The following is a 144,179-nucleotide window of genomic DNA, read 5'->3' as shown; positions in this document are numbered from 1 at the left end:
GGTGTTGGTTGAACACTGGTAGGAACAGATGTAACAAGGCAATGAAGGTGATCATTAACGCTATTACATACATTTGCTGGAGCAAAAATGAAATTTTCAATTTCCACGCCATTAGGAGCCTGCAGAAGGATAAAAATGCAGTTTGCAATCCTCGCTCAGATAAATGATTGCTGCTCTCAAACCCTTGAGCAGTTTTAACAAATGGTCACTGGCTGGATTCCACTGTTGGATGGTGCCTTCAGAAAAACAGCACTATTTAAACACATTATCACAGATTCTTAATGAATCCATTCTCTGTATCCGTCTCCTATCCTGGTAGGAAACATGGAGTTGAATATGACTGGAAAACTGAACTGATACCAAGGTTCTCTAATCTCCCTCTTCAGCTGAATTTATAGATGTGCTCGTGTTGATTTATTATTGAAATTTCTTTTGGTAAAAAGCAATGATATCAGAGAGCTAGAATGACACATGAAATGTAGTCCAAGGTAAATTAAAGTACTTAAGCACAGCAGTTATCTCCTGATTATAACTAAGCACATGAGACAGCTCAAGATCCTTGCAAACACTCAATATATTAAGATGATCAGTCATCAGCATGACTCTCTTCATCTTGCTGCTGTTATGAATCACTTTTATAAGAAAATGAGCTCTTGATTCCTATCTAGGTAGGGAGACTCAAAGGAAAAAAGAAAAAAAACACGGTTATCAGAGCAGTAATGCAAGACACCCGGGGCTGGATTTCCCCTCTGAATTGGTGGGGGCTGCACTAATGGGGAACAATGAGGTGTTAAAGTGACCTTGGTGAACCGTTGGGTGTGACAGGACATTGGAAGAAATTGCAGGGCAAGAGGGAGTGTCCATCCTGAAAATTGCATAACAGCCAGCTGCACACACACATACAAATAGCTTTTTGTACCTGTCAAGAAGAATGAAAATCTTGTTCTCAATCAAATGACGAGACAGCAGCGTGTCTCCTATCCTAAAAGAGTAAAATAACATGCTCATGTCCCTGGGCATCAGAACTCCATTCTGAGCAAGCATCTGCTACAAGAGACAGCAGAGGAGCTTCCCAGGGACACACCAGGTCCGTCCCTTCCAACGCTGCCCATCAGTGCTGCTATTCTGCTCTGCTTTCTGAATATATAAACCCCAGAAAAGGCAAAATGACAGGACTCTTACAGCAACAACACACACCTCCAGAAACTTCAGCAGCCCTGGTTTGAAGGGATCTGATGCCACTTGAAAAGCTTTTGTATTCAATGAATTGTTCAAAAGGCAGGAGAACAAACTGGCAACTTGTAGTTTGTTGCTGAGGTTTCAAGGTTCACACCATTTTTGCAATAAAGTTGTAGTTGCTGGAATATAAAGAAAGATTGAGCCATCAGAGTTGCATTCTTTACTCCATGGCTTCGTTTTTAGCAGCTGAAGGACAGACTTTCTTCCTGGCCTGCATTTAGTGAGGAACAGCACAGCCATCGTCGGTGTTTAAAATAATGATATGAATTGGAAAATACAGAATGGGGGAGGAGAGACCTGGAGGGCATAAAATCACACTTGGAGTCTGAAATGAATACTTAACATTATGTAAATATAGTATAAAAGAATTATGTGGTTACATATATATAAAAACATAATATATTGTATTGTGACTACCTTGGCAGCAAAAGAGAAACAAAGAAATTGCCATTCAGCATATAAACAACCCTCCTAGATTTATATTCTGGAATGACAATTCCAAGAAACAAACTTAGCTGCACCTCTCAGAAGACATCAGAGGTTCAACAGACACAGGACAGACAGGGACTGCCAAGGAACTGCTTCTACCACACTTGAGTTTGCCCCAGCCAGAGCCATTCCATTTGTGTCACTCACATGACCACGGGAGGGTTTGGAAGTGATGTGTTGGGCAGGCTATGAGGGGCTGTGTCAGTGACAGTCCTCAGTGACACACCCTCAGTGACAGTGACACCTCTCAGTGACAGTGACACACCCTCAGTGACACACTGTCAGTGACAGTGACACACCCCTCAGTGACCGTGACACACCCTTAGTGACACACTGTCAATGACAGTGACACACCCTCAGTGACAGTGACACACCCCTCAGTGACAGTGACACACCCTCAGTGACAGTGACAGTCAGTGACATCCCTCAGAGGCACACCCTTCAGTGGCACACCCTTCAGTGACACACCCCTCAGTGACACACCCCTCAGTGACAGTGACAGTCAGTGACAGTGACACACCCCTCAGTGACAGTGACAGTCATTGACATCCCTCAGAGGCACACCCTTCAGTGACAGTGACAGTCAGTGACAGTGACACACCCCTCAGTGACAGTGACAGTCAGTGACATCCCTCAGTGGCACACCCTTCAGTGACACACCCCTCAGTGACACACTCCTCAGTGACAGTGACACACCATCAGTAACAGTGACAGTCAGTGTCAGTCCCTCAGTGACAGTGACACCTGTCAGTGATGGTGACACATCCCTCAGTGACAGTGACAGTCAGTGACACCCCTCAGTGACACACCTCAGTGACAGTGACAGTCAGTGACTGTGACACCCCTCAGTGACAGTGACAGTCAGTGACAATGACACTCGCAGTGACAGTGACACCCCTCAATGACAGTGACACACTGTCAGTGACAGTGACAGCCAGTGACAGTGACACCCATTAGTGATGGTGACAGACCCCTCAGTGACAGTGGCAGTAACACCCCTCAGTGACACACCCCTCACTGACACAACATCAGTGACAGTGACACACCCCTCGGTGACAGTGACAGTGACAGTGACAGTCAGTGACAGTGACACCCCTCAGAGACAGTAACCCGTTCCTCAGTGACAGTGACACTCCTCAGTGACAGTGACACACCATCGGTGACAGTGACACCCATCAGTGACAGTGACACACTGTCAGTGTGTCCCTCAGTAACAGTGACACCCCTCAGTGACAGTGACACACCCTTCAGTGGCAGTGACACTCATCAGTGACAGTGACACCCCCCAGTGGCAGTGACACCCATCAGTGACAGTGACACCCCTCAGTGACAGTGATACACTGTCAGTGACAGTGACATCCCTCAGTGATAGTGACAGTGACACTCACAGTGACAGTGACACCCCTCAATGAAAGAGACACACCTTTCAATGACACATTCCTCAGTGACCATAACACACCCCTCAGTGACAGTGACACCCATCAGTGACAGTGACATCCCTCAGTGACAGTGACAGTGACAGTGGCTCTCGCAGTGACAGTGACACCCCTCAATGATAGTGACACACCCTTAGTGACACACTCCTCAGTGACAATAACACACCCCTCAGTGAGAGTGGCACACCCTTAGTGACAGTGACACTCCTCAGTGGCAGTGACAGTGACAGTGACACTCCTCAGTGACACAGTGGCAGTGGCAGTGACCTGTCCCTCTGTGCCTGCTTTGGCTCGGGGCTGGGCTCTGGCTGTGGCTCATGAGGGCACAGCTGGGGGCTGGCTGGGATCAGTGTTTGCCCTGGCCAGGTCCTTGTCCCCTGTTGTTGTTCCCAGGGCTGAGGGCCAGGCAGGGCACGGCAAGGAGAGGCTTTCTGCTCCTGCAGAGGGTTCCTGTGCTTGTGGAGGGTTTCTGCTCCTGCAGAGGGTTTTTGCTCCTGCAGAGGGTTCCTGCTCCTGCAGAGGGTTCCTGCTCCTGCAGAGGGTTTTTGCTCCTGCAGAGGGTTCCTGCTCCTGCAGAGGGTTTTTGCTCCTGCAGAGGATTCCCGTTCCTGCAGAGGGTTCCTGCTCCTGCAGAGGATTCCCGTTCCTGCAGAGGGTTTTTGCTCCTGCAGAGGGTTCCCGTTCCTGCAGAGGGTTCCTGCTCCTGCAGAGGGTTTTTGCTCCTGCAGAGGGTTTTTGCTCCTGCAGAGGGTTCCCGTTCCTGCAGAGGGTTCCCGTTCCTGCAGAGGGTTCCTGCTCCTGCAGAGGGTTTTTGCTCCTGCAGAGGGTTCCTGCTCCTGCAGAGGGTTCCTGCTCCTGCAGAGGATTCCCGTTCCTGCAGAGGGTTCCTGCTCCTGCAGAGGGTTTTTGCTCCTGCAGAGGGTTTTTGCTCCTGCAGAGGGTTTTTGCTCCTGCAGAGGATTCCCGTTCCTGCAGAGGGTTTTTGCTCCTGCAGAGGGTTTTTGCTCCTGCAGAGGGTTCCTGCTCCTGCAGAGGGTTCCTGCTCCTGCAGAGGGTTTTTGCTCCTGCAGAGGGTTTTTGCTCCTGCAGAGGGTTCCTGCTCCTGCAGAGGGTTCCTGCTCCTGCAGAGGGTTTTTGCTCCTGCAGAGGGTTCCTGCTCCTGCAGAGGGTTCCTGCTCCTGCAGAGGATTCCCGTTCCTGCAGAGGGTTCCTGCTCCTGCCCAGCAGTGTGCAGTCTCAGCAGGGCTGGCTGGGCTGCAGCAGCCCCGTTCCCACGGCCCATGGGGTCCCTGGCAGGCCAGGCTGCCCCAGCACCTGGAGCTCAGTCCAGCATTAACCACACCACAGCTCCTTCCCTCTCCACAAACACAGGAACATCGCCAAGCACAACCAAAACTGAAATGACCTCTAAGCTTTGGTCTTGGCTCTGCCTTGCCAGAGATCGTGGAACCATGGAATGGTTTGGGTTGGAAGAGAGCACAAAGCCCATCCCACCCACCCCTGCCATGGCAGGGACACCTCCCACTGTCCCAGGCTGCTCCAGCCCCAGTGTCCAGCCTGGCCTTGGGCACTGCCAGGGATCCAGGGGCAGCCACAGCTGTATGGGCACCCTGTGCCAGCCCTGCCCACCCTGCCAGGGAACAATTCCTGCTCAATATCTAATCCAAACCTACATCTGCCCTCCTTCAGGTGGGATGGAATTACCTTGTCTTAGGAATGAAGTGGGTGTTCTGCCAAACCTTGGCATGCTGGAAAATAATATTCTCTCCCTCTCTTTCTGTCTCAAAGTATTTGAATAATGTTTCTGACCTGGGTAGGATATGTGTGGTACATAGCTTTCTGAAAGCTACAACATATTTTGGAAGTAGTTGTTTTCATTTTGCTTTATTTCTGACTAATTTATTCTTTGGGTTTGCTGTTGGTTTCGCTTATTGAAATGAGATTTGATAAAAATTGTGTTCCTTTTATTGAGTTAATTCTTGTTTTAGAATACAGGCGGGAGTTTTGGCTGTGAAGGAGAAATACTGTGAACTCTCAGGTACAGAATTCCACTTCTTTAAAAACTTTTCCTTCCCTACTGCTAATTCATCACAGATAAACCTAGCTGATAATGCACTTTGATATTGCAAAAATAGACACTGCCTTCCTTCAGCTTCTGAGGAGAAAAGCCTCAATAACAGACCCATCAGAAAACCTCAAAAAGTAAGCCAGGTTTGCAAGACACAGGAGAATGTTTACAAGTCTGTTATCAATAATTTAAGCCTCACTTGTCAGAATAGAAGATGGATATATATAAGCTGCTGTGCATTTTCCTTATGTATTTACTAATCCACTGCCAGCCTGCCAAACAGATTTAAAAGATATTTCCATTTCTGAAGGAAAGTTGCCTCCAACTTTCAAGGTCCAAACATTTTGTGTGTGTGCTAGTGTTAACTTCTGCTGAATAGCACACTGACAGGGAGCCTGGAGTGCTCATTGTTTCTCCATGGCTGCAATAGGCTCTGCTGATGTTTTTCTGCTGCCTGGAAGCACCTGGGAGTAGACAAAAGTGAATCTGTGGCAGCAAGGGCTCTCCCTGGTATTTTTAATCTGTCTGATGCTGGTGAATGCTCCCAGAAAAAGTTCTCTGCTAGCTGCTTTTCCACTCTGCATCTTTTTGAGCAGCTCCTGAGGAAGTCACTTTGTTAAGGAAATTTCAAGGGATGTGTTGTAGTTGTTCTGTACACACCAATTAGGATTCAGGGGTGATGTGTCTGATAGAGCCAGGGGAACAGTACAGGCTGCTGCTCAGTCAGCTCTGTAGGCTGCATGGCCATGTAGGAATGAGGGGGACGTTTCAGAAGGTGTGATTTTAGGCATTATTTTCAAGAAATCTGCAAATTAAATTCCTGCTCCCTGATGTGTACTGATGTCTGATCTACGGGGACTGCACAGCTGGAAACAACCACAGCTCATTTCTGCAGTGCCCAGTGCTATTCCCAGCAGATCTATTTCTGCTTTAAAGTCAATAAAAATGGATTTCAACTCTTATTTTTCCCCTCTATTGTTACAGGAGAGAGAAATCCTTCCCATGACAAGCTCAGTAGATGCTACCATCATCACTAATGAAGACATGGCACATTTCTGGTGCATCCTGTCCTTATTCACATCAGATGCAGCACTCCCTCCCTGGGAGGGTGTGTATTCCCTTCCTGGGAGGGTGGGCAGGGCTGGCACAGGTGCCCAGAGCAGCTGTGGCTGCCCCTGGATCCCTGGCAGTGCCCAAGGCCAGGCTGGACACTGGGGCTGGAGCAGTGGAAGGTGTCCTTGCCCATGGCAGAATGTGGCACTGGATGGACTTTGAGGTCCCTTCCAACCCAAGCCATTCTGGGACTCTGTGATTTATGATTTTCTGTTAATTATGTAAAGAAGAAAAAAGTAGGTGGATCATAAAGCCCCCCTCTGTCTCATGCGCTTGAGCCAGTAATGTTTTAGCAGAGGGAGCTCGGAGAGAGCCCTGAGCATTAACTACAAAGGCAATCTCAGCTTATCTCCATCTCTGTCCCTTCAAGTGTATTTCCAGGCTATGGAAACCATTCTGATTTATCATCAAACAGGCAAACAGCACAGATCACAAGCTCTCCTTTTCTTTTTTCTTTATTTTTTCTTTTCTTTATTTTTTTTCTTTTCCTTTTTTTTTTTTTTTTTTTTTTTTTTTTTTTTATTTTTTTCTTTTTTCTTTTCTTTTTTTTCTTTTTTTCCACCCCCTACTGAGTGTTCTGCTTGTCCCAGACAAGGCTCACAGGTAATCCAGGACTGGGATGAGCACTGGCTCCTTACTGAGAAGTACCCAGCCCTTGTTCCAGCATCCCAAGGGCCCAAGGGTAAGAGAAACAAGGTGTGAAAGAAGCAGTGTTGTGCTGAGGGCAGGGCAAGGTGCACACTCCTTTTTCCAGGGAGCAGCCCATATCCCAGTCAGGCAGATCTGCCATCTGCAGATCCCTCTGCTCTAGCTTTGACCCTGTCTTTCAGCAGTTGCTGATGACCATTAATTGCCCAAATGACTCCAAGCTCAGAATATCAGCTGAGTTTAAGCAGCCAGCCATCTGACAGAGAGATTTCCATCAATATTTCCAGTCCTCAGAGTGCAACAGAGCAGATCTGCAATGTGATCCTGAGCTCACTGTGGCAGAGATGGGCACACATCTCAGGAGAGGACTCTGCACTCCAGCCAGGAGTTCTGTCCCAGCACAGGGATGCACATGAAGAGGGTGCAGACAGTTTTCATATTTCCTTCTCCATGAAAAGGGGAAACACCATAATACTCTTTGTTTGCCTTTTAGAATGGAGATAAAATTTCAAACCAAAGGGTTTTCCAGTCCAGGTTGACAGCTGTCATTTTAAAGGAAAATATTTTGCATGTCTAAATTTGGTCAGTACATGAAAAGGTAAAAGAGAAACATAAATCTAAGATGAATTGACTATTGCTCAATCACAGAATCACAGTATGAGGCTTACACATTAAATTCCACCCATCCCACCCCTGCCATGGCAGGGACACCTCCCACTGTCCCAGGCTCCTCCAGCCCCAGTGTCCAGCCTGGCCTTGGGCACTGCCAGGGATCCAGGGGCAGCCACAGCTGCTCTGGGCACCCTGTGCCAGCCCTGCCCACCCTGCCAGGGAACAATTCCTAATTCCCAATATCCCATCTAAACTGACTCTCTGGCAGTGGGAAACCATTCCCCTTTATCCTGTCACAACAGACTCTTGTAAAAAGACTCATCTCCATCGTGTGTCTTTTTAACCTTTAGTGTATTGGAGATTCCTTCTTTCAAGCAGATAATGATGAACAAGTGGTCTAAAAATATATCAAATGATGGCTGACCATTGAAAATCAAGTGGCATGAAGAAAAAAAGAATGCATAGTTGGTCTTCTTGTACCTGCCACAGAGCAATTACCTCAACAAAACTCTGATGCCCACCAAGAGTGCAGAAAAAGCACGCAGGGAAGAATTGTTTTCTCTCTTTTGCCTCACACTTTTTCAACACTTATGTTTGTATTGCTTTTGAATTGCTCTTTGTTAGTTTGGATCCAGCTAAGCGGACACCATTTCCTTTAAGAATGAGACAAAATTCCCACACTGTTTAATGTTCCTGAGGTGGATTTCTCCAAGATGTAACACACTTATTGGTGTTCTCAACTGAGCCTTCAGCACATCTGAATCATTTAAGGGTTCACCCTCATCTAGTTAAAAATCAGTATTTGAATATCTATCAGTATGCAAAGCACTCATTTGCTACCAGAGTTAGAGCTCCTTATTATACCAGGAAGAATTTAAGTTTTAATTAGCATTTCCTCTGGTGTACTAAACCCACTGAGACTACTAGACTTACTAAAATTTAATTAACTTGACAAAAGATCCTAATTGTTTTCATGCCACTAGTCCTTAGTGGGACTAAAAATAATCCCCTTCAAATTAAGTGTCTGCAACCCACCTTCTTTTTGGATGTCCTACATACATCAAATTGGTTGGCCTACATATAATTATAGTTTCTAGGAAGCCTTGCCCACTCTGGAATCAAGATTGTTTGCTCAAAAATGGGGATTTTGATGGCAATGCACAGTGATGAAAACTTATTATTCTAAAGGCCTCAGCTAACATGAATTCTTTCCACCACCTTATTAAGTTTTGGAGGTTATTGATTTATCTTGGTGCACAGACTAATCAATGAGATGTAGCATTCATTTAAATCAATATAAAAGCCTAATATTGGCAAGAGAAAAGAAAGATTAATGTATTGGTAATGCAGCTATGATAAACAGTATATATCTATAGGAAGTGTAGTGTGAAATTTGGAATTAAAATGGAAGTACTTCCTGCTCTGAATGCTTCTCATTTCTTTATCTCTTTCCCAGTTGAGCTGCTCTCATCATTCCAAGGCTTTGTTCACTTAGAGACACTCATCTTGAAAGAAATGTGAGTGTGGAAAGCATTAGGACACAGCCTCGGGAGCACTGGGGACAGCTCTGTTACAGGAGTTTGCATGCAGAACAGAGGAACTGCAATCCAAGGAATGCTTTGGCTATGGATGTCTGAAGCAGAAGTTTAAGGAGAAGATATCAAGGAAAAGCACCTGAGCTCTTTTGCTAAGATAAGGATTCCTTTGCAATCTTCCCAACATTAGAGGAAGCAAATCTTTTTGTCTAATTATTGCCTCTGAAATTTAAAGAACAAATCAGCTTGGAAACCAAATCAAATCCATCACTTGTTATTCCTCTGCTGAGCTTTATTGGGACTGAATATCCTCGAAGTGCTTTGAAAATCCCTGCTCATACAGGTGTGGGTTTGGCAATGTAATCCATTATGTGGATGAAGAAACTGGGAAGTGTTTTTGGGAAGGCTCAAACTCCACCCCCTCCTGCAGTAACACAGCTCAGACTGAGGCTGCACCTCTGTGAATGCAAAAGAATATCAAATAGCTGCATTGTTACATCCTCCCAGCACTGGGAGGAAAAAACTGGAAATCTCTGTGTATCCACAGCCTTCAGCTCCTTTTTTCTGCCTAAACATCTGGCTGTTTCTCACATCTGAATACTAAGGAGATTATTTTGGCTGATGACCCATCCAGATTGGCTGTTAAACACCCCTCTTCTGCTTTCCTTGCCAAGTTCCTCCTTTGTTTCCTTCCCTCTCAATTTGAACCACAAGGTGCTCTCCAGGCCCCAATTTCCATCCAGATTTCCTGACGTGAGCTCAAGGTACCCATCTATTGTACTGCAATTATTAGAATCTCCTGAATATATGTACACAAAATATTTTTAATGAACAGCTCTGTAGAGTTCACATTCATAACTTCTGCCCTAATAAATAAAGCCTTTTTGTGAGCCATTCACTAAAAAACCACCATATGTCTGTATGTGTTTATTAAAGACATAATTTGAAATTAAACTCTCATTAACTTTTCTCTGAATATATAAAATAATGAACCCTGAAGACGAGTCAAAGGCATAAGTTTAGCACCTCAAATTCAAAGAAAACCAAGATATACAGTTGATGACATGAGAATGCAGGCCACCAAATATTTACTGCAGAAGTCTTGATGCATTTGGAAGAAATTAAGTTCATGTTTGTAGGAAAATGTTCATCTTTGTCCATGTGGGTAACGTCTTATGAACAATTAAAACCTAAAGTAAACTTTGTTCCTCTTCCCATCTCTGCCTTGTATTTGATTTTTTCCTGTGGCTAATGAATTGTTGGCAACATTAGATAAAACGCAGGCATTTTATCTCCTGGGTTTAACAATTATGAGGAGCAGTTTGGAATCCTCTCACATACTTATCATCACTTGTTAGAATGCACTGACTTTTAAAAAAGCTGCTTTCAGCAGTTTTTCTTGGTCTGACCTCCTGTTCACCTCACAGCATTCAGACACATAATATCTCTAATGAAAGAGAAGGTATTTTATAAAACAATTCATTAGGATCCAGTTCTCTGATCCAGCATTTTTGCACACCTTTGGAGCCTTACATTCAACCAGAACAATTTATGCATTTAGAAAATTGAGGCATAATTGAAAATTATAATGTGCAAAAGCAGTTGTGATTAACATAACGTGGAGATGGGTAATAGGAATGGCAAAGAAAATAAAATACTTCAAGCCTCTGAAGTTTAGGTGTCTTTTTCCAAATATAAGCTGTCAATAGTGATTTATGAGAATGCTGAGAACACTTACAAAATCGTCTCTTCATTATCTTTCACTGAGAACACTGATAATTTCTTGTGGATGTAGTTTTGCTCTGTTCTAGCTTCTTTCTTTTCTTATGCTGATACATAGTTTTTAAATGTTGCATTTTTGATATTTTATCTCAAAATTGCTTCTCCACTGTAAAGGAAAAACAACAAGTAGTAGATTCAGAAGGGACCTTTTGAGAGAAATCCTTTAAAATGGGAACACATGTTTGGTTTTAAATGAGTCTGAGTGTCTTAAGTACACTGCAGTTTCTCCTTTTCTATACCAAATTTAAGGTTTAACTCTGTCTGGCTCAAGCAAAGGAATAATTCATTATGGAGCAATTTATCATGATTTTATTTCTGTCAATAGCTGAAGGAAGGATAGGTATAGTATAGTTCCCCTAAATGGAAAACTGTGATAAGAAAACAAATCTGAGGTTTGGGCTGGGATTGGTTCTAGGAGAGGTTAAAAAAAAAATGTTGGGATGAATCTCTGATATTCACCCATGAAAAAAGCTCTGTATAAGATTCTCTTAACCAATTTAAATACCAGCATAATGAATATTCATTTCCTGCTGCTTACAAAATAACCATTTAAAAAATACCTGAGGAAGATAAAACCTTAGTAAGTGTTAACATCTCTCTCTTGACATCAGTTATGCTTATTTATACTTAAGGCCTAAATCACAGAAATCATACATTTTCGTAAAGAAAAATAGTTTATAATTTAATTATCAAATCCCCTTGCAACTCCATAGTGACAGATTTTTCTGGGAATTAAACAGCATCAGGCTGGAAGAACATTGGTGCCATGAGGAAGGAATAGCTACTTCAAAAAGGTTTTCCAGCCCTAAGCCTGAGATACAAAACTGAAAAGAGTAGTTAATATTTTGGTAGGAAAAATCCCAAACTGATGGAAAAACATCTGCTCCATTTAGAAACTAATGGAAAATATCAGTGCAATAGAAAGAAACAGTGCAATTAAAAAACAGGGAATCTAGTTGGTGGAAAAATGTTTATCAACTTTGAACATCTATGAGGATTGTGTAGGCACTCCTCTTCAATCACCAAAAATACAAGTAATGCTCCAGTACATGCAAACAGTGATTTTTAAATCAGATCTCACCAAATTTAACATTAAGTCATAGAAACCATCACAGCCTTGGTGTTATAGGACTTTTCTTCCTGTAGTTTTCAGTAAATAGAAGAAGCAGATACTATATTTACAGGGGAAAAGTGCACATTGTTCTTATTCAAGAAAATACCCTGATGTTCTCTGAACCTAAAAAACCCTTAATAATACATTGTCTTCATATCCACAACAACCACAAAGCCATGATATTTTTGAGTATATTGGCCAAAATCACAGGGTTCTCCTCCCAGCTTTGCAGAATTCAGGAAGTTTCATGTGCATGCACAGTCTGGTTTCGTTACAGTGGGATATGTGATGGAAGATAACTCATCCCACTCTTGACTGCATTGCCCTGAATTCAGCCATAACTCCCCAGGCCTCATGGAAGAGAGGCTGCAGAGCTGGAATACAAACATGAGCTGAGGAAAACCCATTCAGAAATGGATCTGAGCACTACTCCCACATTATCTGTGATTACACTGGAAGGCAGAGCTTGTGGCAGAGAGTTAAGACTGCATTTTCTTGTTTCAGACTGGAAGTGCCCAGGAATGGTCATCCACTGCTCTGAGCCCAGCATTGCCCTGAGCTCCACCATGGAACCTCTCAGGACAGAAGAACCCAGTTCCTGATTTAGGATGCAGAGTGAATATCAAAACTCTCAGCTGAAAGCTTATACAGCTTGATGTTTTCAGTAAACATGTGGCCCTACACCCAGATCATCTTAATTCTCATAGTTTTAACACTTGACTTGATTTAAGTCACACAGCAGTGACAAAACTGATGTTTGTGACTTAAAACCTGACCCTGGCTGCTTCAAAGCAGGGCTTAAAAATCAGCTGCAGAGGTTATTGACCTCCCCTTAAACTCATCTCTGATTAGGTTCTATAGGAAATAGTAATCACACAGAACCCCAAAATTTTCTGATAGACATAAGTCAAGGCATATATCTGAATTTCTGAATCCTGTAGTATATAGCTAAATATTTTGAGAATGATAATGTTATGTGAAAATACTTGAACTTGATGGGAAATTTCAGCTGAATTTTTTTGTAAAGTAATGTGGCACCAGATACCTTATTGAACCTTTGAATTGTACTAGATAAACATATTCATTACCATTTTCTATTCAAGAATTTGCTCAGTTAGCCATCTATTTTTGTATTTGTAAGACTTAATTAGATTTCAGTATTGATGTGTGATCAACCACAAACCAGAAAGTCTCTGATTTGTGTTCATACTCTTTTTTTGGTTCTGGTTTTGAAAAATTGATTGTAGTAGGAAATAGAAAAAAAAAAAAAGTGGGCACATGCTGACCACCTTGAAATATTGATTTGAAATGCTGAGATCTGTATGCCTCAACATGACTTGATGGGCAGGAGAATTGTCAATATATGCAACCTGAATTAATATTTTAATAGAAATTATTTGCAGAGCTAGAAGAGGAGGATGTAGGAGCCCTGTCCTTGTCACCTGTTGTTATGTGATCCTATGCATGTCCCTTTACAACTCAGAATTCCCAACACCAGCCAAAGTCCTGTGTTCCCTCTTGTCTCCATTTCCCTCTGATCCTGCCAGCTCTGGAAATCAGCTCCACTGCTGATCTCAACCAGACACAGAGAGGGAGGATATGACTCCTGATATTGGGCTCCCAGCAAGATGGGTCACAATTCTCTAGTCCCAGGCCCAGGCCCATAAAATGTGATGAACAAATTCCAGTTTTAAATGCCCTGCTGACTGACTAACCATGGAACCTGACTGTGCTCACATAAAGATAAATCTGGGGCTGCTCTCCTTCTTGTTATGTTTATCACATTGTCTATTTGCCTATATGTCCAAGTTTAGGACAAAACTGGGGAAAAGCCTCCAAAGGAGCCCCCCAGACTAAACCCCCCTCACAATTCCTCCCCCCCACTGGGCTCAGAGAGAATTTTACTCGGGGGGAAAAGTGGAAAAAACTTGTTTATTAACAAACACAAGAAAAAAAAACACTTCCCAGCAACAGGAAAGTACAATCCCAGATGACAAGAGAGCTGTTTTCACCGAAGTGAGAGACGGTCGCTGCTGGGAAGGGCGAGAAGCTTCTTGGGCAGGCTCCGGAGGCAGTCTCTGATGCTCAGGTCCCGTCCGGAGCCGGTACAGATCTTGGAGCTGAAGGAGAGAAGGGGGAAGGGGAAGGCAGCAGCAGCCAGGGCAGAGCCGGGGCAGCAGCAGCAGCAGCGGGGCAGAAGCAATAGGGCAAAAGCAGCAGGGCTGGGGTAGCAGCAAGCAGCAGCAAGCAGCAGCAGCAGCAGCAGCAGCAGCAGCAGCAGCAGCAGCAGGGCAAGCCAAGCAAGCCCAGTCCCCGGGGCACCACCCCCACCAGGGGGGAGAAAGGGCACCGGCGGCAGCTCCATGCAGACAGCGAGGTGTGGGAGCGGGAGAGGAGCAGACAAAACACCAACCCAGGACATTCCACCCCTTATCCCACATCGTGAACGTTTACACACGATTGGGATATACACCCACTCACTACAACGTAAAAGCTTTCATCCGACTTCCGCAAACCTTCATCACTTACACATTTCCTCTCATTTCACTTACTCAGACCTTCAACACTTACATATGTCTTTCTGTCTCATCCTACAATCAGTTCTCCCTGTGGTACACACCGTGTTGTTCCATCTTCCTGCATTATCCACCACGTGCATCCTGGTCCTTGAGCAAAGACAATCCCACGAATGGATTTGCCTGTACCCGAGGCAGGATTAACCCATACTGCCTTTCCTAACAGACCTCTGACATGGGCCACTGGGACTTTATCTCCATCCACTGTATTAAGGGAGTCAGACTGGGCAGGACCTGCTCGGTTGATGGAACCTCTGGTGTTAACTAACCAAGTAGCCTTTGCTAGATGTTGTTCCCAGTTCTTAAAAGACCCCCCACCTAATGCCTTCAAGGTGGTTTTCAGTAATCCATTGTACCTTTCCACTTTACCTGCAGCTGGTGCATGGTAAGGGATGTGGTACACCCACTCAATGCCATGTTCTCTAGCCCAGGTGTTAATGAGATTGTTCTTAAAATGAGTCCCATTGTCTGACTCAATCCTCTCAGGGGTGCCATGCCTCCACAGGACCTGCTTTTCCAGGCCCAGGATGGTGTTGCGGGCTGTAGCATGAGACACTGGGTACGTCTCTAACCATCCAGTTGTGGCTTCCACCATGGTCTGGACATAGCGCTTGCCTTGGCGGGTCTGAGGCAGTGTGATGTAGTCAATCTGCCAGACCTCTCCGTACTTATACTTGGACCACCGCCCCCCATACCAGAGGGGCTTCACCCGCTTCGCCTGCTTGATGGCAGCGCACGTGTCACAGTCGTGGATAACCTGGGAGATGCTGTCCATGGTTAGATCCACCCCTCGGTCTCGTGCCCACTTGTAGGTGGCATCTCTGCCCTGATGACCCGAGGCATCATGGGCCCATCGAGCTAGGAACAATTCTCCCTTGTGTTCCCAATCTAAGTCTATCTTCGACACCCCTATTCTTGCAGCTTGATCTACTTGCTGATTATGTTGCTGCTCCTCATTGGCTCTCTTTCTGGGGACATGGGCATCTACATGGCGAACTTTTACAGGTAGTTTCTCTAATCGAGTAGCGATGTCTTTCCACTCTTCAGCAGCCCAAATTGGTTTTCCTCTGCGCTGCCAGTTCGCCTTTTTCCATTTCTTCAACCATCCCCACAGAGCATTGGCTACCACCCAGGAATCAGTGTATAAATAGAGTTTCGGCCATTTCTCTCTCTCTGCGATGTTAAGGGCCAGTTGGACAGCTTTGAGTTCGGCGAATTGACTGGATCCACCCTCTCCTTCAGTGGCCTCTGCAACCCGTCGTGTGGGGCTCCATACAGCCGCTTTCCATCTCCGGTTCATCCCCACGACGCGACAGGAGCCATCAGTGAATAGAGCATAACGGGTTTCCTCTGCCGGTAGCTCGTTGTATGGTGGAGCTTCTTCAGCCCGTGTCACTGGTTCTTCTTCTTCATCCGCGACACCGAAACTTTCACCTTCGGGCCAGTTTGTAATTATTTCCAGAATCCCAGGACGATTTAGTTTCCCGATTCTGGCACGCTGAGTGATGAGGGCTATCCACTTGCTCCACGTGGCACTGGTGGCATGGTGGGTTGAGGGAACCTTTCCGCTGAACATCCACCCCAGCACCGGTAGTCGGGGTGCCAGGAGAAGCTGTGCTTCCGTACCAATGACTTCTGAGGCGGCTTGGACTCCCTCATAGGCGGCCAAAATTTCCTTCTCCGTTGGGGTGTAATTGCCTTCAGACCCTCTGTAACTTCTGCTCCAAAATCCTAGGGGTCGGTCTCGGGTCTCACCAGGCACCTTCTGCCACAGGCTCCAGGACAGACCATGGTTCCCGGCTGCAGAGTAGAGCACATTCTTTACCTCTGGTCCCGTCCTGACTGGGCCAAGGGCCACTGCATGAGCGATCTCCTGCTTGATCTGGGCAAAAGCTTGCTGTTGTTCAGGACCCCAGTGGAAATCGTTCTTCTTGCGAGTGACCTGGTAAAGAGGGCTTACAATTTGGCTGTACTCAGGGATGTGCATTCTCCAAAAGCCTATGGCACCTAGGAAAGCTTGGGTCTCTTTCTTGTTGGTAGGTGGGGACATAGCTGTAATTTTGTTAATGACATCAGTAGGAATCTGACGCCGTCCATCTTGCCACTTCACTCCCAGGAACTGGATCTCACGTGCAGGTCCCTTAACCTTACTCTTCTTGATGGCGAAGCCGGCTTCCAGGAGGATTTGGATAATTTTCTCTCCTTTCTCAAACACTTCTGCTGCTGTGTTCCCCCATACGATGATGTCATCAATATATTGTAGATGTTCTGGAGCCTCACCCTTTTCCAGTGCAGCCTGGATCAGTCCATGACAGATGGTGGGACTGTGCTTCCACCCCTGGGGCAGTCGATTCCAGGTGTACTGCACGCCCCTCCAGGTGAAAGCAAACTGCGGCCTGCATTCCGCTGCCAAAGGAATGGAGAAAAACGCATTGGCGATGTCAATGGTGGCATACCACCTTGCTGCCTTGGACTCCAGCTCGTACTGCAGCTCCAGCATGTCCGGCACGGCAGCGCTCAGCGGTGGAGTCACTTCATTCAAGGCACGATAGTCCACAGTTAGTCTCCATTCTCCATTAGATTTTCGCACAGGCCAGATGGGACTGTTGAAGGGTGAGTGGGCTTTGCTAACCACCCCTTGGCTCTCCAGCTCACGGATCATCTTGTGAATGGGAATCACAGCATCTCGAGTTGTTCTATATTGCCGGCGATGTACTATTGAAGTGGCAATCGGTACTCGTTGGTCTTCTCCTTTCAGAAGTCCTACTGTAATGGGATTCTCAGCTAGTCCAGGCAGGGTGTTCAATTGGCGGATGTGTTCTGCCATTACAGCCGCTATCCCGAATGCCCACTTCAGGCCTTTTGGATCCTTAAAATACCCGCTCCGAAGGTAATCTATGCCCAAAATGCATGGGGCCTCTGGACCAGTCACAACAAGATGTTTCTTCCATTCCCTTCCAGTTAAACTCACTTCAGCTTCCACCAGGGTGAAGTCCTGCGAGCCGCCTGTTACACCAGCGATGGAAACGGATTCTTCCCCCACATATCTTGATGGAATTATCGTACATTGGGCACCTGTATCAACTAAAGCTCGGTACTTCTGTGGTTTCGATGTGCCAGGCCACCGAATCCACACAGTCCAAAAGACACGATTTTCCCTCGCCTCACCCTGGCTAGAGGCAGGGCCCCTCTAAGCCTGTTTATCTTTCTTCCCTGGGGCATGCATCTTAGAAGTTCCTTCGAGAGGGTCAGACATGTCATTATCACTGTCATATTTGGCACTTTGGGTACGGGCAACAGGAGCGGCTCTCCTTCGGATGGAACTTCCGCTTTCAATCTTGCCTTCCTTCAACTCCCTCACCTGTCGTGCCAGAGCAGCCGTAGGCTTTCCATCCCATCTCCTCATGTTCTCTCCAGAATCCTGCAGGAAAAACCATAGCTCGGCCCGGGGAGTGTACCTCCTCTCCCCATCGGGAGAACGTCTACGTTGGTTGCCAGGACGTCCAATTTGCACGGCTGAAATTTGGAGGAGGTCCTCCTTAATTTCCTCCCTGAGCCTCTTATGATTTTCCTCTATCTTGTCCTCTAAGTTCTGCAAGCGTGTTTCCACGGCGGCGATTCTGGCATGGGTTGGGCCATGCACAGCATCCGCGTATGCCCGGAGCTTCTTCGCCATGTCCAGCACCGTTTCATAGACCTCTTCTCGCTTCATTATTGCCAGAGCAGACGCATATTCAGATGGCCCGAGTCGCACCAGCTTCCTCCACATTACAGGGGTGCATGGTACCAGGTCTGGGTTCCTAGTTGTTACATCATCTGAAAAAATAATCTCCGCCACTGCCATCTCCCTCAGACGTTGGATCCCTTGCTCTATGGTTTTCCACTTGGTCTGTTGCATATACAGATCATCGGCACACAGATATCTTTGTGCTACGCTGTCTAAAACACGTGCCCAGAGGCTTTGAGGGTTGGCCTCCCTCATCATACCCTGATCGATGACCGGATCATGAGACAGGGATCCCAGGTGTCTCACCTCAGTGCCATCTAAGATGGTAGCCTCGCCTGCGGCATCCCAAAGCCGAACCAGCCAACTAATTATGGATTCATCGGGCTGTCTTGTATAATCCTTTCTTAAACCCCGAAGATCTTTTAAGGACAGAGACTCATTATTAGTTTCTGATCTCACACCAGTGGTTTTAACTCTTGATTTTACATCAGGAGGTGTTGAAGGTCCTTCTCCTGCATCCTCATCATCATCCTCCACTGGCCGATCGGTCTCCTTGGTGCACTTCCCACTCCTTGTACTGGTAGCCACAGCCATTGGTTGAAGCTTGCTTCCTAATTTCATCCCTGTCCTCGGGCCTGGGGTGCTAACTACAGCCTGAGTAGCTGGCATAGTAGCTGTGTTATCTCCCTGTTCCCTTTCCTTTGTTTGTTGTTCTCCACTATCTAACAGGGTACGATAAGCATACGCCAGAGCCCAGCTCACTGCAGTAATCTTTTTTTCCCTGGAGCTATTGTGGCATTTCTCTTTCACATATTTTACCACCTCAGCCGGGTTCTGAATTTGCTCATGTGAAAAATCCCAAACCATAGGATCAGAAAATTCCTTTAACATCTGGCCCAGGTCCTGCCATTTTCCACACCACTCAGGACTCCTCACACTTTGTCCTGCTGCTAAATCAGGAGTCGCACCAGCACCTCTAGAAATCTCAGCCCTGATTTTATATAAACTGTAAACTGTGTAGAGGAAGCTTACAACATTAAACGTCAGGAAGATGATCTCTTTAATACTAAAGGAGAACTGCACATATCCTAATAACGAGGTAAAAAATTCAGAGGAGACAAAGGGAAGCAAAGGCTGAAAAGCCTCCTCCCCTGCTTCTCCTCTAATAAACTGGATACATATCCATAACCAGGATCCAGAAGATATCCCTGGAACCGATTCCAGCATTTTCATAAACCTCTTACAAGCCATTGCAACCAAGCCCAGTCCAATCAATATTTTGGTCATTATCCCTCTAGTATAAAAACTACACATAAGAGACAGTACTGGAGCTATTTCCGGGCAGGAAAATAACCCCAGAGACCAAAGAGGCATTAAAACCTCAAAAAAACCCAGTATCCAGAACCACATACTGAAATCCATTCCAAACACCATTATATATAGTTACACAGTTTTTTCCACTTTCTTCGGTTCCCCGTACGGGCCACCAAATTATTTGTCCAAGTTTAGGACAAAACTGGGGAAAAGCCTCCAAAGGAGCCCCCCAGACTAAACCCCCCTCACAATTCCTCCCCCCCACTGGGCTCAGAGAGAATTTTACTCGGGGGGAAAAGTGGGAAAAACTTGTTTATTAACAAACACAAGAAAAAAAAACACTTCCCAGCAACAGGAAAGTACAATCCCAGATGACAAAAGAACTGTTTTCACCGAAGTGAGAGACGGTCGCTGCTGGGAAGGGCGAGAAGCTTCTTGGGCAGGCTCCGGAGGCAGTCTCTGATGCTCAGGTCCCGTCCGGAGCCGGTACAGATCTTGGAGCTGAAGGAGAGAAGGGGGAAGGGGAAGGCAGCAGCAGCCAGGGCAGAGCCGGGGCAGCAGCAGCAGCAGCGGGGCAGAAGCAATAGGGCAAAAGCAGCAGGGCTGGGGTAGCAGCAAGCAGCAGCAAGCAGCAGCAGCAGCAGCAGCAGCAGCAGCAGCAGCAGCAGGGCAAGCCAAGCAAGCCCAGTCCCCGGGGCACCACCCCCACCAGGGGGGAGAAAGGGCACCGGCGGCAGCTCCATGCAGACAGCGAGGTGTGGGAGCGGGAGAGGAGCAGACAAAACACCAACCCAGGACACTATATTAAAACCAGACTTCCCTGGTGGAATGTAAATGTTAAAAATGAGCTCAGCAAAACCAAGACTTGCTCAGATCGTGCTCTCTTGTCTTACTATTTACCCTTCCCGAAAAGATGTGGGTCTCCCAAGGAGCTGCTGCTGGTACCAGATGGGCAGATCCTTCTGTAGGTAAGCAGGTTCTGGGAGCCTTCTTCCAAAGCAATGTCTGCAGTTTTGGAAAAGGAGAGCTCCAGAGCAGGAATCAGACACAGCAGGCCCTGCAGGGACCTTGGGGATGGGGAACTCAGAACTGCCAAATGATTTCTCAGTTATGCAGAAAGCCTGTTCAGGTTTCTTTTAGGGGAAGATCAAAGGCTGTGGAGGGAAATGCATTTGGAACCCCAACAGAAGGGAGTGTGCTGCATTCAAAGCAGCCATACTCTGGACTGGGCGGGGGGGAGGCCTTAATTTATAATTAGTAATTTATGGCTCAGTTGTACATTATGTTTTCAGAAGTCCCCAGTACCACCAGATCTCAGTTCAGACACTGCTGTTTTGTTTCCTGAGTTCACTTTTTGAAGTTTGATCTCAGATCAAGAAAGGGGTGGGCAAGAAAATTAATGGTACCTATGGAAGCAATCAATTCATATGCTCAGTATTTTGGGTCTAAATTCTTAATTGTAGGTGAAATCAGCCTTTCTGAAGAGCTGCCAAGAGCACTTATGTAGGGCACAGACTTTATGCTGGCCTGCACAGAAGAAAATTCTTATTTTCAATAGTGTTTTCTTGTTTGATTTATGTAGATCATGCAGCCAAATACTTTGTATTTTTAGCTGACATGAAAAGATTTTCTCAATACAATGTGGTTTAGAAAAATCCATTCAGTCAGGAAAAAAGGTTGTGATGACCCATTAAGGAAACATTCCTTAAACCCCAGTAGTTTAATTTAAAAATGTCTTGTTTCTTCAGTCTCTTAATCCTAAACAAGCCCTGGACATTTTTGAACTATGCAACTAATCCTGAGAATGCTCGCCCATGCAAATTGTTGCTTAGAATGGGAATAAAAGATTATACTGTCAGGTTTCATATCTGGGATACGAAGGACTTCACATTTTAGATTATAGAAATGTCACTAATCTTCTGAGGGAATGAAACACACTTTAACCTTGCCCAAGTACTTCTTTGCTGTCATTAAGGTAAACAGAATGAATATTAATAGGAGAGTTAGGCCTTTTTAGGATGGAAGGCAGTATTTGTATAAAAATGCAGTTCACAGCACTGAAATTGGCCTACTTGACTAAAAATCCTAAAATGTATTAACATCCCAAATGCCATAAGGAGCTTATGGGAGTTTTTAAAGGTATGAGGCTAAAACTTCCTCCAGCATGTTTGACACTTGCAGAGTGGAAGATGCCTGCTGATGGAAGGGAGCAGGATTGATTTGCCAACAGATGCCTGTCCATTTACAGCTATGGATCTTCCAGCCACAATGTACAAGACATGGTGGGAACTTCCATTTGTCGTGGGAAGAGGAGGAGAGCATGAGATCCTAGCCCTGGACAATATAGCCATAGTAAACTATCCATTATTGTGATGTATATGTAGTCCCTGCCTTAGGTTACCTTCAGCAACATGAAACCTGACAGGTTGTTTCTTTATTTCTAAAGATGAAATAACAAAAAGGTTGAGACAGCTCCATTTTCTATTTCTCCTTTGTGGGATTTTTTATCTACCATTGTTTTCAACATTCTGAGTGTGCTCTTTATTTTATTTAAAATAATGAAAGAATGGGGAAGGAATGAAGAAGGAAGGAAACAGCAGAGAATGGAGACAGAACTCTTTCTCCAAGCACTGCGTGAAGCTTCTGACATGCCTTGACATTGCTCCTCTCATATAGATTTAAAATCGTATCTCAAAACTTCCCCATGCCCCTAAGCCATAAATATTTAATTCTCAGTATTACATCAATCAGGTTAGAGGATCTATGAAAGACATTGGTGGTAAAAGCTTCTAGTGCTGTTTGCTGCAGACCTCCAAAAGCACTCCAGTTACTCAGAGAGCTTCTGAGGAGCTGCTGGCAGAAGAAGGGGCGTTGATTAATGGCTCCCTGGGACCCTCTGACACCTATGCCTGGATCAGAGAGATAAGAGAGACCCCAGAGCAGTGCTTTGTGCAAGGCAGGCAAAGGTTAGCAGCGTGCAGGAGCTCCTGCAAGGAGCAGGAGATAGGCAGCAGCTCCCTCTGGGACAGGATAATGGGCTGCAAAGGGGAGCCAGAGAGTGAAGGAGCATTTTGTAGTACTCAGGCAAAAACAAGAGACAAGACAGACAATGTGAGAGGACTAGATAAAAAGCAAGAATAAGAATCCACAGAGAAATGAAGTTTAAGGTGTGTCAAGGTTTGGAGATTTTTTTAAAGTATAGTTTAATTTATCATCCATAACAAGTTTAATTTATCATCCATAACAGAGGGCTTATATCAGGATGATTTTGTTTATTTATTCTTTTTTTGCTGTCAAAATACACCATACTTTGGACAGCAGAACAGGGAGGGGATTCTCCCCCTTTACTCTGCTATCCTGAGACCCCACCTGGGCTGGGATGTGGTTCCCACCTGTGAACAGTTCTGGTGCCCCAACATAAGAAGGACATGGAAGCGCTGGAGAGAGCCCAGAGGAGGCCACGGAGGTACTGAGGGCACTGGAGCACCTCCCCTGTGGAGCCAGGCTGGCAGAGCTGGGGCTGCTCAGCCTGGAGAGGAGAAGGTTGTGTGGAGAGCTCACAGCTCCTCCCAGGGTCTGAGGGGCTGCAGGGAACCAGAGAGGGACAATTCCTCAGGAACTGCAGTGCCAGGAGCCAGGGAATGGCTGCCAGTGCCAGAGGGCAGGGCTGGGTGGGATATTGGGAATGAGGAATTGTTCCCTGGCAGGGTGGGCAGGGCTGGCACAGGGTGCCCAGAGCAGCTGTGGCTGCCCCTGGATCCCTGGCAGTGCCCAAGGCCAGGCTGGACACTGGGGCTGGAGCAGCCTGGGACAGTGGGAGGTGTCCCTGCCATGGCTGGGGTGGGATGGGATGAGCTTTAAGTCTCTTGTGACCCAACCCATTCTATTATTTGCCATCCTGAACAAAGCTCACTTCTTTATCCCAGCAGTGTGACCAATATACATCCAGAACATCTAACAGCCCAGTATTTAGTTAAAATAATCCTCTCTCTATAGGGGTACAGGAAAATTCAGATAGGTTGGTTAGAGTAGCTTTTTCTGCAAACGTGAGCTATTTGTGGTAACTGGCACAAAACACCCACTATAACCAGGCTGTTTCCCTGACCCAGGGACATTTCGTCCATGTGAAGCAGAACAGAGTGCAGAAATTTGCATTGCTCACTCATCCATTTATCCCAGTGCCATGCTGTGTGAAGAGTCCAGAAACACATGCTCCACAATACTGAAAAATTGCCTTTTAGGTTAACTTTATCTTTTTCTCACACTGTGCTTAGAATTCCTGGTAGAGAGCAAGTAGGGTTTTTTTTTCAGTCGGTTCCACTTGAAGCCATTGCAATACTTCTTACATTGGGGTCATAGGCTGGAGACAGGCACAGGACAGAGCACACCAAATGGGTTTAGTGTTGGGTTTATTGTTGAGCCTCCCCTTCTGCAGGGGTTCAGAACTTTCGCCCTTGCACTCGTGATTGGTTAGGGCCTCAGCACTGCCCAGCTCCCTGGCCAAAGGCATGACTGGACCCATTCTGGATCCATTCAGGATCCCACGGGATTGGCAGGGGTCCCCTGTTTGTGCTTGATTCCAACCTGTCATTGCCTCACCCACGGACCAGGTCATCTCTTCTACAAGAAACTGAGTGAGCCAAATTGGAATTCTGCTATGTCCAAATTCATCTGTGCAGCTACAGACCAGCTGTGTTGTGACAAATACTTTTCTGGAGTAAAATGCCATCCCACAGGTTGCCTTCCTGACCAGGCAGGGAGCTTTGTTATTTACAGATCTATCTGTGAATGCCATGCATGGAAATAAAGGTGGTTTTAAACTTTGCAAATGGTGTTTGCAAGGCAAGGCATGAGGCAGCTTTGGGAGAATTCTGTAAACGGGGTGGATTCACAGAACCTGGGAATCATTGGAGGGGAAAAATAAATTTGCTTTAATGAGCTTTGACTTAGTATTCAAAGTAGGAAATTTTGACACATTTGGGAGTACTTTGTATTAGTGTCAACGAGCCAGGAGAACAAATCCTTGGAATGGGAATTATTTCATAATGATCACAGGCTGACATCACTGACTGGATTTAACTGTATCCTTTTCAGTGGGAAAGATAAGGGGAAGAGGTCCTTCAGGGCATGGCTGTATAAACGTGTGCTTTGGAGAGGGGAAATATCTACAACATCTCCCAGATGTGGGTGGGCAACACCTAAAACCTCAGGGGTGCTCTCTTTCACAGGAACCCCTATTAACTGGTGGCCATGGAGGGAGAACTGCAGGAAAATGGCAAAAAAATGTCAGGGGTAGTTGCTTGGCATGGAGGTATGGTCACAAGTGAAAATTACCTACAGCAATGGAAGGAAAAATTATTTCTTTGGATCAGGAAGAACGATTTAGAAAGGTCCTCAAAGAGCTTTTATTGGAAGAGTCATTTGGAGTGACATTTTGAGGCTACAAGGACACACAATCCACTTCCTACAAATATATTATTCCTGAGAGATCCCACACCACCCATTTGTGCAGCACTCATTTCCTAAATGACAGTAGCAAAGCATAAACTTGGGAAGCAACACAGTTTCATATGAAGTTGGTCTTTCTGGTGAGGATTAGTTATTGTCTAATTGAAGACAAGAGGCAAACAGAGAAGTCTTTGATGCTTGAAGCAGCAAAAATAAAAATTTGCATTTTTTCCCTGTAAGAAAATAATTTTTCACATTTTGGTGTCAAATTAAGTCCAGAGGGTACAATGATCTTATTTGCTGCTGGACATAACTGAGCCCTATAATTTGTGCCATGCTCACTTTCTTGTTACAATTTTTCTGAGAGGCAGCATTCTAATCCAAAAGAACAAGATTTTGAAAAAGGCATTAAAGAAATATTTTTTATTAGGCAAATGGGCATTTTGGTGCCTATAGGTATTTTTAAAAATCTCACTAAATGCCCTAGAACATTGAAATAGTTTACGAATGAAGATTTGTAATTCCTCAAGGAAGAGAAGGCACCTCCTTCTCCCCCAGGTCAGTGAGATCTAGCCATGCCTTTCTCATGGACTTGGGCCTTTAATGTCAAGGTTGTTACACCTGAAAAGCAACTCTGTGAGAGTACTTTTGCTAGTTCAAAAATCTCAAAAGTCCTCTCTCACTAGGGAAGAGGCTTGGAAATAAAGGGATAAGCTAATTATTTATAATTAGGTCAGAGTGGGTAGGCTGATTGCCATAATTAACACAGCCTAATAACTGGCCGGGGGGATTTTACTTGGCTGTACCAGGTAAAATCTGGTCCAATGGATCTCAGCTGTGCTGTGCTGGTGTGAGAGCATCCCCAGCCCAGGCAGGCTGGAGTGGGGAGTGGGTAATGTCAGGGTAATCAGTGTGGGTGTCTGCGCTGGAGGGCTGAGCTGGGATCGTGGGGTGCTCCCAGGAGGGTGGTGTGGCTGGGCAAACATCCGACTGAGCAGCGAGGAGCTGGGGGAAGGTTTAGAGAGCTGTGCATCAAACCACACTATTGCAGCGCACGTTTATTTCATTCTATTCAGATTATTGTTAAAATGGTTTGTTCCTATATACTCCCATGTTTTTCCCCAGTTGGTTTATCCCCAAGTTGTATCCACCCCTGAAACTACCTAATTTGGCATTCCCTGCCCCCTTGTACATCATTGCTACCCTGCCCCTTGTTCCAGCACCTTCGTTGTCCGTCACTGTAACCCTGCCCCTTTTTCCAGCACCTTCCATGTCAGTCTTACCCTGGGCCAATCCCTAGTTGGTCCACCCCTTTGGAAATCCCCCATTACTCGATGCCCCACTGGCCCATGTGACCCTTTCTCCTCCCCCTGCTCCCCTCATTGGTTGTAACCCTGTAAGACCCTGCTTTCCACTCCTCCCCCAAAGACCCTTCATTGGTCAATTGTTTGTCCCCACCCCCTGAACTGACCCCATATTTAATCTCGGACGCAGCAATGCTCAGGGTTTTTTGTTCCTGACTGCTACTGCTTTGGTAAGGTGTTTTGAGCTCCAGGACTGGAGAGCCTTCCTCACCTCTTTGGCTCAATCCTCGATGTGGGACACACTGAAGAGCTACTAGTTCTTATGGTTCTGCTTCCAGGAAATCTCCTCCTGGGGCAGTTCCCCACACCTGGCGCGGCTCTGGTGTTACAAAGAACTAGCCGGGGCTCCAGAAGCCCGTGTCACCATACTGCAGCACTCGATTGAAAAGAGATTTCCAGAAATCAGAGGAGCGTTCCTCCGGCCCTGGGAACCGAGGGTACGTCCCAGACTGAGCTAACCCAGGGTAAATATTGCACACAGAGGATGAGCCAGGAATGTTTCTCATCCCACAGCCATTTGTAGGGGAGGATCTGAGACCTCCATGGGATGCAGAACGAGCCATTTGTTGTGGCATTGTCCAGCACAGCTTTCCGTGCTGCAAGAGTGCTCCTTTCTGTCAGTCTGGCTGCTTCAATCCTCTCCACAACACACAAAATGAGCCTGAACAACGGCCAAGTGCATTCCAGAGATAATCCTTAATAAAGCAAAGAGAATAGCAAGCAACCAGAGTCTGAGCAGCTTCAAGACTGTCTCAGGAGAGCATCATGCGCATCTTGGAAGATGGCGTGAGCATAAGTCCTGCCATGGCTCTGTGCAGCTTTCCAAACCCAAAACTGACTCAGAACTCCAGGCTGCATTCAGGCTTTCATAATCAGTGTCATGTTACTGTTGGAATCTATGCACAATCTAAAAGTTTTTTATGTAACTCCAGTTAGTTTTCACAGAATCATAGAATAACCAGGTTGGAAGAGACTTTTGAGATCGAGTCCAACCTAGCTCTAACACCTCAACTAAACCCTGGCACCAAGTGCCACATCCAGTCTTTCTTTAAACACATCCAGGAATGGTGACTCTATTACCTGTCCAGGCAAAACATTCCGATACTTTATTATTTTTTTCTCTAAAAACTTTCTTGTAATATCCAACTTATATCTTCCTTGATGTAACTTCACACTGTTCTCTGGTTGTGTCAGTGCCCCTGGAGAAGAGACCAGCCCCACACAGCACAGCCACCTTTCAGGGAGCTGTAGAGAGTGATAAGGTCACTCTGAGTCTCCTTTTCTCCAGGCTGAACAACCCCAGCTCCTTCAGTTGTTCCTCACAGGGTTTGTGTTCCAAGCCCCTCACCAGCCTTGTTTCCTCCTCTGGATGTGCTCAAGTGTCTCAATGTCCTTCCCAAACTGAGGGGACAGAACTGGACACAGCACTCGAGGTGTGGCCTCACCAGTGCTGAGTACAAGGGAGGAATGACCTCCCTGCTCCTGCTGGCCACACCATTCCTGATCCAGGCCAGGGGCCATTGGCCTTCTTGGCCACCAGGGCACACTGCTGGCTCATGTCCAGCTGCTGTCCATCAGTGCCCCAGCTCCCTTTTTGCCTGGGCACTGTCCACCCACACCATCACTACCTATAACATTACAGGGGGTTATTGTGGCCAAAATGCAGGACCTGGCACTTGGCCTTGTTAAACTCCATCCCACTGGACTCTGCCCATCCATCCAACCATTCCAGGTCTCTCTGCAGAGCCCTCCTCCATTCCAACAGATGGACACACGCTCCCATGTTAGTGTTATCTGCAGGTTTACTGATGAAAGACTCAACAGCCTTATCCATGTCATCAATGAAGATATTGAACAGAACAGGCCCCAGCACAGACCCCTGGGGCACACCAGTGGTGACTGATCCCAGCTGGATGCAGCACCATTCACCACTCTCTGGGCCTGGCCATCCAGCCAGTTCTTAACCCAGAAAGAGTGCTCCTGTCAAATCACAGGCTGCCAGCTTTTCCAGGGAATGGTGTGGGAGACAGTATCAAAGGCCTTGCTGAAGTCCAAGTAGACAAGATCCACAGCCTTTCCTGCATCCACCAGGTAGGTCACTTGGTCATAAAAGGAGACCAGGTTGGTCCAACATGACCTACCCCTCCTAAACCCACGCTGGCTGGGTGTGATACCCTGGCCTTCCTCTAAGTGTGATGACACTCAGTATAAACTGTTCCGTAACCTTACCAGATACGGAGGTCAGGCTAACTGGCCTATAGGTACCAGGATCCTCGTCCTTATCCTTTTTATGAATGGGTGTCACATTGGCCAGCTTCCAATCACTTGGAACTTCACCAGTGTCCCAGGACTGTTGGTAAATGATGGAGAGCGTCTTTGCAAGCTCATCTGCCATCCCTCATCACCCTGGGATGGATCTCATCTGGTCCCATAGATTTATGCATCTCAGCGGTTCTCTGGCTGCCTCCTCCTGGATAACAGAGGGACTATTCTGCTTCCTGACACTATCTACCAGTTGTCCTGAGGCCAAGCTGTCATCCCACTAAAGACTGAGGCAAAGAAGGCGTTAAGCTCTTCTGCCTTCTCCTCATCTGCAGTTACTAAGTTCCCTCCCTCATCCATTAGAGAACAAAGGCTGGTCTTACCCTTTCTTTTACCATTAATATATTTGTAGAAACTTTTTATTAATTTTTTTTTTTATCTTTTAGAGAAGTCGCCATTTTAAGTTCATACTGAGCTTTGGTCTCCCTATTTTTTTTCCAACATGTCTTAGCAGCCTCCTTAAATACTTCTTGAGACACCTGATCCTCCTTCCAAAGATGATACATCCTCTTTTTATTCCTAAGTTCCTTCAAAAGCTCTTTAAAAACTCTAAAACCTCTCTAAATCCTCTAAAAACTTACTGGATTGCATTTTTTTTTTTTGCTGTACTAAGTTCCCAGCAGATGACTGGCAGGTTGAAGTCATTTACAAGAACAAGGGTTGATGATTCTGAAACACTGTCTAGCTGCTTAAAGAATAAGTTGTCCACCTCTTCTTTCTGGTTGGGTGGATGATAATAAACTTCCAGTAGGATGTCAGCCTTGTTGGCCTTGCCCTTAATCCTTACCAACAGGCATTCAGCTCCATCATCATTAGTTTCAATACTTACGGCATCAAAAGCCTCCACCTCTTCTCCCTTTCCACAGCAAGAAGAAACCTGCAACCCTGTTGCTGTTGGGGCAGACACGACATACAAAGAGACACACTACATTTCAGAAGTCTAATATCCTGTTTAGTACAACATTTGGCTGTTTTTTACACACTCCACAAAGTTTACACTTTATTAATTGGTTACAATAGATCAACATAATGTTCATTGGTGTAAAACCATCTCCACCTGTGTTTTTCACAAAACTTTTCTAAAAATATTTTTCTCAGCTGCAAGTTTCTTCTTGTCTTGGTCTCAAGGCCAACAGTCTTGATAAAATACGTACCAGAAATAATCCTTATTCATTAACCCTCTCTGGATCACAGACCAGCTGTGAGCCTCCTTCCATACAACCCTACCTGCTTATCCTGCCTGCACGAAATGCCCTGCAAAAGGTGCCATGCCACGCCCTCAGAGACGTGCCACACCCTCTGAGACGTGCCACGCCCTCAGACATGCCACGCCCCTGTTTGCCCTCTCCTGGTCGCTGCTCTCCCTAGGCACCTCTTTTAACCAGCCCATTATTCACCAGCAGAGAAAGCCCAGACCTGTGCCCACGTAACTCACAAGATCCAGAAAGTTTTGCTCGCCTTTGTGCCATGGGGAGGGAATTGATGTTTTTCAGGGAATTGTTCCACCAGGCAAGGTCTGATGAGCTGAACATCTCAAGTAGCACAGAAGTTACACAAAAGATAACGACTATCAGTAACCATCAACTCGAAACATCACCCCTGGCACAGCTGAAAAAGAAAGAGAAGAATGATCTGGGAGAGAGAGAGAAGAAAGAGAATCTAATTAGCATCGGAGGATTCATATCCAGTAGGAAACCAAACACTAAGAACTATATAACTTCAGACCAATGAATACTAAACCATGAATTTTTATGGGTTTTGACTGTAAAAAATATGTGAAAAATCTGGTAAAAATTATGTATCATGGAATGAATTTCTCTACAGAACCTGGGCTATGTGTGGATGAAATTATTTCTGTTGCACATTCTGGCCAGAACAACATCCAGGCCAGAATAAATTAATGCCTAACACTAAAAATGTTTTGATTTTCTAAACCTAAAAATGTTGTTGGAGAGTTCGTATTTTTCCCACAGTTTCGGTGACACAATCAGGCCTCATTGTAGCACAGGAAAACAGTTGCTCAGGTGCTTTGCTCACCAAATAGAAGTTGCCTGAGGAGAGAAGACATAAAAATGACTGGTACAAATAATTTCATACATAATAGGTGACAAGAGATCTGCTTCACGAAACCTTGTGTAGCTCAACAAAAAGATTTTTTTCCATCTCTACTGACCTCAGGCCCAAATGTTTTAAGATCTCCAGGTCTTTCATAGGTGTTTGGTGGGATGATGAGAGAAAATAAATAGTTCTAACTCCATTGCTCTGATCTGAGAAACGTTGGTGCCTCTCTGATGCCCCTTTGGAAATGTGACTGGGTATGGGGGTCTGTACTCAGAGTTAAAGTGGCTGTCTGAGGAAACAAAATGCTAAGAGGATCTGCAAGACCCAGAGCTGTCAAATGCACAATCAAAACACAGATTACTGGAGCTGTGTGACAAACAGACTCTTGACATTGATGGGCACTTTCCAATCACATATTGCTTTCATTGCAATATTCATGGCCCCCAAAAAAGCCAAACACAATGCTTTACAAAAATCAAAGCTTTTAGTTTTGACAGATTTTAAACATATATCCGTGCTCCTATTTGCATAAGATTTCATTTGGAAGTTTATTTCAAATTCAGGTAAACTTTCCCTTTGAACTGTACAAAAGTGTTGTTGAAATACTGAAATTCAAAATGAAGTGTTCAGTGCAGATCAAAGTACAGGCTCCAAATACATACTTGTCCACCTCCCAAAATATAAAAATATATAGTACAAGCCTTTTCTTTTTTTTTTTTTTAATTAAACAAAAGCAAGGCAAAAACTTAATCTGGAGGTGACATGGGCAACCTGCTGATCAAACTCAGCCAGAAGCTCCCGGTGCTCAGCACTGTATGAGCATCTCTCATTAGAATGGCTGTTAAAAGTGACCTTGGAAATGCAAATTTTGGTAACTCAGCGCAGTTAGGCTCTCAGAGGGCAGTTTTCCCTCTTGCTTCTCTGATGGTCGCTCTCCCCAGGCTACCACCAGCGCCTCATTTGTCAGCAGCAACCCCAATTATCCAGTGTGTTAATTATCCAGTGTGTTAAACGTTCCTGCAGGACTGTGGGGTGCAGAGCTTTAACGGCATGACCCAGGAACAAGAATGCTGCACTGTCTTACAGCCCCAGAGTGCTTTAAAGAGGGGCATTGTACCCTGCAGCCCCCAAGAGATGTCAACCTGGAATTCCCCCTTGGAGCAACCTCCAGAGAAGCTGGGATCACAGTGAATAAGTGCCATTGGAACTGGTGCTGAAAGAAAAGCACTTGTAACCAAGACTGTTCATTAAATATATGTATGTAAAAAAAACATGTCCACATTTTAAACTAATGATGACTTTTAGGCACAGTGTAATTACAGCACCAGTGGGAACCCGTATGTCAGCAGGCTTTCAAAGGAAAGGTTGTGCCTACAAAATGAAGCCATATATTCCCATTAATTGAAGCAGTTGATTTCTAGTTACACAATATTAGTTTTAATGGTGGGACATGGAAAGTCCATGAGTTTTGTTTTTTTTTTTTTTTTTTTTTGCTATTGCTCTGTTTTGTTAAGGTGGCACAACATAAACTGAGCTGGGTGACATTGGTGCCAGCAGGGCTGCAAATGTAAGTGACTTTTAGGGTTCTTGTCTGTGAAGTGGCATCAGAATAACCTTGGAGGAATGGTCTGTCAGCACTGCCTGCACAGCCAGAGCAGAAAGGATTAACGAGAAATTTTGATTAGGGTATTTACTACTAATGACTGCCTTCAAACTTGCCTTTTATCTACAGCTTTTCAAAGCATTTTCCATTCATTAAGCCTTATAAAACCTTTGTAAAATTGGTAGAAGATACAGAAATGCAGATATCTTTGTGCCAAAGCACACAGTAATACTTTGACAGAAAAGGGCAGCAGTACACACTGAACATTATTTAAAATAGGAATTGCACAATGTTACAGTGATGCTATCGCTCTGTTAATTAGAGTTTGCCCAGAACAGGGGAACAGTCCTGCTCTTATGAAAAATGGTGTGGAATAATCCGTAAATAGTCCTCCAGGCTTCTGTTTTGTGTAGTAGCAGTGAGACAGATGTATGTTATGCAGTGATATTAAAAAAAAGAAGTTAAGAATATGAATGGCACCTGTTCTTTTATTGTAATGAAATCTGCTTTCCAAACTGCCATCCCCAAGAGATAAGAGCAGTGAGTCAGACTTACTAAACTGCTGAACTGAAAACCCTGAGATTTAAGAAATGATAAATGTAGGATCTTTTTTTAGAGCCTTTAGTTTTCCTTTTCTCTGTGACCTCAAGGGAAGAAAGAAGAGAAAGAAAGAAAGAAAAGAAAGGAAAGAGAAAGAAAGAGAGAGAAGAAAGCTGAAGACACATCCACAAAGATATTCAGTCTGGTGGTGTTCAGGAGAGGCCAGAACCAGTCATGCAGGTGCTTGAGAATGTGTGAGGGCTGGGAAGAGGAATTGGTATTTGGAGAGTATTATGGCAGTCATGAAAAACAAAGATTCAGATATGGGGTTTTTGGTATGTTCTTTGCTTCCTCCCTTCCTCCCTTCCTTCCTTCCTCCCTCCCTTCCTTCCTCCCTCCCTCCCTTCCTTCCTCTCTTTCTCTCCACATGAATTCAGACTTTTTCAATAACTGTTTAATTCTTACTGTTGATGTTTAAATTCCTCCTTCCTTGGAGTACCCCAAAAATTCAGCAGTTACTATAGGAGCAATACTTAAGGGCTTTCAATACCACTAGTCTATCCTGTAAAAACACAAGCAATTTAATAGCTGAAGGCTGCCAAAAGATTCATTAATCTGTTGGAAACCTGAAGTTCTGTGCACATGTGTCAGAGTGAGTCAATGTACACTAAATAAAAAAAATACAGAAAAAACAAAATTTTTACTTGGAAATGACTTGTGGAAGGAGCCTCACAGAATCTCTGAATATTTTTAAAGGGAAAGATGTAAGAGATCATGCACAGGATGACGGATGACTTGCAGATTCAGCCATGCCTCCCTGAGGGCTGCAGGAATTCTGTGCATCACTGAGTGGCAGTTTGTCCCTGCAGGGCTTGGAAGACATGGTAAAAATGAAGGGTCATCCTCACAGTGAGTAAAACATTGCATCCAGTTTGGGTGGCTTTCAGGAAATTCTCTTATTTAGCTCGTTTGCTTATTGCTTTACCATTTCTGCTTATTAAACCAGCCAGAGTGAAGCTCAATTTGCAAAATAATTAATTAATTAAATGATAAATATCCAGTGATGCAGAAAAAGGCTGGTTAAGACTGAGACCTGAGGAGGTGGCTGCAAGAAGGCTCCTTGCAGACCTCCCCCATAACTTTTCTAATGGTTGGTAGAGGGAACCTATAGAAATTTGCTCTTTGATTTTTGGACAGTGTGAAAATCCCCACTAAACTTGTGTAAAGGCCTGGCCATGTCAATAATGGCTGTAATAAGATGGTTATAAAGAAACAGTGAAGGTTTTTCTAGGTAATTCAGTCTGTAAGCTTAGGAAGAAGTCAGAATTTTGTTTTCTCAGGGCTCCAAAGCTGCAGAATTGTTGATTAAGGAATCACTTTGTGGATGAGAAATACCCTCATTCCTGAGTGCAGTTCAGTTTCATCATCCTGATTAAAATATTCCCATCCTGCAGTGTTAAACTACTCTTCAATAGCCTGGCCTTTGGAATTCACAGTAGGATTTTTTTCAGCCAGTTTTATTTCGCAGTGTTTTGGATTATTTAGGAAAAAAAAAACAAACAAAAAAAAAAACAACAAAACAAACAAAAAAACCAACAAACCAAAACAAGCAAGCAAACAAAAAAAAAAAATTGCTCCATTCCACAAGAAGATGAAAATTTTCAGAAAGGTTCATGGAGTATAGATCCTTGTACAGGGAGGATCTCAGGAAGTGCTCTGGGAGGAAAAGGACACCAGATTCAAGGTCTTTTGAAGCCTCCACAGGCACCAAAGAGCTTTGAAGTCCTTTAAATGGTTCTTTTATAAGCCATTGGCACCAAGCTCAGTTAAAGCAGTCAGCTAATTTTTAATCAGATCTATGGAAAAGCATAGAATAAGAACGTGGATTTCTTTTCTGAGGTTTGTTGGTTATTAAAGCAGTGCAGGGAAAAAGGCAGCTCCATTTCAGTGCTTAATGTGCCTTAATACTGCATGACCAGAAACCATTAGGTTCTTCATCTCATAGGTGATTAATTTCCAGGGAACATATGTTTAGAGAATACCATATATCCCCAGACTTCCTTCCCAAAAGGTCCTCACCAAGCAATGTCAGTGTTTTGTATTTACTGACATAAAAATGGGGGAAAAAAGCCAACAAAACAGATGAAAAATCAGAAGATTATTTTTTTCAGCAAAGCTAGCTTTAGTCATTAGAGGGAAAACAAATATTTCCTAAATTTCTGGAAAGTTCTGTGAAGCAATATGGTGGTGATGAGGAAAAAAATATTGCAGCTAACTTCATGTGAGCATGAACTGCATCATCACTGTTCCCTGACTTCTGAAACTGGGTCATGCAAGTTCATAAAATGACTGTATCTTCTTAGGAAAAAAACTCTTATTTAATCTTCTTTCATATAAGAAGAAATGTCATCATGATGCCCCTTTCCTGCTTTGAGCAGACAGCTCAGTGCTCAGGATCCTCTGTGGGGGCTGATGCTGAGCCTGGGGAGGACAGGGACAGGATGGGAAAATTGTCTGCCCAGACTCCTGAGAGAATTTGGCTGCCAAGTGCTAACAGGTCTTCACTGACCATCTGTAAACTGAGTTTTATTCCCCTCCTCCCCACCCAGGCTTAGGCATCTTCTATATGGGTTTCTTTAGGGCAGGATCCATGATGAATGTACGAGGTTATCTGGGATCCTGCCAGCCTCCACAGCCCAGCCCCTGAGCAATGCTGACATTCCATAACAAAACTATTGTCAGGATTCTCTCCGTCCTAGCTCTACCTTTTCACTGAAACTTTCCACCAAAACTTTTCACTTGCTTTATTCCTCCAAAACTTGATTGTTTTTTGACTAAACCTGAAAACAAAATTAAACTAAATAGTTTATATTTGACAATTTACGAATATTTGTGTGTGTGTCTGTCCAAGGCAGATCTTCAGTGTGAGGTTCCAGCACTGTCTCCAGTTATTGTGTAAGGACAGCCCAGCAGGGTTTTCAAGTTATGTCGGTGCAATTGTTTGAAATACTATGTACAGCTAAGTCTGTCTTTAAAACTCCCTGTTTATTCTGTAAGCTTTCAATATACGGACCTAAATATCAGTATTGAAGTCATTTCTTTCACCTGTCTCATTAGAGAATTATATGTAAGAGCCATAAGAATGTAAGGGTTATATAAAATTGTATCCACTATTTATGTATTATTGTCTCCAACACATATGTCCTTTCCATATGGGATGTTCTCACTGTACAGAACATGGTCGTTTCCAAGTATAACTCAACAGAAGCACTCAACCTTTGATTTTAAAACTGTGATCATCCCCACTTCAACAGCCCACGCTGGGAGGAGATTCCAGATTGTGGGGGGGAAATGGCTGCCAATCTGAATGAGGAGGAACGTCGTCAGATGGCAGGGAAGTATTTGTACGAGTTGTATTAACAGAAGCACTGACCTTTACACACTCCAAAAAAAAGACAGATGGGCCTTGGATCACAGCACCCATTTGTCAAGCAAAACTCCTGAATCATCTCAGGCAGTGTTCAAATACAGCCAGGAGAAGCCTGAACACCAAGATCTCCCCAAAAATACAGCCCTGAAGCAGCGAAGGCACACCAGGTTTTGAGGTAACTGCTGTTCAAACCATCAAATCCTAGGCAATATTTTGGTGCATAAATTTCAGCTTATCCATTGTCTGAGATGGAAAACAGATGGGCTGCAGTTTAGCTTTGCAGCAAGAATCCAAATTCAATTCTCTGGCTTGTTCTTAAGAGAGTTAATGAAAGTTGAATAATATGCACTGGCAGCTCCTAAAACCCTCTGTGATTTTCTTTCTCTTTTCCTTGGCAGGGCGAAACCATTCTGCATTAAATTTGCATATGGCCACCTTTCTCCCTAGAGTAACTCCAGTGATTCATCTGACCATATTTCTGGTGGATAAGGGCCCTTAACTTCAGGAACTTAGCCCTCACAGACAATCCCCATGCTCCTTGCAGCTCCTGCAAGTGAACCAGAGGGTCCTGCAGGAGTGAGCAATGATTCAGTATTTACCCTGTTTTTTCATTAAACTGGTGAGGGTGGTATTCTGCTCCTCCATGACAACACTGATCTTTAACTGAAAGAAATTAAACTTTCTTAAGGCAGAGAATACACTGAGTTGTGGATGTTCGTGGCAGGGATATTAATAGGGTGGTAAACAGAACACATTTTAAATGTGATCAAGAAAGAAAACACCATCTTTCAAAGAAACAACGACAAAAAAAACCCAGACAAATTGAGCATGTAACCTTTGCTGTGAGTAGCATGAGTAGAGCAAAAATAGTACATGGGGTTCTGCTAGGAGAACCTGGAGGAGAGGAAGAGCTCACATGTGAGAACTCAGAGCTAAGAAAACAACACAAACGTTGCAGTCTTCTGAGTTTAAGTGATGATGGGATTCAACCTGACAGACTCACTTTGAAGTTTCTGAGAGGTGGAGACTCTTTGCCAGATAAATAACTGTGAATTTGGCCCATTAGGAGTGAGAGCCTTCTTCCATATGGCCGCTGCTTCCTGCAATTCCACTGTGAGCACGGAAGCTTTCCTGAAGGAAGGACTGGAAGGATTTCTGCTTTCTGTCTTCTGACCTGCCTGGCTCTCTGCTCAGACAGCAGCGATGTGCTGAGCCCACAGGGAGCCCTGGAACACGAGAGGGTTGGGAATGAACCCTGCAGAGAGGGGATGAAAGTTTCCAGGGGTCTGTCACTCTTCTCAAAGATCAATGGGCTTGTGAGAGAAAGGGATTTTAAGAGCTGCAAGGTAACATTTGAAGTCAGCAGAGATCTGGATTCTTTCAAAGGCTGCACCCTCAACAGACCTGCTGTCAATGGAGCTGGTAGGGTGTAGAGCAGCCCTTTCCTGTGGCACAGAAACCAACTTGCTCCCCATGCCTGTGTGTCCCCTGTGCTCTGGAGCTGCTCTCCATTGTGGCCATGCCATCCAAGTGGTGGCTCAGGTGGGCATTGAGGCCTGAGTCCCTCTCACTCCTTCACACACACTCAGATTATCTCTCCTGCCTTGGTGACTTCGATTTCTTGCCCCATAGGACATTGAGCCAATTAGACCAAAAACACTTTCTCTAAATCTTTTCTCCTCCCACTCTTCTCTGAAAGAGTTTTCAAGACAAAGAGTAAAGCTCAGGGAGACTATGATGGTTTAAGGTGAGCTCCTTCTCCTTCCACTGCTCTCTGGCATTTCCAGGCAAGCTCCCTTCCTTAGAAATGCTTCTATTCCCTTGCTTCCTGACTCCCCAAACTAAAAGATGTTTTTTTCTGTCTGCAGGGTGGTGGTTTTGGTTGTGTGGTCACAGCACATAATTCTCTTGGCAGATGCAGCTCTGCGTTGGCTCACCTCCACTGCTGCCAGGGCAGCCCAGGTGTCCCATCCACTGGGCAGGGAGCCCTGAATCTCTCGCCCATCAGTTGCTGTTCCAGCATGTGACTCCCAGGAACATTTCACAAATGTGGCCCTCAGAGTGTGCAGCCAGCACAAACTGGAAGCAGAGGATGATGACACCTGCGGGGTGTGAGGGAGGTCACAGGAAAGGACCCAGGAAAGGGCAAAGGAAAGGGTAAAGGAAATGATCCAGGGAAGGACTCAGGAAAGGACCCAGGGAAGGACCCAGGAAAGGGCACAGGAAAGGATCCAGGAAAGGCCAAAGGAAAGGACCCAGGGGAAGATTAAGGACTCAGGAAAGGCCACAGGAAAGGACTCAGGAAAGGCCACAGGAAAGGACTCAGGAAAGGTCACAGGAAAGGACACAGGAAAGACCCAGCCTGGGCTGGTGGATATGGATGATTCCAGTTACCTCCACAGCACTGACCAACAGAGAGCCGACTGCTCCTGGGCTTGGCTCACCTCTGGAACATGTGCTGGGAAGGGGCCATGTCTGCAGTGAATCACTGACATCTGGCTCCCTACACTGCACTGAAGGGCTGGTTTAGGCTCTGAGTTTTATAGGTGCACTGGGAGTCTAATGCTCTTTTATTAGCACGACTCCACGCTGACCTCCATGCTAAAAAAAAATCAGGGACTTCCATTTCATCTCATAATCCACCAAGGGCAAACAAACAGTCAGAAATTCTACTCTTTCCTTTTCCCCAACTCTCATTAAAGCCATGGTCTCTGTTATTACCATGCAGACATTTTGCACTACATTTTTATTACAGTCAAGTATAGATGCCCTTTGTATTTTGAGGCAGAGTTAATAGCAAAGCTTTTTTTGCTAAAGTTTCTGATTATCTGCTATGGCTGAGAGCACTTTGCCAGCAATAGTCTCCTTGGAATATCCAGGGTTATGCACAGCTTTTAATTCTTTAAAGAGTTTGGCAGTAAATAGCTTGTGTACACTGTGATCTCACCTGAAAAGCAGCCAGCAGACTTCTGAACGTGCCTGTCCGCTCTCCCAGCACCCAGCCACTGGTCCAGCATCAGCAACCTGAAGCTGCTGATGCAAAAGGCATGTCATGGATTTAATTGAGGGGATTTTACAATGAGCCATCAGGCACAGCATAAGCCATGACCCATGTCCATGCATTTGGTGCAGCTGGGGCTCCGTGCTCTGTAGGGTGGTTCTGTGCTCTGTAGGGTGGTTCTGTGCTCTGTAGGATGGTTCTGTGCTCTGTAGGAGGGTGCTGGCCTTGCTGCTCTCACTTGGACGTGGCATAGGAAAGGGGAGGAGAGAGCAGCCAAAAAGAAAACGAGTTCCTGTTTTGATCTGTATGCTGGAAGTGCCCAAGGGCAGGCTGGACAGGGACTCAAAAGCAGCCTGATCTGGTGAAGTGTGTCCCTGGCCATGGCATGGACTGGGAACTGGATGATCCTCACGGCCCCTTCTAGCCCCAGTCATTCTGTGGCACGTTGATACAGTGGCTGGACAGTGGAGGCTGACCCTGCTGGAGATTTACTGTCTCTCAATACAACAAATTTCTGCTGAATTTTTTCTTTCTTTTTCAAAATATTGTAAAGCAGGTCCTATGTATTTTTGTTTTGTTTTTACCCTTACTACAGCTGTGTATTTTTATTTAGGTGAGTGAAACAGTCAGCTCTCTTCGAGTGGCCATGCAAAAAGATCTGCCTTTCTAGCTAATCTGAGTGGGGAACTTAGGTGCTATTGGAGGATTTTTCCTCATGAGAGGAGTGGTTCATGACTCCAGGCACTCCAGAGTAGTCTCCAGTGCAGCAGCAGCCTGGGTGGGCACATAGAGTGTCCACATTCATTTAATGATGTTTAAACACAGTGTGACACACAGCCTGCAGGAGTGTGGGAGCACTTGGATTCCAGCAGTGCTCCCTCATTCCACTGACTCTTCTGAGTGCTGCCATTTACTCACAGTAGTAAACACTGTGCCAGAGTGTGTACACAGCATCCAGGCTTTACAAAATGATACAATTATGAGAACTGAACAATCCTGAGAGACTGTGCTTAGGGAAAAGCATTTGCTGCAGCATTGTGTAAAGCCACAGAAATGGGCAGTTCTTGGATGTCAGGAGCCTTTCTGAGGCTTTTTACTCAGATAAAATTCTGATAGGAATTAAATGTCTTAGATTAACTATGATTCATTAATGAACAGAATTGCAGAACTTGGGGCAGTGAGCCATTCTATACCTGAGCTCCTCTAAGACTCTTAGCAGGGGTGATGGGTGGCTGGATGAGGACATCTTTTGAAGCATAGATTTTTACTAAATCAATGGACAAGATTTATCAAATTTTCAGTCATTTCCCAGAGCTTCTGCAGCCCCCACAAACAGCTACTCTTTCATTAATTTTGTGCTAGAGCCACATAAGAGGAGATAAAAATCATGTTCTCTGAGGTTTTATGTTTTAAGACATCCAACTTTCCATTTTAGAAAGCAAAGAATGTAAACAATGGTTTTGTTTCTATGTCTGGCCAACGTACAGCAGGTCCAGAATCAGCAACAGAAAATGTTCCTGAAAGGCCGAGGCAGACCTCAAAGAGATAATGTGCATTGGCCATTAATGGTAAGTCATTATGGAACTTATTAAGTGAAGCCTTGGGACTGTCATAGAGCCTAAAGGTTGGCATAAATTTTTCATACACATTGAACTTTGCTAAATGTGCTTGCATTTGATTAATGATGACTTTCTCCAGTGTGCTAATAAGAAGAAGGAAAATGTGAGCTGGGGCTGCAGCAGGGAGAAAGGGCTCCTGGAAGGAAGAGCAGTGTTGGCAGCAGGCAAACAATGGGGCTTTCCAGAGATGCCCTGCCAAGCTGGAGGAAGTTTATTACTCCCTGAAAAACTGCTCCTTACCTCCAGAGACAGGACACTGAGCCCAGCATGAAAGGCAGTTTTGTAATTGTGGAAGTAAAAACATCATAGCTCCAAAACACTGGCAGAAAAATCCACCTTCCAGCCCTCTAAAGCCCTCATATATCACAAAGAACAACCAAAAAACCCAACCTCAGCTCCTAAAGCCCTTCATACATCACAAAGAACAACCAGACCCCCACCCTCAGCCCCTAAAGCCCTCCTATACCACACAGAACAATTCAGAATTCATGTACAGCAAGACAGAGGAGTGGTGTGTCTGCAAGTCCTGCTGGAGACAGAGCTGCAGGAAATTTGCCTTGGCAGCCAATGCAGTGACTCACAGACTCATGGAATGATTTAGGTTGGAAAAGAAGACAACAACAACAAAACAAAGCCTTCACTTGCAGCTAGGTCTGGACAACAGCATATGGATTTGTTCAGTTAAAATAAACATGTTTTTCCCTTGTTTGGAAGTAGAACAAAAAGGGAAAGCAATCAGGAACCTCAGTCCAAAGCAGTCATAAAGTCCAAGATTCTTTCACTAACCACCAAAAATGCAAGGTATACCCTAAAATCCAACTAAAATTGAATTTAATTTCTTAAAAAAAATATAGGGTAAGTTTTTTGGGATTTTTTTTTCACTTTCTAGTTTTAAAGTTGCTAAAGGCCAAACTTTTAAGCTTTTCTTTTCTTTTATTTTAAAAGAGCACTCCTTTGAACAAGCCATAGCAAAGAGGACTCAAGATAAAGCCTTCTCCTAGGTTAGATAGGTGAGCAGTCAGGTATTGGTCCTTATTTTACAAACACAAAAGGAAGAGGAAATGCAGAAGAGATATGGCTATTCATCCTCCTGGCAGTGTGGGGTAGAAGACATTGCTTCCCCATCACCACCAGCCATAAATTTTCCAGAGCAGTTTTCCCACAGCCATGGAATCCTTTACCCACAAGCCTGGTTGGTGTTTCAGCTGTTGCTGTTCTTGATGCAGTTATGGACTACTGCAAATGGACTAATAAGGTACAGAAAACAAAAGCAGGAAAAAAATACCAGGTTCTGAGTTTGGCAGTTAGAGACTCACAAGGACTTGGAAAATCTCAGGTTCAATTCCCTGCCCCAGATAATATTTAGTTATGAAACACAAACTGGCTTCACTGGAAAGTCTGGAGTTCAGACTCTTGAGAAAGAGCTTTGCTTGACCTGGAAGGAGTTCTCAGAGTTACTCACAGTCCAAGCAAGTCTCTCCCTCTTTGTGTTGGCTGTTTTCTTTCCACAGGGAAACATGACATGCTCCATGCCCTCTGCAGACCCCCCATGGATCAGGAGCTGTCCCTGCCATGCACGTGCCCCAGCAGAAGGAAGTCTGAGGGGTCAGCAGAGTCCCCTGTGTGTGCACACACATGAAGTTCCCTTGGCAGGGCTACTGCATCTTGTGCCCCTCCTCTGTGCACAGGGCAGGACACCACTGTGGCCCTGGGATTTGCAGCTAATTAGGGAGGGACTAACAGAGATCTAGAGTTGGTGAGCAGGCAAGGTCTAAGATTTTATGCAGAAAATACAAGAAAAAAGCTTTTCAAATGACTATGAATACATGAGTTGGTGTGGGCTAAAATTGTTCTAGGACTTGTAGTTGTAGCCAGTCCAGCTTAGTCAGGTTTAAAAGAGCAGCCTTTCTTATCAAACACAGAGATCAGTGATAATAAATAATGGAAAACTTGTGCACTTGCACGCAGGGAATGGAACTGGGTCAAGATGGTTGATCCCCAGTCTCAGCCTAAAAGAGTGAAAACAATAGCAGAGCTCCAGAGACCTGCAGCTCACTCCCTGAAAAGCTCACTCAGACCTTTTCCCAAAGGGTTGCTTTTGCTTTTCTCTCTCATATTTTTCTTTCTTTTTCTCTTTTTCTTTTTCTTTTTCTTTTTCTTTTTCTTTTTCTTTTTCTTTTTCTTTTTCTTTTTCTTTTTCTTTTTCTTTTTCTTTTTCTTTTTCTTTTTCTTTTTCTTTTTTCTTATTTTCCTTTTTCCCCCTTGATACAGAATGTGATTCTGATGCCACAATTATTCAATTTGTGTTACAGTAGCTCAGTATTTAGATCAAAGGCCAAAGGGAAACACAAATCCTGTGTGGATTTTTGCTTACTGACCCTTTCATTACAAAAGTAATTCTGACAATGCAGCTAGATGGAGAAGACATAGAAGAATTTTCACACTTTTGAATCCCTAAGGTTGTCCCTTTGTGAGGCTTATTTCAATTCCTACGCTTTTCTTTCTCTCTGAGCTTATGCTAGCAGCAACGTGGTAAACTTCAGCATTTTATTTTGCCAGTCAGTCAACAACATGAGCCAACAGAACCTGCAAGCTCTTTAAAAAGCTTCTCTCATCTGAGTTATAGCAATCTCTGGGTCAGGATCTCACCCGAGATCACAGAAATGCTGGTGGTGAGCTCGCAAGCTTGTACCCCTGGACATTGTGGCAGGAACACAGCAGAGGCAATCTGAGGATTCCCAAACAAACCCTCCCCTTCCCTATCAGTGCAAGTTGGGAGAGCTCCCTTAGCAACCAGCCCTGCACTTGCTTCCCTAATTGCTTCTTGCCAGGAGCAGGAACGGTGTTCCAAGGCAGAGACACGGGAGGGAGGGCAGCTCAGCCTCCCCAGCTAGACCAGGAGCTGAGCAGTTCTGCCAGCTGGAGCTAGGGTTGGACTTGGCTCACAAAAAGTCCCTCTGGAAAGGTCAGGCTGTCTGTCACTGGTGGAGTTTGGAGGGGCATTGTAGCTCCTCAAGCGATCCTCAGGCAGGACTTGCTAGAGGGAACACTGGCCAAAGCACCACCTGCCCTTGCCACCGCCCCCGCCTTACCTGGCTCAGCTGTGGCGACCCTCCTTGTGGTCAGGGTTTTCTCCAGACCCACTGAGGCTGTGATTAACCTTCCAGCTGTCTTCCAGGGATGTGAGGCTCTGTCCTTGGGAAGGCAGAGCCGCTGCGCTAAAGCAACTGCAGCGGGTGAGTCCCTTCCCAGGTGGCTCGGATCTTTGGGAATGCTGCAGTAACCTATGGCCCTTCTCGGGTGTGCCAGGACTAACCCCGAGCTGCCGTGCTGGGCTGGGTTTTACCAAGCTCAGATTAAAGAGCCCAGGCTCCCATGAGTGCCACAGTGAAGCTCAAGGCAAAGCAATGTCCTGTTGGGTGCCAGAATGCGCTGCTCATCCGAGTGCTGCCGATGGTCCGGAGTGAGGATAATTCCCAGCATTTCAGGGCTGGCCTCGACTGACATTAGCAAGCCTAACTTAAAAAAGCACTACCATAATTGAATCTTCACTGGGAAGGGAAAAATAATCAAATGAAAAAGGACAAAACCAGCAGGGAAAGAAAATTTATTTCCAAGCATCTACGAGAGTGCTACAAACAATAGAGACTAAAACTCAAAGCATTTGAAACTATTTAAAAATGTAGTTGACAATGTCCTTCTTAAAAATTAAACATAAAAATGTAGAAAATGCAGTTATTAATTCTAAAACTTGCTCAAAAGTTAAATAAATTCAGATAGCATCAATGAGGATGGAGTCCTACAAATTACCTTTTTTTTTTTTTACTTTATTTCAATTTGTTAATTTGTGAAGTGATACTCACTTATTTTCTTTTTCTTTTTTTTTTTTTTTAATGTTTATTTAAATTTATAATGGAGAAATGTGCAAATCTAGCAAAATATTCTTTGGATTATAAACAGAGAAAAATCAACAACCAAATAAATTTGAACCAAGTTAATAATAAACGATAGAATTATATAGAATGCATACACCTATAATAAAGTGAAATTTTACAATAAACATTGTAGAGCAAATCTGCTGGTTTAGCAAACTCTGCCTTATGAAACATAGGGATATAATGGGAGAAGTGAATATGTTATGGATATAGAGCTGAAATATCAGTCATCATTTTAAGGAATTAAATTTTAATCTAACTACATATATGGGGAGTCTTCAGAAAAGCAACACGCCAACAAATCAGATTTCCTCTCAGGCCAGGCAGTTTGGTACCTGACTGCAAATGAAGGACAGGGTCTGTAAAACTAATGTAGGAAAATGTAGATAATTCTATTTATTGCCTCTTCCCATATTGCAGCTGCTGATCTCTGACCCTAAACAGGCAACTATATTAAATTCAGCAGAGGTACAGCTGTACATAGATGCAGAAAATGTTGATGTGAAGAATATATCCCAATCCCTTGCTCCTCCTGAACTAATATTATAAAAAAAAAAAAAATTATAAAAAAGTATAGATCCCTTTTTGGAGTAAAAACATGCATTACAAAGAACAACTCTGAAAGCACTCTGTATTTCTGCTGTCACAAATGAAAATGTCTCCCTATCCGCAGACGATGCTATTCTACTGGAAATCAGAGGGAAAAAAAAAGAAGAAGAAAAAAAGAAAAATAGGAGTTAAGTGCTGGAATCTTAATTACTACTCAGGTAAGGTAATTGTCAGGTAGAACAGTCCTTAGGGAAGTCAGAGCTAAACTGGGTCAGATTTCAGTCTCTAGAACCCGCAGAAGCTCAGCCCAGATACGGAAACTCACCAGGCTGGAGTAAAGTGTAAGTACAGATTACTCCCGTCCACTCACAAAGTCACTCCTGAAACCTCGGGAATCTCTAAGATACAAGATAAATGTATATTACGAGGGAAATATTGAAAAGTATTACACTTAATTTAATCCAGGAGACACAGTAGGACTATATGATGATTCTTACTGTGTTCTGGGAGCAGCCACAAGCTGTAGATAGGGTACAAAATGTTCACCAGACATTACATTTGTTTCAATCTAAAAAGCATTTGTAAAATTTACTTGGTTTTTAAATAATCACTTAACAAGGCAACAAACCAACTACAAACACATAATAAATAAGGCTATTAAAAGGTCACAATTGTAGTAAATTAGTCAGAACTATAAATGGGACATTAGAAACACTATGTTTTTCCTTATATGCTTAATAACCAGAACAAGAATTAAAAAAGAATCAGTTTATTTCAAAGTCTGCTTCTTATATTGAAGCACATATTAAAGCAACAGTACAATGTTCATAAAATATAAGTGTGATGCTGTAACATTTCTTACATGTCAGAATACTGATATTTGTATGTATACTAAAATAAGAATTTTAAAATTGTACAAATAGATACATTAAAAATGACATAGAAATCGGGCGCCTCCCACCGCAACAAGACAGAGTTTTTATATCTGGCACGTATTAGTTCAAGATGAAAGAATAAGCAAAAAGATTTACAAGAATCAGCAGTAACAAGTTTGATGCTCAAGAGACATAATAATTGTACATTGTACTGTACATACATCATATGGGTTTAAGCTGGCTGAATATTATATATTTCAAGTTTAAAAATGCACTACCGTATAGAGTGTCCATAGTTTAAGGCGAAATTACAGCTCAGAACTGTTATCTTTTCTAATTTGTGGAAGCTTCTTTGACATAAAATATTTAGATGTTCGTAACACATAAAAGATTTCCCTTATCTGTAGGTTCGCTTTTAGCATTTTCCTTCATTTAAATATTTCGCATTTCTTAAGTGGGTTTTTTCCTTTAGTGAAGCTGGCAGCCAACTTCCAGATTTGCCTTTTGTAGGAAAAGGTACTTCACAGTATTTACCACTTTCACGTCCTTTTTTATCAAAGGAATCCTCTCTGTCAAACTTAAATGTTTAAATGAGATTTTTCTTGATTTTTAAAAAAATACCTGCTTACATTTCCTCTGGATTCTTCAGAACTTCAGACACAGTTCTTAAGGCCAAATCTTAAACTTTATTGTTAAGAATCATCATCGAAAGTGTCTTTGGAGCCATACAAGTCTGCAAGTTTCTTAAATCGAGGTCCCCAATTTTGTAGATAGTCGTAGTCCAAGTCAGAATCTGTTGTGGCTGACTCCAAGGAGCTGAGGGACCCAGCCACAGAGCCCCTGCCCTCGTAGCCATAGATCTGGATGGAGTCATAGGGAGGGGCCGTGGGGTCGTTGTCAGCCTCCTGTATCCTGGTGTTGATGAAATCATCCACGTCCACGCTGTTGGGCGCGGGCCGTAGCCCCGGCCTGGGCAGGTACTGGTACTCGGGCTTGATGTCCTTGCGGGGCATGAAGCCGTTGATGCCGTCGGGGTTCTGCAGCGTGGCGATGTCAAACGCCTCCGTGTCCTCCTCGCCCCCGCCCTCGTCGTCGTACGTGATGATGTTCTCCCGCACGTCCTCCTCCTCAAACACGATCAGGGGCTCTTTCTTCTGCCTCTTCAGGGTGACAAACAGCACCACAATGACTGGGGAAAACAAGACACGGGTTAGACTGCACTGTTGAACAGCAGCCCCCTTCTAAGTAATTACTGCATGCCCAAGCCCTTGCCTCTTCTGCTGGATTGTTGCAAACTTCTGCATTTTCAGTGCTCCTTGCTAGGTAAAAGCAGCAGTGTTTGTACACAGAACTGAACACACTGATCTGAGGCTTTCTGTCTGGGCTGCATGCCACTGCTCTTGCTAATTGCTCATTACTGCAACACTAATTCAAGGGAAGTGTTTGTGGGGCCCCCAGTGCTGCAGAACACTGTGGCACTGCCTTTGAGCAGCCCAAGCACATGAATGTCTGCAACAAAACAAAGATGAGTCTTTATCTTCTCCCGTATGCCCAAAGCTTAACTCTAATCCCAAGTGTCATTTCCATGAAAATGGATTTTTTTTAAGCAACACCTCCAAACACGTATTTGTTTCTGTGTTCTCACTTCAAATTTCTATAAAATAAAGTATATTAGAAAAGAAACACTATAAAATACTACAGGGAAATTAGAAAATATAGTATAAATTTTTTTCAAACCATCAGGAAACACTTTGCAGCACTTTCTTAAAAGCAGGTCTTCCACTGAGATGAGAAGCCACTCATCTGTCTTCAACACAAGATGGGTTTGAGAGAGATAGCTGGCAGGGGCCATTAATTCTGGCTGACCTCAATAAGAAACTTGCCATCCAGGGAAGATCACAAAACTTAGACTTGTATGTCATGACCTCCTTTAAGCAGTGTCCGTGATTAGCTGGCATTAGGCCACAGAAGGACATTCTCCAAGCACATCTACACAAATTCACTGGTGTCTGCTATTGTAGATATCACAGAAGCCCAGAATGGTTTAGGATGGAAGAGATTATAAAGCTTATCTTTTCTCATCCCCTGCCATGACAGGGACACCTCCCACTGTCCCAGCTGCTCCAGCCCCAGTGTCCAGCCTGGCCTTGGGCACTGCCAGGGATCCAGGGGCAGCCACAGCTGCTCTGGGCACCCTGTGCCAGCCCTGCCCACCCTGCCAGGGAACAATTCCTAATTCCCAATATCCCACCCAGCCCTGCCCTCTGGCACTGGCAGCCATTCCCCCATGTCCTGTCCCTCCAGCCCTTGCCAATTGTCTCTCTCCATCTTTCCTGCAGCTCCTTCAGGCCCTGCAAGGCCCCCCTGAGCTCACCCCAAAGCCTCTCACAGCCTTGGCAGATCAGCACTCCCTAGAAAAATAAAACCTAAAAAACCAAGATTCATTTCTCCGTCTTGGAGCTGAGGGCAGGATTCGTTTTTAAATCAAGGCCAGGGGAGCAGCCAGGCAGGACCATTTTTCACCTAAGAGGATGACGATGCAGGCCAGGATGGCGACGAGCGCGCCGGTGCTGAGCCCCGCGTTGAGCACGTAGGCCTCGGCGTTGCAGGAGAGCAGGGAGCCGCTGCCGTCGCAGCCGCACACGCGGATGCTCAGCGTGTTGGTGCTGCTCAGCGGGGGCACGCCGCCGTCGCTGATCACGATGGGCAGCAGGTACAGGTCCTGCTTCTGGCGGCTGAACCCCTCCCGCCTGACCAGCACGCTCGCCGTGTTATCTGTTTGAGGGAGAGAGAGAATCATCGGTGAGTCTTCCACAGAGTCGTCCTCCTAGCCAGTATTGAAAAGGAAATTATCTCACTGCAATTTTCAGGGGCTTTAGCATTATTTCTACAATAAACCAGTAGAGAGTGTCGCCTTTCTAACGACCCAAGAGCAATTACAGAATTGTATTTAATTCATACAGCACCACACTCAGTTTTAATTCTTTAATTAACACAAGCAACACAGATAATCTCTGTCTGATAGCACCTTTAGTACCTGAAACTTTCTTAGTAAGTTATAATATTTTTTCAACTACCCAAATGGCTGGACCGCCTTATTGCTGTCTGAGCTGGTTTTAGTGTCTCTCCAGAATTAAAACTTTCAGTGGAGGGATAATACCCACATCTCCCTTATGTGTTCTTGGAGTCATATCTAAAAGCATGGTAGAGAGAGATCTGTCCTCAAATGGGCTCTGATAATGAAACTCCCACCAAAACAAGAGCCAGTATTTGCTGTGTATGAATCAATTTGAGCCTTCTTGTTTCAGTAAGATGCTGAAGGTAACAGTGTTTTATCAGAATCTGGTTTTCACCCAAACTTCCAAATTCAGAGAGCTTGATCATGCATGCACAGTATGTCTGGGCACATTTTGAATTACATGGATGTGAGGAAGACTTGAATCACAGAATCAAAAATGTCCTGAGTGGGAAGGGCCCCCTGGGGATCCATGAGTCCAACTCCTGGCAGTATTTCTGTAACTCTGTTGCCATTGCCCTCATAAGAGGTGACCTGCCATGGTGCAGGGGACCAAAAATGATCTGCCACCTCAGCAAAGACATTTTGGACAGTCCTGCACACTTCCTGTGTCTGAAGCCTCGAAAGAAGACAGGGTAAGATGACACCCTGGGCTGAGGCAGCCTGTGCTTCCCACTCCCAGGAGAACACCAACAGGGCTCCCTTGTTGTGCCCCTCCTCTCTCTCTCAGCTCAGCCTGAACCAAAATTTACAGCTGTTGTAAACATCCCAAAGTAAATAAAGTGAAGCAATCATATCCCTGGTTTTCAGACTTTCAAAAGCCAGTTTATATTGAAGATTTATTCCACACAACCTTTCCTGGCTTGCCATGTTCTTTATTTTTATCTATATAACAGAAAACGGGGAAAAAAGAGTAGTTCTTTTATCTGCTGAGGGAGGGCTGTTCACCTCTGAAGGTACCCACTTTACTGCTGCCTCAGGCTTCTGCAGATTAATCATTTTCCTGTTGAAGAGTCAGCATAAATCCCAGAATTTAATAATGCAAACCATAAAACCTCTCCTAATGATCTAATCACTGCGATTTCCATGGAAATCTGTGAATAAATTACAGAGAAATAGAGAGAATATAGAGAAAGAGAAGCATTCTTGCCTTGCATTAACCACCCTTGCAGGCAGTGCCTGCCCCTGATGTAGGACAAGGTCTGAAACTGCCCCCAGATTTGGTCAGTCTGTGGGATGAGGAGGATGTTTGCACTGCTTGACTCTCCCAGGAACTTCACCAGAAAGGATGAGTATTTTAGATAGGAGCTGCATGTTGCTGCAAATGAATGCATCCCCCATATATTCACCTGTCCTGCCAGCCCACACCCCTGGTGCCCTGAGTGCCCACCTGGGCATGACTCAACTGTTGCTTTTTCATGTTGAGTCTCACAAAAAGAACAACTGGGTAGAAAGCAGCTTGTTAACTTCTCCTTTGCACAATGTCACATTTGCTAAGGACAAAGACACTGATAAAGATCTGATTGTTTATTACTCATGGCTCTAGGAGGTGCCCTTTGCCTCCCTCAGAGTCCTCCTAATCCTTAATGTTCACCTGCAGCACCTAAACTCTGGGGCACAATTCTTTACAGGACCTTGGCAATATCAATCTCTGCGTGACAGGAGCCTTATCTTAGGACTTTAAATTAATGGGCTCATAGCAATTTGGTACAAATAGGAATACAACTAACCTATCAGCTAGCTTGAACTAATATATTGATCCAGAAAAAAACTATTCTACAGAATCCTCTAAAATGCACTTAATAATTCATTTCCTCAATGGGAGAACCCAGATCTGTTCCATTAAATGAAAAATCACAACAGGGCAGATTATTCTTGTGGCAAAAAATATGAACATTAACAGGAGGCTGAGCTACAGCTATCTCGAGGCTGCAAAAGCATTGTGTAAGGAATGATAATACCATATATTAGTATATTTAGTCTTTGGCTATGCATTTTTTAAAATGTATTTTATTTTTCTTGCCTTTTGTCAGCTGAAATAGTATTCCAAATTAGAAATAAGAAAAGGATGGCAAATTGTTCAGCTATTGTACAGACTGGCCTGGTCTAGTGCAGGCACTTAATCTAAACAAAGTAGATTTTGATCCAATGGCTGATTTATATGTTTTAATGGGAAGTGATTTTTAGTTTAATATTAATTTTTTAAAAGAAAAATACAAACAACATGCCTGGCTAAAGTTTAAAAAGGACTACAATACATCAAGCCAAAAAGGCCATTTTTTAAACTTTTCCTTTTACTGTTTATGTTCACTTCTCACATTTAGAAGAAACATAATATCTGTAAGAGGGGAAAAAAAAACCCTTTCTTACCTAGATAAAAGATAACATATAATCCTAAGTAATATTCTCATCCTTGCTTTTTTATTATTTTCAAGGCCCAGGAGTAGAACTATAATCCTGGTAAAATGGCATTTTTTAAGCCAACAGAAGTTAAATGTCAATACCAGCTTAAAACTATTACTTAACACATAAGGGAACTACTTGACTGTCAGTCCTAATGAACACAATGGGGGTTAACACAAGAAGGAAAAGAACAGTCATCTCAAGGCCATTCCCAAAATTTCACATTTTTCCAGCTATTATTGCCTTGGCTATCCAATATCCAAAGGTGTTGCAAATGAAGATTCCCTGTGCTTTCTGTGAAATCTTCACAATTAGAAGCTAATATTGCGTTATTTTTTGTGATCCTTATGCTGATCTACCTGACCTTTGATTTTGTCTTTATCTCTGGTGATCTTATTGACGATTTCCAATTTTTCCTGTGTGCATAGGCAAATGTATCTTAGGTTTTGTGGGCTTGTTAAAACATAGATTGTGTAAGGAGGTTCTAGACTACAGGAGCTGACTGCAGTGTGAACTTTATCACCTATATCAGGTGTGAGTGCTGATTAAGCCAGAAAATGAACAATTCCAGGGGTCCAGCTGTCTAAAATCCTTACCAGGAGTGGCAATAGCTGTGGATGGCAAAATCCTGTGACTTGATTGTGTGTTTCAAAATTTTCTTGTTGAAAAAATGTGAAGTACGTGTTCGAGTTTAAAAAGCGGATTTCAGGCACAGATTTTTGGGGGCTCACAAGTTTAATTTCAGGCTCTATCTTCTGAGTTTGGGATTGCAGCCCTTCCAGCAATGCCAGGGGCTGAGGGAGCCCAAGGAAAGGACATCTTAGCACAGGAGCCAGCAGGGTTAAAAGCAGGAAATCCATTTACTCAAAATCTGCCTCTCTGCTGTGAAGTGCCACGAGCCTCTGCTGCTCTTTTGAAGGCCTGACTTCAGTGGGAGCAGAACTGAGCAGAGCCTGGGCAGACAGTGCAGTTTGTTTATGAGCTATAATATAAAGAAACAGTGCAAAAGTAATTCTGTGTTTTATCCCAGCGTGGGCTAAGCCATTATCTCATGTTTTCTATGGGAGATGGGCTCAGCTGAAGACTTGGTAACACAGTGGGCTATTAATAGGATGTAGAACATGATTATGCTTTTTTGGATTACTGCAATATGTGATTACTTTCAGGAGCTGGTAAAAAGAAACTCTATTAAATGATAATTATGGGACTGTATTCACTTTAAAGTTCTGTAATAGGTCCAAACACTGGAGTTTTCATTAACTGTTCTCCACAGTTAATAAAGCCATTTTTCTCTGAAAGTAGCAATTCCCTCTGAAAGCTGTGGCATGGCTTATAGAATACTCAGATTTACAACTGAAAAAAACAACTTTGAATGACCACAGACATTATTTGACTTGAAAATGGTAGAACACTCTCCCTAAGTTTTATATGAGAGTACACTGAAATTTAACTTTTTACTTTGCTCTAGAATAATTGACTTTAATAACCCACAAGAAATATGCAAATTAACAACATCATTGCACTGTGGATTGAACAAAATGAGGGAAAGAAAGGATGGAAATGGATGAATTCCCTCAGACTATTAACTACCCAAAAACAAACTTATATGGGAAGATTCAATCCCTTAATACTGTCTTCTTGAAATAACCTTTTGCAGTATTGTCAGGTAGAAACAGACATCATAATTTCGACTAGAATGCATTTTTATCTGGGTTAATTTTGCCAGTAATGAACTGGCTGCATATGGAAATGAAGGATGAGTGGGATTGACTGGAGTCAGGAACCATAAAATCCATCAGAGTATCTCCACTCTGACCTATGCTTCCTCTGCTAGATTATAAAATCTAATCTATTTTCAGTTTGATGTGGTGACCATAAAATGTATTTTATAGCCAAATCTAGCCTCCAGGTCTCAAGCAAAGAATACATGCTTATTTACTCCTCTCTAAAAATACACCCATGAATTTTTCAAAACTTGTGTTTTACTACTTTAAAGAAAATAAATATATGCCCTGCACTGGCTCCTTTATGAATTGCTTATGCATGTACAAGTGTCAAGCACTAAGCAACAGCATTACTTTGATCAGTCAGGAATAACAGAGATTTTGTTTGGGAGCTCTGATGATAATTACCCTCCCTTCAGATGTGGAGAGCAATATAAAGTGTGCCTCAACAGAACAGTTTTTACTGAAATCATGTATCTGGATTGTGTTGCCTTTTGTACTTCTGGCACTCTTGGATTCATTATTTAAACCAGTTCAACCGAGTTTTACTTTTCAGAAAACAGTCAAGTTTCCTTCAAATATTCAAGCTTGCTAATCAAAACCAATTCCTTAGAAGCTAAAACAGTTTTTTCCCTGAGAAGGGAAATAAAAAATGAACATTGAATCAGAGAAGGGAAATAAAAAATGAACATTGAATCAGAATATAATGAAATAAATGGAATAAATATGTATAATGGCCAAACCTGTGGTTTTTTTTCAGTTTACCCACCTCCCCCAGCTCACTCAGCTCCTGGCAAATTCATGTCACTGATGTTATTATGCTGTGATCAATTGAATTTTGACACTCACCCAGGCCTGAGGGTTTTGCTTTCAAATTTCTTACATCTAGCCATCAATCTGAATGCAAAGCTCTGCTTTATTTTGTGAATATCAAACTGCAAAGGGATCAGGATATCCAGATCCTGAGGCAGCCAATCCAGGTATGTTCCACAGCACAAATCCCCATTTCATTTCCTGCATCGGGCAGTGATTTGATTCCACTGGAAATCTAGCCCATGTCTCTTGTGATCCATAATTTACAAAAGTTGGCAGGCACAGTGGTGAACAAATACAAGCAGCCTAATAATTTATGCTGTCTCAGCTAATTTTAGGTTTCTCTAAATCAAGGAGATCTGCCAATTCCATTTACTGAGAGTTTGGCAGTGGTTTTATCCCCTTCCTGGGAGATAAAATGGCAGTGGATTCTTCCTGTCGGGTATTATTATGTAATTTAAAATATGCATTCAAGAAAATTCAAGTGAGTTAACAAACATCCCACTTTCCCAAGAACATCCTTGCATCTCAGCTGTATGCTTTTGCCTTCCTCTCCTGAATCTCAGAGAAAGACACTCTGCTAAGGTTAATGACAAGGCTGTTGCATGACATTACATTGGCCATTAGTTCTACTTTGTCATTTCTTTGGATTCTGATAAAGTGGGAATCTTCACACAAACCTCTGTTGTCTCTGAGTGTAAAATTTGGATTATGAATAATTTCAGGTGGTAAACTGAAGATAAATCTTGGTCCATTGGCCGAGTCATCCTTGTCATCAGCACTAATTGTAATAAATTGCTGTAAAAGAAAAGCACTCTGTAAACAAACAGCTCCTTCTCTGGGTACATCACATACAGCATTCTGAGACAGCCCTTGAATAAGAACTGTGAAATAGCAGAACTCCTCTCAAATACAAATATATGCAATTACAAACACAGAGCTGACTCCAAACTGCAACAGGCAATCTCTAATTACTATTGCATTAATCACCCCAGAGTTACAGCTGTAAAAGCACACACCTTTAACATTCTTATACACAAATATGTGTTAATGGTAACACAATAGATTAAATACAATTCTGCAGAAAACTCAGCAGCTGAGAAAGTCCTTTTTAAACTGCTATGCTGACTGCAAAGGCACAGATCATGTGCAGAGCTGTATTTCTCTGTGATCCTAACTCCTCTTCCTCACAGATTGCCAGGAATAAATCTGTTGGCTAAATTCTACAAGCACCACACTGGGATTCTTCCCATAAGACACTGAGTAGTTCCATAATATTTAAACCAGTCTCATAACTGGCAAAGCTGCTCTCAGCCAACTCCACTGCCCCTGTGCTGGTGGGAACTCTCCACCAACACCAATCTCATTCTGTGCACAAAGCACTGGATAACTGCTGATAGCAGTTCAGAAATAAAGTGCCTTTCTGGGTGCTCAAGGCTTTCTGGCCAAAGCCTCAAAACAAATGTTCATTTATTCTCTCTCATTGGAGCTGACAGGACAAAACTGGGCTAACACCCTGTGGGAAGAGCTGTGTGCAGGGAGGTGCTGGACAGAGGAAGGCTGTGGGAACAGGGAAGGTGTTGGGCACAGGAGGGTGTTGGGAATAAGGTAATTGGAACAGGAAGATGGTAGGCACAGAGCAGTGGACAGAGGACGGTGGTCAGAGCAAGATGTGGGCACAGGGAAGGTAGGGCAGAGGAGGATGGTGGGCACAGGGAAGGTGGTGGGCACGGAGGTGGGAACAGGAGGTGGTGGGCACAGAGGTGGACACAGAGGTGGGCCCAGAGGTGGGCACAGGGCAGTGGTGGGCACAGGAGGAGGGCACAGGGCAGTGGTGGGCACAGGGCAGTGGTGGGCCCAGAGGTGGGCCCAGAGGTGGGCACAGGAGGAGGGCACAGGGCAGTGGTGGGCACAGGGCAGTGGTGGGCCCAGAGGTGGGCCCAGAGGTGGGCACAGGAGGAGGGCACAGGGCAGTGGTGGGCCCAGAGGTGGGCCCAGAGGTGGGCACAGGGCAGTGGTGGGCACAGGAGGGGGGCACAGGGCAGTGGTGGGCCCAGAGGTGGGCCCAGAGGTGGGCACAGGGCAGTGGTGGGCACAGGAGGAGGGCACAGGGCAGTGGTGGGCACACAGGTGGGCACAGGTGGGGCAGCCCATACCTGGTTGCTTCGGGCGTTCTCACACACGAAGGCTTCGTAGGCAGCCGCAAACTTGGGAGCGTTGTCATTGACGTCAACGACCTTGATTGCAACGGGAACTTTGGCTTCCTGGTGCTGTTTGTCTGCGGGGGAGGCAACACCGAGATGAGACAGAAACAGGAAAACCCCCCAAAACAAACAAATTCCCAGCTGCATCCAAGGAAAGATCAAATCTGCTGAGGTATTTCTGCTGAGATTCCTTGCAGTTTATCAAACGGAGACAATTGGAGGATTACAGGATTCGTACCACTGATTCTAAAACACCTCAGTGAAATACTCACGGACTTCAACTGCAAAGACAGAGATATTATGCCAAGCCATTTCTTCCCTATCCAGAGTCTTTATTGTCTTGATATTGCCATCTTCTGCATTAATAACAAAATATCTTTCAAGGTCGGTGTGTCGATCAATTGAATATCTAAAGAAGATTGAAAGTCAGTAATTAGAGACAAGAAGGACTTAGAAGTTTCATACATCCAGATTAGTTCTATATAATTATTATTTCTAAATTATTTTAAGTAGTACACCGATTGTTGTCCTCAATATCATTATCAAAAGGACAATTGTGTTCTTTTAAAAGGAAAATCACCTGATCGGTGTCTACATTTAGAAAAACAGTACCTCAGAATGTTTGTAATAAGTGAAAATTGCTGGTCTTTGAAGTCTCTAAATCAAAGCCCTATTATACTCTATATTTTCTTCTCTTATAAAACTGAGATATTTTTTCTCTTCTATTTCATGTTAATTATGGTGATCTTTTAAGTCTTCCAATCGTTCGTTTACTCGGAATATTAATTGATCATGCCAATTTATCAAATATTATCCACTCTCTGCACATTTGTACAGCTTTATACAGCTCTGACTTTCATAACTTCATGTTGAAATTCTTTGAAATGTTAAGTATATCCACAAAAGTGGTCTTCATAATTTAAGTTACACTGAGGACATGATAAACAAAATTAAACTAGTAGAAGGCTATTATAATATAAGAATTCTTTACTATGAGGGTGGGCAGGCCCTGGCACAGGGTGCCCAGAGCAGCTGTGGCTGCCCCTGGATCCCTGGCAGTGCCCAAGGCCAGGCTGGACACTGGGGCTGGAGCAGCCTGGGACAGTGGGAGGAGTCCCTGCAATGGCAGGGGGTGAGAATAGATAAACCTTAAGGTCCTTCCAGCCCAAACCATTCCATGATTCTGTGATTCCAAGACAATCCAACACAACTACAGAAAGCAGGGGTCTGTGTGGGCTTGTCTTTAACAATTAACACTTAACAATTACCCAGCCTAATCTACATTGCAGACTTTGATATTTTGAGCAAAACATGCTGTGATAACAGTATGAGATATTTGTGGAAAATTTAGTTTAGAATAGAGTCTACCAAAGATGCCCTTAAGTATATTTTAATTAGACAAACCAAAAGTATGATACAGGCTTTGAGAAACTGGCTTTTTATGGAACAAAGGCCCAAAAACAATGCTGGATGGCTAAAGTTTCAATATTCTGGGTGTCTGTAGATCTGCTGCACTAGCTAGCACCTAGCAATTCCAAAAGCTAATGGTTAGAAGGAAACAGGAAATGCAGCAAACCTTATAGCACTGTTGGCAGCATCAGGGTCTTTGGCATGTACTTTTCCAACCACAGTACCAGATGCTGCATTTTCCTGTACTTCAAAAATGTAACTTGGCTTCAAAAACACTGGTGGCTCATCAGCATCTTCAACTGCTATTTTCACTGTCACTGTGTCCTTGAAGGGCCCGTTGCTGATGAACTTAGGGTCAATGTGGACATTGGCTGCCTCCACCTTCAGGCTGTAGGACTTTTTGGTTTCATAATCTAAGGTCTGTGGGAAACAAGAAGACAAGTGCGTTCCAGAGTCTGGGAAACCAGGCTGTCAGAGCAGCAGGCAGCACCCTAGTGTTCAATGACATCAAACAAATGTGAGCATCTGTCAACAAGCTTGGACTGAAATGTGTGTATTTAAAAACATAAAGACTCAAATGGAAGGAGCTACATTCTATGTATGGAGCAGCATAGGAAGGCACTCAAAATATCACCACAGAGTCTTGGTCTTGCTCTTGCTTGCTGTATTGCTGAGGAAATCATCTGTACTGGGAAAATTAACCTTGTCTCCATGCAGCCCTCCAGGCAGCACAGAAGTGCAAGGGAAGGGAAAGGGGCTCCCACAAGAGGCCTGGCTTTATCCAGGTTGGAAGGCATTCCATGTGGATGTAGTTTGAAGTGCTCCTGGGTGCACCATGAGATAGCACACAGATAATTATATTGTTTAGGTAGTGGGGAAAATACAAAGATGGTTTGCAGTGCTTTCATTCCTGCAGTTCTCTCCAACCACAGAACTCATAACACTTTCCAAAGGGCAGGTGGAATAATGTCCCTTGGGAGCCTGATCAAAGCCACAGTGCCTCTGTGCCTGGATTGGCATGAAGTGGCTGCAGGGTTGCACCTCAAAATGATCACGCAGGTGCCAACCACAATTCACAAAGTATGTTAACACCAGAGACTGGGTGGAGTGACAGCTCACCCACATTTTAAAATAGACAAAAATCCACTCCCACCTCTAGAACAGAGACAGAAATCTAATGAGGGCAGTTTTGAGCAGAGATCCTTCCTGAGGGACTGCCCCAAAGGGCAGGGCAGGGCTGACCAGAAGTTGCCCAGGCCTTCTCCTTTGAGTTCTGATTATCTCCAAGAGAGATAAATAGCTCTAAAGATACAAGGGGCAAAATGCTTCCATAGTAATAAGATTTATGTTCTGTAATTTGCAATTTAAAATTAATTTGATAACGCTTTCAAAGCTCCTGCAGACAGGCTATGTGTGAAACCCCTTCTGCTGCTTTTCCCATAGCCTGTGACTCCTTCAGAACACTATTGTGGACAATGCACAGCTGAAGAATTCAAACTATAGGTCATGAGGCTTTTCAGACTGAACATAAAGCAACAGTGAATGTCTGCTACTTATCAGCACTAGGCAAAACTTCATTAACAATGAAGCTGATGGCATCGTATTTTACCGTGACTTTTTATTTATGAATTCATTTAGTTTGTGCAATTAATCCACTGTACAGTATTTATGTAACTCTTCTTGGTTATTTTCTTCCATTCCAATTCAGCTAATGGGGAAATGGAATATTAAGAGTTAATCACACCTTGAGAAATTAATTAAGTGAAAATTGCATTTACTAATATTTTAGCTTAGGTGATAATCCATTACTACCAAATATTCTGTCAGCAACAAACACTACATAGCAGTAGGCATCACTCACCTTCTTAAGCTTCACAACCCCTTCCTGAGTCTCGTAGTCCGTGGTGATTTCAAACATGTCCATGCCATCCCCATCGATGATGCTGTAAGCCACCAAGCCATTCTCCCCAATGTCAGGATCTTTGGCCTTCACTCTCCCCACTTCCTCTCCCGGCACAGCCGCTTCCGACACCGACATCTGGTACACACCTGGGCAGGAGAACAGGACAACAGGCACGTGCCCCGAGTGAGCAGGCTGCTCCCACCTGGGTGTTCACTCTTTCAACTTGGGAGTTCCAGTTAACCACAGCGATTTTTGGTGTTTTCACATCCCAAAGGAATATTGTGTTCTGTTCTGTTCTGTTCTGTTCTGTTCTGTTCTGTTCTGTTCTGTTCTGCTCTGTTCTGTTCTAAAGAGCCTTGAGCAGCAAATCAGCTGTGAAACCTTAACCCACATGGATAATGTATAGGACACAACCTCTTCCCTGCTACCCCTCTGCCCAGGGAGAGGCTTAAAAGGACAATGAATCACTCAGAATGCAGAAATTGTTGTGGCATCGAGGTAACCATCAATAGCAGAGATGTTATTTCAAAAATAGAAGGAAAACTCTCTCTCACATGGTGCATTGTAAAACCTTCACCTCTGCTGCTCATCTCTGCCCATTCATTCAAGATCCATAAATAATATGCAGTGAATTGGATAAATCCTGCCTGCTGTGCTGGCTAAAGTATAAATCTGCTGCTCTCTATGGCCGAATTTGGATTGTGAATGTAGAGCAGCAATGATTATTAAAAATTCACACCACAGAGAATATGTACCAATTTGTATGTGATTTCATGCCAAGCAAAAAATGGTTTTTCCAAAACAAGCTCCAGTAGGAAAACCATCCCCAAACATCCCTGAGGTGTTTCCCTGAGTATTCAGGGACACCAGAGGACAGCAACACTGCTCCTGGAAAAATCTGTCTCCAACAGTTGTCCTTTAGGCACTATTGATTCCAGAACTTTCCCAACCCCCTTCAGCGTTCAGATAACATGACCTGATCCTAAATATATAAATCTATGTCAGCATTTTCTGCCACATCATCAGCAGGAATAAACTGGGGAGGGACAAAAAAAAAGGATGATAAAATAAAATAATCTAATTTACTCCCCTTTGTAATTGCTCTTTTTTGCTCCATGGGCACCCTTAGGAGCATCAGAAGACTTACACCAGACAGGGACATGGCTCATTACCCATAAAAACAATTGCCACATGTCACTGAAATAGGTCATTAAATCCAGTCCCAAAGAACCCAAAATTTAAGCATTTAACTTACTAACAGCTTGAGCAATGAACATTAGAAAAAAAGGGAAGGGAAGGGAAGGGAAGGGAAGGGAAGGGAAGGGAAGGGAAGGGAAGGGAAGGGAAGGGAAGGGAAGGGAAGGGAAGGGAAGGGAAGGGAAGGGAAGGGAAGGGAAGGGAAGGGAAGGGAAGGGAAGGGAAGGGAAGGGAAGGGAAGGGAAGGGAAGGGAAGGGAAGGGAAGGGAAGGGAAGGGAAGGGAAGGGAAGGGAAGGGAAGGGAAGGGAAGGGAAGGGAAGGGAAGGGAAGTTTCAGGGAAGGGAAGGGAAGGGAAGTTTCAGGGAAGGGAAGGGAAGGGAAGGGAAGTTTCAGGGAAGTTTCAGGGAAGTTTCAGGGAAGGGAAGGGAAGTTTCAGGGAAGGGAAGGGAAGGGAAGTTTCAGGGAAGGGAAGTTTCAGGGAAGGGAAGGGAAGGGAAGTTTCAGGGAAGGGAAGGGAAGGGAAGGGAAGGGAAGGGAAGGGAAGGGAAGGGAAGGGAAGGGAAGGGTAAGGGAAGGGAAGGGAAGGGAAGGGAAGGGAAGGGAAGGGAAGGGAAGGGAAGGGAAGGGAAGGGAAGGGAAGGGAAGGGAAGGGAAGGGAAGGGAAGGGAAGGGAAGGGAAGGGAAGGGAAGGGAAGGGAAGGGAAGGGAAGGGAAGGGAAGGGAAGGGAAGGGAAATAATAATAGAAATATCAGTTATTTGTTCTTTATACTGACAGCTAAACATTGGTTTTGAGTTACAAAGCATTCCAAATTCAGATTTAACCTAGGGGTGAATGATTAAGTAGAGGAACTGCTTTTGGGCATTTCTGATAATTTAAAATGTTCTTGCAAAACACTCAGTAGAGGGACTTGAATTCGTGGAGAAAATTCCATCATTTGATGGAGTTAACAAAATATTGTATCCTGGTGTCCCAGGTTATGATGTGGAGTGAAAGGCTTGTTTGTAAGGCATGTAAAACCTGATTTTTTAGGATTTAATAATTTTGACAGGTAGATAATGGTGACACAGATTTTTACATTCAGCTCTTGAATGAGGAGCCAGGGAGCTGCAGCATTGGAAGAAGAGCTGTGAAAGCTGTTGGAGGAATGGCCATGGCCAGGATGTGTCAGGGTCAGAAGTGCTGCTCAGAGCAGAAACACAGTGGGCTGAGATGGAGTCTGCACTGCACTCAAAAAACCCAAAACCCATGCAGAGATGAGCTGCAGAACAGACATGTGGGTCCTTTAGTGAATTTACACCCAGCTGTGAAGGCTGAGTCTGGTAATGTCAACCCTGATTAATTTTATATGTGAAAAGCAAATTGCTCAGGTATAAAAAATTGCTGTATTTGACCTCCAATAATACACTTTAACAATTTAAAAATGTAATTGTGCTAATTTTAGTTTGTTTTGCCACGGTAACTGGGAGTCTTGAAGAATATTTATATATATATATATATAAATATATATATAAATATATATATGAATATATATATATATATATGGTCATATAAATTATACAGCATGGACCAGTATGTTCAAAAATGAAGTGTAGGGACAGAAATCTTTGCAATTTAATCCTGGTCCTAAAAGTGACTCACTTTGCAACACAAGGCAAATAATCCAGACACTAAAGTTCCATGTGTTACCAGCAAAAAATGAGTGACTAAGACTTCTTTATTCATGTGTGCTGCAGTAATCCAATCCTCCTCAAGCCTTGGGTGTATCTGATACTTCACAAACGTGGGTCCTGGTGGGAGATGCAAGAAGGATTGTGTTGGGACTCACTCTGTGGGAACTTTGGTGGGTTGTCATTGACATCTGTGAGCGTAATTGTCACTTTGGTTGTCCCTGAGAGGCCTCCCATGTGTCCTCCCATGTCCTTGGCCTGTATCACCACGTGGTACTCCTCCTTGGCTTCTCTGTCCATGTTGGGGAGGGCAGTCCTGATGATTCCTGCAGGCACAAGGGAAGGTGGCACACACAGCTTTAATGAAAACCTGGCTGCTGCTCTCACAGTGCATCAAACACAGCAATATTTGCAGTGATGGGGGAGTTCTGCCCCCCCTGAGCATCGCTGCGAGGAAAGCAGCCTTAATATTCCACACAGAGGACAGGCCTGGAGAATTACAGGTGAGCACAGAAACAGCCTTTCAATCATCACAGCATACAGAACACACAGAAACAGCAGCAACTTTGTGGTGTAGCAGCTCCAGCAAATGCCAGGAGACCAGGCTGCAGCAGAGCAGGAAGCTTTGCTCAGACACATCAGCAGCTGCACCCAGTCAGCACATTCAGCTCACCTCTGGCCATGAGGTGCCACTCAAAGAAGCTGTTTAATAATACCTGTTTGAGCCTCCACTGAGAAGTAGGGCTGGCCTTCAAGGATACTGTAAACCAGTTTGGCACTGTTTCCATAGGTAGGGTCATCAGCATCTGAAGCTGTTACCTGAATAACTGATGTCCCTAAAAATGGAGAGCAAACACAGGAGGGAGAGTCAGAGGTGAACATGTCTGGAAGGACTGTGCAGAGATGCTTTCAGTCACACAACAGCTATTCCTAAAATTTCTTATTTCCACGTTTGATAAATGGAAATCAAAATTACTTGACAATTTCTATATGACAAAATGTACTCGTATGATCAAAAAAGATGTCACCAGCTGTGATGTGGATTAATGTTGTAACCAGAGAAGATATAAAAGTCAGCAGTCACTCTGCACCGTTATGGTTTTTCCCCCTCAGTAGTTTAAGCCTTATATTGCTTTTGTTGCTAGACAGCCAAACAATAGTTTTCCTTTACATTTTTCTCAGTAAGTTTCAGACAAATCACTCCTATAGAAATCTCTGAGATGGACACAAGCTCAAACAGGAGATGAAAATGGAATAGATGGGGAGGCAGTAACTTCCCAGCTTTATTACACAGCTCTGCCAAAGGAATGATCTTCGTGTTTACCCCAGAGGATTCACACTCCATAAATTCCAGGGGACTCTTATGCTCCTTTCTAGGAGGAAAAATAGTTCTGCTCTAGGAACATCGCCCAGTTAGGAGCTGTGCAGGGTTTGATTTGGGCAGCAGATTAAATACATCAGGTCAATCACTGGCTGAACACCAAGTAAAATTTCCTTCCCCAAATCCTTGCCAATAAGAATGAAACAATGCCGAGACGTCCTGACAGTGCAGCACCTTGCACAAGGGCAGTGCCTTTCTGAGTACTCACCTACATTTGATCTCTCGGGCACATTGGCATGGTAGTTTTCATGGAGGAACTCGGGCGGGTTGTCATTTATGTCTTGAACTTTGACAATGAATTCAGAAGGGGGTTCCAGAGGTCTGTTGGTGTTCCTGTCCACAGCCTGAGCTGTCAGGGTGTACTGAGCTCGCTCCTCCCGATCCAGTGTCTTGGTTGCATGGATGTTCCCTGATTTGTCATCAATAACAAAAATGATTCCCGCTCCTTCACCTGAGAGAATGTATTTAATGTTTCCATCTCCAGAATCAATATCTGAATGAAGCTACAAAAGGAGAAACAGACACACCTTAACAAGGGAGCACACATTTCCTGGATGTACTTAATGAAACAAAGAAGTGCAGGAAATCACTATCATTTCACAGTTTTCAACTGTGGCTTCCACAGGCAATAATCCACACTCAGGAACATGCTGTGACCACGTGTACCCTGCATCCAGGCAGTGCCAGTCCAGACATGCCTTCTGCCAAATGCAGGGTGCTGCCAAACCCCAAATTTCAGATTTAAGGAAGAGAATGCACGAGAAGATACTTATAGCAGATGCTTTATTCACATGAAGTTGGTGGGAGGAGTAATTTTTACAATGATTTTGCACACGTCAGTGAATCATGTTCTACTGGGTTGCATGTAAAAAGCTGTTAAACGACAAATGGGATGAGTGAGGTGATAAATGAGTGAGCCCAGCTGTGCCCAGGGGTGCAAGAAGGCCAAGGGGACCCTGTCTTGTAGCAAGTACAATGTGGCCAGCAGGAGCAGGGCAGTGACTGTCCCCTGTGCTGGCACTGCTGAGGCCACACCTCGAGGGCTGTGTCCAGTTTCAATTCAGGACAAGAGCCCTGGAGGGGCTGGAGCGTGTGCAGGGCAGGGAATGGAGCTGGGAAGGGGCTGGAGCTCCAGGAGGGGCTGAGGGAGCTGGGCAGGGGCTCAGCCTGGAGAAAAGGAGGCTCAGGGGCCCTTGTGGCTCTGCACAACTCCTGACAGGAGGGGACAGCCAGGGAACAGGGACAGGAGGAGAGGGAACAGCCTCAGGCTGGGCAGGGCAGGCTCAGGGTGGAACCAGCAGGAATTTCCCCATGGAAAGGGAGCTCAGGGATTGGAACTGCCCAGGGAGGTTTGCAGTGCCCATCCCTGGAGGTGTCCCAGGAAGGGCTGCAGGTGGCACTCAGAGCTCTGGGCACAGGGTGGGGATGGGCACAGCTGGGACTCCATGGGCTGGGGGGACTTTTCCAACCTCAGTGATCCTGGGATTCTGGGGGTTCTGTGACTGCCAACTAGTTTTTAATTACACCCTCTCTAATATAAAAGAAGCCACAAATGCCTCCTAAACATTATCATGCCAGAACCAGTGCACACTTCAGTTTGATGAAAGAGGGAAACATTGAGCCAAATTACAGATTTATTGATTTTATATTGACAGCTACAAATTGCACCATTTTACACCAGAATACCAGCATGGTATTTGCTCACATTGATCCTTTTTCTCTACTCTTTTTGTGCTGGGGTTAAGTCAACACTGTTCTGCTTCCCATTTAGAAACTGGCAAATATACTGGTTTATTTATTTGTATATATTTTACTTGTGTTAGATAGTAGCAGAATAAAAAAACAGTCCAGGATGTGTGTACATACATACATGTACACAGATATTTACTTCCCTCTATACATAGCCCTCAATATATTTAATTTTACTGATAATTTGAAAATGAGAGGATAAAAAGATATTTATTTTACTGAGCTGCTGGGTTATACAATAAAATTTTAATTGCTGTTTTTAAAGACCTGAGAATTATATTCTTGAGACGTAATTTTGCTCAAGTTGGTGTTCTTGCTGTTTCACTGAGTAACAGCCTGCACACCTTCATTCAAGGACTGCTGAGGTCAATGGAAATATTTTTATTGACCAAGGTAGTATTTTGCTTCACACCTAAACTGAGCTACCAGAAAAGGAAGAAGCAGCTTATACAGCACAAAGGCAAAAGCAAAACAAACAAACAGAATCTACAAAACCCCCTAAAAATTAATAATATTAATAAAATTATTTAAAATTAAGAAAATTCATAAAAATTTAGAATATTAATCAATAGCTGAAAAAGGAATTCTTCCTTACCCTTCCCACCAGCACAGGATCTGGCCCCGTGTACTCCTCTATAACAAAGAACTGGTTCCACACCCAGCCTCTCTTGGAGCGGTGCAGGACTTGTCCCTCCTTGCCCTTCTCGAGGTGCCCGTGCAGCGAGGGCCTGGCCTGGCTGAGCCTCTCGGTGCCCAGCGCCTGGCTGTAGCACAGCACCCCCAGGCACAGCAGAGCAGCCTGCAAACAATGCTGCTCCTTCATTTTTGGTTATTGTGTAGGCACGGGAGTGTCCGAGATTGCACCCCTTCCACCGTGGGAGTCAGAACGTCTGGGGCCACTGAGGAGTTTCAGACCAGCCCTTGTGCACATAGGATGGCACCACGCATTGAGCACATCACCTTAATGCTCTGCAGCTTCCCAACTCAGCTCCTGCAAGAAGGCAAAATGGAAAAAATCATCAGTTCCTTGAGGTTTTAATTTAGCAAAACAAAACTAGGTCTTCCTTGGTAAATATCAAGATAAGAAGATTAGAATAAATGCATCAATACTGATGAAATCCTAAATAACGAGCAGATTTGATGTTTTGCTACACAGATCTGGCCCCTTGCAGAATCCCCTGGCTGGCTGGCTTGGCCACTCAGTGGCTGCAAGTTGGAAAATAGATAGGGAATCAAATTTTCTTATGATCCTTTCAAATAGATTTACCCCAATATGCAAGGTAACTGTAGAAATACCAAATTTAGACCTAATCCCTCTTTGGAGCTTAGATAGAAGCCTTAGATACAAGCTGTTAAGGCAGAGGTCCAGATGTAAGGGAGATCCCAAGACTTACCAGGAATGCAGTATTTCTCCACCAGCCCTTTCATGATCAGATCCCTGTGCTGAACATAACCACTCCTGTTTTTCCTGGGCAGGAGCAGGGACTGACAGAGCTCCAAGGAGCTCCAGTTTGGATTTAGACCCTGGAAGCACCTCTGAGGATCAAGGCACCATCAGCAATGATTGCCAGTGTGCTGCTCTGGGCTGGGCACCATAAATGCCACAAACCAATAAAAATGCATTCAGATATTTCTGACTGTGTAACAATTGATGTAACTATTTATTTCTACTTTCCCTGGGTGTCAAATTACCAAAATTATATTGATCTCCTACTTTCTAATACTTTTTAAAACACTAGGCCAGATTTAATATTTGAGGGAGAAACTGCACAATATAGGGGAACCTGAACTAAGCAGCCCTCAATCCACCACTTTCTTTTATCCTGCATGTTGGAATATATTCCAACGTATTCCACTTGAATCCTTACACAACAACAAATTTTATAAGGTCCCTACAATGCTTGGTTTGGTTTTTGGTGTGATTCACTTTACTCTTTTGCAAGATACTGATAACAATCTTATATTTACACAGGCAAATGTGTAAGTATGTGCTACCATCAGCTGTAAAACAGAATGATTTTTAAATGTGAAATAAGGAGAGCTTAATGGTATTTTTTCAGCAGCAAAAATGTGAATATAGACAAAAGTTTGAAGCTACAGCATTCTGTAACTCCAGCCAGAGACAAACATCTCACTAGTCCCAAACCCACTCATTTGGAGTTGTCTTTCTCACATCCTAAGCAGTCATGTCCTCCTTCTACATCCCTTTTACAGTTACATAAAAATACATTGGCTGACAGGGGTTCGTGAGAAAGGAATGAAATATCTGAGTTTATTTCCTCAAAAAAAGATCAGCTTTCAATTTTATTTTACTGAAAGCTGAAACCACCTCAATTACAGCACCAAACTAGCTCCAGCACAATGAGTGAAATGACATTCTCACACATAGATGCAATGAAGTCTGGCTTTCCCAAGCATATTTATTAAAGAGATTTGATATATCCATTTGACTTTTTCCTATTGTTACATCATGACACATTACAGATTACTCACACCAGCATGGAAGACATGAAAAGGAAAACAATCCCTGTGATTTTGACCAGGAAAATGCTTTTGTTTTAACACAATGTATATGTGTGGAGCATTAGGTCTGTGGTTTCCATTTCATGTCTCCATCTTGCTGAGGGGTAAAAAACAGTGTAAGACTTACAGGGCATGAAAGCTGAGATTTCATCTATTTTGGACACTTGTTTTGCACCCAGCTTTGCATAGGGGGAAAAAAAAAGCTATGGGTTTTGGGCTGTAGGGATCACTCATGTGCAGCAGTAAGAGGGCATCGGGCACCCAGAATGTTATAAAGAACCTACATACTCTAAACATGGAATAAGAAGATATTCCTGGACAGCTATGCATTTCTAAACCTGCTGTGGGAAAAAAAATCTGTAAATAAACTGCTTATGTTAATAGATTTGGGGTGCATTTGAAAATTAAACTCATTGACAGTCATTCATCATTAGCATCACAAAATGATCTCAGCTATAGAAAGAAGTAAACAAATGGCCTCACCCTTCTCCAACTCCTCAATACTGTTATGCAAACCAGTAAACACTTTTTAAAGCTGCTTAACCAGAACGGCAGAGCCAAGCTGATACACACACTGCTTATTATCAGCTATTCAAGTGTGAAGTGCTGGAAACAAAAAGTTAATCACAGATCCATGCTTATTTACTAACTAGAGTTTAAAGCAGTAATTGTTTGTTATCTTTTGTTTAACCTCTACTTGTCCATGTACAGAGGTGAAGCAGAAAGGCTCCATGTCTTCAAGCTAAAGAAAACTATTCTCTCTCATCCACTACTTCAGAGAATCCCAGAATCTCAGCATGTTTTGAGCTGGAATGGACCTTAAATCCCACCCATCCCACCCCAGCCATGGCAGGGACACCTCCCACTGTCCCAGGCTGCTCCAGCCCCAGTGTCCAGCCTGGCCTTGGGCACTGCCAGGGATCCAGGGGCAGCCACAGCTGCTCTGGGCACCCTGTGCCAGCCCTGCCCACCCTGCCAGGGAACAATTCCTAATTCCCAATATCCCATCCAGCCCTGCCCTCTGGCACTGGCAGCCATTCCCCCATGTCCTGTCCCTCCAGCCCTTGTCAATTGTCTCTCTCCATCTTTCCTGCAGCTCCTTCAGGCCCCGCAAGGTCCCCCTGAGCTCACCCCAAAGCTTCTCCTCTCCAGGTGAGCAATGCCAGCTGTGCCAGCCTTTCCTGGCAGCAGAGCTGCTCCATCCTCTGCTCATCCTGTGCCTCCTCTGGGCTCTCTGCAGCAGCTGCAGCTCCTTGCTGTGCTGGCCCAGGGCTGGGGCAGCTCTGCAGGTGCTCAGGGTCTCACCTGAGGGGCAGAGGGGCAGAATCCCCCCTGCCCTGCCCTGCTGCCCACGCTGGCCCAGCCCAGGGCAGGGGGGTTCTGGCTGGGCCAGGTCCCACTTGGGCTAAACCCAAGTCCCTAAGGCCATCTGTAGCCATTGCCTCTGGTTTGGGTTATAAAGGCAAAGGGCTCAGTTCCAGCAGCAGTTCCAAGCTGGTTCTTTAGAAAGTGACCCCAGGTAAGACTGGGAAAGCTGGAGCTGCAATTAAGTGTCCCTGGCCTCCTTCATGCCCCTTCTCCCCTCCTGCAGTTCATGCTCTGCTCACTCACATCATGTTCACTCCAGCAGTAAAACCTCTGACTCTTATCCTCAGAAAACCTAAAATACCATAAATCAACAGGCTTGCACTGAAGGCTGCGAAATTACTGAAATTCAAACTAGCAACAGTCTGGATTTTGATTAATTACTTGTATTCTACAAGACAAGGTGCACAAGATGCTTTTAAGTTAAAGCTAAAATAAACTTCATTAAAAAATGAAGCAGTTACAAAAAAAGGAAAAAAAAAAGAAAGAAAAAAAACACCAAAAAAAATCTCCTTTTTTTCCTCCTTTCCTTTATCTTCCAAACAATCTACTAAAAACATTTCAAACATTTCAACATTAACCCAGCTGCTGAAAGCCTAGTTTCCTTCTACTTCAAGCAGAAAACATGAAAAAAACACCAAAGCAATTTTTAAAGCAATTCCTTTTTATCATGGGGGGAAATACCTCATAATCCTGAGAGTTTGGAATACAGATGTGAGGATGGAAATTGTTGCAGCTGCTGGACTGCTGCTCCAGTGAGCATCTGAAAATTCTGTGTGCAGCACTTGGATTCAGGCACTGCACAGATTTGTCAGGCTGATTTGACATGAATGGTTGCAGCCTTTTAAAAAAAGCATTTGGGTATCTCTGCCCATATATTATAATCCTCAACTGCAGCAAAGCCAGTCTCAGGGTGCAGTTGACCAAACTGCAACACTGCTGGGATAGAGTTAATCTTCCTCCTGGTAGCTGCTCCAGTGGGTGTTTTGGATTTAGGAAGAGAGTGATGCTGATAACAGACTGAAGTTTGAGTTGGTGCTGAGCAGTGCTTACACTGAGCCAAGGACTTTTCAGCTTTCAGCAGGCTGCAGGGGAGGTTCCAAGGGCCAGGAGTGGCCACAGCTGGGATAATGACCCAGCCTGGCCAGAGGGATATTCCAGACATTCCCTGTCCTCAGCACATAAACTGGGGGGAGCTGGTTGGGCAGAAGTCCGTGAGAAGTGAGCAAATGCAGTAGGCATCAATTGTTTTGTTTATTCAAAATCTTTCCTCCTTGTTGTTATCTCTATTTTCTTCCTTTTCCGTCCTATTAAAGTGTCTTTATCTCAACCCATGAGTTTTCTCACTTTTACTCTCACAAATCTCTGCCCCATCCCTGGGGAGGACAGGGAGTGAGCAGTGCCTGTGTGGTGCTCTGTTGCTGGCTGGGGTTAATCCACCACAAACATCCTGATTTTCTTTTTTACGTGATTGTTTACAGAATTGCGCAATGTATAGTTCTGAAATTCGAAATTTACCTAACAAATCTGTAAGAAACGCTGTTTCCCACTTCCTTGAGCACAGTGGATTCCAAGTTTCATGGAATCACAGAAGATCCTGAGTGTAAGGGACGGGCAGGGATGCTGGTGCAGCCCCTGTCCCTGCCCAGACCCCCCAGCAATCCCCCTGTGCATCCCTGGCAGCGCTGCCCGAGCTCCTGGAGCTGCGGCAGCCTCGGGGCCGGGACCATTCCCTGGGGAGCCTGGGCAGTGCCAGCACCTCTGGGGGAGCAGAACCTTTCCCTAAAATCCAGCCTGAGCCTGGGCAGTGCCAGCACCTCTGGGGGAGCAGAACCTTTCCCTAAAATCCAGCCTGAGCCTGGGCAGTGCCAGCACCTCTGGGGGAGCAGAACCTTTCCCTAAAATCCAGCCTGAGCCTGGGCAGTGCCAGCACCTCTGGGGGAGCAGAACCTTTCCCTAAAATCCAGCCTGAGCCTGGGCAGTGCCAGCACCTCTGGGGGAGCAGAACCTTTCCCTAAAATCCCCCCTCAGCCTCCCTGGCCCAGCTCCAGGCGCTCCCTGGTGCTGTCCCTGGCCCAGAGTTCAGCTCAGAGCTGCCCCTGGGGAGGAAGTCTCAGACTGCTCTGGCTGAACCAAGATGGACATTTGCTCAAAAGTGTGAATTCCATTAATATCTTTGAACTATATACAAACAAATTTTGCAGTTTTGGTATTGAATAACAGCATTATGAGGGGGAAAGGGTGAAGAAGAGTTAATCAGCTACCACTTGCTGATCTAATCAGCAAGGCACAGGAAAGCAGTGAAATCCCTGAATATCATTTGAAGGATTCAGAACAGAGAAATATTTTTAAAGTCCAGTCCACACTCTGAAAAACAACCTGCATGGGGAGGTGTATAGCAATGTGTGTGCATGGAAATAAAATATGTCCCTAAATAACAGTGAGAACAGGCCTGCTGGGCATTCCTGGATGCACAGACAGCATGCCTGTGCTGTGTGCTTGTAGTTGTTAATGCAAACCTCACCACTTTCAATTTTAACAGAAGAAAAGTCTGTTCTTTGATTGTTAGAAAATAACACCCATCGATATTCCTAATGGAAATATGCTGTTCATCTAAGAATTCAATCAAGAACACCTAAAAAATAGTATATCCTTGTCCACGTGGAAACCATAGTGCAAGCAACCACTCTGCAAAGTCAGTGTGCTGCACACAGCTTCACACAGAGCTGAATGACTGCTCCAAGATATCAACAACAAAAATGAAGAGGCAGCAGAGATGATTTCAATGACAAGAGCAGTGGCGGAAGTGCAGTCTAGCCAACTTTAAATTCCTTTCATTATTTTTGTAGCAACAATAATCCCCAGTGTTCATGATGATTTCCTGTGTGCTATTAAATGACCATATGCCAAATTATAATAGACTAAACAATTTTTTCTGATTTGTCTAGGCCATAACTTCTGGATGATGCATTAAAATAGCAATTGTTCTCAGAAAGACACTTGGCAGAAGGCAGCCAAGATCACAGTGTTGCAATATAATAATGGATGATTATGTTCTGAAATGTTTTGCAAAAGTAGCAAGTAAATATAGCAAACTCCCAGTCTAAATGAGATTTTAGCTGTAATTAAAATTAGCTGAAAAGATGAAGGATTTATTCTACCGTAATTTTATCATCAGACAAGGAAATGAATAGCTTTTTAATGACAGAATAAATATTGGATCATATTAGTTCTGGAGTTGAGAGTGCCTGAGTTTTGGGCAGAGGGGTGGAGGTGGGGCACAGCTGGAGGAGCCCTGGGAGGCAGGGAAGGACCTGCAGTGGCCAGGTGATGTCCCCAGCTGGGCAGGGACCCTGCCCCATGGGATCAGGCTCTGCAAAGCTCCCCAGGGCTTGGACAGGCTCCTTCCTTTGGGTTGGAGCTTCTCTGAGCAGCCCCAGAGCTCCCACTGCACAGTTTAACCCCAGTGCTCCCTTCCCTAGAGCCCTTTCCATGGGCTCATGGCAAACGAGCAGCTCCCATGGAAAGCAGGTGGGGAGCAGATCTCCAGATCCAACAATCAGTCGAGTCCCACTTGGTTAATCTTCAGGACATATCACAAATGTAACTGCCTTGGGAGTTTTTGGTAAAACACACGAGGTGAGGGATGTGGAAGAGTTCTGTGCACAAGGGTTTCATTCCTCCTGTGCATCGATGAGTGTGGGAGGAGTTCAGCCTGCCACAGATCTTCATCCCCCTGCAGATTGCTCCATGCAAACCCCTGATGCCTACCAATTTCAAGAAATTTGGTGTACATTAATAAGAAAAGATTTTTGAAGGATAAAAAAAGGGTCTGGCAGCCTGCCCTGGGCTGGGCCAGTGTGGCACAGCTGGCATTGCTCACCTGGAGAGGAGAAGCTTTGGGGTGAGCTCAGGGGGGCCTTGCAGGGCCTGAAGGAGCTGCAGGAAAGATGGAGAGAGACAATTGGCAAGGGCTGGAGGGACAGGACATGGGGGAATGGCTGCCAGTGCCAGAGGGCAGGGCTGGATGGGATATTGGGAATTAGGAATTGTTCCCTGGCAGGGTGGGCAGGGCTGGCACAGGGTGCCCAGAGCAGCTGTGGCTGCCCCTGGATCCCTGGCAGTGCCCAGGGCCAGGCTGGACACTGGGGCTGGAGCAGCCTGGGACAGTGGGAGGGGTCCCTGCCATGGCAGGGGTGGCACTGGGATTTGAGGTCCCTTCCAACCCAAACCATCCTACAACTTTTTAATGAAGTCCAATGTGCACTGCTATCATGTAAAATGCATTGTTTAGATGACAAGAGCTCTGATTTCTATACATTCCTGCTGTATATGTAGCTGGTAAATCTCATTTTTCCCCAGTGTGTGTTTCCAAAGCAGACCAGCAGTCAGAAACTCCCCATGAGCCCCTCTGTAGCTCTGGGTCCCTCTTGCTGGAGCACATTCCAGGCCTCACTGGAGAGAGCAGCAAACAACCCTCATCTGAATGCAATTTGATATCAAGTTTTCTGTGCCATTCACAAAACATAATTAGTCTTATGAGACAAAAGTATTTAGTCCAGGAAAGGAAATTCTTCAAAATTTAAGATACTTGGGGGAAAAAAAAAAATCTTGTAGCTGTTGCACTGAATAATGAGAACCTCACACTCCCCCAGTTCATGTTCTGTGTTTTACACTGCAATGTAAAGGATTAGAATTTGAGGCTGCAGTTCTGCAGAAGTAAGTGTATATATATATAACTTTATATATAACTTTTTATTTGGTGAGCAAACAGCCAAGATTCTAGAGGTATCCTACCACAGAGGAATTCTAGGTCATGGCAAGATTTGTATGTACTAAATACAGAAGTGAAATCTTTACAGAACTGGTGATTTTCATCTTGACAATAGAGGTCGCTTCAAAAATGCTAAGCAAGTTTTGTAGAATCCTATTCTGAGCTCTGTAGAATCCTATGAAAGGAAATCTTAATCCATTGCATTTTTAAATTATGTTTTATAGCACTGTATTGGATTACTGAGATGTTTAAAGCCAATAATCCCCAGCTGCTCCAAAGAAGAGTTTTTGAAATGCAGTTGTGTTTTCCTGTAGCAGCTTTGAGACTCAGTATTACGAAACCATAGACAAAGCCAGAAAATTATGGCCCTTTGAAAACAGAAGTCATTGTGCAGGGAAGAGGAAGAGAAATAACCCCCTGAACAGTGTGATGTGCTATCTGTCAGCATCCACCTCTGAATTCATCATGGTAGGAGGGCATTTTCCCCAAGCTTTGATTTAATTTGTGCTTGTTGGGGAAGGGTGAGATTGCTGCTTGCTGTACCTCATATAAAGCAGGAGAAAGCAGGAAGACAACTTAGTACATTATGGAGTGAATGACACAGAAATAAGCCTGAGAGAGTGATATTAAAAGGCTTGGGAAATGAAAAATGGCTGTAAACAGAGTTTTACATTTACTTGCTGCCCTGGGGAGATCCACTTAAGATAAATGTGACAGAGGCTGTCTGGTTTTAAGCATAAACGCTAGAGGAAAACAACCAGCATAAGAAAGGTAGTCTTATTAAAGAACATGGTGATTGATAGAGTCCTTTCAAGTAATGACTAAGCTTTTGGTTGAGTTTATTTTAAATAGTCATTGTGTTCTTATGCTTCTCAAACTGGAATTCTCATAATTCCCTGGATGCTCCAAGGCCAGCAAGGCTGCAGCCCAGCCCATGCTAGTCTCAGGCATTTTATTATTACGTGACTAGCTATCAGTGACACTCTGAGGACGACATAAATGACAACTAAAGTCAACTTACTGGCAACTACTAATGCTGTATTTACATGCAAAGCCAACCCTGAATATTTTTTCCCCTAAGAATTGATATGTATGAATATCTGAATAACACTTGTGCTCTGAGTGATGGTCTCTCTGGTTTGTGCCAGAAATGAGACAGAAAGTCAAGATTAGAGAGTGAAAACCTATCAAAAACTAATGATTGCAGGCAGGTCTGTTGAGCTCCCAAACCAAGGCAGACAGAATTCCAGCCAGCAATCCATTTCTGCTTGGATCCATAACCTCTTGCTGAAGGGCTGGCAGCTCCCACACAAGCAGAAATCTAAATTCAGTCTGTGGTTCTGCACTAACAGCTTCATTTCCAGAGGCAGCTTCAGCAGTGCTGCCCAAATGCCAGACTATTAAAGCATCCTGGGTGGTCTTTGTGTGTTCCTGTACAAAACATTCTTCCACTTTGAATTTAATCCTACTGGACTCCTCAATCCCCATGTCCCCTTCAGTTTAGTCTCCCTGGAGCAGGAAAGTTCCTGCTGAAAGACTTCCACATTGTGACTCGCTCAGAGAGGTTCACATTACAGCCCCTGGAACACTTATCTTTATAAAACTGACAAGTTAGGGAATTACTGAGAGTCCCCTTCACAAATACATTTGCTAAAGAGAGAAAGGTGAGAGCTAAATTACCAATCAAAAGCCTTCTCCTTTCCCCAGCTTTCTTGGAGCCGCAGAAGGAAGAGCTCAGATCCTTCAGCCGTGCCCATGGAAGGTTCTTTTTGATAGCTTGCTTAACTATTCCAGTTTAGTGCAAATTCCTTCCATAAAGAGCATAAAAGCCACTTTGAGATTTCTGAATGAAAAACTGAATCAATAATTAATTTTTGCCTAGGCAGAGATTGTCTGTGAGTAGACCAATTTTGGCTCAAAAGCACGAGATAACAACCTCAGAATAATCAAACACATGCTAAAGCAGCCTCAGTGGCACTAAGAAAGGAGACCATCACTGTTTAAATACCTAATGGGAGGCTATAGCTGAAAAGACCAAATCTTCACATTTCTATTATTATTTGCAACCCATTAAATCACAAGATTATAATTAAAACAATATTTGCATGAGTCTTTTCTGAGATGCCTTGCTGTAATTAGTCACCATAGAATATCTCCATTTAACCTAAAAAAACCCAAGTATAAATCTGAGGAATTATATGGATTTGTGAGGTTCATGGGCTCTAAGGACTAAGGCATAATTCCCAATTTATACTGCAAACCCAAAAATCCAGCAACAGGTGCTAGGATGATGCAATGAGATGCTAAGCATAAAAACAAATAAAATAATAGCACAAAAAAAAGAGAAGCACCAAAAAATAGCACCAAAAAGACAGGCTGGTGTCAGCTTGCAATAAAAATTTGTTTTCCATTAAACTGATCCATTGAAAAAAAAAGGCAAATGATTCAGCATATTTTTCATTAGCATAACTAATTTTGAATTAAACCTATTTATCACATCTTTCTAACTGATCACATGAACCACAAACACATCTCAGACCTGGTTTGGCACTATTTCTGACCTGTAATTCCAGATGATGGTGACAAAACATTTCATTTCTGTTCTTGTGACACAACCAATAACAACAGATTTAAGGCAGTGTCTTGCTACAGCTGGAATGATGCTTGGTGTCATTGTTATGATCAGAAAAGGCAGATTTTAAATACATTAAACTGATGTTTCACAGAGAGTTTGTGGTGCGAAATTGGACAAAAACAGGCATTTTAAAAATTAGATTAGTGATATTCATAGCTGAATCTATGAATCTATTTTATTAGGCATATTTTGGAAGTCCATTAGGGATTTTGAGGCTATAAATACCTTTTGCCACTATTACTCTGCTGCTGGGGCAAGTCTTGGCCTTAGGAGTGCAGTGATCAGGTCTGGTGGGGTGTATCTGCATGTCCTGGAAAACCAACCTCATTTCTGCATTCTGCACCAGCAATGTCTTCCTGAACCAACAGGATAATATAAAAGTACTGCAGTGGGAATGAACCTGTGTCCAGTCAGGTAAAGCTTCACCTTCCACATCAATAACAATTTTCTCATTAATGAAAATCCCTGAAGTGCCCTTAAAAATGAATTTGGGAAAGACAAAGAGGAAAACCTAACATTTGGTAGGACTGCTGGATTGAGAACAGTTTAATTTTTTCATGAAATGACCTTAATATGAGCCCAGAAAAGGGAAAAAAAATTACATTTATAGAAGTGAAATAAATCCAAAACCCAGTAATTAAGAAAATGCCATACATGCACAAATATACACATAAAAATACTGAAAGCTCTATTCACCAGAGCAGGATTAGACTTTTTTTTTTCTCCACATTAAACATGCCCTTACATTCAGCATATTTTCTACCAAAATGTTCTTTTCAAAATGTTGCCAGGGTGATATCACTACTTCAATCCAACCAATTTCCTTTGAAGTCTCCCATAACAGTAATTAAATAAATTGCTCTTGGAGTAATTATGTTTTTTTTTTCTGGAAAAGGAACTATTAGGTTAAAGAGAGATGAGAGAGTCTGTCACCAAACATAATCTTTCTAGAAACATTGGTGCTTGCTACATTTATTGGAAGAAGGATGAAATACTTAAAAACTTTGGACCTTTTTAGCTTTTTTAAAGGAAATGTCGACTTCCCAGCTGAAATAAGCACCAAGCTGAAATGACTGCTGACAGTCTTGGGAGTGCAGAGAGAGAGAAAATGGAAGTTGTGTCAATAGAAAGCTTTTAAATTCTATGTATTAAGCCCAAGAGGGCTGGTGAGAACTGGAAGGCTAAATTACAGTGTTAAAGCAAGTGGATGGTGAACAAGATGAAGGGGATGGAGAGCCCAGGACTGATGATCCAGTGAAGGGCACAAAATGGAGCAGTCCATAAATCCATCGTGTTGGAGCCCTTGGAGACTGGGCTGCTGCAGTTAAGGAGGTTCTGTGTGTGGCCATCCATCAGCTCCAGCGCCTCCCTCCTCTGCTCTGGGATCTGAGCAGCCCTGAGCGAGGGAAACCAGGCTTTCACAGCTCCATGGAGCTCCCAAACACCTGCTTTATGTTCCAGCTCTGCTTTGGCTCTGTCTCCACGTCAGGCTGAAATTGTTAGTGCAGGCTGTTGAGCATCCTGTGAGTTTTTGGGGTTTTTCTCCCCCAGTTTAAGTTCTTTTACCTTTGCTAAGGATTCCCTTTTATTTGTGGGGATTTGGCATTCATCTGATAAGCAGCACTGATTTAACCCTCAGAACAAGCTTAGCTAACTCTCACCTTGTTCTCTGACTTAATCAGACTTCACAGAATTGAAATTCTGGTGCTTGCTGGTGCAAAGCTTGCTTTGCTTCACATTGCAAAGAACATGGAGCTTTCCATTTAAAGCTTTTCATTTCTTGGCTATGTTTTTCTTCATGTGTGATGCTGAAACTCCCACCCTCCTTTTCCTTAAATCTCTCTGGTATATGAGATAACGTTGCATAAGAGTAACCCACATGGGTTGGTATCTGAATTTCCTTAGGGACCCTTTTATCCCACCCAAGGACAGTGACACAGTGCTTGTCAGCAAAGCTAACTCTCTGTTTTCTCATCACTTTGAAGACCCAAAGACAGTGTTTTCAACTTAAAAACTCACAAGGGTGAGCAAAAGGACAATAAAAAATAGCTTCCTGGAAATCCAGTGGTCAGAGGGAATAAAGCACCAGACAGGCACCAGCTGGAGAAACTGGATCTGGGGATTCATCCAAGAACAGGGAACATCTTTCTGAGCAGACAGACGTATTTCTTGTTCCAATGGATGGCTGACAGGGTAAACATTGCTATAAAAAAACTGAACATGATTTTTTTTTTTTTTTTAAACCACTTTGTGCAAATTTTGTGAACCCCTTCTGGCTTAAGCCAGTAAGCTTAGAATAAGACCCAAGGAATGGCAAATCTGAATAATAAGCAGGAAGAATAATTATAAAGGTCATGTACAGGCACGTGTATTATGTTTGTAAACACAAATTTAACTAAACCCAGCTATAATACATGACACAAATGATGGTGTAAGCATGAGATTGCCAATAGGAATGTTTACTAAATGCTTATTTAATAATGGGGCTTAAATAAATAGTGTAAAAAATAATTTTCCATGTGTTAACGTGAATTTGTTAGAATTTCAGCACCTGGTAAGCCCTTAGGGCAGTGTCACCATTGCTTGTGACTGCCCAAGCTGGAGTGAGCTGCCAGCACAGGCAGCAGGACCAGCTGGATTCCTAGGCAGCATCAGCAGCACTTTTGGCCTGTCCAGCCCTTGGGTTTGGTTAATTTTTTGACTGTAACGAGTTATCCAAGGACCAAGGGGCCATTGCCTGATTTGCTTGGATTTTTGCTTAGCTCAGGATGACTGTGCTGTAACACAGCACATTTATGTGCACATTTGGAATGAAGGATTAAAAATAACAATGCACTGGTCCAGACACAGTGAGCCACCTTTGCAGCCAGGAGACAGCACAGGGGAAGAGGGCAGATCTGACAGTCAGCTCCAGGAGGGTGGTGGGGCTGGAAACTGCTGCACTGCTGCACTGCTGCACTGCTGCACTGCTCCCCAGGCTCAGCCATGCAGCCTGGGAGCTGCACAAAGCTCAGAGACAGCACAGGGAGCAGAGGGTGCAGTTCAACACCCAGAAAATCACCTTTCACAGCAGCACAGGCTGGCATGTGCCCTGCAGAGCTGAGGGGGAGTGCAACCTGAGGAGCAGGTTTGCAAACGTAACAGTGGCTCTGGAAAATGGAAACACAGCAGTGGCTCTGGGTGCAGGGAGACGGATCCATCCCTGCCTTCTCTGGGATCAGGTCCCACCCCCATCCTGCCTCAAGACCTCTGCCCGAGGCAGCTGATGGTTCCTTTCCATCAGGAGAAGGCAGGGACTGGGAAGCTCCTGTGCACCCCTTTTAACTCTACATAACTTGTGTCAGAGCTCAGTGAGGCTGAGCGGATGAGTCTCTGGTTAGACTCTAGAATTTAGGCCAAGAGGACATTCTTGGGGCTTTTAATTTCTGTTCTTTTGGCTTAGATGAGCTCAACAAGCTGCAGCAGATGAAGCTGGTGGAGACTTCAAGGGCCCTGGACTGACCTGGATGTAACTCCAGAAATGCTCAGAAGCAAAGCACTCAGCTGGACAAAGGGCAGTGTGTCAGCCTCGTGTGAGCTGTGCAGAGGAAACAGGGAACAGAGTGGGGAGCAGAGGCAACCTGGATAACCCTAACCCAACCCCTGACTGGGAGGGTGGTTCTGACAGTCACTGAAAGTCATTACCATTCTGTTCTTTACTGGGAGGTTTTCCCACTTAAGCAATTAATTATTTCTGTATTTGCTAAATACAAAGCAAATCAAATTACCTTCAAGGAGAAAAGTGGCCATTCCATTTGTTGAACACACAGCTTTGGTGTCATTGTGCTGATGCTGGGAGCAGCATGGGGGTGATAACCAGTGGGTCAGCAGCTTTACTGGGAGACAGCACAGACTTTGTTGAGCTGTCCTTGGGGTGATGACCAGCCCTGCTCCTGGGCTGATGGGGCTGTTCCCTCCTGGTCTCACACTTGGCAGAGGGGGACAGGAGGCAGAACTGCACAGCAGAGCAGTTGGGGCACTGAGGGCTGCAGCTGGCTCCCAGCCTTGGGATGAACAGCTCATTAATGAGTGCTAAATGTTTGTGTGAGAACATTCCCTGGAAGAAATAAGGAATATCTTCTCTGCAGTGTGCTGCAACTCACCATGTTGCCTGCAGTAAGGAAGTATGAGAGCAGCTCAGGAGGTCAAGGCAGAGCCTTTGGGTTGGTTGGTTATTTTTGCTTCAGTGCAGCCCTGGTTCACAAAATACAGCTGATGGCAGGAACCTGAGCCTGGACAGCCAGGAGCCTCTCTCAGTGGCCAGGCTGTGCAGGTTACATAATCTGCTTTTCTATTTTGGGGGGAGAGAAGGGAGAGTTGGAGGCCAAGTGGCCAAGTTCTCCTGTAAAAGTAGGGATAAAGCTGCAAAAGTACAGGGGGACAGACCTCATGATCATGAATACTCATATTTTAGGCTGTTGTTTCTAAAGGAAGATCATGTTCATAAACAGAATCAGAAAACACCCTTCAGGGTCGGTCCTGCTTTTGATTCCAAATGTTATTTTGGCTCAGACTTCCCCTTTCCTGGCCTCTCCTGGTATCCCATTGAATTCATTAGGAGGCTGTGGCTACTGGCCAACAGAAACGGGTAATGCATCCCAGAGCTCATATTCTTTGAAATATCTTCTGAGACAGGAATTTATAGCATCAATATAATGAAACCCAGATTACAGCATGAAAGTCTGAGTCTATCTGCTTGCCACACATACCAGAATTATACAGAAAATTTGAGCCACAGAACCCTGAGGAAATTGGGGAAAATATGCACTCCCATCGAGAGGGAGGCTTTAGGACTTGGTGGCACCTTTAAGAACAGCCTCAAGCAAGAGAAATCACACATGATGTTACACAGGCAGCAGCAGCAGACCTGAAAGAACTGCCATGGAATCACAAACACTTAGGCTTTGGCACGTGGAATTTAGCAAATTTAGCCTGGTCTAGAGCAGTTACTACCTTAGATAAGAAAAAATAGGATCAAGTCCTGATTCCATCCTCATTTTGTCCCTCCTGTCCCTGACCAGCCCTGAGAGGCTTATATTTTTTCTTTGATGTACCTGTTTAGTGTTATCTTAGTTATCTTTGATGCTCTGTTTATTATTATATATTCAATGATTATCAAATGGGTGCTTTCTATCCCAAAAAAAAATCCCCATTCCTCTTCTGCAGTAATTACAAGTATTGCTTTTATAGACCAGAGACTGGAGAGCTTTTTCCTATAAAGGAACAGAAGGAGAGGCTTCACCTAAAACCTTGGAACAAACCTTCGTTTATGAGACAAGGGAATAATTTTTATTCCATGACATGAATTCAGTGGGCTGCCACAGGCCAGTCATAATCTGTTATTGTTTCCCTACAACCTTGTACTATTAATTTTTCTTTTTAATGAACTGTCCAGTCTAGTTTAGCTGTGGGAACTACGATGGCGCTGCAATAGAAATGGTTTATGTCATGCCTTTGTCAAAAAGCTTTCCCCTACAGCAGCAGAATGTAATTGAAAAGCCATTTTAAAATAAAAGTAACTGAGTGGCTGCAAATGCAGGATGTCAGGAATGGAGAGGGAAAAACCTTTGCATTCCATTAGATTTTACCAATCACTACTTGTGTGTCTTTATTAGTGTTTATACAGATGAGGAAAGCCACATAGATTGCATCTGCTGCATGGTTATAGCAGCAAGTGTTCCTGCAAGATACATTTTTAAGAAGTTTTTCTTCAACTGTGACTAACAATGTAGTAATTGGCTGGGTTAAACACCTCAAAGAATTAAATACACTAAATTTTGATTTATTTTATGGCATACAGAGCACATCCATTTTTGAGACATCAATCTAACATCTGAGTACAATTCAAGTAGCTTTTATTGCATATGAAACCTTGAAAGGCAGAGTGCACAGCCATCTTTTCATATGCAATATATATGCCAAAGGCACACTATTTAGTTTTCTCTTGGGTTTATTTTTCTAGCCCTGGATGTGTGTATATTTTCTTGGTGACTCCATAGAATAAATTTTAAATATGCTGTTATTCTCCTCCTGACCATCACTATTAAAACACAAGTGAGCAAATATATAAATATATATGTATATAGGTATTTGTGTGTGTGTATATATAATATACACACTGTGTATTTATGTATTTATTGTTAAAGCTGACAGTTTTCTCCAAAAATTCCCTCCCATTATAATTGTTCCAGAAAGACTCAGATTTAGCTTTTAGTTCCCACTTTTCACCTTTGAATTAACTGGAACTTTGGGCAGAAGTTCATTTTGTCGGAGCACAATTTCCAAGTATTTGAGGTTATTTCGGCCAGGAGTGGTTGTAGTTTTGGGGAGTTTTTCAGCCAATGGATCAATCTTTTAATGCCCTTTCTCCTCTGCTGGCCAATCTCTGCAGCCTGTGCACAGATTCCTTAGGGAATCTCATCCATGGCGATGGGGAATTTCAGGAGTTTACCCTTCCTTAGCCAGCCAGGCTGCTCCAGATCCTGCTCCAGAGCTCCACCCTGCAGCCAGACAGGGCTGGGATTCCCCAGAGAGCTGGAAAATGCAGGGATGAGTCTCAGATGACTCAGTTGTTTCAGGATTCTACCTGGAACAAACTTTTTGCCAAGAAAAGCTGAATTTCAGCTCAGGAGCAAGTTCATTGTTTCCAAAAATTAATCACTCATTTCAATATTTTTCTACATTCAAGATTCTTTCAAGGCAACATGGGAATAAGTTTTTATTAAAAAGAAGATCTGAAAATCTGAAATGTCCATGTTAGGAGGTACTGAGAGACAGGACAGTGTATTTCCCCACTTGATGTTTTTGAAGCCTTTGTCATTTTAACAAAATAGTAATTCTTCTTAAGTATCTGTTTGACCAGAATATGTCATCTAATTATCCCAACAGTGTTTCAAAGGTTTTTTAGCTCAAAGTCTTCAAGAGAGCCAAAAAGGCAGAAGTAATAAATTCAGACTCATCTCATTGCACCAACTATGTGAAGTGACAGTAACTCTTCAACAGTTCACTCTCAGCCTTTCTTTAAGAGCCACCAAGGGATTCCTTGGACTTTGGAGCATCATCCTACTAAAATCAAAGCTTTTGCCCTCACATATTTCATTTAGATTACTAATAGCCATTCTAAAATATATGTAATGAGCCAATCCTACAGGTACACTGAGTGACTGCTCTGTGGGTTGACACTGAGAGTTCAAAACTCAGGTTTGAAAAACCTACAGAATCGGATATTTGTAGAGAAGAGAAGTGAGAGGTGTGAGACAGGATAAAACAGGCAGCTGGAGGGGGCACACTGCTCTGACATGTAGGCCAGGTTCAACATGCAGGACAGGGGGATTCCAAGAGAAAATTAATTTTCTTTCCATGTGGCATCTGTGCGAACCAAAACTAGAGAGGAATTTCCTTCCAAGATCTGCTCTGTACGTCAGGAGCAGCCTGCTTTTCCCATTATGGTCTTCCCACATAAGAATTAAATGTTACATATGAAAGAGGCAAAGGATGCATTATACAGCACTAATTTCTTTATTCAAGAAGTGAACTTCAGTTTTTCATCCTGTGTGATGAACTCATCCCAGCCTTCCAGGATCTGAGGGGGCTGCTGGGAACCTGGAGAGGGGCTCTGCATCAGAAGCTGCAGTGCCAGAACAAGGGGCAAGGGCTTCCCACTGCCAGTGGGGAAATTCAGGTCAGATATTGGGAATTAGGAATTGCTCCCTGGCAGGGTGGGCAGGGCTGGCACAGGGTGCCCAGAGCAGCTGTGGCTGCCCCTGGATCCCTGGCAGTGCCCAAGGCCAGGCTGGACACTGGGGCTGGAGCAGCCTGGGACAGTGGGAGGTGTCCCTGCCATGGCTGGGGGGGACTAGGTGGGATTTAAGGTCCCAACCCAAATCATTCTGTGATTCTCTGATTTTATTATTCCATCAGAGTACTCTTTTTTGGGGGTCTGAGGACCCTTTATTCATGTGGGATGCTTTGCATAGAATAGAATCACAGGGAAGTGTATGTGTTGTGCTCACCCTCAGTCTCTTTTGAAATCCAGTATAGAAAATCCAAACAGAACAGGAAGGAAATGTCCAGTCAGGATATTCCCAGCTCCTGAAGCTCTTGGTCACCTTCTGTAGTGACTGAGCCAAGGCTGTGTCACAGCCCCCAGCAGCTCAGCAGGGCCTTGCTGCTGCTCTTTGTTCCATGAACAATAGTTAAACATGAATATTTTACCTTCTCAACTCTTGTCATTATCCAGATACTGTAACAGGAAATTTGCATTCCTGAATAGGCACTGCTGGAAGTAATTTAAGAAAGATCCTTCAAAAGAAGGGAAGAGAATTTAGGAAGCATATGGAGTCACAGGTTTACATGATAATCAACAAAAGCAGCTCTTGTTCCTCCTCTTTTGCAGGGAGACACTTCACACTCCAAGCAGAGGGAACATCCCACAGTCTCTCTGCAGGAGGCTTTCTTTCACAAATTATGTGCTTTAACTCTGAAATGCAAAGAAGTCTATGAAAAAAAAAAGACACAACACTTTGTCAGATAAAACTGGGGTAGGGACCCAGTTAAAATTAATTTATCCCACTAGTAAGAGTGATGGGCTGTTTTCCTTTAAGCTTATTCCTCACAGTCCTTTAATTTTTAAAAATTAAGTCTGTTTGGAAGTAGCTCTGAAGTCAAGAACAAACAGAGTAGAAAGGGGCCTGATTTACACCATGGACTGAGATATTGGAAAATGCCAAAAGAGGCAAAACAGTGGTGAGAAAATTCATGTAACTGTGCATGGAACAGAGACATGCAGAACTAATTTCAGATATTTTCTCTATGTCTAGATGCCCACGAATGGATTTGAAGCCTAGTCAGGAACCAAAACAAATCCTCTTTAGGATAGTTCTGTTGAGAAATGGGATCTGATCAAGAGCCAAGCACTGTTTGCAAAATGTGCCTTTGGTGCTCAGACAGGACAAGGCTCTGCCATGCTGAGCTCTGCCCTTGCTGAGGAGTTAATGAAACCCAGAGCTGCTGGTGTCACCCAGCCTGGCAGCTGCAGTCCCCTCTCCAGACCTGGGGACACCCCACACATCCCATGGAGCTGCTCACAAGGATGTCACAAATGGATGTCAGTCCATTTGACTGCCAGAAACGAGATAATTGTCATTCAAGGACATTTCCACAGAAATGAAACATCTGTCAAGCAGGACCTGAGTGAATTGCATGTAGAAACTGTGAATGAGTCAGCAAGACAAAGAGCTTTAATATCCTGGCATTGTACTTTTTATCCCACACAATTCAGGTGGCTCCTGCCTTTGATTCTGTACAGATGACTGTGTTTATATATTTAATATCTATTACACCTAATCTGTTTCTGTGTTAAAAACAAACAATGGACGCTTCTATAAGTGAGCAATCTTCACCTCTGTGGAACTGCAGCAACAGCACAACTGAAAGTCACAGAGGAAAAATTAAAGGCATCAGAGCAGCAGATCCAACTATTTCTGGTTCTAGAGTTTCCCATACTCTCTATTTCTACACTTTCCACCTTCTCTGAAGCCTAAGGGTCACCACAAAGTTCCTTTCCCAACCCAAGTCTGAGCAGTTGTATTGAGCTCAATGGTGTTGCACAAAATACCAGAAAAAGAGTCCAAACATGGAATTAATCACTCACAGACTAAAATAAGGAAAGTATGAACCTGTTTGACTAATTACTTCCAGCTGTAAACATATAAGCATCAGAAAAATCCTAGCATTCCTGTTCTTCAGTGCTCCATTGCAGTGAATTTTCAAGTGATACTCTGATGTTTTAAACAAGAAATCCAACAAAAGGGATTGAAAACATGTTATCCCTTAACCCTTCCCAAGCTGGGCTGTACAGTGGTAGAAGGATGGTCTGTGTCCTACAGCTGGGAGCTACCAGGAGCTCTGCTCTCTGAGGGACCAGTACCTGCAGAAATGTTCCCCATATTGCACAAACATTACAGACACCACAGAAACATGGTCCAGCCATAGATCCCTGCCATCCCTCAGATCACAGGGTTGGATGCAGGACTCACCTTCACCCACTGGAAACCTGCTGCCAGTTGATGTAGCATATTCCACACATCTGAAATGCCACTTCAGGAGCTGTGACACCTGTCAGCCCTCTGCTGCCACTCAGCCACGACTTCAGCTCTGCCTGCAAAGAAGGAAAAAGGCCATTTGAAATCCAAACCAGTGGTGGGACCATAACAAAAGGAAACTGAAGTCTGGCCTACAGACTACCACAGCAGCCTGAAGAGACTCTAAGACAAGTAATTAAGTACTGCTTGTAATTAATAAATTGCCTTTACTTTAAATGACAGAAGGCCAGGTTTGGACAGGACCTTGAAGCTAACCCAGTGCCACCCTGCCATGGACAGGGACACCACCCACCATCCCTCCCCTGTCCAGCCTGCAACATTTAACTAACTCACTTTTGCCACACTGTCCCCATAACTAAAATGCTTGAGGCCATATCAAAATTCTTTCACATCTCTTTTGTGTTATCTATGGAAAAAAATCTGTTCTGGCAACGCTACCCAAGACAAGACACACTGTAGTAAAAAAAAGAACAGCTGCAGATGCCATTAACCAGCAAGATGTGCTTTGAACAGTTCTAAGTGCTCTAAAGGCATATTAGAAAACTAGTGGGTTTATCATTGTGATGGAAAAGGGAGCAGATTATTTTAGGAAGTAGAACTGCTACTACAGTAGTGAAGAAATATGCAAGATAAAAAAAAACATAAGAGGTGTCTCTGCCTGTAAGAAGTTCATCCACTGCTCTTTCAGTGGTTACAATTCTTTCATAAATGGGGCAGGAAGTTGAGTCAGTCTGGACAAAGGGAGCAGAAACAAAAAGAAACCTGCTGAATCATTTCTCATGACAAGTCTTGAATTTAAATTGCTAAGTTAAGGATGGTCACAATTTCACAGAGCAGCCATCCTCCCACCTCATCATTTCACATCTCATCATCCCAGGTGTTTCTGACAATATCCTCACACAAGTAAAATATAGATAAAATATAATTATTGTGACTGAATGCAAAGCAAATACTCAGTGTGATCTGTTGTTACCTACTGGTGCAGACACTGCATTCCTGAGGTTCATTTGAGACCTTGATAGACACTTAAACAGTCCAAACTGAATTCTAGGACTAAGATCCATTCCAGCCAAGGAAATGAGGCTAGATTCCCAAGTTTGTTAACTGAAAATTTTTAGACCTAATTATTGAAAAATAGCCTCTGTAATTTGGGCTGATAGACCCAAGTCAGTAATTTTCTGTAGTTAATTTAATTGTTACTTTAAGATACCTCATCTGTATCAATCCTTCATTTTATACCCACTTTTCACCCCCATTAAACCAATAAAGCACAGGTAGAATTTCAGATTCCCAGCACAAATGTTGAAAAGGAAACAGGCATTGGCTGTCTATTTTATATTGAATATTGCACAAACATATTTCAATCTTGCTCCATCAAAGGAAAAAATAAAATCCCGTGGATTCTGTGGCCCCTCACGACTGCAAATACATTGAGTCCCTTTTAAAAATCTGGGATGCACGTGCCATAAAAGCACATTCCTAGACAGTGGATTTTGTTAAGGTTAAGCTCTGTGGTGTGATGGTTTCTGTGATGACTGAGCCATTAATATAAAAGCACTTGGTTTGTAAAAGTAATCCACACATTCATGCTATGAAGGACATGTGGCACTTTAAAATATATTCATTTTGCAAGCAATTTTTTTTTCATAAAGGACCCTTTTGAGCTAATTCACAATTCAATTGAATGACTGACACTGAATAAACTCCCTCATTTCTGTAATTTGTTCAATATCTTTACAGAAAACAACATCTTTATGGATGACTTTGCAGCTCAAGATTTCTTTATGCCCAAGACATTTGAATTTGTTTGGATAAGGACTTCTCAAAATGTCCTCTTAAATATCTCTACCATCCAATTTTTTAAGTTCTTTTGCTTTTAAAAGCCTCTGAGATTTGATAATAGACACTGACAGTCCCCAGCTGACCTGCAGCTCCATTAACTCCTCCCTGTGCATGCACCTGGCCCCCAGCAAAGGGACCAATCATGGAACCACAGAGAGGGCTGGGCTGGAGACATAAGAATAATAGAAAATAAATAATGAATAATAATTTCATTGCCAATTACAGCCTCTATTCTTCAGTCACGCTGCATTTTGACAACTATCAGGGGTTACCAACTGATTTTTTTTGTAGCATTAACCACACTAATCATTATTTAAAAGTAAATAAATCTTCATATTAACACCAAGCAAGGAGACACTCCTCCAGATGTCAATTTTCACTAAAAATATGGCTTGAGACTATTTCCATCCTTGTGACTGTAGACAGTTTAGCTGAGTAATTGAGATTTAAGTACCAGATAACTCTTTACTTCCTATTACCATTCCGTTCATCAGATGCCTCTTATTTACTGTAAAACATTTTTTGTTTTCCTATTTTCTCTGCAGCTGAATATGCCTTCAGTAGTTTGAATAACTTTATAAGGCTCAAAAGGGCAAAAAGCCAACCCCCCACCCCCCCAAGTGCTGTATTTACAGAAGGCTGTTTCAAAGTCCGATTACAATTGCAAGAAAACTTAAAAAATAAAAAAATCCATTAAACAGTTCCAATGCTCCAAGAAGATTTGCCACAGTGGCTCTTTACACCACACGGCCTAACAAGACATTTTTTGGGGGAAAGAAGCCGTGGCTCCGGAGCTGGTTTGTGCCAAGTGGAGCAGTTTGGGAATGCGTTTGGGGAGCGGGGCAGGAGCCCCGGGCCATTGTCACTATGGCAATTATTGCACAGCGCTGATGTGCGACGGGCCGGGCAGCGCCTGAATCCCGCATTGTCCTCGCACCACAAAGAGATTTGGGAGCCTGAAAAGCAGAGGAACGAATCTCACAGCTTCTTAGAGTCCCCTCTGAAAGGGCCATTGTAACATCATCATAAATCCTGGGCTCCCCAGGCACTTGACAACTGAAGCGGCGGACAATAGAATTCTTGTGTTGGACAAAACACTCCTTGTCTGCCAAAGGGCTTATCTGCTTCATTTACAAATGTCTCTCATTGTACCCAAATAATTCCCCATTAGAAAAACGATTAGGAACAGCACTAAATAAATATTCACAACTTTGTGGGCCGTTTGGCAAAGTGAATAAACCAACACAATCGAGCTGCATGCAAAAGATGAGATTTGCACGGCGGAAACCCAAACAACCCCAAACCTCTGTTTATTTTCATTTTCCCTCTAGGAAACACCCACATCAAAACACACTCTCATCAAAATAGATAAAAAATACTAGAAATCCACAAAGATCTCAAATTGGAGAAAAACTATTTCCACTGTGCCCCTAAAATTAAATATTTCTGGAAGAGCGGTTCCAGAAATAAACTTGGGAGCATATCTGAGAGTTTAATGAAACAGAGACAAATTGCTCACAATCATAAAAGGATTTAAACTACGGATTTCTAGCTACATATGTTTAGGTCCCACTTACTGAGAGATCTAAAAGCATCAGGGAGGAGTTTCTGAAATTAAATGGTGCCAGATTTTTGCAACTCTTTTCAAGCCCAATAAAAATTCCGGTAAATATCACAGAAATGACTGAAAGAGACTAAAATATTCCATATATACGACACTTCAAAAAGTATTTCTAACACAGTCAGAACGCCATTGCCTCAGGTTTCCACATAAATGGTTTTTTGGTTACAATTTAGTAGCGAAGTGCCTATGGAAACACAACTGAAAAAAAGAAAAACCCTAAAAAATCTAAAGTATTGCTCAAGCAAAGAATTCACAGTGCCAAAGACATCTGTGTGGCTGAATTAAAAAAAAAATCAACACTTCTTGACTGAATTATTGATCATAAGCTACTTATTGAAATCCAATACAGGAACAAGGTTTTTACACAGCTCAGGCCAATGGACTGAGTGGCTGAAGGGCTATTTCTCCCCCTGTGATTAATTATTACAAGCCTGCAAAAAATGCAGGCATTCATAACCTGCATATTAAACAGATTACTTTTATTAAATATTCAGAATGTATGCAATAAACAGCAACAATAATGGTAAAATAAAAAAAAAAAAAAAAAAAAAAAGAAAAAGAAAGGAAGCGAATGCAATTTAAAATAAAAACAATGCAGGTTTGAGCTCAGAATCACAAAGGTTTAGGAATGTGTGAGCTTTCCACGTTTCTATCATGAACTGGCAGTCTGGCCCTGCCACATGTCACTTAACCTTGGAGCCATTGCTGAAAGTGAGCACAGGCACACTATGAAACATTTCACCTCTGCAAAATGCACTAATCCAGATAAAACTCAGAGGGAAGAGGCTGGAGCTCAGAGCTCCCACACACAGCTGAGCATCTCTGCTGTTTGGGTGCAGAGCTTCCCCATTTCTTCTCTCACTTCTCTCCCCAGTGAATAATTAACTGTTCTAAAGATGTAGGTATAAGATCTGTCTTAAAATAAAGTTTAAACTTGCCTTCCCTGATGCTGTTTTTGGGTGTTTGCTGTTCTGTGCTATGCACTGCCCAAACTCCATTTCTCCTGAAGCTGGATCATCTGTATAAATATAATTTGCATGAAGTTATTCTGATAATTTTCTGCAATTTGCATTTCAGGAACACAGTTTCAACAAAATCTGTTTCCTGCCAGCTCTCTGAGTTTTATTCTAGTCCCTACTACATGCCACAGCACCACACCATATTTTTATATAGAGTAATCTCTGTTTAGGTATAAAAAATTGGATCTGCACTGAGGTTTAGGTCTCAGTGTACAACAGGGATTATTTAACCCTTCTAAGAGGACACAGATCTGGGGGCCTTGACCAGGAGTTGTGCCCTTGGCTGTGTAAAAATTGCTACTGCTAGCCATTATCTTAGCAAATAAGTAAGCTCATGCTTGGAATCACCTTGCAGGAGAATCTGTCTTTTCCCTCTCATTCCAGGCAGCTGAGCCAAGCAATGAGAATCCCACAGTCAGCAATCAACAGAGCAGCCCAGGATAATTCAGGTGGGAAGGGGCTCTGGAGGTCACCTGGTCCGACTGCACTGCTGAAAGCAGCTCCAAATTCAAAGTTCATTTTGGTTATTAAGGCTGTCACTTAATTAATGTCCACAGCTGACATCAGCAGCATGACCAAGGTCTCTGTGTGGACATGGACACGTAAGGATTCCACATCTTGGGCTGCAAGATGGTCAGGTGCAAAGGGATGGAACAAAGCAAAGGGCAAGAACTAGATCAGAAAGGATAAAAGAGCAATTTGGATAATCTGCATTCCCCACCCACCCAGAGTGACAGGGTCTGCTTGGCAGGGCAGGGTGAACAGCTCTGATGTCAGAGCTGGGTGTTCCCTGCCCTGGTTCAGTCCCCAGCCCTGCAGCAGCAGGGTGGGCTCGTGCTGAGCAGCAGGGACAGGAGCACAGTGTCCCCCCCACTGCTGCAGCACCTGAGACCAGCCCTGCTGCTTCTGGGCTGGGGGCTGCTGCCTGTGTCCACACACAGGGCTCAGTCCTGAGCAGCTGCTCTCAACTCAACAAGCCTGACATAAACAGAATTTGACTCCAAAAGTTGTACAGTCCTGTACTTCCATCCAGAAGGAAACACCTCTCCACTCGAGGGGGATGCCTTGTGCAGGCTGCATGAGAATAGGACAGAACACAAGAGCTGTACAGAAGGTTTCATACAAACAAGGTTCTGTTCTAAGCAGGTTAACAGCCCATTTCACTCTCTTATGAACTATTCTGACTTTACACTCAGCCCAGATATTGCCCCTGGTGTTCCCATCCCTTGTCCACCCACACTGCCTGTGCAGTGGTGCAGGCAGGGTCCCAGGAGAGAAGAGCAGATCCCAAACCCTGCACTCCAAACCCCATCCTGCACCCCAACACCAGCTGGGAGAGCAGAGCAGATCCCAAACCCTGCACTCCAAACCCCATCCTGCACCCCAACACCAGCTGGGAGAGCAGAGCAGATCCCAAACCCTGCACTCCAGACCCCATCCTGCACCCCAACACCAGCTGGGAGAACAGAAAGGAAACAGCAGCAGAGCTGTGTGCTCTCATGAGACACAAAACCACATCTCAGTGCTCTGCAGAGTGTTAGCAGCCTGCAGACTGAAGTCCAAATCTCACCCATCTGAGGCCAAATTACCCAGCAGGACAAAAAAGGGGTGATGTGGGCTCACAGGAACAAATTAACCTCCCTCCAAAAGCCCTCTGCAAGCCACAGGAGTGCCCAGTCCTGTGCTCACCCAGCACAAAATGACTTCATCAGCTTTTCCTTGCTGCTGGGTCACAGGGGCCTGGAGGCAGACCATGGGCCCTGGAGGATGAAGTCTGTATTCATTATCCTCATGCTGCTGCAGCCCTGTCCTACCCAGGTACCAGCAACACAACTGCATTGGGAGGCCTGAAGGCAGGTGTGTTCTGTCATTTTAAATATCACAAATCAAGCCCTCTGTTTCAATGTTTCCAACTTCCCCGAGCTTCCTCTAAAATCTAAATTTGGAAGCATTTTGGATCCACAGCAAGCAGCTACAGACTTTTTGTGCATACACACTTACATAGATATAAATGCACATAAATAAATATGAATTTAAAATTACACTTTCTCATGCTTATATAAGTATTTCTATGCACCACACTGTATATAGTTCAAATTACCTACATGTAGGAGAAGCACTTCATTTGTACTCTAAAACTTGACTTTTTATTTTCATTGTTGAGCAGATTATCTTCAACCTTTGTTCTTGAGCTGCTACCAGTAAAAGGCTCATATATATTCTCTCTTGGAAAAGCAAATTCTACATGCAGAGCATACCAAATCAGTTCCTGCCAGTGCAGGAGGCACACAGAGCTGCTCTGAAGCCTTCTGAGTCACACTGGAGCTCAGCTTCCACTGGCAGCAGATGTCAGACACCACGGACTGGGAGCTTGTCTGCTCTGAAAGGTTTTTATGGCAAATTTGCCCTACAGTTTTGGGGATTATTTTGGTTTGCTTTCTCCCCTTGCCATTTTATTATTCTTTGGTGCTTTTCTTCCACTAAACATGAATGGCCAGATCCTTCCTCTAGAGTAAATCCACAGCAGAGGCTGTCCTCACTAGCATTTGGTACTCTATTTATATTATCTTTCAGGAGGCTGTTCTCTATTTCTTTCCTCTGCTCTCTTTTATCAATCTCTTCTAGTGACCTGAAAAGAAGCCTAAAAATTGAGAGCCACTGAAGTACATGCTGAATGCCCCCATTAGTCAAGCTGTAGGGGACACTCAGCACTGAAAATAAATTCAACTAACCTTTGGAAAAATCTTTATATGAATGTTCTACAAAATCATCCTGCTGGTTCCAGGTCCACTGGAGACACCCAAGGAAGAATAATTCTGGGACATCAGAGATACCATAAAGGAGAATAGCTCAGAATCTGTCCAAGAGACTCAAGAGAGACAGAATTCTTTAGTCTCAGGGACATTTTTTCCTACCTTCTTCCTTTTATTAATAAATAAAGAAAAGAGGAGTTGTTCAAAGCCACCACAGAGATCTGATGCTTCTGAATTTCTGTGAGCCTCATTCAACTCAGTGAATATCTCTGTCAGCCCAGGAAGATTCATGATTCATTCTGGGGAGCCTATTGCAAACCCTGCAATGACTCTTCAAACATTTGTAAGGCTTTTTAAAAAGTTTCATTCAGTCTTATTTCTGGATCAAATATGTCCCTTTGCCTATTCCTATTCCATTCTCCTCCCAGACTCCCAGAGGTCACAGCTTGTCTAGATCTAGGGAGGGTGGCAGGAAGGGAAAATTGATTGTAAATTCATTTCAGGTCACCCAGAAGCCATTTGGTCTCTGTCCTTCCTTGCTGGCTTTTCCTCATTTCCTTTTGTGTTTCCTCAAAGGACATTACACACTTGGCTTCTCAATCAAGGACAAGGCAATGTCAAACACATTAATTTGTCCATGAAGCAGTCTTTAAATGTTGACAAAAGAAAGTTTAAAGAAAGGCAGACAGACAAGATAAACATTACTGGTTAAAATTAAAAAACCAACCAAACAAAAAAAACCCAAAAACCCTAAATGTGAGTAACTGATACTTTGATACTGTCACAGTATATTTTTTATATATAATATATACACACATATTTTATGTATATTATATATATGTATGTATATATATATATATATATATATATATATATATATATATATATATATATATATATATATATATATAATATATATATTATATATATATATATACACACACACACACATATGTAATTTTTAAGCAATTACCATTAGAACAGAACTAAATATCAGTGAATAAGAACTTGGGAGATGAGGAAGGACTAGGAGCATTTCTTGATGCCTGCTGTGCAGTTCCTACTCACAACTGATAGAGTTTTGCAGAATTTCAGCAATATTTATAGCAAGGATGACATGATTTTCCACCACCTATCATTTCAGGATCTCAGTCCAGAAATCACCATACACTTATATTTTTTATGGAGTAACTTTTTTAATTTGCTAGCCTGCCTTCCTATCTGTTCTTGGAGCTCTAACTTGAGCACAAATCTGTATTTCAGCTGTGGCATGTAATGAAGTACTCATAGCACTGTAGTTCACAGCCATAATGAACCAGAATAGTTGACAATATTAATATTTAGCATTTGTCTGCTCTTCATTATGCCACCCAAGTAGCACCAAGGCTTTAATTTTCTGTGGTGTAATTATTACAAGATACAAGCAAGTGCATTAGCAGGTTTCTTCCAAACAATGGTTGTGAAGGAGAAATACACACAAGCAAACAATAACAGAGCAAGTGTTCTGCATATTCCAGAGAAACTGCACAATTAGGGAAGAATTCCTGCTGGTATCTGTCAGTGATATTGCCTGGTGGAGATAGTCCTAGGTGCTGTAGGCAGTTCTTTAAATAACAATAAATGAGCTCCAGGGTACCACTGGCAATCATGTAGTAAACTCATATTCAACCAACAAGAGGATGTATTTTGGAAAATAAAAGTATTGTAATAAAACAAAACAATAACAACAAAACAAAAACAAAAAACCAACACAAAACAACACTAACAAATCAACAAACCCTTATTGCTGGAATCTGAGAACCTGTCTCCATTATTCCACCAGATTTCAGAAGCACAGCTACTCTCTGAGTTTCAGTGGCTTTTTTTGGGACTGAGCAAGGAGTGCCCAGTGGAAATAACCTCACTGGGAGCTGGGCAGGGGCTCAGCCTGGAGAAAAGGAGGCTCAGGGGCCCTTGTGGCTCTGCACAACTCCTGACAGGAAGGGACAGCCAGGGAACAGGGACAGGAGCAGAGGGAACAGCCTCAGGCTGGGCAGGGCAGGCTCAGGGTGGAACCAGCAGGAATTTCCCCATGGAAAGGGAGCTCAGGGATTGGAACTGCCCAGGGAGGTTTGCAGTGCCCATCCCTGGAGGTGTCCCAGGAAGGGCTGCAGGTGGCACTCAGAGCTCTGGGCTGGGGACAGGGTGGGGATGGGCACAGCTGGGACTCCATGGGCTGGGAGGGCTTTTCCAACCCAAATGATTTTATGATTCCATTATTCCAATTCCTAATAAAAATTAAAGATAACTTTGTAATAATGAAAGGAGTCACTTGACCAGCTCTGCAGAAATGTGACTCTCTCCAAAAGCACAGAAAAGCCTGTTTGACAAAAGCTTATCTAAAATAGAAAAGTGCAATAATTTTCATACAGCAGTAACATTTTTCCTTTTCAACGGAATTGGACAGGGTGAAGAATGTTCCAGGTCATAACTGAAGCCTTCTGGGTGGCCTTGGGCAGCTTTGCTGGGAGTATCTCTAGGGTGCATTGCTGGCAGATGTGAGCTCTTCCTGCCCGAGCTGCAGGCTGAGCTGAAGCTGGGTAAATGTGGCGAGCACAGAGCACCCAGCCCAGCCTAGGCTGCTGGTCAGAGCTGCTCCCTCAGCCCTGGCACGGCCACAAACCCTTTGTGTGGCTGGGCTGGGCTCATGGCACCTGCAGCAGCAGCCTCTGTCAGCACGGCTCTGCTCCCCAGCTGCAGCAGCTGCAGACAGCAATTAGCACCTGGAGCTGGGAAGGTGAGCTAACTGACATCACAGCCTGAGATGCTCTGAGCCCAGAGTGAGACGGCCATATAATCATTTCTTCAGGGAGCCAACCTTTTTCCATATGTGTGCTGTGGCACTGAGCCAAACTGAGGCTGTCTGCACACTTAATGTTCAATTTGGTGAGCTCTCCACTTGGAGAACATAAACACACACTCGTGTCTGTGCTATCAGCTTCGAGTTTGTGACTTATGAGTACCTGACAGCTCAACATGGCTAAACAAACCTGTTATTTAGTTTTCAGATAGTGCAAACCTGAGTTACAGGGAAACAAGCCCCCTAAGGAGTTCACCTGAGAGTGAGGACAACTCAGCTTCAACACCTCGCTGGTTCTACAGTCACAGAAATGATAATTACTCTGCAGCCCTTCCTAACAGACAGCATTCTGCATGCTAAATTATGGCTGAACACTTCATAAAATTCATCGGAGAGGTTTCAAACGGCCATAATAAGCTTCCCCACTCCCTTTCAAAAAAGAAATCTAATTATTCATTCCATCAATCTCATGCAAGATGTTCATTGTTTTTACATTATTGTTTTGTTATTACTGTAACTGCAGTGCCCAGAGAAAAAGAGAGCATGAAGAATAAACCACAGAAACTCCACTGTTGGATTTTTTTCAATTTTGGATTTTTTCCTTTTATAGCTTGCATTTTATCCAAATGCTGAGTTTATCCTCTTTTTTTCAGGGCACAGAAACTGCTCCAGCCACATTGGAGAAAACAAACCTCACCAGTCCTCCACATCAAGACAATATAATTTTAAGAACAGTTACATAAATTACCTTCCAAAATACTTTGTGAAGAAATATCTTGTGGTATTGAGAAACACCCACTGCTGTAACTCAAAAGGTCAAGATCTCAGGGTTTAAAGCACTGCACATCCACAAACACGGTACAATGGACAGACAAAAATGACTAAAAGTTGCAACTTGCAGAGCAAGATCTGGTATTTCATCAGAGAAAGAAATCTGGATGAGCACCCAAGCCACAGTCACATGCTGCTTTTCCTTCTCTATGTGAAAATCCACAATTTCACCCAGCTGGCCTGGGGCAGCCTCTGAGGCACATAAACCTGCAGAGCTGGACTTATGGACACAGATGTTCTCAAGGGCCTTAGGAACAGGGAGGAAAAATGCACATTATCAGAAGATGAAGTACAGGCAGTTGGAAGCTGAGCTGTGGAGCTGGTTTTTCACCTCTAGTTGCTTTGTGCCCTGGAGATTTCCAGGACTGGAGTTACCTCAGTACAACACAGGAATATTTCAATTAATTAAAAGTAATAATTGGAGGAAAGGACATTTACAGGGAAGAAGAAAAGTAATCCAAGGCATCAAAAAATTTTTGAGCACAAATTCTTGTGTACAGGTTTTGTACAATTAAATCACTTTGACTTGGAAAAAACTTGAGATCCTGTACATTTGAAGATCTCCCCCCATACCAGCAGACTCACACCTTTTAATTAAGCAGTAATAAACCCACATCTGCAATGAAAGTTAAGTCAAACTACTCAGCACCGTTCAGCAAACGTCATTTATTTTAATTGTTAAAGCCAGAGCCAGCACTGGGTTTATGCTCTACAGAGAAAACTTTCCCAGCTCCTGTGTGTACAGAGCTGCCTGAAGATCCTTTGGGACATGCCCAGCTCATCTCACCCTCCCTGGATTTCCCCATCTGCCACTTTCAGGAACGACCCGGGCATCCCAACCTCAGCTCTGAGCACAGCAGAGCAACTCATCACACAGAAACACAAGTTTAGCTGTCTTGAGGAATTAAAAAAAAACAAAACAAAAACCTAAAAAGAACCTTAAAAATGAAGCCAGCAATCTTGGAAGAGCCAGCAGGCTCCCATGTCAGCCATATGCCTTCATATGTCTGTTCTGGGGGAGTGTTACAGCTCCTGCTGTTCCATTCTTCACTTTTTAAAGGAAATGTTACAAGGCCACAAGGACTCACAAACATTTGTTGACATTTCTTCTGGGTCAGCCTTAGGAGGCCTGCAAGAATTTAAACATATGGCAGCATTTAGCTGCGTGAGGGAACGGGCTGTTTCGGAGAAAAGCGGTATTTAGTTGCAAAACACTTTAATCCACCATAAAGGTTTTAAATTTTTTTGGCCCAAATCCAAACTTTTTCTCATTATAGTTTTCACATTATATTTTTAAAGCAACAGCAGCTTACTCACTGAGCTGGTATTGGGAAATACTGAGATACTTCACAATGTTTTCTGCTGCCCTCCACACAAATAATATCTTGATCTGGGGTTGCAGATCAGATTTGATTTGTGTTTAAAGAGGGGGAGAAAAGAAGAGATAATTTGAGCACTGAAATGAAGGCCACTGTCCACACCTAAAGGACATGGATCCTTTGCATTTTGAACCACAAGATAAGATTAACTGGGTTTTCAGCATGTTTCAGTGGCCGTACACATACATTTGCAAGGAAGAAAAATGGGATTTGCAAGGCTTTGTCTTGTTCTTCAGCTCCCATTGCTCTCAGCTGCTAGCAGAGGGACAGTGGCTCATTAGGTCTTGTTGATAAAAGAAACACATTGCACACCAGGAGCTGAGCTGAGGTTTGTCTCAAATAATGCAAAAAGGGCAGCACAATATTGAACTTCTCCAAAGCCACACTGGGAACACACCTGACCCAGCTGCAGGATGGAAGGTCCAACCCAGGGTGCAGCCTCTTTTTTCTTCACTGCTGGTTTCCTTCAACATGAAGCTCAAGAAGGGCAGGGTTAGAGCAGATATGAGAGAGGAATTCTCCCCTTCATCCCTTCATGCCCTGGCACAGGGTGCCCAGAGCAGCTGTGGCTGCCCCTGGATCCCTGGCAGTGCCCAAGGCCAGGCTGGACACTGGGGCTGGAGCAGCCTGGGACAGTGGGAGGTGTCCCTGCCATGGCAGGAATGGCACTGGATGTGATTTAATCCCTTCCAACCCAAACCATTCTGGGATTCTGTGATTGCAGCTCACAACCAAAAGATCTCCTGCCACTCTTTTCCCTTCCACAGACTTGTTTGTTAATTGTATTGCAGAATATTTAAAATGAGCACTTTTATCAGCTGAAATGGAAGATCTTGCACCAAAAACAAGGATGCAAGAGTCACTCTCTGTTTTTTGGGGTTCTTTTGCCCACCAAACTATACAGCAGGCATGGATTTAAAATGAAGAGCAGATCCTGAAATTATTCTCTTCCTAAAACATCCTGTTAACTAACATCTACTCTAACACATGAACTAACATGAACCAGGAAGGGACAAACCCCTCTGGTTTTGAATGATATTTTGGATCCTCAGAAGGAATCCAAGATTACTTTCCTGCAAGTATTTGTTAGAAATTAATGTATGAATGATTGAGATGGATACAGAAATTTTACAGAATTATGAGAGAAAAGCAGAAATGTCTAATTTTAACAAGCAAATTGCACAAATAATTAAAACCTCTGGATGAGGAAGTTCAAAAGAGAGGCAGCCCTTCCTTGGGCATTCATCAGCTGGCAGCAGGCAGGGTTTAGATGCATCACCTGTGCTGTCAATCAGATGGAGGAAAGTTCCTTATAGGTCTTATTTTAACTCAATTATAGGCTGGAAAATCATCAAACGTTCTGAAACTTCAAATGAGTCAGAGGACAAATGTCTGTCATTACAAATTAGTGTGCACATAAAAAAGATGTGAATAAAACTTCAAGGTCAAGTTACTTTTATCCAACTTTCATAGTCTCCACCAAACTATCACCCAAATTTGGTTAGAGGGATCACTGTCCAAAATGCTGCAGACTGTGCAGTCCTTAAGAAAAAGAGCACGTTCCATCTTGTAAAGCTTTGCAAAAAAAAGAAAGTTTTTTTATAATCTTGCTAAAATTAAGTTGACATTTCCTGAAAGTTACCTGCTTACATTTAACCTTTATCCAAAATTGCCTTTTATTCTAAACTCTTCAATAATAAAATGCATGAGGCATTAGGGGAAGGTAAAAGCTGAATCTCAGAATCCAGTTATCAGCAGTGGATGAGGAAAATGAAGGTTATTCTGAGAAATTTCCAGTAACTCCAGAGGAAACAAAATCAAAAACCCACTGATTTTTAGTCACCACATAACAAACACTAACATTTAGGAGAGATTTGTACTTCAAATCTGAATTGGACAATGATGAAAGGTCCTGACTACAGAAGATATTGAAGGGATTGAAGAATCTGGTGACCTCAATGGAAACAGCTGGAAAGCATTAATGTGATTAAGTAAATAAAAATTAGAAGGTGAAAACAAACAGTCTAAGGCTGCAGTGCTTAACCTTGCAGCTGAATTCCAAGTTTAAGAATTTGTGAGCCAGGTAGATCAAAAGATGCATCAGCAGCACAGGAAAAGTAACAAAACAGTGAATAAAAAGCACTGTATGACTCATACAGATGTCAGGGAGAAAATGGCATCAGAGACCTGAAAGCATCAGCTTGCAACAATAAATAAAAGGTTAAAAATAAGTTTTATGTATTTAAAAACCCTCAGGAGTGTTTAGCTGCAAACTTTCTGGTGCCTTCAATGGCAAGGGTGGACAGCTTTAATCAAAAGCTGGGAATTCTGAAGAAATTTTATGAATGTATTTTTCTACAAGCACTTGGTGTTAAATCCACATTTTCTCAGCTTCATGGTAGAAGGCAAGACCCACAAGTTTGTTTTCATCTTTGGGTGAGGAAAACGATGGAATTATTTTAAGTACCCCACTGAGAGGAGAAAAAAGGCTTGTTTAGATTCTTGAGTCCACTGACATTTTTTAAGTAGGAAATAAAAGAGATGGATTCGGTTCTGGATCTGGAGATAACATAACCAATGTAAAAATAACTGTGAGCATGGAAGAGCAAGGCTGACTGGGGCACCTGCAGGAGTGGCAGTTTCTGGTGGGATGCTGAGGGTTTTCTCACAGTGTGAACATGGTGGTGCTGCTGGTTGAGCTTGATGATTTTAAAGGACTCTTCCAAACTTAATGATTCTGTGACTAAAAGCAGAACCATGGAATTCACTGCTTTGCTGTACAGAGATAAACATCTGTGCCTTGGGCTCCTGGACATAATTTCAGCCATAGGTTGGGATGAGAACCTCACTCCAACCCCCTGAAAGCTGAGGGGTTTGTCTGTATTCAGCTGTTTGCCCCAAGTAATTAATTCTTTTTCCATGATAAGAAAATGAAAGTAGTCTGATACGCCCATGAGCCATTATAAAAGCTATGCAAATATTGCCAAAGCACTATAAATATTCATTTCAGATTGAAACATTTTGATCAAATTCACATACTTTCAGATCCTATATCTGCAAATGCTTCCCTGAATCCAGATTATCAAGTGCATTTGCTGAAACAGCATATGCTGTGTAACTATTCACAGCAGCCTTTCAAATTGTCATTGCTAATATTCCTGTCAGGATCCAAACTCCAAGAACTACACATCCATTTAGGAAACTGAATGTTATCACACATCACTTGTACATCACATCAACCCAGCCCAAAATGCACCAAACAGCCCACAAAAAAACCCCAAATAAACACAATTCCACCAAAAATGCTTGTAGGTGACCTTGTCCAAATGGTCAAGTGAGATGAGAAAAGTTGATGACATACACAAGACTTTGCTGAGTATTTTGCTGAAATTAACTCATTTTCAATTACTATGTTAGTATGTAATTATTACATGAACCTACTGCAAATGGAAAAGCAGGATGACCTTCATTAAATGAGTTCTTGTAAATTAAGTAATGCTATTAAAATAATCTAAAAAAATTACTGTATGTTCTTAATTACATCAAATCAGCATATTTTTCTTAGAGTAATAGAATCACTAAATGGTTTGGGTTGGGAGGGACCTCAAATCCCACCCAGTGCCACCCCAGCCATGCAGGGACACCTCCCCCTGTCCCAGGCTGCTCCAGCCCCAGTGTCCAGCCTGGCCTTGGGCACTGCCAGGGATCCAGGGGCAGCCACAGCTGCTCTGGGCACCCTGTGCCAGCCCTGCCCACCCTGCCAGGGAACAATTCCTAATTCCCAATATCCCATCCAGCCCTGCCCTCTGGCACTGGGAGCCATTCCCTGGCTCCTGGCACATCCACTGGTCAATTTTAACACATCAGTCCTGAGAAAGGAGAATGCATGACCATGATTTTATGGCAAGGTAGGAGCATCTGTTTGGATAAACTGTAATAATCACATTTAGAATTTCTCATTAGCTCCATCCAGGTGAACACCCAACACTTCTGCTGTCAAATCCAAACTAATTGTGTCCCAATTTACAGCAATCATTAGCTCCAATTAGCAGACACGATGGCTGCCTCAATCTCAAACAGCACAGTGAGGGGTTGTAATTCCCCCCATTTGGGCTGAAATGCAGGTTTGGTCAAGATTACTTCCATTGATGAGAAGCCTAGTAAGATATATCAGCTCAAGCATTATTTTTATTATCCAACAATATAAATGGCTTTGTTGCACTGAAACAACAAAGACCAAGAGAGGCAATCAGGTGACTTCTGATTTATAATCGTATTTTAGGCCCGCAAAATCAGGGAAAAGTAGACAAGCTGAGCACAAGTTCAGCTCATTAGAAGAATTATTAAGAGCTGAAGCCATGCTGGTGTATTATTCTGTGCTCCTGGTAAGATGTGAGCAGAAGCTCAGGCTGCTATTGGAGCATCTCTGCAATATTTAGCAAGCACTCCATCCTCCTTCATCACCATTTAGTGCCTCTCCAAATAAACAGCACACAGCTAAGAGTAAATTCATCCTGCTCTTGGGAAGGAAGAACTGCAATTCAATAAATTGATGTTAACTTTTTTCCTGCCTTGAATTAAATACATTTTCAGTGCCAGTTTCAGGTCAGATTTTTAGCTGGAGGTAAAACATCCTGTAAGTGCTCCCTGTTTAAGCAGGGCTCAGGATGAACCAGCTCCAGCTGGAGGGGAGGCAGGGTGAGGTTCACAGTGTCTTTAGGAAGAGTACAGCTTTTTCTGGGTGCCCAAAATGCCATTGCCAGGATCTGCTCTGTACAGCTGCTCTGCCAAGGCATTACCTGCCTTTCATCCCAAACTCAGCAAGTTTTAAATGCCTTAAAATTTTCACAGCCTTAGAATCTTCTTTGCATCTGCACTGGTAATTCTTTTGTTTTGGCCTAACTCACTTTCTACATCCTAAACCCCTAAAACAAAGAATATGTTTTGCTTAATTCACATGACTTTTGTATGTAGAGAAGGTGGCACAACTAATAAAATCTAAAGCAGTCTTTGAAACACAGAGCAGTAAAAAAAAAAGAACAGAAAACATTGACTCAGAGCTCTCTCCTCTATACACGAAGTAGAAATCAAAACTGCAGCCCATTTTCATTAAATGTAACTTTTAGAGAAAGAAGGACAAACAAACAGAACAAAACAGAAAATTGTGGTAAAGTCAATATTGCCAAAAGAGCATATATTACTATATATACTAACTATATAGCAATATATACAATGCATTAGGATATAAATCATGTTATCAAACACTTTTCTCAACCTACCAGCAAAGAAAAGATCTGGTGCCAGCTGATCCTCACCCTGTATTTGTACTCCATCCCCACAGTATAAACTCATGTTTTCATTGCTTACAAACCAAAAATGCTGAAAGGGAAATAACCCCACAAAGGCTCCCATGGAAGGGAATGCTCCTGACATTTGTATCTCCCATGCCTGGCATCTTTTCTCCCCTTGAGCATCTCCCCTGGTGTCTCATCTCTGCTGAGCAGCTCTGTCCTTACCTACAGCACCAGCCACAGCTCTGACCTAGAGACAATCCGGGCAGCAGAGTGTGAAAGAAGCAGGAGCTGGCCCTGGCAGTTCCCTCAGTTATCAGCAATAATGAAAAGCTTTCTGCACAGCTGAGGGAGGCTCGAGAGCCACATGTGCTGCTGGGAAACTTCTTGGATGACCAGAGGCAAGAGGGTGCAGCAGTGTCCTCGTGTACCTGCTGTGGGCAGACCCAGCCTCACATCTGGGACAGATGCTTGAGAGCTCTCTACTTATTCTTTGTCCTGCCTCTCCCTAAACAGTCCTGTCTTCAGAAAAACACCCAGGCCTGGAGTAAATAGGTTCTGCACTTACAAGCTTATCCAGAGGAAAATGGAAATGGAGTTCTGCAGTGAGGATTGTAAAGCACTGTGTGTGAATGACACATTGTTCACCAGCAGTGGATTAGCAGCATTTCCAAGCCAAGAAGTGCTTAATTTTGCTAATTTAATAATGATGTAGCTAGTGAGCTACAGCTCCTGCAGCTTCTGAACTGAAGGGCACTGCTGGTCACTGTTACATCCCCAGGTTTTTACGTTAGCACAGGGCTTTTATGTAAGAAAAGTTTTACCCATTTTAGATTACTTAGATTGGAAACTCTTCTGGTTTGACAGAAGGCCCTATCTCCCTAAAGCCTCTAGATTTCTAAAACCATGTGCAAACCTATTCCAAGAGATGGGCACAGCCACCTGGGCTGGTGTAAAGAGAAGAATGGCCTGGATAAAGGCCATAAAACAAGTCACTGAAAGAATCCACAGTGGTTGGAAAAGAACTCACATTTTTTACTCAGATCTCTCTAGATTAGCAAATGTGACGTTAACCATATAGTCTATCAATCTTTTCTGCCAGTTCTTACAAGACCTTAAATCCCTTTGCACTGACACCTCTCTGTGCTGGTGATAACAGTGTTTCTTCAAAATTGTGACTCTAGAAATAATGTCTAAAAAATAGCAGAAACTTTAGAGATATCTAAATTAGCAATGTCTCACTTTCCCTGGCTCCCTGTCCAGCCTACATCAGAGATGCCTCAGCCCCTCCTGACAGTGTAAGACAAAAACCTGAGAAGTTTTTCAGCTGGCAGAACCCAAGTCATTTCTACCATATGAGTTTTATCCACGAACTGATAAAAGCATTTCTTTGCCAGCACACGCTGTGCTTAAAATAAGGAGTGTTGTTGATATAGCTATCCTGGTAGAACTGTACCAGCAAACACTTTCTGCTGTAGAACAGGACCCAGGAAGACATTCATGAATTTTTTTTTTTCTTTTTCAAGTTTGAACCACAAAAAAAACTCCAAACTTGGAGCAGACGGTTTGGTGAGAGTACAATTCTTTAAGAGGTAACATCTCCATTTGAAGAAAATTCTGTTTCCTGCCACTGTCCTGACATAAAACTAATAACAAATAGTAGTATTAAAAAAAGGAATCGTTTCAGGCCTCTGACCTGTGCAGTGCAGCTCTATTCCATAGCTCCATGAGGCTGTGCTAGTGGATTTTCCCTGTTCCCATCCCTCTGAACAGAGCTACTACTGCTGTCACACCCAGCAGAGGCTCTCCCACCAACTGCACACACATTTCCATGCTCCATACGCCTTCCAAGATCTCCACATATTCTCCTACAGAGAAACAAGGGGCAGACAAAGAAATAAATTTGGCAAGTGGTGTCAGCTGAGTCCAACTGACACCATGTGGGCGTCAGCAGTTCCTCTGAAGTTCAATCTTGTGTCTTACCCAAAGACAGATTTGCTGGTGCCTGAAAACTGTTACATGAGTCATTTACTAAGAATACTAAGGGATGGAATTAATTTTCTTCTGAATTAAAAATTCAGGTTTTTTTTTTCTTCCAGGAAATAAGTAGCTAAAATTACAGCAAGTCTGTCGCTTTATGATTTTTGCTTGTTTTAGCATCTGAGAAACCATCACTTCAAGGTAGTAAATGTCTTGTCTTTTCTGCATAAAGGATTGCAGCTACTGAATTTATGTGGGAAATAGATACCTGACAACATTATCCTAAAAGAAGCTGGAAAAAATAATAAGAGTTCAAGAATAAGAAAAATAAATATTGCAATTCCATACCATAGTATCTGAAGAAAATACTTGAAATAAATGACTACCCTATATTAATTTAATGTTCTTTCTTTTGAAAACTTTAATGGTTCCTTGAGATATTATTGCAGATTTTCATCTGAGTTTTTTCTCATTCTGTGGTAATCTCAGCCCTCCTCAAGGGATATTTTACTACAGGAATAAAATCTTTATATTTCCTCTATTTAAAATAAGACTCAAGAAAAAGACTTTCAGAACTGAAATAGTAATATTGAAGTAGTTGGAAAAAAAGCAAATGAAATACAGGGAACATCTTGTGAACAGATACACTTTGAAGAATTTTTTAAAAATTTATTTCTAAGTTGTAAGGACAAAACTATGAATTTCACTAGAGGTCCACTAATCCAAAATACACCTCTTGGTTTTCCCAGGCTCTGTGGGAATTCAATAAACATGCAATATTTAATTTGAAAGGCACAACAGATATTTTATACAGAACAAACATAGGTTAAAAGGTCCAGGCACTGAAAAGGTGAAAGATGAAGCACCATTGGGGTGAAATTTTATAAATAAAAATTAATTTGATATCTGTCTTTCACCTGGCAGAGTGTATATGGAGCTAAGAGGATCCACGTTCTTCTTGCCTCTGGCACTGTTCAGTCTATTTTAGATTTCAGCTCTTATGATGAAGCCATAAAGAGCTTCCTGCAGGGCCAAACTATGCATGAAACAAAGATTTTAGGTACAACACCTCCATGATCTCTGCCTCTGCCTGCATTTGACCCTATTAACCATCCTCAAAAGTTCTGATGCCTTCCACACAAATAAGTGCTGGGATTCCTTTGATGTCCAAGAATATACAAAATTGTTTATCATTCCCTATCCCAAAGCTGTAACCTGCCCAAGATTCCCTGAAAGCATTTCATAAAAGAGAAACAAGGAGCAGGTGTTGGTAATACCCCAGCATTAATTGTATTTGGAGTGAAGGGTCCTTTTCCCCACAAATCATAAGAACATTCTTGGGAAATTTCTGGAAGGAGCAGTGCTCAGTGGCACAGAGCAGAGCTGAGAGATAATTACCCTGTGAGCACAGAGCCAGTGTGGTGTAAAAAAGGTGCCAAAAATCCCAGTGCTGTCATTAAGAGCTGCTGGCTGCTTGTCAGCTGCCCTGCACTGCTGATGGGCAGGCCAGAACACACCTGAACACGGCAGGATATTTATAAAATCGAATCATGCAGGGGGAAAAATACAGCCATTGCCTCACAAAGGCTTGTAGCACTTATTTCAGGTACAAGACATCTCATTTTTCCTCTCCAGCCAGCAGTGTCATTTTGCTGATCTTTCCCTGATTTAAAACTAAGTTTCCAAAAACCTATTAAATAGGTTTTAATAGGTTTAAAGCTAGTGGGTTTTTTTATAGTCCCTGGATTGAAACAGGGTCAAGGAGAGAAAGAATCATTAGTGGAATGTTTGTCTATTTACAGCAGATCTATTTCCTTTGAAAGCTAGCAACACCAATATTTTTAAGAGTTTCAAAGCACCCTATAAATCATAGCACTTAAAACAAGGGGTTTCTACTTTCACTCCTGTCTTATCATGTAAATTATCAGTAATTGCCTGTATGCACTACTGAATAAAAAAGGAACACCAGGAATTTCTAGACTTCGACTTGGGCAGGCACAGAAGGGCATTGAAGGTGCAGTTCCTAAAACACCATCACATGTGAGCACCATACAGGCTTGAGGGTAGGAAATTCCAGATGTGCACTAGAAATGAAAACCTAAAGTGCCATAAGAACAGAGCCTGAGAAATCAACCAGTTTCTTAAGAGGAACATGTTTGCAGTGTAAAAACCCTGGATGATACTGGATGATAAGAAAAGAAAAAAATCCCATTCCATGTTCCAAAAGAAGAAGAGTACAAACTGAAAAACAAGCCCAGTGAGTGACCCTAAGTCTTGTCCAAGCACATCAGAGTCAAAGATGAACCATCCCTGTGTTTTCCTGCCTGGGTGCCAAACTCTCCCTCCCAGGGTTAGAAGGGAGGTGCAGTTGGTCTTTTAATTACCCTAATCTAGGCACTTCTCTAATTGGATTAGCTATAGCCTTTTACAAAAATCAAAGTGGTCCTGTTTAATTGTGCATTACAACATTTACAACAAATAGCTGCTATTTCAACTGACTCATGTACATTGGATTTCAGTGGCTGCCCAAGTTCTGTAGCTATTTCAAGAGACAACTCGCTAAACTTGTAAAACATTTTAACTTTATCAGATTTTGCTTTCATCTCTCACACTGAGTTGTAAAACACATTTTTCTTACTCACAAAGAGTGCCACAGACAGAGATTTGGGCTGGAGCCTGATCTACATGACAGCTGCTGAAGCCACGGACAAGAAAAACTGTATCTGAAATTGCAGGGAGCAGGCTGGGAGCGATAGCACCTGCAGCAGCCAGGAGCTGCTGAGCTGGGTTCAGACGTATTGCCCTGACTGTTGCATTTTATTCTCATGGTAGCAGCAGGCTTGGTGCACTGTTCAGACTTCAGCAGCTCTGATTCCCCTAGAAAGCAGCAGGACGGAGCCAGTTCAGAGATGCTGCTGCAGACTGAGAGTACCTGAGCTGACCTGGCTGGTTTAATTCCCTGTGTTAATGCAAATACAGAGCCACTCCTGGTTCCCCCAGGTTTAATTCCCTGTGTTAACACAAATACAGAGCCCCTCCTGGTTCCCCTAGGTTCAATTCCCTGTGTTAACACAAATACAGAGCCCCTCCTGGTTCCCCCAGGTTTAATTCCCTGTGTTAACACAAATACAGAGCCCCTCCTGGTTCCCCCAGGTTCAATTCCCTGTGTTAACACAAATACAGAGCCCCTCCTGGTTCCCCCAGCTGCAGCTGCCCAGAGAGGGCATGTCCTCGGACTGGATGAAGTGCTATTGTCCCTAATTTATCTTCACGTATTCCAACTTCTCCCTGTTTTTCCTTGGCTTTTCACAGCCATTTTCACCTGGACAGGCTGGCTCCCTGCAGGTGGCCAGGAGGAGCTCTGGGGACATTTCCATTTCTGGGTGTTTTTTCAGCTGGTGCTTAATCACCAGCAAGATGTGCTGATGCTTCAGCAGATTCCAAAACCTGGTGTGGTTCAAGAGAGATTTCAATTTGACAAGAATTTTCTGCAAGCTCCCAGGATCAGTTTGGGGTGCCTACAGCTGTGCACAGTTGGTATGGAGGGGAAACAATTAAAAAACTGTACAGATTCCCTCACCCTCACCTCTGAAGCTCATGCAGGAGCACTCTAAGGATGTGAATCCTGAGCACACACATTGTTTATCCCTGAGAATATGGCTGGGCAAAGAGATAACCAAGACTGACTTGCCCTTTCTATGCCTCTCCCTGTAAACCTTGGGAGATCCTTTCAGATTTTTAAACAGCATTTAGTGGATGTGGAGAAATGGCAGGAAAATAAGTAAGCAAGTAAAAAGTTGGAAAGTAGGCAGAGGAGCTGGAGAGCAGAGGGAGATGGCATTTTCAAAGACTGTGCAGCACATACAGCAACTTCTGTGAAAAGCTGGGGAAAAAAGTGACCACTGTTGGGGCTTGAGAATGTTCCAGCTTAATCACTTTAATGGGACCTTTTAGTGGAGAGCCCAGTGCAAAAGGAGCCTCCCCTTTCTTGGGATTTTCTCTCTTTCTCAAAGGCTAAGTGGATTTACATTTGTCCTCTGCACCTCTCTAAGCCAACTGAGCAACCCTCTCTCCAGGCATTAATCTTCAAACTTTGGTAATGTGAACTTGGAGTGCTCCCTCTCCTTTTTCCTGTGTGCAGTTGTTGCACCCACAGCAACAGAACTCTGAAAGCCTTTTGGCAGACTTTGGGTGCCAACAGCCTCGTCAAAGTTTCACTCCAGTTTCAAGCAGAGATTGAAAGATTCACAAATGTCAGATTTGTGTCTGCTGCTCTCCTTATGTAACTTGCAAACACAAGTCATGTACTACACCCACAGCCCCTTTTCTTAGCTAAAATAATACAATGCACTTTGGGAGTTTTAAACTCTTCACCTCGGATGAGGGATTTAAGGCTGTGTTAATAAAATGTATGAATGTTTCCTTAAAGGACTGAAACACCTGTCCATGTGCTCTCTTACAAACTGTGACTGTCAACATCTAAAGATGTTCTGCATTTCTGTCAGGAGCTTTGCTTGGATCAAAGGTAGATAAATCTTCTACCTGAATTTTGAAAAATTCTACCTGAATTTCTGTTCATGTTAGTGTATAGAAGATATTGTTCGTACTGTTGGATTGTAAGATAGTTGGATAAAATAAAAATAGGTGTAAACTCCTACATTTTAGTCTGACTATCCTTGGGCAGCAGAAGAGAGAATGAAACTGTGCCACATGCAAAACTCACCAACTGAAGATCTAAATGATAAATCTTAAGCTCTGAGATGCTCCATGGAGGGTCTGGGTATCCAAACCAAAGGATGCATTACATCTCTCATTTAGATAATATTTTTAGCTCCTACATTTTTTTCTCTATGTGCTAAAATATAATAATCTTCTATTAAAAAAAATTACATTGTGCTAAGCCTTTCATTTTTGTAAAGCAAATGTTGGCCTTGGCAGACAACAGTCTATGATGGAGGTTTTCACTGACAGCACCTTAATTGTTCAATGGCTTTTTAGTCCCCTGACTTAGTCCTGACAATTTTCATAGGAAAGAGTCTATGTAGGAATTGCCACTAAACAAACATAAAAGGCACCTTTCCATTCATGCTCTGAATGTTCACCTTTACTCTACTGCAGCAGCAACAATGGGTTTATATCAGCTTTCTCCCTAACTCAGGAACCACAGCCCAGTTTTCAAGGCTTGCCCTTAGCCCTTCTCATCTTTCAGTATGGTATTTTATCCACTTTTTAATTTGTATAGGGATACTTCTCCCCACTAAGTATTCCAAGGGACTCAAAGTCTTGTGTAATTGAATTACCAGGTTTATAGAAAATCAGTTACTAGACGAAATTGCCAAGGTGGGTGTGGGGAAAGAAGGAACATTTCAGCAAGATGTGGCCCATTATGCAAATTTGTCACCACATGCCATACATAATGAATAAACCTTGTGCTCTTAACACTTTGATTATAGTCTATACAGACAATGCAAATTAAAATTCCTGCTGCTCCATAAACGAAATGAGAGGAAATTATGTAAATTCTAACACATTAGATTGATTTGGTTGAAACAAAACCTGCTCCACTTGATGTTTTAGGGGAAGAACCACAATTACAATGATTGAGAAAGTGGAGCGTTAATGAAGTGTGTTATTGCTAATCAATTCCTCCTCCTCTGGTAATGGCACAAGCTCTGCCCTGCATCACCACTGCCCACGGAGCTCTGAGCTCTGGGCACACACCTGAGGCTGCCAGAAACCCTGTGCCACCAGCAGCTCCCAGGAACTCTGACACCCAGCAGGGCTGTGGGCTCTCATACAGGGTCATGGAATGGTTTGGGGTGGAAAGGATCCTGAACATCACCCCTGCCACGGGCAGGGATGCCTTCCACAGATCAGGCTGCTCCAAACCCAGTCCAACCTGGCCTGGAAGACTTTTAGCAGTCCTGCCTGGCTGTCTTGGATGCTACTAGAAATCCTAACCAAGCAACTTGAGCTAAATAATCACCTTTCTGTGGCTGAATTATCAGAAAATAAGAAATAAAGAGTTTCACCTGGTAATAAACTGATAATGTTTAATTCTTGGAAATTAAAAGCAAAATCTTTTAGTCTTAAAAGTTCCCTGTCCAAATTAAAGAAACTGAAAAATGGGACTCAAAGGTTTTAAAAGTTTCAAACAAAACATTTTTCCAATAACAGTTGTCCGAGTTTTGTTGTAGGAACTTGGAATGTCTCTAAAACGGAGCTCAGTTGATTAAATTCTGTAATCTGTAGGGAACTGATACGCACAGAGCTGATAGAGCTGTTCTACAGGTAATCAATAGATGAAGGTTACACCTTCTTTACAACACGCAGAGCAACATCTCTCCAAGCATCCTCTCACCATGTTATACAAAATTCTCTGTAGATCTCCTCACCAGAGAGCTGCAGAATACTGCACTGCTGTCTTAATTATTCACTATGTTGTGAAAAAAAATAATTAAGTAGTTTATTTATAATATTTCTCATTTTGCAGCCCTTCCCCTAAAATACTTCCATCGCATTTTTAAGGAAAAAGAATGCATTTGCAAAAGGATCTGCACCATTAGAAATTTGTGGCTCTTATTTCACAGGTAAATACAAGCAGGTGGAATGAGCCACTGTTTTGTTTTCTATTTAGATAACTTTTATATCATTTTCAGAAACATTTGTCACTGTCTGTAGTGACTGCATTTCTTTCCTCTCTCTGCTGATTTGTCTCCCACTAATTTATTTTGGCTCCTGCTGAGACATGAGGAGGCACAGAGACATCTCACTGCCTTCAGCAGCAGCTTCTCACACAAGCCTGGTGCAGGTTGTGAATAAAATGCATCCAAAACCACATCCAAAGCAGGGCAGCACAGGCAAGGAGAGAGCTTTTGTGCAGAAATGAGGGAGCACATCAACACACAGCACACACACCGGAGGCTGGCACTTACCAGAAGAAATTCTAGTATTTTGTGTTTGCTCCATGAACAAGGAAACAACAGGGCTCAGGCCCCAGCTGCAAAAGCAAATTTGGCAGACCGAGAAAAGAGAATGTAAAAATGCAAAGAGAAGGGAAAGATACAAAGCAATTCACGTCTCCTAGAAATAGTTTTGCGGGCGGAGGATCCATTCTGGTGGCAGCACACGCTTCTCGGCTAGGCTGGGGTTTTCAAGATACCAATCCATTCTCGCCCCATTAACTGCGAGCTGCGGCTGTGCGAGGCTCAGGGAGCGCTCGCACTGAGCTTCCCTCCCGGATTTATCCGGAATTTATCCCGGCTGCTGGCCGGGATGCTGCGGAGCCGCCCCCGCACAGGGGTGCCCGGTCTAATTGCACCCTGCTAATTAGAACCTGACGTGGTCTGAGCCACTCAGAGCTCGGCACTGAAAGATTTGCAACCCACAATGCAGAACATCGCCCAGACCTGAGAACAGGGAAAACAACGGCAACTGAGGGGCTGTACGGGAGCAGGAGCTGAGCGTTCCAGCGTGGGACAGATGTTCTCTCACATGAAACAGACACAAAGAATCACAGCGGTAAACATCTCACCCCACAGGAATCATCTTCATTTCCAGCTCACAAAGACCTCCGAAAACTGAGTCTCTCCACATTAGCTTTTACTTGGATTCGTTGACTTCCCACTGCTTTGTTTATAGAAACAGACTCTCTTTGATGTCAGAACATTGGAAGGAGTGAAACAATAAATTTCCCATATTCTAATATCCAGGCATCCTGAGCTTGTTCAAGGACCCCTTGATTCATAAAGGCAAATAATTAAATTACCTGAGCTTTGATCAAGGAGTGCTGCAGTCCCTTTTTGATGTCGATAGTGGCTGTTTGAAGCTGCACACACAACTGGCCCACATGGGGTTTAACCCTTTGGGCACCAGCAGCAGACTGCAGGCAGCGCCCTGGTGCTCCCCAGTGCTGCTCCAGAAGGAGCACAGGAGGCGTGGCAGGCCCAGGAGGATCCCTGTACCACACACTCGATGGGATGTTCATTGAACAGTCAAGTCAACCTGTCTTAAAAGCAGTTTTTGGGAGCTGCTTTTTGGATGGCATGGCACCAAGGCATGAAAGTACTGCTGAGAAGCAAAGGGGTTTGGCTTTCATTTCATCACATCCATGTTTCCCAACTATTTCCCCCAAAAGAAATGGGAGTGAGCACAGACCCCTCTAGCCAGGTGAAAGAACACCCTCAAATAGGAAAATGGAGTAGATTTAAGCCTTCCCTCTCCTCAGATACAGGCACCTGGATGGATTAATCTGTGCCATGACCAAGTCAAAGCCCTGGTTGTGCTGCCTGCAGAAAAACAGAAACAAAAGTCAGTGCAGACACTGTGCTCTCAGCTGATTTCCATTCTGGATATGATTAGTGAGAGAATTCCTCCACATAAATGAGGAATTAGGCTCCTCATCATTCATGCTAAGATCCTTTCGGGACATGAGGAGGTTACTAAAAGGACATAATTAGAAGGCATAATTAATATATAGCAATCTCTCACTCAGTTCCCTACACAGCTCCAACACACAGCCATGGATACATCCCTAATTTTAGCAGCAGTTCCATGGATTATGGAAATGACCTCACCAGACTACTGAGATGTGGCAAAAACAGCTCTGCAACACGACTTTTTCTGGTCTCATTCATGGCAGAAAGGCATCTGTCCTTCACAGCACAGCTGGGGAAAGAATCCCTGTCATGCAGAGTGACATCTCAATTCACAGAATACAGGCTGCAAAAAGCATAATGAGCAGCCTGCCTTTCCCTAGATAATAGGCAAATTATTTTGGGGCATGAGGATGTAGATGGAAATTCATGTATTTACATTAAAATGCTTGATAAGTTGTTAAAAAGTTGGGATGTTTCTGATTTGTTGGAAAATAAAACTTGGTGCTTTCTGTAAAGCCCAGAGGGGAAATGTGTATAATGAGTTGGTGAGAATGAGAAAAGAAGTCAATGTAGACACAATTTTATGAATTTTCCATAAAGCCAAAGGAGCTGCACATGTATCTAACATGAGAAAAGGGAAATCTTCCTCTTTGAGCAAACACTCCTGGTAACATCAGTGAAAAATGTTAAAGGAGGAGCTGCTGATCTCAAATTCAACAAGAAATTAGCATTCATTAACTCAGAGTAACAAAATACCCAAGGCACTTATGGGTTAAATATAGTATAAAGAACATGGAAACAGTTAAAACACAAGCTTTACTTCGTTTTATTTTGAATTATTTCATTTCTAGTAAAAATGGATGTGATTTCCAGATGGGAGATACCTCTAGGCAAAAACATTCTCCTCTCCTGCAGTAGGCAAAATGACTAAATATGAATGGAAAAGTCTTTTGTAGACATGATTAATTTCATTTACATTATCTTCTTAATAAAGAATCAATGACCTTCTGTAAATTTTGGAGGGAAAACAAGTAAATCACAGTTAAAAGTCCTGAGTTTTGGTAGCTGTCCTATAATGTAAAACTGCCAAGAAATTACTTGCTGGTTACTCATTTCTGAAGGGAAATACCATAAAGGCTGAGCTGTTCCCCAGACTGTTTGTGGGGGTAGTTGGGAGCAGGATTCACAGCTCTGTGAGCAAAACACAGAATTGCAGCCTGTTCCTGAGTGATGGGAGATGTGCACAGTGGGGTGGGAGCCCTCAGGATGCCAGGAAGGCAGAAATCCCAGGAGCTCCCTCCCTGACCTCCAGCTCGTCTCAAAAAAAGCCGAGGTCACAAGGAGCAGCTGCAAGTCCTGGTAAATCCTGGTAAATCTGAGAGCTGGCACTTCCTCTGCAGACTTGGTTATCCCAGCCCAACTCATTTCTCATTCAACTTGACTGGATAATTAAACACATATTAGTGCAACTTCATCCATTTGATGGAGCATTGAGAGCATTCCTAACACTGGTAGGACCAAAACCTGGCTGAGCCCTGGGATGCACAACTCCATCTAAACTCAAACACAAACTCAGGGTAGCCACCAAAATTCCCTGAAATACCATGTCAAGGGTGCTGCTCAATAATGCCAGTGTCAGTGAATAACCCCATGGACTCCAGCACCACTTCTCTGCTTCAGATCTGCTTCACCAGCCTGAATTTAACCAGGAAAGTGCAAAGGTCAGATAAACAGCTCAAACTGGCCTGCTCATATGAATCATTTCAAAAGGCTGCTAATCACGGTTAACAAAGTTATAACAAATAACAACGAAGTTCTGAGCATGTATTAACCAAGGTGGGCATTCCCCATGCCTTCCAAAAGTAAAAATCCACACTGAAGGGCACAATAAGGTGGAACTCAATGTCAAGCCCATGCCATGAGGAAAAAAAATCAGCAATTTGACTTTTGACTTTTGATTTTCCTCATGTGTTTTGACTGTTCCTTTAAAGCTCAAGCCAGCAGCCACTTGGTAATTTGTGGTGCACCAGAATGACAGCACATCACTGCAGCCTGGAGTGAATCCTCGTGCTGCCTTTTCCATGGAGTTCATTATGTCCTAGTTCCATGTGACAGCTGCATATTGCACTTCTCTAGTGAGGCAGCAGGGCTGGTTCCCACTTCCTCTCTCAGGAGAGATCACACTCTTGCCTCATTTAAATGTGGGGTTTTCTTTGTCATGGAGTAAATAATTATTGAAGCCATTGAATATGCTGAGAATTAATTTTAGCTTCTCCCAGCACTTTGATATCTACTGAGACACACAGAAAAATGAGCTTCTGCTGTTGGATCCAAAAAGTGAAATGTCAGCAGAAGATCACTGGACATCAGCTCCAAGCTCGTAGTGAGGAGTGTGATTGCCCTGTATGCTGGACACGAAAACCTTGCTTAATTCAGGGAGCAGGAAGAGCCAGAGAAGGCAAATATTGGATAAGCCTGACCCAAGGAAACTGAGAAGAATGTCTCCGCTTTTGAACACAAGTGGAGCTGGCTGAGTAAAGGAGAAATATGAAAACAAAAAAAGAAAGGTCAGAAGAGGTCACTGTACCTGCTAAAGGTGAGGTTATGGGAGGGCAGAGCAAAGTTTGCATTGCAAAGTGGGAAAGTCTGGGTGTGAAACGTTCACTGAATATTATATTTGGAGTTGCAGGGAGAGCAGGATCTGACAAACTGAGGGCAAAGAGTCTCATCCACACCTCAGCAAGGTGAGTGAACTCCAGCTGGAGGTGCAGGAACCTGAGACCCTGAGCCAGGCCCAGGGGCACAGGCAGGACTGGAGGGCACAGAGACACCGCCTCAGCTGCTGCAGGTGGTTTGTTGTGAGCCAGGTCATGCAGATGCCCCAATTAGCTCTGCATGTTCCAAAGCAGCTTGGGCTGCCCAGGGCAGTGGACTGGGACCTGCAGCACAGGGCTGGGAAGCACTGAGCAAGGGATCAGCTAAAACTGGTTTCACTTAGCGGTCTGTAGCCAAAGCACCACAGAAAACCAGAGACTTCTAAGAGGATTTGTAACTCAATACTTGAAACATGAACGTAATGAATTTATAAGTAAACTTTTTCATAGAAACATTACAAAATTCGTAACTTTAAGGACAGAAAGAACAATTATGACCATCCTGTCTGACCTACAGCCACATGTATTGCTACCTAATCAGTCCTTTTGTATGTAAATGACAAATTGTTTGCATGCAAATGCCACTGCCTCCTCTGTTTTCTTCTTGCTTTTGAAAAAGAAATGCTATGGAAATTGCCACCGTGCTAAAAAGAATTGAAATGCATACTAATCAGCCATATTCTCCCAGCTATACCAGCTATAATTGGAACAGTAACAAATAAAAAGGCAACAATCAGCACTGGACAAAATTTTCTATTTGAATCGGAGCCCTAAGTAAAATTATTATTCAGCTGCTTTTCAAAATTTTGGAACCTCTTACGTCTGGAGAAATTGGGTTTGAAACTGTGAATGAACAGCGACTTTTCACTAATGTGAAATATTGAAGATGTCTGGAATTTCAATTGCAAGAAAAATACCCTGAAAGAGAATGGGAAGGAGCCATTATCATAAAAAAAAATCTGTTCTCTGTGTGCACTGGATAAATGTTGGAGTGATTTTCAGTTCCACCAGGCTGCTGATCCCTGTGCCTCCTGCAATTTGGAATGGGAGGGTTTGGTCAGTGCTCTGCACGTGCTGAATTAACCTGGCAGCATTCAGCTGCTCTGATGTTGCTCCTTCCTGGAAAACAGCTCAGAGCCATTCCTGCCTGACCAGGAAGTGCCCTGAAAGCAAGAAAAGCACTAAAACCTTGTCCTGAATGGTGATCTACCATGAGCCGAGTGATGCTGAGAAATCCTGACCTGCACCAGTGAGTGGTCATGTCCCTGAAGGGAGCACTGCTCTGAGGAGGGTGAGATTAAATCCTAGAATTGAATCCCACCATTTCAATTGTGTTTTCCATTCTAATGAAATAATTTCTTAATTTCTAAAGGCCATTCAAAGTCCTGTATTTGCCTCAGGATCTCTCCCTTTACCTTCCTCTCTCTTTATCTCTCTCTTATTAAACTATGTCCAAAAAAATTAGGGATAAACTTTTTGAATGGCATTTTCCTTGAGCAATATAAAGGTTGCAATTTTAACCTATTGCTTCCACCGAAGTTTTCCAATCACTTCTGTAAATGAGTGTACAAAATGCACATAAGACAGGTCTGTGACTGAAAAGGTGTGGGAACCCTTGTTTGGGGGCTGGCATGGTTACAGGTACATTGCTTGGTCTGTGAACATTTATTTTTGGTTCAAATGCCAGCCAGCTTTGCACAAGCTCTATTTCTTTTGTTTGCCTTGCAATGTCTATACACACACACAAAACCCCCAAAAAACTTAGTTGATAAAAGATGAAAGGAGTAACAGAGTTATTCATTTAGCAGACAAGATCTGTGAGATAATTACTTTAAATCAAGAAGGGGCAGACCATTTAAATTTATGACTTAATGCCGACACATGCATGTATTAATAAAACAGTTAACATTAATGGAAATAGGGTTTAGTCTCCTGATTCCAATAGAGCCATCATTTCTGCTTTGCACTGAACTAATGACTTAGCCTTGGTAGAATGATATGTATGCATGTATTTAACTATTTATTTAACTTAACCACTGAGACCAATTAATGTGTTTCTGAAGTTTGATTTTATTTAAAAGTATATAACAGCAGCCTCACTGGGATCAAAATTATGTTGAACCAGAGTTTATATGGCAGCAGTTTAACCTTAAGCATGACTCTCTTCCCTTGGAATATCTGATGTAAAAGTAAGAGCACTGAAATATGGGGCAGAAGAAGCAGCCCTTCAATGGGATTGGCAGTGAGTTCAGGAAGTTTTTGGGGCTGTGAGAGGACACAGCACTGATTTACTGCCTGTCCCAGCCTGGAGGACAGGACAGGGACAAACCTGACCCAGCCAGGCTGAGCTTGAGCTGGGCTTGCCCATAGGGCATGAAAACCTGCACTAAGTGCACCATACAAAGATGAAAACTCTGTTTTCAAGGGATTTTGAATACAATTCCTACTGCTCATCTCTCCAGTGTTCCCCTGCACGGGCCGTGTCCTCAGCATATCACTAAGGGCTAATGGCAACAGTGCCAGTCTGCACCAACACCATTTAATGAAACTTTAATTGTAATTACTGTCTTGACAGGCATTTCCTACAACTGACATTCACATATCAAAGTCCTGTCCAATTCTGTCTGCATTATCATGCTCCATGATCCACAATTTCTGTTAGTGTATCTATAACGTGGCTACAGACTACCTGTTGGTGAACAATTAAACATCATTATAATAATGAATTATATTTGGAAACCTCTTGCTACAGTGTTCACCAATCACTCTGGAAAAATCCTCCTCCTTTTTTACATTCGGTTACTTGGTCCTTTTCTTTTAATCCATTTACATTGATTTCTACTACTCCAACTCTGCCTGCCATTGCATTCCAATTAAGAATTCTGATGAACTCTTGCTGATTCAGAAGGGAGAGGGCTCTCACTCATTGCCAAACTTTGAAGGGAAAAAACAACCAACCACACTCACAAAACCCCCTTAGAATTCTCTTAAGCCAGCACTTCAAAACCGAGGAGCTAAATTACGGCTGGTGGAGCCAGCAGAGCCCGGTGGGACAGGGATGCCCGGGAGCCACCGCACCCCCGAGCCGCAGTGGAAGGAGCCCCGATGCCTTGGTCGGGCAAAAAGAGCCTGGACGTCACCTTCCCGCCGGGCACTGCTCAGCAGCACGGCTGCAGGCTCCACACACTCCTCTCTGAATCCCTGCTGCCCCTCCAGGCATCGCCGATGTCCCTGCCGGTGTCCCTGCCGGTGTCCCTACCGGTGTCCCTGCCGGTGTCCCTGCCGGGCGGGATCTTCCCAGGAGGGCCTTGAGCAGCACTGGCAGCTCCACGTTTCCCTCCCAGCCTGAGCGCAGAGAGCAGCTGAAGGGCTGTTCTCACCCCTGCAGCACAGGGGATGGGCACTCACAGGTCTCCTGTGCCCTTTTCCCTTGAACTTGGATTAGAACTTGGATGAGCTGCATTAATGGACTTCTCTGGCTGCACCCAGGAGATGTTCTGCAGTATTGTAGAGTCCTGCACTCTGCACATTTGTGGTACATCCTTCTTATACACAGTAATGTGGTTGGTATGAATCAAACCAGAGATCCAGTCTGTAGGAACACCCCAAAGGGCATGTCTAGAAGAACATCAGAAGGCAGCAACTGGAATAAGCCCCTTTTCATGCCTGCAACCATTTCAAATTTATATGATCATATATGTCCTTGCTGGTCAGCATCCAGCATGGATGGGCTTTGGAACAGCCAGGGATAGTGGAAGATGTCCCTGCCCATGGCAGGGGGTGGAAAGAAATGAGCTTTAAGGTCCCTTCCAACCCAAACCATTCCATGATTTTGTGGGTAGTAACATCATCTTTTGTATTCCAGGGTGCTGCAGGATATATGGAAGTGATTTGGACCAATCTGCTTTTCTCAGTCTTTCAGCTGTAAGCTCCACTGACCTGGATGTGAACAGATAAAACTAGTCCAATTTGGCCTAATATGTTTTTTTGTTTGTTTGTTTTGTTTCCCTTATCAAGGATGTCCTTATAAAAGCTCTCAAATCCGATATCACGTCTGAAAGAAATTTTGTTTGTCTCATTTTTTCCCGCCTTTAAACTCTTGGCATGGTATGAACCGACGCTGCCTTTGAAAAGGGAGGAAAGCGCGAGCGAAGCCCCTTCCGAGAGGGGCCGGCGCTGCTATTCCACACCCAGCTCCAGCTGTGGAGCCAGCCTGTCGCGCTTCCAGCCCCCCAAACTCCTCCGCCAGAGCCAAGACGGTGCCGCGGCCGCGGTGAGGCGGTGCAGGGGCTGGAGGGCTGTGCGAGCCCGGGGAGCGGGGCGTGATCCCGCGAGCACACAGCCGGGAATGCTGCGGGAGCACACGGCGGGTCCGGCCCCGCATCCCGCGGGCGCACAGCCGGGAATGCTGCGGGAGCACACGGCGGGTCCGGCCCCGCATCCCGCGGGCACACAGCCGGGAATGCTGCGGGAGCACACGGCGGGTCCGGCCCCGCATCCCGCGGGCACACAGCCGGGAATGCTGCGGGAGCACACGGCGGGTCCGGCCCCGCATCCCGCGGGCACACAGCCGGGAATGCTGCGGGAGCACACGGCGGGTCCGGCCCCGCATCCCGCGGGCACACAGCCGGGAATGCTGCGGGAGCACACGGCGGGTCCGGCCCCGCATCCCGCGGGCACACAGCCGGGAATGCTGCGGGAGCACACGGCGGGTCCGGCCCCGCATCCCGCGGGCACACAGCCGGGAATGCTGCGGGAGCACACGGCGGGTCCGGCCCGCATCCCGCGGGCACACAGCCGGGAATGCTGCGGGAGCACACGGCGGGTCCGGCCCCGCATCCCGCGGGCACACAGCCGGGAATGCTGCGGGAGCACACGGCGGGTCCGGCCCCGCATCCCGCGGGCACACAGCCGGGAATGCTGCGGGAGCACACGGCGGGTCCGGCCCCGCATCCCGCGGGCACACAGCCGGGAATGCTGCGGGAACACACGGGGCAGCACCGCCCCCTGCTGCCCGCCCGCCGCAGCGCAGCCCGGAGCGATCCCAGCCCGGAGCGATCCCAGCCCGGAGCGATCCCAGCACGGAGCGATCCCAGCCCCCAGCGATCCCAGTCCGGAGCTGATCCCAGCCCCCAGCGATCCCAGCCCGGAGCTGATCCCAGCCCGGAGCTGATCCCAGCCCCGAGCTGATCCCAGCCCAGAGCTGATCCCAGCCCCCAGCTGATCCCAGCCCTCCTTCCCCCGGGAATAACGCACTCCGAGGATCTTGCAATCTGAGTCCTCAGCCTCAAAACCCGGCACAGGGTGATACATTTCCTCCTCTAATAATATAAGAGGTTTTGCTCCATGCCCAGCATGTATCAAAGCCGTGAGTACCGTGCTCCTTGACCGCTAAGAGACAAGGTATCTGATGTACAAAGATACAGATGGCATTAAATGGCCATAAAGTCTTTTTACTTCACCCAGACAAAGCGCCCTACCCAGTCTCCATTTAAATCAATGGCCACCTCGTCATTTCTGTACCCAAGCCTTGGGTTGGCCCCAACAAAGAAACAATGAAAGCTGAAGTGCCATTAAAAACATAAAAATAGGTATGGCATAGGAAATTATACACAGATTTTAGCTTAAAATGCTGGTAGAACTCACGCACACACACACACACACAAGGCCAGGAAGCACGTTGCTAAACTGTTTCAAATTAACTGATTCCAGATGAGACCTCTGCTTCTCACACACTGAAGATATTTTGCTAAACACTCAGCTCACAAAATGGATTCAAAATTCAGTCAGGGGGTTCACCAAAAAGAAGAGATGCCAAGTGTGAGATGACTTGAAATTTCTATATCTGAGCTAGAAATTGCTTCTATTGTGGAATTCTCATCACTCAAAGGTTTGTTAGTCAAGTTATGCTGCTACATTACAGCAGTTGCAGAAAATAAGAATGTTAGTCTCAGTCTACTGTAACTCTGAACTTCACATATGTTCCTTACACTAAATTAAATATGTCAGATGTTGTCAGAATAGCTTATTAACTGAAGCTGAAATCACATAATACACTTTAAAGCATTTTATTAGATAAATCACAGAAATCACTCCAATCTTTGCAGTTTCCCTATATTTTTATGCAGAGGAAAAATTAATTTAGCTGCCCTATCTCTCAATCAACCATTTCTATACATATTTTCCTCTGAAACTGCTGCTGATAAATTGCAATGACTTATCTTATCCCCTGGCATGTCCTATTGTAGCAGCGTTTCTGCTAATGAAGCAATCTAGGTCCTACTGATTTCTTTGGACAGGCAACACTTATAATTGTAGCAAAGTTAAAGCTGATGTAGAGAAGCCTATAAACAGCATTCTCTGTCCATGCTCATTCTCTGATGTACAAAAAAAAAAAAAAAAAAAAAAAAAGGTGAAAAAAATCCTATTTCAGGGCCTAAGAACAAGAGCCTGCCAAAGAAAGATGTCCTTTAGGTAAAATTTTCCTAAAGGATTTCAGAGTCTTTTACTGAATATCTTGTTCTTAGTTTTGTAACTTTATTTTGTTCTTCTGCAAGAGGCAGGAGAACTGCTTTTGAACAGCAGCCAGGAACTTCTGTTTTCTAGAGCACAGACTCTTCTAGACCCAGAAACGTGCTCCAAGGATGCCTAGTGTGCTAAGGCACGGAGCTCGGAGCAGACTGCCGCTCCCCTTCCCCTGCTCCCACTGCCCCTCTCCGGCCACAGGAGCTGCGCAGCTCTGCCAGGGACCTGCTGCTCCCGAGCAAACATCTGCAGCTGCCCTGCCTGGACTCGCCTATCTCTGCAAAACCAGCCAAAGGACCGAGCACAAGCGTCGATTTGTGCTCCAAACCTCGGCGGACAGACCTGGCTGAGGCCGATGTCAGGTTAATTATCGCAGGACTTCTACACTGAAAGGCAATTTATTCCCTGGGATCCGTTAGCCAGCATGGAAAAAGAGAACAAAGTATTTACCTGGAGAATCACACAGACTTTGGAAACACTGAGGCAGACGGAAGAGCAAGGGAGGGGGAAAGGAGATGGACATCCAGCACGCCTGAGTGCGTGCTTCCCTGCTCCCCAGCCCGCCGCTGCCGCTCTTATTCAACAGTTCCAGTATTAAATAATTCAAAACATTTAATTTCTTAACAGGGAGGCACGGAGTCTGTGAAAACCTTCTCGTATCACCATCACAAATCAACAGGAAGAAAGTCTTTCCCAGGGACTTGCTAATAATTGGAACGTGAAAAAGAAATGAGCATTCTCCTCATAAAGGGCCAATTTCTGAATTAGTGACCTCATTTGCTAAAGAGGTTCCTTTGTCACAGATATCTGGGTAGGTAAATACTGTGTTACACAGCCACTCTGTCCTTTGTAGCAGCGGTACAAAGAAGCTCTCCCAGCATATACTGGTTCTCTCCTCACCAAATGAATATTTAAAAGAGTAGACAATAAAGGGGGACTTCTATAGGAGGTGAAGGCGTTTGTATCATGATGTCAGACTGCTATATGTGCTCCCGAAGGGCTGCACAGGAAGCACTTTTATTCTGAACTTAATGGTATTTATGGGGACCCGCAGCCTGATCTATTTTACCTTCCTTGGGGATGTGCTTATGCATGCATCACCCAGGAGTCTAACGCTTTTTGGACTAGCCCGTGTTAGAGACAGATACCATTTTGGTACCTTGTGAGTAGTAATGCGTTTGAAAGCCAGCAAAATAATTAAATAAAAAATAAGGGGGATGGGGGGGAAGGGTATAAATCAAAGTCTTTGCCTTTTTCATTCTGGCTAGAGTATCCTTCATTTCATGCACTCCTAATTCCTGCATATCTATTTCGTGCCTGGGAGCTACGGCACAAGTAAAAGATTTTCAGTTCGGGGCTTTCGGCATCTGCTTCTCCGGAGGAACATTTTAAAACGGCCAAACGCCAGCCCTTCCTCCTCCTCCCACCCCCGAGCAAGAACCGAAGAGAGGAAAAAAATTAAAAAAAAAAAAAAAAAAAAAAAAAAAAAAGGCAGCGTCTGCCAGAGCGTTTTCCTTCTCCCTCCGGAGCGGCGAGCGCGCCCGGGGGCCCGCGGCCGCCGCAGCCCGGCCCGCTCGGCTCGGCTCGGCTCCGCACACCTGCCCGGCCCCGCCAACTCCGGGGTACCGCCAGCATCCTCCTGTCCTGTCCTGTCCTGTCCTGCCCTGCCCTCCCGAGCTGCCCACGCTCAGCCCCGCCGCTCCCGCCCCTCGCCCCTCGCCTTCCCCTGCCCCGGCGGGGCTCCCCGGCTCCCCCCGCTCACCTGCGCCCCGGCCGCGTCCCTCGGCCGCCTGCGGAGCGGGGACACCACGCGAGTCCCATTCACAAGTGGCTCGGCAGCATCTTCAGCCTATTACACTCCAGCGGCAGCGGCGGCGGAATGAGGCTCCGAGCTAGCGGCAGGAATTAGAAAGAGGGAGGGAGGGGAAAGGGGAGAGGGAGGGAGAGGGAGCGAGGGGAGTGAAGCAAGATTAGAGGAAGGGAAAAGCTGGAGGCTGTTGCTTCGTCTCGATTTTCCCGTCCCTTCCCCCAGCCCAGGGGGAGCGCAGCCCCCGGCCCTGCCCTCCCGCGGGGCCGAGCGGGGCTGGGGGCGAGGCGACGGGCCAGGAGCCCGGGCAGGAGCCCCGGCAGCCTCTCCCCGTCCCTGTCCCTGTCCCTGTCCCTGGGCGGGTGTCCCCTCCCCGCGGCTCGATCCGCACCTCTCGGTCACGCAGGCAGCCATGGGCACGGCTGCGAGGGGCCCGGGGGCCCCCATGTCCCCGTGTGTGTCCCTGTGTGTGTCCCTGCTGTGTGTCCCCTCTCTGGGTGTCCCCTCTCTGGGTGTCCCCTCCCTGCCGCTCTCCGCGGCTGCCCAGGGCAGGGAGCTCCGTGTGCGGGGACACAGACGCGGGGCTCGGCTGGGCGGCACGGACAGACAGCGTTTTATACTCAATCCGGTCATGTTTCCTGACAGGAGCAGACATTTGTCCAGGAATAAAAAAAAAAAAAAAAAAAAAAAAAAAAAAGACAAAGTTCCTCAAGCATTTCTGGATGTGGAAAAATCTTGATCTCTTACAGCCCACAGCCAGAGGCTGAGGCCAGGCCTGGAGGTGTGTGGGGGGGACTCTTTCTTCTCAGCCATGCCTGCCCCTCTCCCACTGCCCGTTCTCCTCACCCACCGTGGTTCCAGGTGTGGCTGAGCCCCGGGAGCGCAGGGAGCAGCACCCTGAGCCCGTGCACCCAGGGCAGCCCGCAGCCCCCACGCCCATTCGGGCACAGGTGAGCCTGCAAATCCCCTCTGCCCCACCAGCATCCATCGTGTGCACCCTGTGTGAGCCTGTGAGCACAGCCCGTGCCATCCGTGTGGCTGTGGGCAGGGCAAGGAAGGGTTAACACAAGGCCCCTCCAGAATAAGGATTGCATTCACTGATGGAATAAACCTGGTACCTCTTGGTGAAGCTATTCTGCTCATCCTCAGGCAGCCCAGCCCTCTGCTCCTTCCCCAAGGCAGCACTGGTGCTGCTCTGGGACCACACCACTTGGCCCTGGAGAACAAGGCTTTTATATTCTCTGTTAATTAGCTCTGCCAATAACAAGGCAAAGGGGAAAAAAAAATTGGCACAAAAGCTGCCACTGTACAAACAAAGAATTGGGAAGGAAGAAAGCTGATAAACAATGCATCCTTAGGAGGCTGAGGAACACTGAACATAGTGCAGTGGAGCACTAAGTCATAGAATTGTCCAGATTGGAAAAAACCCTGCAAGATCAAGTCCAACTGCTCTCCCAGCACTGCCAAATCCACCACTAAACCCTGTCTCCAAGTCCCACATCCACATGTCTTTGAGTGCTTCAGTCACCGCTTCCCTGGACAGGCCTTGACAACACTTTCAGTGAAGAAATTTTCTGCAGTAGCCAATCTAAACCTCCTTTGGTGCAGCCTGAGGCCATTTTTCCCCGTCCTGTTTCTTGTTACTTGCGAGCAGAGTCTGACCCTCACCTAGCTATGACCTCCCATCAGGGAATTGCAGAGAGTTCTAATGAGAGGGAGCCTCCTTTTCTCCAGGCTAAATAACCCCAACCCTGCCCCATGGCAGCCCTGGGCGAGCAGCAGGAGCCTTCTGGCTGCAGAGCTGGGGCTCGGAGAATGAAGGACAAAAACTGTTCAGGGCGTGGTTGAGAGTTGCCATTTCAGCTCAGAAAGGCCCAGGGTCAGGTCTGGGTGTGCCGTGGCGGGGAGGATGGGACTGCAGCCCCGGGTGGCTGAACAGGCGAGAAACGAGGGCAGTGCCGTGGGTGGGACAGCCGGGAGCAAACCCAAAAACACCCCAGGTACTGAGCTGAAAGCGTGAGGTAACAGCACAGCAGAGAAATTAGTACTGAAGTAGTACTGTTAGTACTATTTTGATAGGAATATGGCTGTGGGACTGAGACAACACGTTTTAGGAATGGGTTTTGAGAGAGAATTCAAGGACCAATAAAGGCAGTCAAGGAATGAAACATGGAAAGCATCGCTTGAGAACGTCTTTAGGGAGATGTGGATGAGGAAGGAGGATGGTGCACGTTAATTTGGAGCTGTTTTTTCAAGAAATTGGTTTGGGACAGAAAATAGGCAAGTCAAATATGCCTCAAAATTTATTATATAGACCCTGTCCAAAGCTGCTGCTTTCAATGGACGCTGCAATGTCCTGGTGATGGTGAAAGAATTACCATTTACTTTTGTCATGGGTACAGTGCAGTACTAGTGAGCTCTGCCAGAACTGCCACCAAGCTGAGACCTGAGAGCTGGCTGAGGAGTTTTTCCCTTTTCCTCTTCTCTTGCTGGTTTTAGCAGCATGGTGGGGGGATGACTTCTGTAATGTTCTTTTTTAAACTGCTGAGATCAGATTTTTTTGAATATAAAGGAAATGTGAAAGCAATTTCTATCTAATTAAGCATATACAATAGGTACCCATAATATTCTCCAGTCAAAGAGCATATTGATCTATATTGAAAGGTTTCATTAATTCCATTCAAGGACGCACGTTAACAAATGAGTGCAGTAACATCTGATCTGGAGAGAGCTTTGCATCTTCCTTTCCTTCTGCATTGAAATCTCAGCATAAACTAATCAGCTTCTGCTATTATTTTTCTCATTTGTTCATCTTCCCATAGGATCTATGGATAGATGGTCCTTATCTGCAAACAAAATTGAAGCAAAACTCCTTCTTCTGTGTTTGCACCTCTGGCTGAGTCCCAAGGCTGATTACCTGAATAACCACCCTAGAGTTAATTTCACCTTCCTTAAGCCATTTTAAAACTGAGTATCTAACAGGCTGGCTGTAGAAAAAGTTCAGACAATGTCAATAAACTGTGCCTCTAACTGGGACAGACCATTAGCTGGAGATACCTCTCTGTATCCCAAAGACAACTTCCTCACTAAAATCCTACTACAGCCATCTGCCAGCCAGAGCAGAAGAGGCACGACCTGCTTTTTCTGCTGGACAGAAAGGAATAAGTTCTCAAAAACCAGCCCATGATGCTGATAAATGGTGACATTTGGAATACCCCTTCAGCCACGGCAGTTCCCATTGTGGCAGCTCCGAAGTGCCCTGCCATCCTTCCAGGAGAGCACTGCACAGGGAACGACAGCAGGGCACACAAGGGAGGCGTGGGCAGGGAGAAAGCGCAGCCTGGAGTGGCTGCAGGGCTGCCCCATGGATTTCTGCCAGGCTTTGTGAGTTCTCAGCCTGCCCAGGCTGCACCTTGATATCCCCACACACAGAAACAGGGAAAAGAGGATTTGCCTCTCCCCATTTCTGCCTTTGGTGACTCCCCACCTCCACAGCCCTGGGCTGGTGGTGGCTCTGTGAATGGCACGTTGAACCAGGCTAAACTCAGTGTCAATTCACTGCTGGGAAATCTTTCTAAATACAATTGTCAGCTCTCTTTGCAAAATGTTAGATGCACCTCCCAAAACCAGGCTGTGCTCCCCTGCTGCCAAGGAAGGTATGGGGAGCAGCAGGGGAGCACACTGAGCCCTGCAGTTAGCATTTCCAGCTGCTTGAAACCTGGAGTCAGAATGAAATCAGTGTCAGACATAAATAAAGGAAGTTTATACATATTTTAAACAGTATTTGTTTTTGCATATCCATATATTTAGGTTAAGAACATCTGTGATAACAAATCTGTGAAACTGAAAAAAAAGAGTTTCTTTTCTACTATGGGTTTACAGAATCTAAAGTCTTTGAAAATTATGCTTATAGATGGGTAAGTTAACCCTTTTTTTTTTTTGTTTGAAAGGAAGATGCCTGCTTTGTTTTCTAAGCATCTGAAGGGATACATGCACTTCTGCTAATTTAATCATTGTTCTGGGAAATTGTGAGTTTATAAACTAAGGGCAAGAAAGTTGCAAGTTTAAATTGAACATTTTCATTGGGGTGCATGAAGAAGCTTGAACTGTGAACTTCAGGAACTGAACTGCAAAGAGCCTTTAGCAATTCAGAAGAATTTATCAGTACCCCATTTACTCACCAACTTGGGCACAATTACACAGGGAGTAGGAAAGGAGAAACTTCTTTCTGTCTTTTGACCCTATTTTGTGCAGCCCCCCAGCCCTGCTTGGCTGTTCCAACACACACTCTTCCCTCTCAGCTCCCTTTAACAGACCTGCAATTTCCTTCACTTTTCTTCTCACCTGGAAAATATTAGAGATTTAAGAGGCACATGAGTAGCATATTGCTATCTGCAGGAGCTGGGAGCTCAGGAAGGAGCAGGAGAGGCAGAGGTTTATAGGAAAGGATATTCCACAGAGCCAGAACAGCTTTTTTTGTTCAAAGTGCCCTTCAATTTCAGTGTCATTTTGCTAATGAATCAAAGCACAATTTGAATCCTATGTGGAAACATGAAAGGTGGCCAGGATTGAATGAGAGAAAAAACCTTGTTCTTAATAATGCCAAAAAAAGGGAAAACTAATTAAAACCACAATGCCAGCCCAGTGAGAAGACAAGTGTGTAAAAAGAGTATAACTAACAGAAGTGTTTTTCTTGCGGCGAGGAAACAAGGCTTTTACACCATAAATAATGAACAGCTCAAAGCAGCTGCTACCTAAAGCCATTTCTTCCAATAACAAATGTCTTCCTTGTAGAAATATAAGAATACAACAACATGTGTTTACTTGAAAAAGGTTAAAACAAAGGCAAAACCACCGAGGTTAAAACAAATATACACAAAACAACTGATACAGAATCTCCACAAAGTTAGCAATGCAAACATTTTCCAGGGGTTAGAATGGAACATTGAAACCTGGAGGGAAAAGGAAATTTTGAAGTGGGAAGAGGATCACAGTAAAAACAAAATGAACTATGGAAATAGTACAATCATAAACAGAGGATTTGGGGTGGTTTTAAATTTCAGATGTGATCATGGAGCTTCTTGCAAGGGCACAGGCTACACTGATAAACAATCAGCTTGGGATAGGAAACACCAATCCCAAGTGGAACAGCTATTCCATGGAGATGGAAATCCCTCTTGTCAGCCAAATCCAGGCACCCAGGCTCAGGCCACAGAGCCAGCACCTTCCTGCCCACAAAAGACAGCAGAATGGAGTCCAGTTTCATTTAGGCTGCAGTAGAACAAAGCTTATTTTCCTCCAGTGTTCAGAGACGTTTAAAGCTGGGTCTGTTTGCATTAAGGCTTTGGTGGGAGAGCTTCCCTCACAACTTTGTTTTACAAAATCTGAGGATGTCTGGCAATGTATGGACACTGCCAAATGTTGCTGTCACTGAGCTTTGAGATGATCTTACCCACATACAATCCTATGAATCCTTTGAGCCCATTTTATTCCATTTTATGATGTGGGAAGTGATGTTGTGAATGCAGCAGCGTTCTGGCCATGATCCCATTTCCTCAGCTCTGCTGGGGCAGTGGAGGCCAGGCAGCACTGGGCTGGTCAGCTTGCCTGTCCTGAGGGGCTCTCTCAAGCCTGGGAGGTCTCCAGAAGCACTGGGACACTTTTGGCTGCCTTGAGTTACACATTTGGCCCACACAGGGATCAAGCCCCAGCTGTGTGATTTTCACCACACTGAAGTAGATTATCACTTATTGGGAAGGACAGTAATTCAAAAATGCTCTGTAGAAAGGGTCTGCTGACCAATGTAGATTCACAACTATGGACTATTTATAGCTTCCATCCAATATCCAAAAATTATACCACAAAGAATCCAAGGGGAAAAAAGGGCTACATGGGTGAGTCAGACCGACCTCATAAACTTTTTAATGTATCAATGTCTTCTGCTAATAAGTTCTTTAGAAATGCAGATGCTAAAATTAAATTTCTCATTTAGACAAGGTATTATTTAGTTAGGAACTTGAGGCTCATTTATTTCTGACACTGTGCATTAAAAGAAAGAAATGCATTTTTTTACATGTATGAATACACAAAAAAGGACAGGCTGGGAATGAGAGGCTAGGGAGAAGCCATGAGGGTCCTGGTGGATGGCCAGGTGGATCTGAGTCAGCAGTGGAGGGACAAATGATCCTTGTGGGTCCCTTCCAACCCAGGATATTCCATAGTTCCATGGTTCTGTGATTCCAACCATGTGTAAGGCACTGTCTGCACAGGCTGCCAAGCAGGATAACACCTCCAAATATATTCCTCTAATGTAGTCAACTGATAGCTTATTAATTTATCCTGTTAGAAAACAAGTTAAAAAAATCACTGCATCTTCCTAGAGAGCATGCACAGCTTGTACACACATCATCTGACAGTAAGATATAGCACAGCTAAATAGCTGCTAATAATTGTGTCTTTTCATTCCAGGTCTGAATGTCAGTTATTTTGTGCAGGATGTGCTGTACAATTAACCATTGCCTCTTTCTTCCAAACTCTAAGAAAAAATATATAATCTTCACAATGTTTCATTTTTATCCATTCTCCTGTTTTGTCTGCAGAAATCCCATTCAATTTGTTAGAATGTACTTCTGCTGGGAATACTCTTTCCGTGTGTGCTGGGCACACCTACCATGGGTTTGTAATCAGCCCTGCCTGTGCCCAGGAAGATTTAAAGGACAGTTCTGTCCCTGTAATCTCCCTGCTCACCCTCCTGTCATGCTTATCTAGCACAAAGATCTTTCTTCACCGAAGCTCGAGATAGGCAATCTCACCCAGTGTGTGCCTGGAGTATTTCAGATTGTGCCTGGTGATTTCTGTCCCTGTCCCCTGCAAGCCAGGCACCAGGAGATGGCAGCTCACAGCTCTCCACACAAGGCCACAATCAAAGGCATTTTCATGTCTCTGTCATGAATAGCCACGATCCAAGAGTCCATCAGTAAACAGATATAAATTGTGCACAGACTAGCAAAATAATGGCAAAATTATAAAGGGTTATCCATCAATCACGTGCTGTCACTGCTTTCACATCTATCTGCTACTGGAAAAAACATGGTGGCCTTAATGGAGTAAAAAAGTTATAAAAAGAAATATGTTCACTTCGCTGTTTAAAGTCCACAAGATTGTAATTCTTTATTATTGATTTTATCAGGAGATAAAAATATAACAGACTTTGGAGTTTGTCAGATGAGTCACAACAGAAAACATCAGATGATTCATACAATAATCAATCACAAAACAAGAAAACAATCTCAGTTATTAAACTTGTTAAAAAAATAAAATGACATCTCTTTATTATAAATCTGCCACAGGGTTTAAAATCTCATTGATCACACAGTGCAATCTTTTTAAAATCCTGTGTATAATATGGTATCTTTTTGCTTGAGCCCAGATAATTATTTAAAGATTCTGCTGATTTTTTTCCCCCTCTATTTTCCAATGATATAAATGAAATATTGAATAGCATTTTTAGTTCCATGTACAAGCAAGTCAGGGGTTATAAATCCCACTCAGAGAAGGGATGCTGAAAATGACAGGCAGGAAGCTCAGCCATCTATTTGCCTTTAGTTCTCACCTGGATAGATAATCTAACAAGCTTCCATGGAAAAACGTGGTGTCCTTTAGGCATCTGTAAGAAATCATGAGAATGCCTTTCTGTTGCTTGGTCATTTGCTGATTTTGTTTGTATATGTATATGTGGTGATGTTTTTTAGATTTTAAGAACGAAAAACAACAAAAACCCTTACAAATCTTCTGTTGATTCCATAGAGGATATGTGTTGCTGTTTGCCTTCCATTTTTCAAAATCAGGAGGTAGATTAACACAGATACTTAATTCATCAAACAATGCCAGGGTTTTTTCCAAGTGAAATATTGTGGGTGCTAAGAAAGGGTGAAAAACATTCCCAAACTGTGCCTGTGATGTGCCAAAGGCACCTAGGAGACAAACACATTCCATCTGAGAATGCAGTGCACCCTTCCTACTAATTTGACCAACAAAGGAAGCAAAACTATGTATTTAAAAATTAAAGAAATGGAATTTCCACATGGACTAGGCCTCTTTGGCCTCTGCTCAGGTTATACCACACAAAGCAATGCTTCACAGAAGCATTTCATACAATTTAACACAGCTGAATGGCTCTTCCCTAGCAGTATTGGAGAAAATTACATATGTTCTGGATCTGCAGAGCCCTTAATCCATGGAAAATGCTTTCATTTCCATAAGACCTACTCAGAGAAAGCCTCATCTTTCTCCATTTTCCACTGCTGCCATGCAGGAATGTGCAAGGAGCCCTCACTAAACTGTTTAGCATCTAGATGAACTCATTTCCATGGAAAGCAGCACCTGCAATGCTCTCCCATGTAGAAACCTCTGAAAGGTTCTCTGTAGTTGCTGCTGCTTGCAGGGATGTATTGATTGCTCTGGCTCTCTGTAGCTTTCCCAAGATCTCTTGGAGAGGGCTGGCTCCTGCAGCTCCTCAGAGCCGAGGGGATGCTCTGCCACTGCTGCCTGTTCCACAGCAGCACTCAGACCTGTCCTGAAGGGACCCACAGACTGGCCCTAGAACACACCCACAGGATGTTAAAATGAGCCAGCAGCTACTTTCCTAAGCTCTTAAAAGTCAGTTATTTTAACGTGGTCCCATCTGGACTTTTGCAATAGTCACAGGTCTGGCAGCCTGCCCTGGGCTGGGCCAGCGTGGGCAGCAGGGCAGGGCAGGGGGGATTCTGCCCCTCTGCCCCTCCGGTGAGACCCTGAGCACCTGCAGAGCTGCCCCAGCCCTGGGCCAGCACAGCAAGGAGCTGCAGCTGCTGCAGAGAGCCCAGAGGAGGCACAGGATGAGCAGAGGATGGAGCAGCTCTGCTGGCAGGAAAGGCTGGCACAGCTGGCATTGCTCACCTGGAGAGGAGAAGCTTTGGGGTGAGCTCAGGGGGGCCTTGCAGGGCCTGAAGGAGCTGCAGGAAAGATGGAGAGAGACAATTGGCAAGGGCTGGAGGGACAGGACATGGGGGAATGGCTGCCAGTGCCAGAGGGCAGGGCTGGATGGGATATTGGGAATTAGGAATTGTTCCCTGGCAGGATGGGCAGGGCTGGCACAGGGTGCCCAGAGCAGCTGTGGCTGCCCCTGGATCCCTGGCAGTGCCCAAGGCCAGGCTGGACACTGGGGCTGGAGCAGCCTGGGACAGTGGGAGGTGTCCCTGCATGGCAGGAGTGGCACTTGGATGAACTTTGAGGTCCCTTCCCACTCCAACATCTATGATTTTTATAGTATCATAATAAAGTACACAGAACTATGTTATAGGCCCACATATTTTATTTTTTTCTTGTTTGATAATGCAGGTTGGCATTGTTTTCAAGGTCTGATTGGACTGCACTACTCGTGGTAGAACATAGTATTTGAGGGTTTGACTGAAGAATACCAGAAACAGAGAATTTAAATACAGTACTGATAAATAACACCCCTATATCCCCAAGAGTTGCATATTTATCCATTTAAAGCCTAGACCTAGGGACATTTTTGAATTTTAATTGTAATATTGAACTTAGTAATAATGATGGTTACAATTGTCCAACAAAACCAAGGTTAGAAAAATATGCCTGAATGCTTGAAGCTCCTGATCATGCAGTGAAAAGGGAGATTAATTTTCTTTCATTGCAGTGATACATGCAATTAAATTAATATTGTCTCTGTACCATTTCAGCATTTGTTCTGTTGAAAATGTGGCTAAAAATGACTCTGTAGGAGAATTGCAAAAAAAAAAAAAAAAAAAAAAAAGAGGCAAAAAAAAGAAGTTAGGGAACATGATTGATTAAATATTAATGTCACAAGTCTCCAGGTCAAACCCAAAAAAAAGAAAAGAAACCTTATTGCTGGTAAAGATGAAGAAACAAGAGCACAGGATTCAGAAACTTTCCCACTTTTGCTCCCTCAATGAGTGAAAACACAAGGAAGCCGTGCCAGATTCTGTCCTCATGCCATAAATCCAAAATAACACCATTGGCTTACTTAGATTTTACATTGACTTCAGGAGAGTTACTTTGAATTTACATCACTGTAGGATCAGGATCAAACTGCTGAGAGGATATTAAAAGGAGATTAAACATGATCTTAAACAGCAATTTCCCAGGAGATCCAAGGATTTTCAATTTGCAAGATTTTACAACTGTCTGAGACTTGGATAAATTTCAAATGTAGTTGCTGATAAGAGCATTTGCAGCTGCCAAAAGAACCTGTTTTAAGGACCTGGAAGTTGGCAGAGGAGCTGAACATCCTGGGAGAGTGTAAGAGAACAAGGGAGGCTTTGAGGGAAGGGAGGTCTGAGAGCATTTCTGGGAGCACAGGGGTGCTCCTGGATTAATTCTACTCAGATATGGGATAGCTTTATACCCAGGCCACTAATTCAGTAAAACTTTGAGTCTGGGTTTAAAGCACAGATATCAGATTTTGATATCATTCAGCTGCCTGACTCCTGTTCAAGACAGACTTGTGCTGAGAGAACTCAGAAAACTTTTAAATACTTTTGTCTGGGTTGTTTTGCTTTTTCCCAGGCACAAAACTAATATTCAGCATGTCCATGTCTGAGTGTTGATTTCAGCCTTGATGCCTCGTCTAGCTTTTCCTTCATTTATTAAACAGGATTTTTAAGAATTTAATGGAAAAACTCATTTTTGTCTGGCAGCCTGTGCTCCTGGGTCTCTACAGGTGCAACTCGCAGGGAGCTCTCAGAGCGTCAGTGAGAGGAGTGCAACAATCCAATCTGTAATTCTTGAAACAGAGTTTCATTTCACTCAAATTAATTTCTCATCTGCAATAAGAGGACACCATATCCATCTTCTGATACTTGGAAAGTCATAGGCTGGGTTGATAAATTTTCCTGAATAAATGAGAATCCCTAAGAACGGATAAACAAAGAGTGAAGGTTGGTTGGGTGCTGGTCTATGGGTAAGAGATATAAGAAGAAATTAATGCTCCACTCTCACACTATGTGTGCAGCTCTGAGCATTGTGTGTCCTTTAAAGTTCCTTATGCAGCCATGTACAAACTGACAGAAATCTGGTTGAGCAGATCTACAGATGCTTTTTGAGCCCAACTCTAATGGTTCTGTACACCAAAGAATTTAATGAAACACACACAAAGCAGATATACACAATTTTTGTACCTTTACCCTGAAAATCAAGCACAAATCATCCTCTTCAGGGATATGCTGTAGTAACTAAAGTATGCAGATTTTAAAGATACCAAGAGAATAATTTTAAATAATCTAAACTACATACAGACATGATACATTAAACATGAAACATTATATAATGGGCTAATTTGAAGAAGTCCCTTATTTCTACTGGCCTTAAATTTGGCTGAGGAAAATCCTTAAAGAAAGCCTCTTCTCTAATTCACAAGTGATTTTTTTATTGTTTGTGTTTTATGATGCAACAGTGACCTAGTTCAAATTTTATACAATTATGTAGTGCTTTTTCTGGAATAAAATGGATCAGAAATACTCATACAAGTAAAATAGTTTAATTTTATTTCCCAGAGCAATTACAGCATTAAATCAGACAAAAAGGGGGCAGAGCCTGCTTTAAAAAGACCAAAGAAAGTATTCAGATGTCAATATAACTTCATTCTCTAGAAACAAATCTGGCACTGGGAAATAAAAAATAGAATTTTTCATTCATTACAATAAAAATCCCAGCAAGAGTATGGCAGGTGCTGAAGCATGTCCCACATGACATTCCTGAGTAATCCATTAAATGCCATTATTTCTCCATTATTTGCAGTTATAGCCATGGTCTCCATGTATTTCACCACCCTGTCCCAAATCAAACAGCCCTCGTGGCACCCAAGGTCTCACCTCCCAAAGCATTTGGCACTTCAGCTTTTCCCCAGTTAAAACCCCAATTAACAACAGGGATGCTTCTTTTCAGCACAAAACATTCAGTGCAATTTGAGCCTGAATTTGCATGTCCTTTTCTCAGCCTCCGTTTAAATTGTTCATTTGCATTAGAGATTTACTTGAAGTTTTCTTTGTTGCTAGTCAAAATACTAAACTGAAATTTTAGCAACAAATTATTGGTAAATTGACATTAAATCCAGTGTGCAAATGGGATTAAGACAAACAGAGAAGGGAAACATTTTAGACAAGTCAAAACATTGTTTTCATATATTTTAAACAAAATGTGTGAAAATGTTATTTATATATGTAAAATGAAATGTAACTAGAAAATGTTCCCAAAATGAAATGTAACTAAATTTCTCAAAGCTAAATGTTTAAAACTGTCTTTGAGCAGATTAGAATATTTAATTTAACTGTAAATACATTTTGGGAGTCTCATTTCAAAAAGAAAAAATGTTTAAATTGTTTCATTGAGTTACCAAAGTGGAAAAAAATAGTTCTCAGTTTAAATAAGGTTTATGGGAGCACCTATAAATGTTGGTAACAAGTAATATGATAATGACATGCACAGAAATATTCCAGTGAACTTGTAAATTATGAAGTTCACTGGTTTGATAAAAAAGTATTTCCATGACCTTTGTTCCCCAGGATCTTATGGGTAGGTTCCCATGTTAATGTACCCAGCATAAATATATTTTTATAATTTACATACTCCCAGAAAAAGAAAAGAACAGCCTAATTTTACCTATCTCCATACATATTAAACAACTAGAAGGCAATGAAATGTGAAAAGGCAGCAGTTAAAATGTGCAAAACCAAACATTTATAAAGATATGATCGAGACTGAGCACAAATGCCACCCTATTCATGGTGCAGATGACAAAGCACCTGAGGATTCATGAAGATGGCAAAGTCAGGGTCTATCAAAAGCAGTGCCATGTTCAAGATAACGAGGTCATCACTCCATTGTGAATTTTTGGAATGGCATTAACAGAAAAACTCATTGAGGGTCAACATGCTGGATTGCAATCAAAGTCCTTGAAAGCTCTTTGAGAACCTGAGCATCCAAATGACAAAGAGAGGGGGTTAGATAATCCATTTTTATAAATTGCCATAAAACAAGCAAATTAGAGAAATGCATAAAAATAAGAGGAAAATGTGAGTATTAAGTGTTGCTCATAACTACACAGTATGACTCTTCCACAGAAAACAGAAGCACTGCATTGGTTTGTAATATCCACAAGCTGCACTCAAAAAAAAAAAAAAAAATACCAAAAAAACCAAAAAAAACCCCACAAGAATTGATTAATCTGTCAAAAATAGAGCTTTCCCCAATGACTGAAATAGGCATTTCCTGGGCAAAATCCAGAACAACCATTAAATACAGGATTGACCTGAGTGTGCTGAGGGTGGCTGAGATCTGGGAAGAGACATCTCAGTGCATGCAGGAGAAACTGAAAGAGGGGAAGTTTAGATTGGATCTTGGAAGGAATTGTTCCCTGGCAGGGTGGGCAGGGCTGGCACAGGGTGCCCAGAGCAGCTGTGGCTGCCCCTGGATCCCTGGCAGTGCCCAAGGCCAGGCTGGACCCTGGGGCTGGAGCAGCCTGGGACAGTGGGAGGTGTCCCTGCCATGGCAGGGGTGGCACTGGGTGGGATTTGAGGTCACTCCAACCCAAACCATTCTGTGGTTCTGTGACTCTAAGAATTAAACATCTTCTTTCTAAAGATGAAGATTTTTTTGTCCAAAGAAAGAAATGTTTCCAAAGTATTTTTTGAAATATTTTGGAATACTAGCAGTGGCAAGTGGAAAGAAAACTTGCAAGTCTAATCAGATTCCCAGCCATTTTAATCTACAGAATGATGATCGACACTAAGGAAAGTGAAGAATGACTAATTTAAATTAAATTTAATTTAATGAATCTACAAGCTTGCCAATGTATTAAAAACTTATGCACTGCCACCTCAACAAACAAGATCCCATCACTCCAAAATGCTAAAAATTGGCCTCAAAAACAAGGCAGTTCTAATGAGAGTTGTCATTCATCCCCTTCACACAAGGCATGATTCATTATGTTTGTAAAACGCTTTGAAACCCTGAGATGAAAGGTGCCAGAGACATGCAAAGCACCACCATGATGGTCCAGAGGGGTGTTACCACTGCCATCAGGAAAGGCTTCTTTGCACAGCAATTCAGTCAGGATTTTAATCCTCACTTAGTCCTGTGGGAGCCCCTGCTGCCATCAGATCCAAACCTGCTTCCAGGGAGGGAAACTGTCAGGAAGAAATCCTTCATCCCAGCCCCAAGACTGCTAAACAGAGCATTGGATCTCAAATAGAGCTCAGCAGGGTGCAGCATCCATTCAACATCCACCTCTCTGGGCAGCAGCTCCAGATCTGGAGCTCCTCTCCAGCAGGACACTGAGCAGACAGTTCCAGAGCTCCTCTCCTGCAGGACACTGAGCAGACAGTTCCAGAGCTCCTCTCCAGCAAGACACTGACAGACAATTCCAGAGCTCCTCTCCAGCAGGACACTGAGCAGACAGTTCCAGAGCTCCTCTCCTGCAGGACACTGAGCAGACAATTCCAGAGCTCCTCTCCAGCAGGACACTGACAGACAATTCCAGAGCTCCTCTCCTGCAGGACACTGAGCAGACAATTCCAGAGCTCCTCTCCAGCAGGACACTGAGCAGACAGTTCCAGAGCTCCTCTCCTGCAGGACACTGAGCAGACAGTTCCAGAGCTCCTCTCCAGCAAGACACTGACAGACAATTCCAGAGCTCCTCTCCAGCAGGACACTGAGCAGACAGTTCCAGAGCTCCTCTCCTGCAGGACACTGAGCAGACAATTCCAGAGCTCCTCTCCAGCAGGACACTGACAGACAATTCCAGAGCTCCTCTCCTGCAGGACACTGAGCAGACAATTCCAGAGCTCCTCTCCAGCAGGACACTGAGCAGACAGTTCCAGAGCTCCTCTCCTGCAGGACACTGAGCAGACAATTCCAGAGCTCCTCTCCAGCAGGACACTGACAGACAGTTCCAGAGCTCCTCTCCTGCAGGACACTGAGCAGACAATTCCAGAGCTCCTCTCCAGCAGGACACTGACAGACAATTCCAGAGCTCCTCTCCAGCAGGACACTGACAGACAATTCCAGAGCTCCTCTCCTGCAGGACACTGAGCAGACAATTCCAGAGCTCCTCTCCTGCAGGACACTGAGCAGACAATTCCAGAGCTCCTCTCCAGCAGGACACTGACAGACAATTCCAGAGCTCCTCTCCAGCAGGACACTGAGCAGACAATTCCAGAGCTCCTCTCCAGCAGGACACTGAGCAGACAATTCCAGAGCTCCTCTCCAGCAGGACACTGACAGACAATTCCAGAGCTCCTCTCCTGCAGGACACTGACAGACAATTCCAGAGCTCCTCTCCTGCAGGACACTGAGCAGACAGTTCCAGAGCTCCTCTCCTGCAGGACACTGGCAGACAATTCCAGAGCTCCTCTCCTGCAGGACACTGAGCAGACAGTTCCAGAGCTCCTCTCCTGCAGGACACTGAGCAGACAATTCCAGAGCTCCTCTCCTGCAGGACACTGAGCAGACAATTCCAGAGCTCCTCTCCTGCAGGACACTGACAGACAATTCCAGAGCTCCTCTTCTGCAGGACACTGAGCAGACAGTTCCAGAGTTTCCTTTGTTTCAGGACACTGAGCAGACAATTCCAGAACTCCCCTCCTCCAGGACACTGTGCAAATCATCGGCTTCTTTTGAGTTTATGCAAATGCTGTTCAAAATACTGCACAGAGAGTGCCAAAAGAAAAATATATGCAAATGCATAATATGCAAAAGGGAAAGTTAATTTCTTTTCTATTTATTATTATTATATATTATCATTTTTATTTTAACATCCCCCTGAATGCAGCAAGTAGTTTAACTTCACAGTTTCACTGAACACCACCAAAATTTCTTCAGTATTAGCTGAGGATTGGGGATTTTTTTTGTCATTCTAGGCAGCAACACAGGCTCACTTTGACATCTGTGTCATTAAAATAACAGGGCTGTGCTGCTACTGAAGGAGAGATTGAGATTCCATCCATCAACACCAACTCATCCCCCACGACACAGCAGCAGGATTTCCACAGCCAGCATCTGCCCAGGAGGAGGAATTTGTGGGAAGCTTTGCAGGAGCCCCCATGTGCCCAAGCTCTGCCTTTTGCCACTGCTGTTTCTGGTGATGAAATATTAATGACTCCTTGCAATGCTCAGCTATGCCATGCTGGTAATCTGTCCCTTGTACTCACTTATCTATAAGTAAGCAAATGACACCAATGGGTAAAAGGTTACAATTTTTATTGATCTTAAGCCACGATCTGACAGATGTTACTTCCTTTCCATAGATGCTGTTTTTGGCAGCACACCTCAGTGGAATCGCCCTGAAATTAAATTCCTGCTTTCGTTCATTAGAATATTCAACAAGTGAATATATTTATAATTCATAATTAACTTCTCCTTTCTGTTTTGTTTCTCTCTTGAATTTTTTTGCATCCGTTTGTTACAGTTTTAGGACAGAGAGAAAATATGTCTATTAAAGATTTTGGAAGTCTCCTGAGAAAAAAAGTAACTTTTATTGATTGCTGCTGAAGGAATTTGTTCCTGCTTGGAGAGGATCAAGCTGCCCTTGTCTTTCTCCAGTTAATCTCAAACCAGTCCCCAAACTTCTACAGCTGACCTGTCCCAAATCACACCTCTGGCTGTCAATTCTGCTGTTAACTCACAGAACAGTTTTGAAGTGAATGGAGCTGTGCCAGTTTTCATGTGCAGAATATCCTGCCCATTATTTCTGACACCACACAATTACAGGCTTCTTGTTTTTTATCAAGAAACAGTTTATTTAAATCAAGTGTATTGTATTGTATAACTCCTTAAAAAAGGCTTAAAAAAACAAAGTAGAAATAGTAGATTACTGTTTTACTTACAATAGGTGGATGGAAGAGCTTCATTTGGATGTAAATTTGTCTGAGGAATGATGGATTCATTTTGCCTTGATAACGTTCAAGGTGTCAGTAACTCTTTGTGGAAACAACAGATCAGATATGGAGAAGCTCTCCATAGCAGCACACGTTTGTTACTTTGAATAGGCTACCAGCGACATTTGGGAGCAGTTTCTTTTCCTTTTGCCTTTTTCTTTCTGATGGTTTGGGAAATGATGATCATCACTCTCATGTCTCAGCAGAGGGTGGTTTGGGGAAATCAAAGGACACATGAGGTGTGTGCAGCTGCTCTTCCTCCTGACCCTGCCCAGCCAGCAGAGCAAACGGGGCAGAGCTGCTCCTCATGCTGAGGGATGATCAGCGTGGAGCTAATCCTGTCTGCTAAGTGCTGATCAGGGTGCTAAACCCCTCAGACGAGGAAATTGAGGATTGTGCTCCTGGGGTCGTTCAGTTCCACGGCTCCACGCCGCAGACGTGCACCTGTCTGCCACAATCTGCTTCTGCCGGGCTGCTGAGGGTCTGCTGGCAGGACAGCACTGGGTCAAACCCTTCCAACGTGATTCCCAGAGACAATGCAAACATTGAAACGTGCCTACAATCGACCTACGCCCGCCTCCCTTGAATCAGGGAACAGATCCATCCCCAGCCCTGCCCTGCAAACCCTGCTCCCCTCCCATGACACCAGTGCAGCACCTGGGACACACCCCAGGGCTCAGGAGCAGAGGAGGCCACACCAGCACGCCTGGGAAGCTCTGCCAGAGGTGCCAGCTGGACAGCTGCTCGTGATTCCCATCCCTGTACCTGGCAATTAGAACCTGCAGTGGGCTCTTGGCTGGCAGACCACCAGCCCTCTGTGGAAAGGCCACGGATCACAGGGAAAATAATGTGGATTAGAGCACCATTTGCTCTCCCTGACTACTCATTTGGATCATTCCCCTGATTCAGAATACAATTTCTCTTCCTATGCTGCTGTTCTTCAAGACACAACTTAACTCATTTGCATTTTTGCCCCTGGCAAAGAGAAATGTTCTG

The 144,179-nt window shown here is 43.9% G+C and overlaps 1 protein-coding gene and 1 pseudogene across 2 annotated transcripts; both read right to left on the bottom strand.

The window, feature by feature from the left end:
• Positions 1-25,365: 25,365 nt before the first annotated feature.
• Positions 25,366-30,177, bottom strand: LOC130258042 (uncharacterized; annotated as a pseudogene).
• Positions 30,178-44,627: 14,450 nt separating this feature from the next.
• CDH11 (cadherin 11) lies at positions 44,628-126,356 on the bottom strand. Of its 2 annotated transcripts, none has more exons than XM_056500781.1 (13): positions 126,187-126,356; positions 87,244-87,365; positions 66,466-66,861; positions 64,330-64,624; positions 63,457-63,576; positions 62,899-63,066; positions 59,832-60,019; positions 58,137-58,390; positions 56,833-56,969; positions 56,513-56,634; positions 55,037-55,154; positions 48,924-49,175; positions 44,628-47,589 (listed from the first exon to the last, which is right to left on the bottom strand). In XM_056500781.1, exons 3-13 carry the CDS (start codon positions 66,691-66,693, stop codon positions 47,093-47,095), a joined length of 2,379 nt encoding a protein of 792 aa, XP_056356756.1. In that variant the 5' UTR covers positions 66,694-66,861; positions 87,244-87,365; positions 126,187-126,356; the 3' UTR covers positions 44,628-47,092. The 2 variants fall into 2 exon arrangements, with proteins under 2 accessions (XP_056356756.1, XP_056356757.1); XM_056500782.1 differs by lacking the exon at positions 126,187-126,356 and adding an exon at positions 113,803-114,058.
• Positions 126,357-144,179: the final 17,823 nt, after the last annotated feature.

Source organism: Oenanthe melanoleuca, chromosome 11 (assembly GCF_029582105.1).
Source record: "Oenanthe melanoleuca isolate GR-GAL-2019-014 chromosome 11, OMel1.0, whole genome shotgun sequence".
Lineage (NCBI taxonomy): Eukaryota > Metazoa > Chordata > Aves > Passeriformes > Muscicapidae > Oenanthe > Oenanthe melanoleuca.
The sequence above is the reverse complement of the archived record's forward strand: the minus strand, read 5'-3'. Positions and strand labels throughout refer to the sequence as shown.

Excerpts from the sequence above, each read along its gene's own strand:
- CDH11 (XM_056500781.1), bottom strand. The coding sequence starts at position 66,693 with ATGAAGGAGCAGCATTGTTTGCAGGCTGCTCTGCTGTGCCTGGGGGTG. Across the intron at positions 64,625-66,465 it reads ATCCTGTGCTGGTGGGAAGG|CTTCATTCAGATATTGATTC; the intron begins GTAAGGAAGAAT and ends CTCCTTTTGTAG. Across the intron at positions 56,970-58,136 it reads GCTGCCAACAGTGCTATAAG|ATATTCAATTGATCGACACA; the intron begins GTTTGCTGCATT and ends AATCTTCTTTAG.